Below are 144,179 nucleotides of genomic sequence, written 5' to 3' on the forward strand. Positions count from 1 at the left end.
CATCGACGACTTCACCATGGAGCAAGACTACCTGTCCGGCGTCGCCGCTATCGAGCACGTCCCTCTCAGCCGCTTGGCCGACGGCAGGATCGAGTCCGCCTCCGCAGTGCTCCTCCAGTCGCTCGTGAGTCTGGGTTTTTGTTTCTCTTAATTTCTGCTTCTGGGTCTTCACTCTTTAATCGATTTATGGCTTCCTCTTAATTTCTGCTTCTGGGTATTCAATTTTCAATCTTCAAGTTTGGGTTTGGCTCGAACTCTACTAGGTGAAGCAGCTTCAATTTCAGTTTTCGACTCGATTTCGGCAACTTCAAGCTTCGTAAGTTGCTGCCATCTTTCTTGCTTCGATTTATGGGTTCGAATTGCATCTGTTACTTTTGCTATACGCTATACATATGACTGATATGAGATGAAAATTGGATATGTGATCTGTTTTGTCCTTCTGGATTTCTGGGTTCGAATTGCATCTGTCACTTTTTGCCTTTCTGTTTTGAGTTTTGACTTGAAAATTTGAAATTGAGTTGCATTTGTAGACTTGTATCTGTTTTGGTAAAGCATCAAATTGTTTGATGAATTGTTCTGTGTATTTTTCCATTGATGTGGTTTTTTTGGTTTTGCCTGGGTTGCTGCATTTACTTACTTTTGTATTTCAAATTTACCTAGACTGAGCAAATGTATCAGGGATCGCCTGCTAGACCTGCTACCTCAGGCAAGCGAGTGAAGAGGACTGCAGGGAGGAAGTTTATAGCAAGGAAATCACCAAGGCTGGCTGCAACTTCTGCATCTGCATCTATTCAAGCTCCAAAGCCCAAACTGCAAAGGGCCTTGTGGAAACCATGAAGCAATATATTAGGCAAGAAGCATCAATGTAGTTTTGGTCATGAAAACACCACCTGTTATTATGGCATTTGTTTTCTTCAGTTATATTGCAAATGCCATGCTTTATTAGAGCTTTTGTGTAACAGGTGGTTTTTGACCCTTTTGAGTATGTAATAGGGCTATGAACAATTTGCCTACCAATTTGGTTGGGAATTTGGTTTTCTACTCGACATTAATCAAGTACTGTAATTCTGGTTTGCTGGTTTTATGCTTGGCTTTCTCTTTTCTTTTTCTTTTTAATAAAGGACTAGTTTTATGCTTGGCTTTTTTTTTTTTTTTGAATAAAGGGCTGGTTTTATGCTTGGCTTTCTGTTACTCTGTATTTTCAATTGCCAAGTACCCAACCAGCATTTTCCCTTTTTTTAAACAGACCTTGATGAACAGTTGCCAAATTTCTGCCAGGAACCATTGCTACAGCATTTTCAGACACAAAAGGTGCTAAAATGGAGGGAAAAGCCGTACAGACGGATTTACCCCTAAAAAATTGCCACGTTTCACACCACCTAACGGCGTCGTTAACGCCGTGTACAAGTCTTTGGTCGGGAACAAATGTTCGTGTACCAAAGTTCATAATTTGTGACTTCGTGTATGAAAATTAATAGTGGGCCAAACTTCGTGCACTGTTCTTAAAATTTTCCCTGAAAATATTGACATATATAGAATCTTTAAAATATTAGAGACATCAACTTGAAGAATAACAAAGGTAAGAAAGTTAAGTCATTCAATCTTCTAGCGATATACCAACCTCATTGATGTGAGAAAGAAGAAAGGTAATTAGTAATTACCTTATTGATATGTGGCCGAATTAATTAGCAATTTGTTTGGACCCAAAATAAGCATTTTGGCCTGACAAGGCGTGTCTTGGAGAAATTGAGCCAATGTCAGTGGCTCAAGCTATATATTTTCGACAAGTTCGAAATATATATTTAGAGGCTAAATAAAGCCTACTATGAAAGCATGGAAGCATGGAAACATGAAAAGTCAACTTTAGCACATTTTCCTACTTCGGCTAGGAGAAACCGAGCTAAACAATGAAGGAGGGGTGGCAGACTGACCAAATGAACTTGAAATGAGCTGAAACTCTGCAGATCCATTCTAGACAGCCCAAGGATCATTTCTTATGAAGAGTGCCAGAGCGTTTTTTGAGTGGAAGGCCTTCAAACAATCAGCCCAATTTTCTACAGAAGCAAAACTGGAAAACTGGACCTGTAAGAGGTCCAGCAGCGTTTTCGGCCCAACCACATGGAATAAAAATCTGAAAATTTGTCAGGATGATCTACACTCATAGTGGAACATTTCATATGAAGAAGTCGAAGGCATATAATGAATTCTTGTTAGAGAAATAATTGAAGGAATAAAGGGGCAGAAACTGACCTAAAACCAGCTCAATATTCACATGTTCATGTTTCCTACCCACATGAAGAAAGCTAGATGCTTTTCTCTTTTTCCTTGGATATATTTTTCTTCTACAATCTCTTTAATAGATCATCACCACTTCCATGTTGCTGCACCTTCATGCTTTGCTTTCATTTCATCTTTTCTCTATCTTTTCCATATTTTACAAGTGAACTTAGATCTACTTTCATTATTTTTCTTCCACTCATCATTTCACTCTTCTTTTTCTTCTCTATATAAACACCTTCTCCTCTCATTCTAAAACACACATTCACAACACAACATCAAAACATCTCTAAGATGATCTAAGTTCTCTCTAGAGCAAACCTCTCTAAGAGCAACTCCTCTCCTTCTCTTTCTCTTAGCGGTGATCTCACTCCTAGTCCTAGTCTTCTCAGAAGCCGACTTTCAGTGCCACCAAACCCTCTGTCAACGTGCTTCGGTCCTAGTCTCCTCGGGAGCCGACGGTAGTGCCGCGACCACAACGGTTACAGAACCAGCCAAGCAAGGGTAACGCCCTAGCAACCCAGCCAAGCTAAAGTCACGCTTTAGCAAGTTCTCCTCACTTCCCAGTGGTTCTCGCTCTGCTCGATCTACAACATCGAGTATCGATTGTGATTTTCAAGAAGCTCAGCAAAAGTCCTCGCCACGAGGCACAAAGAATCCCACGACAAGGTTGGTGCTCTCCTCGTCCACAATTGCTTGAAAGAAGTCAGGTCAAGGGACACCCCCGACGACCGCACCCGAACGGTGCTGGCACGCCCGCGCAGAAAAGAGACTGTTGACCAGCTGCAACAAAATTGGAGCCAAACATTTTGGCACGCCCAGTGGGACAACATCGGAGTCTTTTCTCTTGAAGCACATTCAACCACCGGGCTTCAAAACAAACATTTTGGCACGCCCAGTGGGACTACATCAGAAGTTTTTCTCTTGAAGCACATTCAACCACCGGGCTTCAAAACCTAACATTTTGGCACGCCCAGTGGGACCAGGTTAGAATTTTTTTTCTCTTGAAGACATTCAACCACCGGGCTTCAAAACAAACATTTTGGCACGCCCAGTGGGACAACATCAGAGTCTTTTCTCTTGAAGCACATTCAACCACCGGGCTTCAAGCCAAACATTTTGGCACACCCGGTGGGACTACATTAGAAGTTTTTCTCTTAAAGCACATTCAACCTCCGGGCTTCAAAACAAACATTTTGGCACGCCCGGTGGGACTACATCAGAAGTTTTTCTCTTGAAGCACATTCAACCACCAGGCTTCAAAACAAACATTTTGGCACGCCCAGTGGGACAAGGTTAGAATTTTTTTTTTTTCTTGAAGACATTCAACCACCGGGCTTCAAAACAAACATTTTGGCACGCCCAGTGGGACTACACCAGAGTCTTTTTATGTTCACCATCATTGGGATGCCAGAGGAAAATCTTTACCAAAAGAAATTCCTGAAGTCATGGCGACGATAGAAGGCTATGTGCCCATTCCCATTCCAGAGAATGCGAGCATAGAAGAGCGGCTTGATATCCTTCAAAAGAATTCTACCGCATACCATGAGAATCTGAGAAAAGCCCTCGCGGAGGACCGTCGACGGCTCGATGAGTTCACGATTCCGATCAAGAGGCTCGATTTGGGGGCACAACAAACACAAGGTGAATTGGAACGTCAAGAACCTGCTCGCGAAGAGGTCGTTTCTGAGACTAACTTGCCTATAGGTGGCAATCAACCTAAGGGTCTCACTGGTGAGTCACAGCCTTACACAGAGGCTGTGCATGGAAAAGGTCATCAACAAGAATGTTTTTCTGACAATGAAATTGTCTCGGAACAAATATCTGATTTCTCCACTGATCAAGCCAAATACGTGGCTACTGATCAGATGCATGGGGGGCAAGATATGGCCCATGATCATCCCTTTGATCAAAAGAAGCAAGTTCATGATCATTTTAATTGTGACTCTGCTACTGGACGTCTTGGTGAAGGTGATCAAAATCAGAGCCAACTTAATTATCAATTAAGTTGTGGTCTACAGAAGCCAATTTGTGGCTTTATTAATCAATTCAACTTGAAGTTCTTCATATATTCTTCAAGGCCAAGCGGTGGCTTTGATATATGTGGAGGGCACATCTATAACCCACGTTGCATGAATGGCCAGAACAATTATTCTAGTGGCCAAGTTGTCATTCGCAACTGTAAATTTGAGTATCATCAATACAAGTTAACTCTTGTTTACAATTATCCAGCAAGTGAAGCTCTTGATGTGGAGAATTCAGACCAGCAAGTGGTTGTCTATAATGGCCAATCTGTGGCTAATCCTGAAGACACCATGTTCTATGACATGGTAGTTGGCGACAAAGCCGATCTTGAAACATCTTCATCTCCTCAATTGCAATTGAAGATCATGCCTCGTCAACCAACAAAGATACTTGGGGGGCAAGAATATCTCTCTCACGAGCCAAATTCCTCCAAATTCTTCAACGAGAAGTATCTTTGTTCTTTTCCTACAAGCTCTCACAGGAGGAATTTTTACCCTACAAATTTTGATACACCGGAGCTTGGAGTGAAGCATAGATGGCCTCCCCCGTGGTCTTCTAGAGGTTAGCCAAACATGGTGTTGCTGGCTTCTTTCTTTCTTTGCTTTTAATTTGCTGTCAGTTTTTCGTTTCTAGTTTTCTTTTCATTAAAAAAAAAAAAAAATGGCCTAGTTTTCTAATTACCAAAAATGAATTTGGTAAGGGGTTGTGAATCATAACGGAATAGGTGAAGTCTCTTTTGTTAATATTGGCCTAAACTCCTTATTGGTGCCTAGTTCAGGTCTCTTAAGGTTAAGGGCGGTTTTTATTAACACTTGTTGAACTGTCTTCACACTTATGACATTTCTCATCTTAGTAAGTATAGCCTATGTGAAATGGTGTCTAGAAAGGGGACAACGTTCATGACAGGTTCTTGAATCCAGAAGTGCGTGCAAATGGGCCTAAACCACTATGTGGGAGTAGCTCATGCCAAAATGGATTCTGCCTCTCTTGTTCGCCCTCCCCCACCTGGCCATTTCAGTAAGGTTGCCCAAATGATTTGAAAGAAAATTTGTGTCTAGGCGACTATACTTGGGCCGCATGTCTAAACCTTGATTCACAATGTCTTATTAAAATAAAAAAAAAATACAAAAATACAAAAATACAAAAAGAGTTTCAAATTTGTGCGTCGCGGAGGATGAAAAAAATTGTGTTCTTGCCTAATAGTGGCTGGAACTTGCTAATATACTTAAGAGGCCATTGGTATTGGTCTGGGCACATATACAAGAGGCATTTAATATGCCTAGTATGGTATTAGCAGTGGAGGAGGTCAACTCAATATTTTTGCCAATAATTGTGGCGAAAGCTGGGTTGCGAATTGTTGGCAGCGAAGTGGTTTTAATTACATGGCCTCGCAAAGGATGGTTCGCGAAGGAAGACTGGCGATTAATATATGTATGCTCACTATGTATAATTAAGAGGGAGAGAGGCTACTGTTCAAGTAATTTTAGTCAAGCCAATACAAGTGGCTTTGGAGCAACGACATTATAAGAGGAGTGCTGATTCAAGACCTCTTCAGTCAAGACGAAGACCTTTGACTTCTAGGTCTGGGGGGCAATGTTTGGACCCAAAATAAGCATTTTGGCCTGACAAGGCGTGTCTTGGAGAAATTGAGCCAATGTCAGTGGCTCAAGCTATATATTTTCGACAAGTTCGAAATATATATTTAGAGGCTAAATAAAGCCTACTATGAAAGCATGGAAGCATGGAAACATGAAAAGTCAACTTTAGCACATTTTCCTACTTCGGCTAGGAGAAACCGAGCTAAACAAGGAAGGAGGGGTGGCAGACTGACCAAATGAACTTGAAATGAGCTGAAACTCTGTAGATCCATTCTAGACAGCCCAAGGATCATTTCTTATGAAGAGTGCCAGAGCGTTTTTTGAGTGGAAGGTCTTCAAACAATCAGCCCAATTTTCTACAGAAGCAAAACTGGAAAACTGGACCTGTAAGAGGTCCAGCAGCGTTTTCGGCCCAACCACATGGAATAAAAATCTGAAAATTTGTCAGGATGATCTACACTCATAGTGGAACATTTCATATGAAGAAGTCGAAGGCATATAATGAATTCTTGTTAGAGAAATAATTGAAGGAATAAAGGGGCAGAAACTGACCTAAAACCAGCTCAATATTCACATGTTCATGTTTCCTACCCACATGAAGAAAGCTAGATGCTTTTCTCTTTTTCCTTGGATATATTTTTCTTCTACAATCTCTTTAATAGATCATCACCACTTCCATGTTGCTGCACCTTCATGCTTTGCTTTCATTTCATCTTTTCTCTATCTTTTCCATATTTTACAAGTGAACTTAGATCTACTTTCATTATTTTTCTTCCACTCATCATTTCACTCTTCTTTTTCTTCCCTATATAAACACCTTCTCCTCTCATTCTAAAACACACATTCACAACACAACATCAAAACATCTCTAAGATGATCTAAGTTCTCTCTAGAGCAAACCTCTCTAAGAGCAACTCCTCTCCTTCTCTTTCTTTTAGCGGTGATCTCACTCCTAGTCCTAGTCTTCTCAGAAGCCGACTTTCAGTGCCACCAAACCCTCTGTCAACGTGCTTCGGTCCTAGTCTCCTCGGGAGCCGACGGTAGTGCCGCGACCACAACGGTTACAGAACCAGCCAAGCAAGGGTAACGCCCTAGCAACCCAGCCAAGCTAAAGTCACGCTTTAGCAAGTTCTCCTCACTTCCAAGTGGTTCTCGATCTACAACATCGAGTATCGATTGTGATTTTCAAGAAGCTCAGCAAAAGTCCTCGCCACGAGGCACAAAGAATCCCACGACGAGGTTGGTGCTCTCCTCGTCCACAATTGCTTGAAAGAAGTCAGGTCAAGTGACACCCCCGACGACCGCACCCAAACGGTGCTGGCACGCCCGCGCAGAAAAGAGACTGTTGACCAGCTGCAACAAAATTGGAGCCAAACACAATTAATTCCACAATAAATTAAAAAATTATAGTAAAAGAATGTATTAAATAAAAATTTAAGATACATAGCCGATGAAATTTTTTTTGAAGTTTTTCTCATTTATTTATTGGGTGCGGCTATTGTCACCATACTATTTTCTTTGTTCACCCTACTTACTCATTACAGCCTACATTTTAATTTCAATTATTAAAATTACTTATCTAACTCATTTCTCTTTCCAAGAGTATCCTTATATGACATATCCAATTAAAAAAAATATTTTTTTTAAGAAAAATCTCTCATTTAATTTATACCAAGAAAAACACTAAAATATATTCAAGTTTTCTAAGTAATTTTTTTGTTTTGTTTCGATGTTTCTCTATTTTAATCTATGTCAAAAGGTTAGTAAGTTAACAATTATGAGTAATGAAAAAAAAGATTAATTTTTTTTTCGTATTTTATATTTTACTTTCGCTGTTCACAAAGGGTATTGCAAAGATTTTGATGAGTTCACATTAATAGTTTTGTGAATTAAATAACGAATTAACGATGAGGATACAACAAAAAGACAAAAAAAATAGTAATAAATTCAAATTTGGGTGGAGAATATGAAGATTATTGTTATCCAATGAGGAATTAAGTAGTTTTTGTATTTAATTAATTGGTTATCTATTTATTTTTCTTACAGATTTGAATTTTAGAAAATCAGTATACTTATTAGTCATTTTGTACTTGGGTAATATAGTCATTTTGCAATTCAAATGTTTGTAGGATGAATTAAGAAAATAGTAGGGTGGCAATAGCCGCACCCTTATTTATTTCATGAGGAGGGGCATAGATGAAAGTGTGATTAAAAATTAGACAAAAAAAATATACGGGGTGTGCATTAAGTAATTGAGGGGGTGTATTTAAAACTTCTCTGAGATTTATAATAAAAAAAAGGGGTTTTGTCCATTTACACCATTTTTAGAGATTTTTTTCCCACTTACCCCATTAAGTTTTTTTAATTCTCTCTTACCCAAAACACTCTAAGAATGTATTCCCTAATACCCCATTAAGATTTTTTTTTTTGTTTTTTAATTTTTTTAATACCATTTTACCCTTACCCCTTTGTTACTTAGAGAGAGAAACCATGGGAGACTTCGCCGGAGCCCGGTCACCGACCGCCGGAGTCCGGTGACCGGCCGCCGGAACCCGGTGACCGGCCACCGGATTCCGGTCAACGGTCGCCGGATTCCGGTCAACGGTCGCCGGATTCCGGTCAACGGTCGCCGGATTCCGGTCACCGGCTATCGGCCTCCGGAATTTGCTGAAAATCTCACCGGAAAGTTTTTTTGCCCCCAATAGACGTCTATTGCCCCCCAATAGACGACTATCAACCATGTATTGCCCCCCAATAGATGACTATCAGCCATGTATTGCCCCCCAATAGACGACTATCAGCCATGTATTGCCCCCCAATAGACGACTATCAGTCATGTATTGCCCCCCAATAGACGACTATCATCCATGTATTGCCCCCTAATAGACGTCTATTGCCCCCCAATAGGACTTTCAGTTGCCAAAATGAGAACTAATCTCCCTAAATTTAGACAAATAAAACTTTGATTACAGAAAAAAAACAAAGAGATTACATAAATTCAAAACGTCTATTGCCCCCCAATAGCCGTCTATTGCCCTCCAATAGAGGGGTAATAGACGTCTATTAGAGGGCAATAGACATTCAAGGACCCTTTTTTTCTTTTCTTTCCTTCTGTCCAGTTACTTAAAAAAAAAAAACAGACAAAAGAAGAATAAATAATAGCACCCTTTATTAGAGTTTCAAGCCCATATTTTTGTTTTGCAGTTCCGCCAGACTTTCAACTTTCTTCTCTTTTTGGTTCTGCACTTCATTTGCATCATGACCACCTGGCTCGAAGAAACATACCTTGAGTCTCTTTTCATATCCTTCGAATCCAATTGCAGACACGTCGCAACACCTCATTTTCATATCACTACGACGCACTCTTCCTCCAATTCAATTCCTCCAGCGACACGAGCACGAGCAACAACAAAGGCCCAAAAAGCCCATTTGAAGATCAAAGTGATAGCAAAAGGCCAATGCTCACCGGCAGCACAAGCGACTGAATCTCCTTCAAGGCCTCCAGCGGCTTCTCGGCGTAGCCTGCGGAGCTCGTCAACCAACGGTAACATGGTTGAAACGTCGCGACGGGGACCTCGCGCCGGAGTTCCTCGAATCGTAGCCTGCGGAGCTCGTCAACCATAAAGGCCAGGCCGTCGTCTCCGTGCAATTCGGGTTCGTTTTGCTGCGAAACGACAAAGCAGCGTTTGAGGTCGTCGATTGGATCTGCACCTTCACCGATGTATCACCTCCGTCGACGTGATCGTCGGCCTCGTCTCACCGCCGGCCATCTAGACCAGAGACTGAGCTGAAGGCCGTGCGCTGGCCGCGAGAGAGAGAGAGAGAGAGGGGAGAGAGAGAGAGAGAGGAGGCAGAAGAAATCGCCGGTGAGGGAGGGAGAGAGATAGGAGAGAGGGCATTTGTAATTTATTAATTAAATCAAGGTTAAAACTGTCATTTTATCTTAAATTGTGTTAGTGGGAATAAAATTTTGTTGCTGGGGTAAATGGAATAGTTTTAGTCTATTTTTGTGCTTTGGGTCAAGAACCCTAAAAAAAAATATATTCAAATCATGTTTTGTTAACTTTCTTAATATTTTGTTAATTGTTGTAATATTATGTAAATGGATGATTTTACTCGCCTTAGGGCTAGTTTGGAATTGCTGTGATTTTTAAATAAAACTGTTGTTGCTGTGTTGTGAGAATAATCAGCTGTGAATTAAAACAGTTTCGTGTTTGGTAAATAATATTTTTTAAAAGTGTTGTCAGTACATAAAACAACTACAGAGTGTGTTTTTATCCACAGCAGCTTCTAAAAGTAACCTCTGGGCTGCTTCTAAAATCTGCTGCCAGTGACCTGTAACTTTCAATTAAAGCTGCTTTTTATTTATTTACCAAACCCATTAAAATCTAAAATTTTGAACAAAAACTTATTTTTTTTAAAACGAAGCAATCCCAAACCGGGCCTTACTAGAATCATTAGTATGTTTACATTGTCAATTGAGTGTTTCAAATACTTGAGACAATGTTTAAGAAAGAAATTGTTGGTTTAGTCACGAGGAAGCAATACGTTTAAAACAAATATTTATTTCCGTAAAACAATTTTCACAACTTGGCGATTAAATGTAAAATAATAAAATTTAGTTCGTTAATGAACCATCCTCACGGATCGCCTTTTGAATCATTTTTTCACAATTATACGATGATCCAATGGTTGGATCCTCATGAATCGCCTTTTGAATCATCTTTTCACAATTATAGGATGATCCAACGGTCGGATCCTCACGGATCACCCTTAAGATCATCCTCTCAAAATTATACGAAGATCCAATGGTCAGATCCTCACGGATCGCCTTTTGAATCGTCTTTTCACAATTATACGATGATCCAACAGTTGATCCTCACGAATCGCCTTTTGAATCGTCTTTTCACAATTATACGATGATCCAACGGTCGAATCCTCACGGATCACCCTTAAGATCATCCTCTCAAAATTATACGAAGATCCAACGGTCAGATCCTCACGGATCACCCTTAGGATCATCCTCTCAAAAATATACGAAGATCCAACGGTCGGATCCTCACGGATCGCCCGTAGGATCATCTTTTCACAATTGTACGATGATCCAACGGTCGGATCCTCATGGATCGCCTTTTGAACCATATTTTCACAATTATACTATGATCCAACGGTCAGATCCTCACAGATCGCCTTTTCAATCGTCTTTTCACAATAATATGATGATCCAACGGTCAGATACTCATGGATCACCCTTAGGATCATCCTGTCAAAATTATACGAAGATCCAACGGTCGGATCCTCATGGATCACCTTTTGAACCATCTATTCACAATTATACGATGATCCAACGGTTAGATCGTCATCCGAGACCACACAAAGTCATCGGAACACCCCGTATAGGTTTTCTGTTTTTTTTTTTTTTTTAGAATAAGAAAATTATAAAAATGCCCCATATGTTGGTTGAAAAATAATAGTTCTCAATTAAAAAAAAAAATTTGGCTGTGGTTTACAATTTTATATGGGTATTTGGGTACCCACGGGTATACCCATACCCCACCCATTTTTATATGGGTATTTTGTAATTACCCATACCCATACCCATACCCATAAACTATGGGTATTACCCGTTAACAAATACCCAAAAGGAAAAATTACCCGCGGGTACCCGTACCCATGGGTTTTAATGCCATCCTTAGTTTACAATTAGATGACTAATTTACTATATACTAATTCTCAGTTAACTGTTTATCGGCTTAGTAACAGTGCCGGTTCGAGCCGAGCCGGTACTATGAAATGACCGTTTTGCCCTTCGTTTCAGCCCTAGGTATAAAAGGCCTCTTTAGCCTGCGCCCGACCTGCTTTCGTCTCTCTCTCTCTCCCTGCCTTTTCTGCTCTCTTGAATCTCAACTCTCTCAAATATTGGTCAAATTTCTTGATCGTGATTCAGGCAGGCCTATTGCTTTCACCTACCAGTTTCGATTGAGGTGGCAACTTTTTGATTAAATCAAAGGGTTCGGTTGAGCACTCAGGTGTCTTTGAGATTTTGAGTTCAGGTAAATTTTCTATTTGGTTGATTTGTTTTGGGTTTGGGTGCATGTAATTTTCGGTCGTGCATGTGAAGGTGGGTTTGCATTTGGCCTATGTTTGAGGTGGTTTCTGTGGGAATGTTTGGCCTTCAACAGAGTGGAAGGCAGCAAATTGTTTCATGCATGTGTTTAGTATGTATCTGAGGATTTGATTATGGTTCATGTTTTTTGCTTTGTTGTTATTTCTGTGGTATCGGATATGAATTTTTTCTTTTTAAGGTTTATGTTTGTTTTCAATTTGTGACATTTTTTATCTACTGTTGGGCTGGTTTTCTGATTTGGTTTGTTGGCTATTTGGGATTTGTAGGGTTGCAATTGGTGATTGAAGCTCCGACATTTGTGCACAATTAGGAGGTCTGAGTTTTTGATTTAGTTGGATTAATTTGTGGATTCTCTCTATAATTCATATAATTGATCTTTGTAATTTTCATGTGTTGGTAAATCGTTGATTAAATTGATGAAAACTCGGATCTATGTGATTTTCAATATTACCTGCAAATTTCTGAAATAATTTGGTACAAACACACTCTAAACTGATTTTCTTGAATCGTTTTTTTTTTTTCTTTTCAGTTTTCTAGCTATTATAATCGGTGTTGTTTCTTTTTGTTTTGTATCCAGTGCTTTGCATTTTGAGTGGGTCGAGTTTATGACGAGAAGATGGGGTTTTGGTGATGCAGGGGTTTCTGGGTTGTTGGCTTAACCTTGAGGTGGAGGTGTGTTCAGAAAAGCAGGAGAGCTGCTGTTTGTGGTGTGGCTTCAAACATCCAATTCCACAGTTATTGTTCATGCTTGCAGACATAGATTGCTTTTACGTTCAAGGTTTCTTAATTCTCCTGTCTCAATTTTGTTTATTGTAAATTGTAAATTGGTTCCTATTTAATGTTAAACTGTGATTAGTTTTGTATGCAGGTTTCACATGCTACTATTGTAAGAAATTGGTCTGCAGGGTCTGAAGAGAAGGAGAAGGTTGAATATGTAAATCAAGGTAAATGGAAGGGAATTTTTTATAAGCAATTTTTGAAATCATGCTCAACTTAAATTTTTAGAATTTTTTTGGTAAGTGTTTTTTTCCGAGATTGAGGCAAGTGATTGGTGGTAAACTGTACTCGGTTTTTGTTTGTATCTGGGAGTGGTTAGTTTATGGTGTTCTTCTATTTCATTGGAGTGCAATTTGCTTAACCCTTTGAACTTAACTACAATTGATAGGTGAGAGGAGGGTTGACTCTAATTACTATTATCTAATGAAGTCAAAAGAAAAGATTGTGTTTCATTGTAATCTAATAGAATTAGAAAAACTTTACTTGCGAGCTTTGTAATACATAGGATCAAGGTTCGAAAAATCGCTAGGCGCTAGTCGGGCGGTGGGTTAGGGAGGAGCGCCTAGGCGGTTTTGTATTTTTTAATTTTAATTTTATTTTTATAGCATATATATGATATATAAAGACTTATTATATTTTACAAATAAGAATAATAAGAATATATCTCATTATATTTTATATTTTATATTATATATATAAGGAAAAATCACTATATGACCGATGGGTGCCTATTATAATATATTTTATCTCATTAGATATAATAAAATATTTTATAAAGACTATTATATCTCACCATATGACCGATGAGTCCCGATTCAACCCAAACCCAGAAGCCTACAGGACACCAGCAAACTAAAAATCGGAGAAGGGAGGCTATGAGGCTATGACCCAACTTGGAATGACCCATTCCTCCTTAAGATCTCATTCCAGTTCCTCTCCAGAGAGACTTCAGCGATCACGATCTAGATCTACGCTGTTGGTTGCATCCATTGACGAGCTTGTCGGGTTCACCGCAGCTCTAGATTCGCCGGCCATCGGAGTGGCCAAGGAGGTCACTTATGTCCGATTCTCTTGTCTTCTCGCTTCGATCGACCATCGTGCACAAACATCAAGTTTCAACCCTCTCTTTCTCTTCCCTTTTCACACTTTTGGTCAAGCTTGAAGCTATCTCCATCGCGATCTCACTTTCACGATCAAACATGGTTTGATTGGTGAATTTGGATTTCTCAGGTTTTACTATCAGCTAAATTTGTGTACTTCTTAGGTTTACGTTGGGAAATTGGATCCTTGAGTGCTTGAAATGGATCTTGAAGGTGATTTTCAGATGCTTCGCAACCCGCCTAGACAACGTTGCTCAACCGCCCAGGCGCCTCTCGCCCGCCTAGGCGCCTAGTGGCCCGCCCAGGCGGCCGCCCAAACCCAGCCCGCCTAATCCCAACGATTTGGCATTCCTTGAGTCGGAGAGCCGCCGCCCAGCGCCTAGGCGGCCGAGTTTTAGAACACTGCATAGGATTAGAAAAACTTTACTAATAATATATAGTCATTTAGCTTTCTGTTTTCATTTTATCAATTGGATTTTTTGTATGCAGATTAGGTCGCATTTGAGGTGTTGTCAATTGTGAAGCTGCTGCTGCTGACATTCCAATCATCTTTCTTAGGTTGGTTGCCTATAATTCCCATCCCTTCGTGTGTACTGTACTTTTTGTATATGAATGCATACTCATATATACATTTAGTGATATAGATATATGTGTACTATAATTTCACAGGGACCATACACATATGTGTACATATAGATGCATTAATTACATATCGTGGTATATATATATATATATATATATATATATATATATATTCTTATACTCATAAATACATATAGTGATATGTGTGTGTGTGTGTCTGTGCGCTGCACTTTTGTATATGAGTTCTTATATGTTTCTTCACCGGGATTTGGACTTTGTATGTTTATCATAGTATCAGAGAGTGCTTTGGGTTGATGAGGATACTAACGATGGCTCTTTCAACCTAACAAAAAGTTAATATGTTGCAGTATGTATGCCTGCAAATTCTGCTGGAAATTAAAGATTATATATATATATATATATATATGCCTTGACAATTTAGATGAAGTTTATATCAGGTGAGCTGAAAAAAGACCAGTAATTACTCAAAACTGAATTGGGGTGTGATCGATCAGGTGAAAACTGGTTGTAAAACTTTGGGTTTAGTTATAAGATCTGTGGTGTTGGCAATAGCAACCTTTTTAGAACAGTAATTAGCTCTACATATTTAAGCAGAATTATGGAGAAATCAGCTAGAATTTGGTGGGGCATATATGGCATTCAGATCAATCCTCTTGATCGAACATATAATTATGCAGCTGCCTGCCACAAAGCTGGAATACTGGACTGTTCAAAAGCAAAAGCATGTGAATTTGTGAATTTGATTCAGTAAATCTGTGCATGATCCAATTATATTATGGTCAATCTGTCCAATTAACCCTACAGCTATCATTATGATTGAGTCTTCCAAAAATTGCATGTGATCAGATTATTGCTATCACCATATAGTTATACACATTACTCATAACTAGCTTAACAATAATCATCGAACCAGTACTGCTTGATGCTCAAGTTCATATGTCATATGATTCCTGTGTATACATTCACTACACACACACATATATATGCTGCATCATACATATATCTCATATATAAATAATTGTAAGTACCTCTACGTGAACATTAGAATGCACTCTTCTATTAGCCATTCTTGAAAATGTCTGTTCTTGAAGTGAAATGATAAGTAAATAAATATACTATTTTGCCTGCTCTCTTTCGATTTCCTCTACTTTCTCCTGTTTTTAATTTCACCTATATATGGCAGTTTACTAACTTCCATGTTTCTGCTTCCTCTTTATTTCCTTTGCTGTTATCAACTTATTGTGTTTGTTTCCTTCCACTTTTACGAGTTTCAACATTAACACCACATTTTACAATAGATTTTATCTTCTTAAATTATTTCATGCTTCCTTAAAATATAAGACAAGGAATTAATTATAAGGGTTTCAGCTTTATAAGTTTTTTCCTCTACATGATAGTAGGATATTCTTTTTGATTGGTAGTGTTTTCTGCAAAACTTTATTTTAATATGCTCTATATTTCTGTAACTTTTTGTGATGCAAGCTCTTTGCTAAAGGTTTAGTCTTTTTCTATAGTTCTAGACTACTTTGATTGAAGTCAAAGTTTTGTTCCATTGTTTGTGTCTTGGTCATTTTCAAATGTGATAGTTGGGTCTCAAAGACATTGTGTTCTAAGTGTTTTTATTTGGGACAGAGGACTCTGTGAAAATCTTTGTTTGGGATAGAAAGCCATTGGGATGTCAAACAAGGAAAATGCTAATTTCTGTTTCTTGGTAAATCTATTAATTGGACATGAAAGTATGTTCTATACTCTGTTCGCTTGACAGTGTTTTGTGCAACACTTACCTATTGTGATTTTGTATTATGTAACTGGAGGAAGCACCATTTTGAAGAACCTTCGCTGATATGTGGCGATCAACATCAGCACCTCTTCTCAGCAGACAGATCAAATGTAGCTAGGTTAGCCTATAAGTAGAACAATATATTTTTGACAAGCTGTGTCAACAGCACTTGTATTATATTTGCACATTATCAGAACATTTATATTAATGGTAATGTTATGTTTGCAACTAAGGGGGGTGTATTGTATTTGGATTTGTGCAGACTTTTTTTAAATGACAAACTTTTTGAAAAATCCACAGACTCTTTAAAAAGTTGATAGACTGTTATGGATTTCTTAAAACCATTGATTTTAGCAACAGGCTTTTATTGATTCATGAAAATATATATACTTTATTATGAATGACTTCTACAGATTTCCTAGGATGTACAAAATATAAAAAAAAAAAAAACAAATGCAGCCCAAACACAAAACAAAATAATAACTTGTTGTCTCTTCAATGCTCCAGTGTCTTCTAATAGAAATTGACTCAAATAAATGATTGTTATGTCTATCGAGTTTGTTCTCATTCCTAATCTCCCAACAACATAAATATACAATATAGATCACTTGATGTTTATGGTTAATTATTCTCATCAATTTTGTTTTTGCCGATTAACATATATTGTAGCAATATTGGTCAATGTCTTGATCTATAATCAATTAATTGGAATTCAATTGTTCAACCTTTTTTTGAACCATAATATAAATTCAAATTAATGAGAATAATTAATTAATAAGATAAAATTTAGTATGGTTCAAGGTCTTAGGGTTAGACCACAATATTTGAGTTTTAGGGTTTTATAAATCATTTTTATTGCTATTAGGGTATAAAGTATCACAATTGAAAAAAAAAAGGGAAAAATTCATGAATAGTACCCGAAGTATGGCCCACTATTAATTTTAGTACACTAAATTTCAAAACATAAACTTTGGTACATCAAATATGAAGCCCGACCCAATATACGTACACGACGTCAATAACTCCGTCAGTCCGCATGCCATTATGCACATAATGAAGGGCAAAATTGGTTTTTTCATTTGTTAATGGGTTCTCTCTCTCTCTCTCTCTCTCTCTCTCTCTCTCTCTCTCTCTCTCTCTCTCTCTCTCTCTCTCTCTCTCTCTCTCTCTCTCTCTCTCTCTCTCTCTCTCTCTCTCTCTCTCTCTCTCTCTCTCTCTCTCTCTCTCTCAACCTTGCTCACCGACTCTGCTACCCCAAACTCTAAGTCTCTAACAATGGCCTCCGACGACTCCTCCCCCGTGTCTGCCACTGTTGACGACGAGAAGTATGGGTTCAAGAGGCCTATGTCTTTTGTCATCACTTGAAGAATCAGAAGCACTAGATTCTGGTCTAGAATCATGACCCCTTGGCCTTTTGTGACTTCGCTTCTTCCTCCTCTTATCTCCTTCATAGCCACTCTCATATCCATCACTGCCTGGATCTGTTTTCCTTATTCTTTTCGTTGTCACCGATCACCACCACTGATCACCACGCTTCTACACCGCTTTTCACCACCTCCGATTACAGCCCCTATCCTCAATCCTACCCCCCATCACAGTCGGATTTTTCACCGGAGCTGAACCTCGACAACCTCAAAGCCATCATAGTCCTCGGCAAGGGAGACATGGGGACCATCTTTCTGGTCCACGACCCGAAATCTCACCCGTCCGGCGTCTGCCCTTTCGCTCCAGTTCTTCCTCCGGACCAAGCTCAACACCGACCTGATCCGACTCTCCGGCTTCAGAGGTAGTGACAGCGGCGATCTAGGCGACGAAGTGGCAGAGGCTGCTGCAGTTGAAATGGTTCGGAAGAGAAGAGCTGGAGTGAAAGAAGCTTCTGGAGCCACAACTCCTCCTTTGTAGCAGAGTAGTGGTCCGCTGCTGATGGTAGCAGAGTAGTGGTCCGTAGCATCGAATTCCGGAAGCTGCTTCCGATTTCCAATCAAGGAACCTGAGAGCGAAATGACATGGCTTCTAGAGATGAAGGTGAGGTTGGTTCAGAATTGAGGAGAGGGAGGTCGCCATTACTGTGAGGCTAGATAGCAGTAGACTAGTCGTGTTCCAGGGCGGGTTTTTGGGGAGAGAGAGAGAGAGAGAGAGAGAGTTGGGTGCCCAGAATAAGATAAGAGAGATAGATGGGTGCTCAGAGCAAAAAAATTAAAGACACCGTTTTACCCTTTGAAATACGACAGCTGGGAAGATACTAACGGCGTCATTGACGTCGTGTATGTATAATAGGTCGATTTTGAAATCTCATGTACTAAAGTTTATGTTTTGGAACTTGGTGTACTGAAATTAATAGTGGGCCATACTTCGGGTACTATTCATGAATTTTTCCTAAAAAAAAAAAATCACATTCAAAATGAACATGTTGGGTATCAAAAAAGGTTGATATCATAAAAGATTTGTCTTTTCTCTAAAAATTAAGAAAGAGAGATGATGAAGGACAAACTTCTTCGTGCGTAGAGAGAAGAACTTTGATAGACTTTTTTTTTTTTTTTTTTTTTTTGAAGAGGAAACTTTGATAGACTTTTTGAAATCTTTGGTCTGGAGGCTAGAAAATTATTGGAGTTTGGTATGTATAGTTAACACTACAAAATCCATGATTATCCATGATTTTCTAATTCCATGAGTATGAATGATATTTTGAATACCTCTGTACTTTTATTCATTTTTAAAAGTTTTAATTGAATACCCCTAGATTTTGGTGGAATTCATGAAGTCTTTAAAAATCATAATTGAATACCTCAAGACTTTCATGGATTGTTAAAAGTCTATATTAAATACACCCAGACTTTTAAATTTTATAGATTTCTTTAAAAGTTCCACCAATTCCATATACAATACACCCCCCTAAGTCTCTAGCCGTCCAAACTTAAAGATTTTGTTTGAACACCCGCAGCAACGCGCGGGCACCTATTCTAGTAAAACCTATAGCAGAACTCTAAGGTTTTAAGCAGAGCGCGGCAGTGGATATCCCTTCCATTTTGTCGTCTATCCTTTTCGCTCCGATGAAGCTTCGGTGTGGATTGTGGAGATTGGGCATTAGGGTTTAGCACAGAGTGGTGGTGTTTGAAGGTCAAAACGTTTTCTCCGGCTTGTCTTGGTGATCGACGATTTTGCAGCGTGGGGACGCAGATCGATTGAGGTCGGATCTCGGAGGTTAGTTCGGGAGCCAGACGGGCTCCGGTGCCGGTGGAGAGAGTTGGAATCGGGCCAAGTCGACCGACCCATGTTGAGGACGAGTTTGGGTTGTCTTGGACTGTGGATTCTCGGAAAGAGGCAGAAGGCTTAGTTTTGGCCGGTGGTGTAATGGTGGTGAGGATGGGCCTGAGCTATTCCAAATGTTCAATTGAAGCGGCAACACCATCCTATTGATGCAATTTTAACCAGGAAAAGAATCCAAGTTTCTTCAGTCTGATTAGAATTGCAATTGCCTATCCTTACCGATCACATTTGCTCATACTTTATTCTTGAAACCTGACTAGAACGAATTCTCTTTGCCCATCTCCAACTTGATCAATTGATTGATCAACCCAGAAAGCGAGCTTTGCAGGTTAGGCCTCTCATTCCGCTTTTTTACTTTTTCATTAATTTCAATACAAGCAGATGCAATTTTCTAATTATTAGGGTTCTGATAATGATAAGCATGATAGAATTGTAATAACCAACTTGGTGTATCCTTGGAAGAATAATAGAGCTGTTTATCTTTGCTGGGTATAAGCTTGCCCCAGAGGCCAGAGAGATTTACAGAACAACTTATGGGATACTATAATATCTTATAGGAGATTGGATAATGCCTATTTTTTTTTTTTTTTTTTTTTCAATTGTTGGTTATACTTATACCTGCATTCAGCAGAGAAAAAGAGGAGGCACAATGAACTTCAATTCTTATATGTTAAATTTTTGACATTTTCCTTCTGTCAGTGGACGAAAAGAACCACCTTGCAAAGTGTAATCAGTTCACTTGTTCGAACAATCAACAAATAGGAAGCAGAGTCTACTAGTCTAGTGTAAACTGGATAGAACGTTTTGTAATTCCAGCTTGCCGCATATATTTTCTTTTGCATATTTACAAGTTTTGCCTATGTTCGGATTCACATCACAGTCCAATTATCTTTAATTTTTTCCGGAACAAGCTAAAGCGATATGACTAGTGACTAGTCACTCAGTTTCCCGGATTTTTGGCTGAGCAACAGGAGATTGTTAGGATCCTTATTCCTCGTTGATGAATTTCGTCACCGATTTACAGTAGTTCATACATCGATCTCCAATTAGAATGGTCTTTCTTAGATGTCTTGGAGCCTAAAATATATAATCTTTGGACTTAAAATTAGTTTTGACTTTTGACCAAGATTAGAACAAAGACACAAACTATAAGATAGGATATTGAATTTCCAACTTAAGCAAAGATATATAGTTTTGAACTTCCCAATTTTTCCCAAACTAATCCATATCCCAAGTAACCCCAAGCTAAATTCTCACTCCTGGTCCTGATCACACCAGAAAATACCCAGTTGGCCCCCCTCAACAAGCAGTGAGCAGAGAGCAGGTAGGAAGGAGATGAGTGTCTCAGATCTGCCAAAGAAGGAGGTAAATGTACTTAAAGGGCATGAGGGAGCAGTATTAGCAGCAAGGTTCAATAAAGACGGAAATTACTGCCTCAGCTGCGGGAAAGACCGAACCATCCGACTCTGGAACCCTCACCGTGGCATCCACATTAAGACATACAAGTCCCATGGCCGTGAAGTCCGAGATGTCCATGTCACCTCGTAAGTCGTACATACCTATCTCCTTTTTCCATTTTGGTATCAAATTTTCACCACCCAATTGACCCACTGAATAATGTGAGCTTCTGAATTTGTAGGGACAACTCCAAATTATGTTCAGGTGGTGGCGACAGACAAATCTTCTATTGGGATGTGGCATCCGGTCGAGTCATTCGAAAATTTCGGGGCCATGATGGAGGGGTGAATGCTGTGAAGTTCAATGAGTATGCATCTGTTGTAGTCTCAGCAGGATATGATCAGTCATTGCGTGCTTGGGACTGCAGGTCTCAGAGTACTGAGCCAATTCAGGTTAGTCTTTTTTCTTCTTCTTTTTTTCTCTCTATTTGTTTATATTGATGCTTATAATTGATTGTGTTTCATTTGTGGTTAATTTGCAGATAATTGACTCGTTTACAGATAGTGTAATGTCTGTTTGTTTAACAAAGACTGAGATAATTGGTGGAAGTGTTGATGGAACTGTTCGAACATTTGACATTCGTATGGGAAGGTATGTTGATGATACCCATTTTATAGTTAAACTATGTTACTTTATCAACAAGAATGTATGGCAATGTGTTTGTTTGCTAAACTTAGACTGTTCGAATTTTTGAGTTGATTATTTTCAAATGTTGATATTAATGATGTTTTCTAATGTTTTATTGCATAGAGAGCTATCCGATGACTTGGGACAACCTGTGAACTGTATCTCAATGTCAAATGATGGTAACTGCATATTAGCAAGCTGCTTAGATTCAACTATACGACTCCTCGACAGGTAATTATGTTTGATATCACTTATAGAAGACAGAAATTGCTTAGATTTCACGGCCCTTTCACTAACTCTTTCTTATGGTAGGTCTTCCGCTGAATTACTTCAAGAATACAAAGGCCATACTTGTAAGGTTAGTATCTTATCTGGCTTCTGCCACTCTTTCATGATTTCTTTGCCTTTATCTAACTCGGATGCTCATTCCTTTTTTGTTTCTTTTGATATGTTGATATGACTTCATGTGCATTTTTGTAGTTCTCATGGTTCTTATTAAAGCATTCCCATCCCATATGTTGTCAGTTCATCGTTCTTTTCATGCCCCGTATACACCTTGCTATAATTGACACTCACTGTTCCAGCATTCTCATCATACCTATCGGTTTTTCTTTATCAGTCTTACAAATTGGACTGCTGCCTTACCAACACTGATGCCCATGTAATCGGAGGATCTGAGGATGGTTCAATTTTCTTCTGGGATCTAGTAGATGCATCTGTTGTGTCAAGTATCCGAGCACATTCGTCAGTGGTAAATCCTATTTTTCTTTTCCATGAATTGTAGTTTTCCTTTCGAATAGTTCTGACTGCTCGTGATATCCCTGCTACTTTGTGTTCCTAAGTATCCCCAAATAAAATCTAGGAATAATGTGTAATTTTTAATTTCTTGTTTGTTTTCTATAAATGCTGGTTTTTTTCACTTATTTTTAGCCTCTTCTTTGTTCCCACTGTTGTTTTGCTCTCTATTTGTGTTAGTTTTGGGTTTTTTTTTTTTTTTTTACTTGCATTGCCAGCTTATGAATCTGTATATTTACATGTTTTTGTTTTGATGCACTGTCATGATAGACTACATGATGTTGGTTAGTCCTCCCTCTATCAAAATCCTTCCATCCCATGAATATTAACAGGACAAACCATTTTAGAACTTGGAGAGATGCCACTTGACTTCAAATGGCAGTACAAGGTTCTACATTATACAAAACACTCCATAGTCTCTATTACCACATGTCATTGTATATGTTAAATTATTAGGTTGTCACAGGCTTCCAACATGCTACTGAAATAGAAGATTCTGCTCCTGAGTTTATCTATTTTATGGCTTTCTAGAGAGTTTCCTCCCGACTACAATCTTAATCAGTTAATTGGGACTGTCGGTAGTGATAGTATGATTTTAGTCCTGAAGTATCTATGTCTAGGTAAAGAGTTGGACAGGCAGTTCAGCTTTGTTAATGAATACATTGTGAAATATAGTTGTTTACTTGTGTAAAATGATTTATATGGTTTGATCTCTTGGTGCATCCTGGATCTGAATTCGGTATTTGGCCATTTTTATCAAGGAATTATGTTACAATATCTGTTATCATTATAAGGTGTTAAAGTATTATGGTTGCTTCTCCTTATGTCATTTCTGCGCTCTGGTACAAGGTTAATCATCACAGTAGGTACTAGGTAGTTTCCATTGCCACATAAAGTGCTTTTGCACTGAGATTCCTTTCCTTTTTCAAATTTTTTTTATTCATTCTCATACATTTAGTTGTAGAGATGTTCAGGTATCCTTTTCCATTAAGGAATTGGTTTGTTAGTCATATACGAGCAGAGTTCTTTGTAAATCCTAAAGGCTTCTGGTTTTTCTCTGACAGGTTACAAGTGTCAGTTATCACCCAAAGGACAACTGCATGGTTAGTTCTTCTGTAGATGGCACTATTAAGGTGTGGAAGACTTGAGAAAGCAACGATGCAGCTTAACATGTGCTGCAATGTGGATTAACCATGCCAGACTGATTCTTGTACGATTCGAAGGAGAACTGCGCATTCCAAGCACCTTGTGCTGAAGCGGAAACTTTCAGATTATAGAGTGAATTAGTTTGGTGGTACCTGTTGCATGTTTTTGCATGGTATCTTTGAAGGAACTCGAGGACTCTAATTAGTGTATGTTAGTTATCATAAAGTTCGAGCTTATTGGGATATATGTTTCTTTTGGAACTACCCTAAGGAAATGTTGCTGCCGGAGCTATAAAAGCTTCATATTGGCTTCTATACACAACAGATTTACAAATACAGTTCGAAACAAATGTCAGAGGCATGATTACAAGATTCCTGAGCTATGGATAAATTTCAAGGGACTTTGATCCCTTTGTGTTGATCACATATACTCGGTCTATTACAATTTACAAATACATCAATGAGAATGACTTCCAAACACCCACGGAAGAATCGAGAATGACTTTCTGAGAGTGTCAACGACAATGCCATTCCTAAGACCTTATTCTAACAACACACAAAATCGAAAATGCAACGTTTTACAGCGACACATATGGATCAACTGGTAAACTGGTATGAAGCATAAGAAAGAGTACCGAGCTGCCAGCTTTCATGGATGGGCTTGGCCTTCGAATTCGCACCGGCAGCCCCCATTGCCACATGAAGAGGGTAGAAATGGTCAGGCCAGGGATGAGCCGTTTTCGCATGCGGAGCTTTCTCCTCATAATGGTTCACGTCTTCATATCTTCCTTGAGTCAACGCCTCCTTAAGCCAAGTATCAAACTCCAACGCCCACGGCGCCACCGCCCCGTCCGTGTTCCTCAGCGCCCTTAGATTATGCGTCGCGCTCCCCGACCCCACAATAAGGACACCCTCCTCCCTCAGCGGCGCCAGCGCCTTCCCCATATCGTAGTGATAGCTCCCGTCTCTGTTAGTCTGGACGGACAGCTGGCACACCGGAATATCCGCCTCAGGGTACATGAACATGAGCGGGACCCACGCGCCGTGGTCGAGGCCGCGCTTGGTGTCCACGTCGACGCGGGGGAACCCGGCGGCGGTGAGGAGGTCCTTGACGCGGGAGGCGAGCTGGGGGGACCCGGGGGCGGGGTACTTGAGCTTGTACATGGGTTTGGGGAAGCCGTAGAAGTCGTAGATGGTGTCGTGTGGGCCGGCGATGGAGTTGACGGTGGGGACGGAGGTTTCCCAGTGGCCGGAGATGATGAGGATGGAGTTGGGTTTCTGGGGGAACCCGTTTTGTTTCCAGGATCGGAGGAACTGTCCGGCGGGAATGGTCTCGTCAATACTTAAGGTTGGGGATCCATGGGAGATGTAGAACGTGTCCATTACTGCCATTGAGGGATTGGTTCTTGGAGGAATTGGGAATTTGGGGAAATTTTGGTTGGGAATTTGGTTTGGGTTTTTTTTTATGTTTTGGTATATATGGTGAAAGGTCAACCATCTGAGGTTGGTGAAACGCCAATGTTACGTATATAGTGTTACGTACTTACGTATGTGCTTCTGTCATTTCTCGCTTGCCAGAGCGAATGAGGGTTTTTCTTTCTAATTTAAGTGCAGGCTTTTCCCTATTGAGCAAGTTACCATCATGCCTTTTCATTAACGAGAAAAATAAGGCTTTGCTTACCTTTCTAGGAGCCCTTTGGAGGGTTTTTTTTTTTTTTTTTTCTTTTCTTCTTTACCATCACTCCATCAGTGGAGAAATTATATATACACAGCTCTGTCCAGAGATTTCATACCAGAGGATGATAGCAGAAGCAACATGTTAGCAGAGGCAACAATTATAATATGCTAGCAACTACTGTTGCAGAATCTCCTCTTTATTTATGCTCTGCAATGTGGTGTAACTGTGTCAATTGCTCGTGTTTTAATATATATAAGTGGTCTGACAATCATGTGTGGGGTTATTTGGTTGGGAGATTATTAAGACTTATTGTGCGATTTGTGTGCGAGTTTTGAAGGCAATTGTTTTTATTGTTAGTGCTGCACTGTCATCAGAATTTACGGAGTATATGACAAAAAGGAGAATTATGGGAGATGCGTCTGGTTTTAATTAATAATGGGTGAAGGAATCAACATGTTCCTGCAGTGGAATGGTTCATTTATACCATGTTGCTGGGTGGAAGATTTGGTACTAGAGCAGTATTGAAGGTTTTTGGCTTTTGGGGATTGTTGCTGGTCTGCATCTCTGTTTCCATGCTAGATTTCTCATTTCTCGGTGTCTAAATCGAATGTGACTCACAAGAAGATACCGTATCTTTATCAAATCATTATGACTCAGAAAGACCACACGGCACTATAAATAGCATTACATCGCCAGATATCAGATCAATGATCACTATTCAGGCAGTGATCAGTGTTTTATGTGGTGTGAATTTATTTTGTTGGTGAAGGCGCAGTGATACATGAAGTGATGAGTTGATGACCTTATTTTCGCTTAGAGTGGCTCTATATTTGCTAAATGAACCTCCATTGATTTTTGTAAAAATTTTATTACTATTATGTCCCTCTCTAAAAGTCTAAAGAACTGCAAAACAAAAAATTAAAAAGGGAGGGAAGTCCAACATAATGAATCTGACTACCCATCTTCACCATTTGCATCCCTCTTGTCCTCTTTCTTCTGTACATCTCTCTCTTCTTTCTTCTCACTCTCTTTTCAATTTTATTCTTTTGTTCTTCCATCTTCACAACAACCGTCCACCCTACATCCCGCTATTCTTTCTCCATCTCTCTCTGTTTTTTTTTTCTTTGCCCTTCACCACCCAGAACTAAAATGAATCTTACATTTCGATTGATATTCAACATCTGCAGCCCATAAAACAAGAAAGAAAATTCAACATCAATATCACATCAAGCATAGCACCGAAAATTGGGCATTACGATTTTCACAAATCCAAAATTATAGACTCTACCAGTCTTCATTAGTTCATTGGCCAAAGAAACTATGATCATAATAGATCAAAGACTGTTCTGATTTTGCGAAAATGATGGGTGGTTGTCGTGATCGTCACCGAGGCTACTATCTTCGACTTCTCTGATGGAAGATGTAGCAGCACGACGTTTGGGAGGTCTCCTTCTACGTAAACTCGTTGTCCATTAGTTTTTTAGGAGGGGGGGGGGGGGGGGGAGAGAGAGTGTGTGTGTGATATACTCAAACTCAAACTCAAACTCAATATATCAAACTCAAACTCGAACATCGGAGAGTCTTCAGTACACGGCCGTGTACATACACGGCCCATGTGCTACACACGTGATACCGAAATTGATGGACGGCGTTAGTGAATGGGGGTTAGTGAGGAAGAAAAACGCGGCAGACCAAAAACAGAGAACGCAGTGAAACAAAATTTTACCATAACCAAATGTTCATACTCCATACACTTTCGAATTCGCCTTCGACCCTCTCTCCCACTCCTGCTTCCTCCAGAATCCTCAAGCGCTCTCCGATTCGTGGCAGCTCGGTCCTCCTCTCCCTCTCTCTAACCCCGACAACGCCAATATCATAGAAAGGTTCCAAGTTCCTGGCGTTAATTTTGTATTCAATTTTACAGTTTAATTCGAAATTGGGTGTTTCAATCATTTATGTGTTTTCAAATTTGCAATTGGATCCGGACGAATACGACATTGTAGTGAAGCCGATTGAAGGGTTCGTATTGTTGGTAACGGCCAGTTCGTCGGTGAAGGTAACGATCAATGATGCAAAAGTTTTTATATATTGGTTGAATGAAAGCTTTGGTATATGTATTAATTAATCTATCTTCAAATTTTTCAAGGCTTTTGACTTCTTTTCAATTTCAATTGAACAATGAGGGAATTGATTACAGATTTACAGAACTGCTCTTCTTTACATATTAAAATAGCTCTCCTAGTTTTTTTTTTTTTTTTTGCTAGGAGAGTGTTTTGTTAGTTGTAGCTATTTGGCGATTTTCTTTATAGTCCATCTTTTCTGTGAAGTAAATTAGGAATTTTTGGCTCTTGCCATAGTTGGGTGAATTGAAATGAAAGAAATCTCAGTGAAAGCTTGTCCCTTTTATTGAAGAGTTACAGACAAATTCTGGGTTGTTTTCTCTCATTAATTTCAAAAATAAAAACATGAGTGATTTACTGCACCGATATGGTTAGAGTTGAGAGTTAAGACTGTTCACTAATGAGCAGCACATAAGGTGGTCATTTCTTGTCTAATGCCTAGTATTGCACGGAATACCTCTTCGTTTATTCAATGGATGTCTTTCTGACACATAAAATAGCATCTGTTTGCTGAAACTTACAGTGAATGCTTGGCAATTAAATGCAGATAAATTCAATGTAGGAAACAATATCATGTAAACTTGTCTTTAATTCAATGTTTGCACTGATGGCATGCAAGAAAGGTAGCTTGGCAAACTCGGGGTTTAATAATTTCCTCTGAGTTGCGATGAACCACTTCTGGTTACTTGCCTCATTCAATAGAGATTTGCACTGATAGTTTTATGTACTTCAATTGCAAGGTCTTGCATTCCCAATTCAACAATTTTGGTCATAATCATAATGCAAATAGCTGTTAGTATTGCAAATATATAAACAATGACGTGCCTATTTTTTTTAGGTGATGTGTCTGCACATTGTGAAAATCATGACGGGAATGACTTTAAAATGCAGTCAATGCACCTATTGGAGCCTATGATCAGTTTGTTCTGGTTCAATAATCACAAGAGATCCACAGATGGGGCAGTTTTTAGAAATGAGATGGGGGAATTTAATGGGTGCTTTTGCAATACCAGATATAAGGATTTTTTCTCCTTTGACAATGGAATTTGATGGCTTGGAAAGCAGGGTATTTGAAATTGGAATTCTCCGTCTTGAAGTGGAGATTGATAGTATAGAGGCTAGTAGCTTGGTAGTCTCTAACAAGATGTGTTGGCGGCAAAGAGGGGGTTAATAGTGTCGCTCTTATTTTATCAGACATCCCCAAAGGGACCTGAAAGTGCTGTTGAAGAAATCTGGTGCACCCAAGGTCTGCTTCCAACCAAGGGAATGCAACAGAGTGGTTCATGTGTTAGCTAGATTCATAGTGAAGGAACGTATTGATATATTTTGTATTGAAATTGGGCCTGAATGGCTTATGAGATTGATAAATATCAATGCTAATATTTGTAAGTTTGTAACCCTTCCAATGATTAATGAATGGTTACCTTTTTTGTTCATTTAGTGGATTTTAAGAGAACGATAGCTGTTTTTTTAACCACGGGAAAGTTGCTAAACTTTCTTTTCCCAAATGTCTAAGCATATGATTAAATTGCTAGTCATGGCCAACATGTTTTTGCAGCAAAAATGCTAAGATAATGTTGCTCTGATACTAGATTGTGCTTCTCTACATTCAGCTACCAAAAAGCAGTCGACTGTCCCATATTGAGGCCTATTGACATTGGCTTCTATTCTTCTTGTAGAAGTCAGAGAGGATAAAGCAAGTTTCAAGCATCAATTGATTCCTGCATAATATGGATTGACATGACATCAGTAGCCATCTTCTCTGCCTCTTACCCGTCTTTTACTGCAAAGAAACCATGAGGAAAAAAAAAATGAAGAAAAAGTACCTAAATGCAGCTATCACTTAAAGCAAGAAGCAAAGAAATAATTCCAAATAGAGCAACTTCTGGCTGCACAAATGAACACACAGATACACAAAGATAGCTTCCTATAAATGTTTATAAACAGAAGCTAACCATAAACAATGAAGAAAATGTACCTAAATGCAGCTATCACTTGTCAAATCAAGAAGCAAAGAAATTATTCCAAACTGAGCAAGTTTTGGACACTCAAATGAACACACAGATGCACAAAGATAGCTTCCAGTAAATGATTACTCCAAAATCCCTTGTGTTTACATTTTCACAAACAATCAAACCCACAAGAATCTACATTGAAGCTAAATTGCCATGACAAAATGATTTAGGATCGATAATGCTAGAATCAAATATACATGTTTCTAACAAAGACCAAACTTCACTAAGCTGGGAAACCAAATCTCTATACAGAGGAAACTAGTATTGATTAATTTCTGATTATGCTGAGAGATATCATACATTATTTAAAGGTCAGTTTCTGGTTAGGGAACTATCCATTTCTAGCATGTTGAGAATTTCACAGGAGCAAATTAATCAATGTACAAAATATAAACACGAGAGACAGAGATACCAAATCATATGGAAAACAAAGCTTGGGCCATTAATCATAGGCTCATTGGTATAAAATTACACCACTCCATGTCCCACTGTTACTCTGAAGAGGAAAACTGAAAACCAAAAATGAATCCTCTTTTGAGACAATTAATTCCAAATCAGAGAGAATGCAACTGCAGGTTCGTTCATTGAGCGAAGAATCGCCTTATAATCACAGAGCGAGGTTGATGAAATCGCTGGTGCTGAACGCTTGCTTTGGGGACACCAGTTCGTTAAATTTAACCCAGACCAAATTAGAATAGGGACATGGGTAATGGGTGTCGAGTAAAGGGAAGCTGCGACCAAAGAAGTGGAGGTCAGAGCTGGGAATAGAAATGAAACGAATCTGATGGTGGAAGCGCCCTTAGCTGAAAGGAATTGGGAGGGCTTAATGAGTATATCTGGCTGGGGAAACAATATGGTGGGAATCTTAAGTCTACTTCAAATTTTGGGAGGGCTTTTTCAATTTTGGCCGCCATTTTTTTGTGATTGGAGGCGGGTAAGCTTCCCCTCCCCAGGAAATTTGTAAATGAATACGTGTCAAGAAAACCCTTCTGCTTTAATAATTGCCCAATTGAATTGCAATCCCTATTTAATAATATATATATAACAATAGTTTTTTTTTTTTTTAGGAACACGACAATAGGGTTTCTTATATCAAATGTAAAAATGAAAAATAAAAAAAGTATACAGCATATATTTTAGGGTTAGCTAGGTCGTTTTCTGAGTCGGTAGGTTTTATTGGTGCATCGACCCTATACTTTTCATAATAAAATCAAAATACATATTAATATGCTGTAAATAGATGGGTAATGTCAAATTTATCGATTTTCAATTTTGATTATTTGGATCGCACAAAATCCTTATATGTCTATTAATGTGGTCTAATTTGTTTATTAGTTGTATCAAATAGTATACCTTCCATGAGGAACAATGTAGAGAAAATATACTCTATTAAAATCGACCGTTGGATGTTGTCACGATAAGAATATATGATTATGATCAAAATTTCAGCTATTTTCGAAGTTGTTTGGGTCTTGATCTAGTAGGTCAACTCTAAACCCTAAATAACACATAAAACTAATATGCTCATGACCGCTCATTCACAACTTATTTTTTCGATCTGTCAGCTCTCACACTCTCGTGGGTATGAGCTATATCAGCTAATGTAAAAATTTCGGGAAGTTGATCTCCTCGTGGTTCAACTCCCCTTAGGGAAGTAAAAGCGTATAAAGGGTTGACCGCTTTATTTAATGTCCAGATGGCGGCGAATCGGGTTAATTTTTTTACAAAATACCTAATAGTATGCTATAAATAGATGGGTAATGTCAAATTTATCGATTTCCAATTTTGATTATTTGGATCGCACAAAATCCTTATATGTCTACTAATGTGGTCTAAATTGTTTACTAGTTGTATCAAATAGTATACCTTCCATGAGGAACAGTGTAAAGGAAATATATTTTATCAAAATCGACCGTTGGATGTTGTCATGATAAGAATATATGATTATGGTCAAAATTTCAGCTTTTTTCGAAGTTGTTTGGGTCTCGATCTAGTAGGTCAACTCTAAACCCTAAATAACACATAAAACTAATATGCTCATAACTGCTCATTCGCAACTTATTTTTTCGATCTGTCAGCTCTCACACTCCCATGAGTATGAGCTATATCAACTAATGCAAAAATTTCGGGAAGTTTATCTCCTCATGGTTTAGCTCTCCTTTGTGATGACCTGGATTTCTGTTATTTAATTTTGGTAATTAATAATGGACCAGTTGTACGAATAATTGTTATTGTGCTTTATTCGTAGATTGTATGTGAAGTGGAATGGTTTTCGTCCGTATAATTATTTGAATTTTACGGTTTAGGGGGTCGTGTGAAGTTTGACTTTTTGTACGTTGGGATTCTCGGGAAACTTCCTTCACGAAAGTTGTAGAGCGCGTCGATACGAGTTCGTGGACATGCGGAACGCGGGAATCGGAGTTCGTATGATAAAGTTATGGCTAGCGGAAGAAGTTTCCGTTTTAGTATAAATAGAGGAAAATCATAAATTATTTTCATAAATTCCATTTCCTTTTCCGGAAGCCCTCTCCTCTCTCTCTCTTCTCTCTCGGTCGGCCTCTTCAGAAACGAAAATATCCTGCTGACCCGATCCGAACCCGGTGTTCCGACCCGGCCGGAACTCCGTTCTCCGGCGACCTCTACCGGCGAAACCTGCACAGAACGACTCGCCTCCTTGCTCCGGTCGTCTCTGTGGTGACCTCGAGTGACGATTTTCGGTGGAGGAAGCGCAGCAAGGAGTTGCAGTTCGTGGTTTTTCAACCCGACCGGAAAACGCAGCTCCGACGTCGGTGAGGCTTCAGGCCAATCTTGGGGAGTTCGCAGCAGCCTCCTTGTACGATCTTTGGTGGTTGTTTGGAAGGATTTACGTGAAAACTCGATCAACTCAGTTGGGATTACTGTTCACGGCTTGTGAGGTAGTTTTCGATCCCTTATGGTTGTTTTCTGACTTCGAGCTAGTTATGAGATGTCACATGCATGCTTAGATGAAGCTTTTTGATGTTGGGAGTTTTGTGATATATTGAGTTTTGGCCGGCGGCGGTGCGCCTCCGTCTGTGGTGGCGTTACGGCGGTGTTCCGGCCATGTATGAGACAGTTTCTGGTATTATATGTCTTCTACTCGTTGATATGAGCGTTTCGATATATAATATGCAAGTTTTGGAGTTCGAATGAATTTGTTATGATTTTTAACGTTTCATATCGATGAATTTATTCGATCCGTGAGGATTTGAGTATCCGATCGACTTGTGGTTTGGACACATCGATCATGGAAGTGTTCCGGTGACCTTGGGAGGTCTCGGATGTGGTTTTGCCTCGATTGGCGCCACTTTGGGGATTTTAGTCCAAAACAGGGGTTTCGGATTTAAATCAAATGTGAATCGTTACTAAGTGGATACCGTTGTGATTAGGTACTTGACGAAGTATTTGGACGGTTAATTGGCGGATTGACCGTTTTGTTCTTGGTTGAAGACGCAGCGGGAATTCAAGGTGAGTAAATCTCACAAGGATCTTTAGGAACAGAAGTACCATTATTGTTTTGGCGTTAATTATTTAACTGCAAACTATAGTTGGTATTAGTAGGCATTCCTGAGCGAATGACTACATATATATATATTTACGTGAAATATATATATTCTTGTGGATGGTATTTGATGAATAATATGCATGATGATGCTTATATTATTGTTGAATGTGACTTTTCATGGAAACAATATTGTGGAAAAAGATGTTTTCTATTGTTGAAATGTATTGATGTTTGATGTTACATTTGTGAGTCAAGCGTGACTCATTTAAATGTATTGGTCTTTGTACCAAGAGTCACAGATGGTGAGCAGGGATAAGGAAAGCCGAGATTAGATGTTAGTAACGTTTTAGGTCAGGTGTGACTTACTTAACGTTCGACTTTGAGACCGGACGGGGTCTGAAGGTCATAGGTCACAGATGGTGACAGGTTGCAGATGGCGACCTTGATGTTTGATTTCATGATCAGACGGGGTCTGAAATCATATGTCACAGATGGTAACAGGTCGCAGATGGTGACCAAGGCAGGAAATTGGTAATCACGTCCTTGGTAGGACGAGTGATTACGATTTCAATAGAGCTCTAGTCTGTCTGTCATGATAGCTTATGGGAGTGACGGTCGAGGTTGCTGGAGACTCATAGGTATGTAGTTTTAAATGAGAGTTCTGATGGTATTCTTCTTTAATTGTCTAGATGAGACTTAAATTGCTACTTGATGGTTAAGTTAGCAAATAGAACATTGTCACGGCGGTGACTCATGTTGTCCTTTCTGTGGAAAGGATATGGAATGTTAGAAGGAATCATGGTTGCATGAGTTCCTTAAGTAGATTGATGTGAGTTGTTGATTGATGTTCATGAGTTACTCATACGGGCTTGCAGAAGCTTACCGGGTTTGTTGTTTGGCAACCCCGGTGCACCATTCAAACGGTGTAGGGGTTAATCCTGCAGGTCAGGAAAATCGTGGCTGAAGCTGAGGTAGCTTGTTGGCAGCAGAACGGGTAGGAAGCAAATTTTGTTGGCTTTGCCAGTGTATGACTTCCGCTATGTAGTAAGCTCTGAGGAGCATTTACGTTTTATTTTGTGATGACAATTTAATTCGTAAACTTGTGTAATATATAACTCTGTGGGCGAGTGTATATTAATTTGGATTGTTTCAGGGCATCAGTATATACTTGTTTTAAGGGAAAGATGTTCCAGGTATTTGTATTGATGACTGAACGTTCACGCATGTATAATTATGGGATTATATATATATCGATTTTTATTTTATTAAAAATCAGGGGCGTGACATCCTTAGGGAAATATAAACACATAAAGGGTTGACCTCTTTATTTGATGTTGAAATGACAACATATCAAACTTTGTTTTTTGCACAATACATATAAATACCCTATAAATAGATGGTTAATGTCAAACTTATTGACTTTCAATTTCAAGTTATTGAATCACACAAAATCTTTACATGTCTACTAATGCCGTCTAACTTGTTTATCAGTTGTATTGAAAAGTATACCTTCTATGAGCAGTTATATGGAGGAAATAGACTTTATCAAAATCGACCGTTAGATGTTATCGTGATAAAAAGAAATGGTTATGGTCAAAATTTTAACTATTTTTGTCGTCTTTTGGGTCTCGATCTACTAGGTCAACTTTAAACCCTAAATACCATATAAAACTAAAATGCTCATAACCATTCATTCCCAGCTTCTTCTTTTTTATTTTTCAGCTCTCACACTCCTGTGAGTATGAGCTGTATCAACTAATGTAAAAATTTCAAGAAGTTTATCTCCTTATAGTTCAACTCTCCTTAGGGAAATATAAGCACATAAAGGGTTGACCTCTTTATTTGATGTCAAAATGACAGCATATCAATTTATTTTACACTATACATATGAATATCCTATAAATAGATGGTTAAGGTCAAATTTATCGATTTTCAATTTGAAATTTTTTAATCGCACAAAATTTATACATGTCTACTAATGCGGTCTAACTTGTTTATTAGTTGTATCGAAAAATATACATTCCATGAGCAACTATATATGTGGATGAAATAGACTTTATCAAAATCGACCGTTGGATGTTATCATGGTAAGAAGAAATGGTTATGGTCAAAATTTCTTCATCATTTGGATCTCGATTTACTAGGTCAACCCTAAACCCTAAATACCACATAAAACTAATATGTTCATAACCGCTCATTCACAACTTCTTTTTTTCAATCTGTTAGCTGTCACACTCTCATGGTTATGAGCTAAACCAACCAATGATAAAAATTTTGGGAAGTTTATATTCTCATGGTTTAGCTCCCTTTAGGGAAGTATACACATATAAAGAATTGACCGCTTTATTTAATGTTGAAATGATGACATATTAGATTAATTTTTTTACACAGTACCTCTGAATATGCTATAAAAAGATGGATAATGTTAAATTTATTGATTTCCAATTTCAATTTTTTGGATCATACAACTTCTCATATGTTTACTAATGCGGTCTAATTTGTTTATTAGTTGTATCGAAAAGTATATCTTCCATGAACAACAATGGCAACCCTAAGTCAAACACATTTATTAAATACTAAGAGCAACTCCAACAGCTTCCCCATATTTTGATTTTTCTCCAATTTAGGGAAAAAAAAAGCCTCTTTTGCTCCAACAGATTCCCTAATACGTTTAACCGCTTCATCACCTTTCAACTTTTTTTATTTTTATTTAAAAAAATTATTTTAATTTTTTGTCTATCAATGTACTTTAAAGTTATAGAAAATGCAAAAATGAAATAATTAAAAAAAAACAACCAACAATCAGGCATGGCTCGAGATTGGACTCAAAGGACCTTTAATACAGCTAGAAGCTTACACAAAAAAATGATTCTAGTCGAGAAAATGACTTTAATTATTAAACATTGAATTAAATCTCATCTAAATGGACTTGTAAATATTTTCAATTGTCAATTGTCCTTACTTATTTATTCTGATAATTTAATTAAGTAAAAATTAATACAATTTAACCTTAATCCTTATTTAATCAATTAATACTGAATTAGTGATATTCAATCCTCCATAAACTTAATAAAAATATTTTCAGTTCTTATATTCCGTTTTTCATAATTCAGCTCTACACCTAAGTTGGGCCCATGTCCAAGCCGATCAATGGTCAGCTCCAGACCCGGCCCAAAACCGCTCCAGCCAATTTCGGTCCCGACACGCCGTCCGCGCCGCCCAAATCTGCAGCTACACGGCAGTGGGATTCACAGCTTCTGCCCGAGCTGGATCTGATTACGTGACGAGGCGCGAGAACAGGCTGGTGGCGATGTAGTCGAGGTCATCGCCGACCTTGAAGGTGTACTGGCGATGTAGTTAAGCTGTGGACATCAACACCTTCCTTTCTACACAACTTCTACCCAGACCCAAAACTAAAATCGATAAATTGACTGAGCTATGTAAGAGTTAATGGGTAGTTAGGATTAGGAGTTTGAAGTTTGAACGCAGCTGACCTACTCATTCAATTAGAAAAGGGCTGACTCGATCGGGTAGTGATCTCCATCTTCTTCTTCCTCTCCGATAGCAACCCAGGCAATTGAAAGGTTTACACCCAAGAGCTCAAATTGGTAGAAAATATGGACTCACAGATAGTTGCTCTCAATCTCTCAAAATTAAATTTCCAAAACCATGCACAGAAACCAGAATCGATGAGCACAAGAGAGTGAAGAAATAGCTAAAGGTCCTATTTGCTTTTTACCGTCGAACTTTTTTACACCGATAGTACAGAAATTTGTTTTTGACGTTGACTGTTAAAAGAAAGTTAGTATCAATTGATGGCCCAGATGACTTGATTACTGACCCCACGTATTGGACGGTTCAGATTGTACCACGTGTCTCTCAGACTTGTATGTGTACTTCCACCGCCGTGTACTGAAGAATTTTCGCTCAAACATGTATAGACAAAAAAGAAAAGAAAGAAAATAACAACATTAAAAATAAAGGGGCAAAATTGACTGTTCAACGAAAAAATAATGATGTTGAGGGCAAAATTGACTGTTCAAGGAAAAAATAATGATGTTGAGGTCTATATAGCAAAAGTGGAGGTCCAACTAGAATAATTCTTTCGCTTATTTTCCACTGTTATATGTACATAGTACGCTTTAGAAAATGTGTTCAGGCAACGCATTTTTAGTTAGCATCGCGCTTTTGTTTCCTGCATTTCAGTTTTGGGTAGATGATTAACCATAATGGTTAATCTAATTTTTTTTTTTTTTTTTTTTTAACTAATAGTTGATTGCATTAGATCAAAAACCATGAAAAGGCTAGAGACTATAAACACTTAAAAATAGAGAAATTGGCAGGGAAACAGCCAACTCCCTATCCAAGTACCACTGTACCACAGCTCATTACAGTCCATAAATCTCGCTTAAAAACAAGCCTAGTACATACCAAAATAGCCTCGCCTCCTAAAGAAAAATCATTCATCTATGCCTCACCTGCCTACACGAAATTGTGGTACAACTGAAACGTGAAAACATCTCAGAAAGCTCCTAGAATCTACCTCCGGACACACTAGACTTATATATATATATATATATATATATATATATATATATATATATATAGGTACAAGCCCGTTCCAAAGTGGACGTCCGCACTATCGCTAAAGTGCGGACGTCGATCTTTTGCAGCGTTTCAAGCCGCGACGGCTGCGCGAATAGGGTCGGACGGAGGCCGGAGGCATCCCAGACCTCTTCTGGGCAATGATCGAGGTTGGAGGAGATCGAGGTTGCAGGTTTCTGGGCAGCGCTGCAACCACGTCGCCGGCGACTCCACCCGACTGCAAACCTGTCCGTCCGACCCCTGGCCTCCGTCCTGCAAGCGGCGCCGCGCCATCGCGACCTGAGCGGGGCTGCAGCATCGTCGTCCGCACTTTAGCGAAAGTGCGGACGTCCTCTTTGGAACGGCTCCGTATATATATATATATATATATATATATATATATATATAGAGAGAGAGAGAGAGAGAGAGAGAGAGAGAGAGAGAGAGAGAGAGAGAGAGAGAGAGAGAGAGAGAGAGAGAGGAAAATTTAAAAAGAGCCAACTCCTTCCCTTTAGGGTTAGAGTTAGCACTACCAACCGAGGCCTTGATCATTTGAGGTAACAAGTTCTTCTTTGCCTTCGATTTCTTCTTCTTCTCACTACTTGTCTCCTTGTCTTTCTTCCCCTTCCCCAGCAGTGCCATAGGGCATTTTATTTTGGCTTCCAGCTAGTCTACCCCGTTTCTTCTTGTTTGGCATAGGCTTGGGTGGTTCCAGGGTAATCAGTCTTATAGTTGTAGCGTCAATGTTTCGCTTTCCGATTGCCGGGATGAATCTTGGCTTTCATGGAGACACAGAATCGTCTCTTGACCTCTTTTTTCTTTTCCTAGTAATGGGTGACGTAGCCAAAGTCTGTTCTTCATTCTCACGTATAGTAACCAGGCGCAGGGCTTTTGAGGAAGAAAATATCATGCAGGCACAGATGTCAGCGTTGAAGCCACTCCCTTTGGCATCTGTGCCTTGAAGACTAATGTTGGACCATCGCTGCTAACCCTAATCCCCGACGAACTTTGTCACCAAAGCTGCAACCCAAGAATTAGTAGCCTGGCCCCCAGACGTGCTCCTCCGCTATCAGCTATCTCTTCCAATGGCAGCCCCACATGGGTTACAAAGCCACACCTACTGTGCCGACCGAAAAGCTTATCGTACTTAAAATGCACCAGCACTTCCACCTTGTCCTCCAAGCAATTTAAACGCTGCAGAAGTTTAGGCTGCGTGAACTCGATGTCAACTCAAACTTGCATCACCCCTCGCCGGAAAGCCGGCCTATCCCATTCCTTAAGATCTTCAATTGTATTGCCAATCATGCGCATCACCCTTTCTGACCAGAAAGCTGGCGGCACGATAAACAGGGTGATCCAATAGATGAGCGCTACAGCGGCACTTGATTAATCTGCTCGATGTCATCACACTCAGTCAGCACTACAGGGGCCCCGTTAAAACCCCACGGACCGCGACGCCAGGGGGTTCTGTCCACCGGATCTGAAAAGGTGGAAAGGACTCGATCCCCTTCTGCAGGTTTCACCATGAATTTTCCATTGATATGCCAAGCGGATCGAAACATCCCTATAAAGGATCACTTCTTGTATTCCCTAGCGGTGAGTAGTTTGCTGATCATGTTCACCTTCGGTTGTCAAAGGTCCTTCCTTTGACAGCTGCAAATCCACGGCCTTCTTTCCCTCCGCCAGAGCTAGAGAGGACGCTAACTTGGCTGCCATTGCATCGATATCCCCTATAGTGTTGGAACCCGTGAAAAATTCTCACTGAACTCTCACTCCCAGTAAACCCTAACCCTATAACGCAAACTCTAGTAATGGTTAATCCTATGTACTTCTATTTGTTGTAACTATCTAAATTTCTTAATATTATGCAATTTCTATTCTTAAAAAAAAAAATCTTTTAGGGTGATTCTAGTTGGATCTCCAAATTTGATATTTGGACCTCCATCTTTTTTCAATTGTTAATAGACTTTGTTAGCTCAGATGACAAGACAAATAAGAACAAAGAGAGAAAAAGATTAAAAAAAATATATACTCTTTTTACCTCCACGATAAACATCAGCCAATCTTTTTACTTTCGAAGTATTTTCTACCTTCAATCTCTTTTATACCCTCTTCATTTTATTAAAAAAAAAAATTGATAATAACTGTACATACTAGGGAAGTCTCAACTAAGTTTGGTACTATCGGCTGGGCCCCATCGGTACTCCCATGTACTATACCATGGGCCGGGTTCACGACCCACCATGGCGAGGCCCATTTGGGATGCCACCCCGGGCACCCAGGGCCCTGGGCAAGGCCAACACAGCCCAACTATTTACACAACAGGAGGACTGATATGGCATCAGAAGAACAACTGGTGTCCCACATCGAAGATGGGGGAGACTTCCTTCACATGCTCGAGTATATAGGCATTAGCACAACCACCTTTTACGGGTAATAACTCCTTTGTCTACTATTTACTTACTATACATCAATATTAGCTTCTCACTCAAGCATCGGAGAGGTGTAAACCGTCCGGCACGGTTTACTCCTCTAAGCGTGTGTTCTTGGTACAGGATTTAGGAGGCGCATCGGTACCCCAGACGGTATAGCATTCTGTGTGAGGTACCCGGAGAAAGCCACCAGAAACATTGGCGCGCCAGATAGGGGTTAGGATCATGACTGAGCCGGGAGGAACGGCAGGAGAGGGTAGAAGTGTCGCCTGGGCACTGATATTCTCTCCGGGTACTTCATCAGCAGAAGCGCCAGGTGTTGAAGAGATTCATGGCCCCGGTTCCTTGGACCCGCATGTCCCGGACCAAGTGTCTCTGGTATCGGAATTGGAATCCATGCGGGCGGAGATAGCAGCTTTCAGGGAACAGTCCAGGATCGATCGGGAACAACAGAGTACCGATAGGGAAACAAACCGCCTTACGCAACAAAAGATGCAGGATCTGGAAGATGAAAACACAGCGCTGGCTCGAGCACTGGACCGGAGGCACCAGCACAACGAGGCGCTCACCCAGGCCCTGGCTAGGGCATCCCAACCAGCGGCGGGCGTGAACGCCGCCCAGCGGGTAATCCAAGTACCGGTAGAATTATTCCCGGAAAGCTTGAGACATCTACCACCACCACCGTTACCACAGCCAGCACCGAATATCCCCCCGGTAACCGACGCAAACACGGCATTACTTGTGCAAATGAGCAACTCTTTGCATGCTCTGCAGGCAAGGGTGCAGGCCACAGAAAACAGGGACACCTGGAGGGCCCTGGCCACCTACGAGGATCGCCCGGGTCCTTTCACCCAACAGGTTAGAGGAGCCATTCGAGCAGATATGTCGAAGCCACTGAAGATTGACTACACGGGGGTTGGAGATCCCTACCAGCATCTACAGGCCTTCCGCTCGCAAACAAGTGCCAAGGGATATACGGATGAGGTGTGTTGTAATATGTTCCAGGAAACCTTGTCAGGGGAAGCTTTGAGTTGGTTCTACGAACTGCCGGTCGGTTCTGTAGGGAACTTCAAGGAGTTGGCTGACAAGTTTGTAGCTCGATTCATCTTACGCACCGATGGGATACACACACCAAAGGGCCTGTTAAAGGTCCAGCAGGGAGAGAATGAAACCTTGAAGTCTTTTGTAAATCGGTGGCAGGCGGCTACCGCCAAGTGCCGGGACCTTAATAAGGAACTGGCCGAGCTGGCTTTCAGGAGAGGCTTAAGGCGCGGAGAATTTCTCTATGGGATTAACCATAATCCTCCAGCCAACTACGACGAGCTGATGGCCACTGCCATCAGACACGCCCAGGCCGAATTCGAAACCTATGGGGACACACCCAGACCAGAGCTAAGGGTGCCAACCTCAGCCTCAACTGTCAGGGATGAGCCACGAAAGAGGGAGTGGGCCCATAGTCATGACAGGTCACCCCATACCTCGAGCAAAAGAGGCAAAGAGTCCTCATCCAGGGCTAACAGTTATGGGACCACTCACCACCAGCGGGAGCCAGGGGTACAACAGGCCCCGCGAACACCACCACCCCCCCGGTATGAGGTGTTCACAATCCTTAACGCTTCATACGAGACTATTTGGAACGAAAGTAAGGATGAGATACCGGGCCCACCTCCAAGGAAGTTCCCGAAGAGTAAACTTACCCAGCACGATACCGGAAAGTTCTGCACTTATCATGAGGATGCCGGACACAATACCAATCTATGTGTTGCTTTAAAAAATACTATCGAGTCCCTTATCCATAGGGGCAAGCTCCAACGGTACCTGCCTGCTAAGGAGATAGGGGCGGTGGACGTGTACGGCCAAATCTTCACGATCCACGGTGGGGGCCCGAAGGAATTACATCCTCAGAGGAAGAGGCGAAATTCTAGTTTCGATCATCCGGAAGTTTTCAACTTCCACAAGGCCCCGCGGCAAGACGATGGTACCGGATGGACATCGGTGACATTCCTGCAGGAGGAGGAAGCCGATCTGAAAATGCCCCATGATGATCCCTTCTTAATCACACTCCAAATGGACCATTATATAATGTCCCGGGTGCTGGTGGACACCGGGGCCTCAGTTAGCGTATTATTTCGCGATGCGTACAAGGCTTTGAACAGAGGCAGAGCCAAGCTATCGCAGGATAATGAGCCGCTCATTAGCTTTTCAGGGGATATCGTCCAACCACTCGGATCAGATTACCTATCGATCACTTTAGGCGAAAGCCCAAATTGTTCAACCATCAAAACAGAGTTCATCGTGGTGGACTGCGTCTCATCCTATAATGCTATCCTAGGCCGGCCGGCACTTTGGCGCCTGAAAACCTTCATGGCAGGTCACATGCTGATGATGAAAGTGCCAACCCCGGTCGGCATCGCTACGATCCGAGGTGACCAGGCCGCAGCAAGGAAATGCTATTCATTGACCGTATCTCGCGGTAAGGGAAAGTCTGAGATGTTGCCCGTGGCTACTAACCCTCTGACGGACAGGTACGAGGATCCCAGGGATGATACCGATTCAGACGAAGAACGGCCCGGTGCCGTAGAGGACATTGAGGAGGTGGTGCTATCAGAGCAGTTCCCGGACAGGACTGTTAAGATAGGTACTAAACTGTCTCCGGTTATCAGGGAAAATTTAATCTCGTTCCTCCGCTCAAACTCATCTGCATTCGCCTGGTCATATGAGGACATGCCCGGTATACCAATGGAGATAGCCACGCACAATCTTAGTATTATCCCTTATTCAGCACCGGTAAGACAAAAGAGGAGGGCTTTCACACACGATAAGTACCGGGCTATCCAGGACGAAGTAAAGAAGTTGATGGCCATCAACTTTGTCAGGGAAGTCACTTATCCCCGGTGGTTAGCCAACGTGGTCATGGTGCCAAAGAAATCTCAGGGATCATGGCGCATGTGTGTGGACTACACAAACCTCAACAGGGCATGCCCCAAGGATAGCTTCCCGCTCCTGCGAATTGACCAACTAATCGACTCCACTGCTGGGTACCGGTTACTCAGTTTCATGGATGCGTTCAGTGGGTACAACCAAATTCGAATGAACCCGGCAGACGAGGAGCACACTGCCTTTACCACAGACAAGGGTCTCTATTGTTACCAGGTCATGCCTTTCGGATTAAAGAATGCAGGTGCCACTTATCAGCGACTCGTCAACTCTATGTTTGAGGATGTTCTCGGTACTATCATGGAAGTTTACGTGGACGATATGCTGGTAAAAAGTTTAACTCCGGAGGACCACGTTACTAACTTGTCAATCGTCTTTACCATCATTTTACGCAATGGTATGCGGCTTAACCCGCAGAAGTGCATCTTCGGGGTCGAGGTAGGAAAGTTTCTCGGGTACATCATTAGCCACAGGGGGATCAAGGCCAACCCGGAGAAAGTGCAGGCTATATTAGACATGGTATCCCCAACCTACCGGAACGAAGTCCAATCTCTTACAGGCAAGGTGGCCGCCCTGTCAAGGTTCATCTCCAGGCTGACGGATAAGTGTACTCCTTTCTTCAAACTGCTAAAAACCCAGCACATCGAGGTAATAACCTGGACAGCTGAGCACGAGAGTGCTTTTATTGGCTTGAAGGCGTACTTATCAGCGGTACCTCTACTTTACAAACCTGTTCCGGGAGAAATGCTCTACATATATCTGGCGGCATCTTCAACGGCTGTAAGCTCAGCTCTGATTAGGAAGGACTCCGATTGCGAGTACCCGGTGTACTATGCTGGAAAGGGGTACACTGGTGCAGAATCCAGGTACCCGGACATTGAAAAAATAGCACTGGCCCTCTTGGTATCGGCTCGGAAGCTTAGGCATTACTTCCAAGCACATTCAATCACCGTTTTCACTAATCACCCGCTGAGGCAAGTTTTGCAGAAACCGGAGACATCGGGCAGGTTAATTAAATGGGCCATCGAGCTGGGAGAGTTCGATATCAAGTACCAACCCCGGACAGCTATCAAGGGCCAGGCAGCGGCAGATTTTATTTCTGAGGCGATTCCCTCCCATAACCCTTCCCTGGCACCACATAAACCGCTAGCCCCGGATCCGCCTCCACCAAGCACTTGGCGATTATATGTTGATGGCGCATCCAACAAGAAAACAAGTGGGGCCGGTATCCTGCTAATTAGCCCGGACGATCAAGTCTACGAGTACGCCCTCAAGTTTGCCTTCAAGGCATCCAACAACACCGCAGAGTACGAGGCACTCATAGCAGGCCTGCAGATCGCCCGGGAACTAGGGGTGCAGCACCTTAGTATTTTCAGTGATTCCCAGTTAGTAGTAAACCAGGTCAGCGGTAACTTCGAGGCAAAGGAACCCCACATGTCCTTGATACGCTCAAAGCAAGCGCATAATTTAACCCTATAAATATCATTAGTAGTATAAGCAAGTAGGGATCGTTCTATTCCGGGGATTGAGGGTACACCTGTCATTGTCAAACAATTAAACAATTAAAATTAAAACAAAGTAATATAAACACAAAGATATTCACAAGTATAAACATATTTACGAAAAAGGGGGAATTTTGGATTTTGGATTCGAAAATAAACTAAGTTAAGAAAACAAATAAAAATGCAAAAACATAAAAATACGAATGGAATGAAGGAACAAAGATCAAAACCGAAACTTATGATTAAAATTGATTCAAACATATATGTCAACTAAGGCAAAACCAACGAAATACAAAGCAAAGGTTACAAAGTAGAGGTCGAATTACACCGTGGATGGAAGATGAAGATGGGTGAATAACGTTGAATCCTTTGAGACTCGAAAGCAAGCTTCAAAGGTGGAGGATGGATGATGATGCTCACGGCTTGGTTCTTCTCTTCCTTGGCCTTGCTTGAACTTCGTGGCTTGCCCTAGAGGATGTTGGAAAGGAAAATGGAAAGGAAATGGAGAGACAAAGAAGATGGAATGGATGAAGGAATGTGCTTTCTTCTTTGTTGTAGCCTCTATTTATAGGCTACCAAGCAAAACTATTTGGATTTAAACAAATGATGATATGTTAGGTTTGAGCATTTAAACATTAATGGAATTTATTAGGTTTGAATATTTAAACACTAATGGAATTTGTTAGGTTTGAATATTTAAACACTAATGGAATTTGTTAGGTTTGAGTCACTTTCTACTCATTTTTCCTTCAATTAATTCTCCACCAAGACTTCAGATTTTGCCCGTGACTTCTTCATATGAAATGATCCATCATGAGTGTAGATCATTCTGTAAAATTTTCAGAATTTATCTCCATGTGTTTGGGCCGGAATTTCTGCTGGACTCCTTAAAGGTCCAGTTTTCCAGTTTTGCTTCTGCAGAAAATTGGGCTGACTGTTTGAAGGCCTTCCACTTCTTTTTGGCTCTTGCACTCTTCATAAGAAATGTTTCTTAGGATGTCTAGAATGGATCTGGAAGGTTTCAGCTCATTTGAAGTTCATTTGGTCAGGTGGTCGCTCCTTCTTCCTTGCTTGGCTTGGTTTCTCCTAGCCGGAGTAGGAAAATGTGTAAAGTTGACATTTTTAGTGCATTTCCATTTTTCTCCATCATTTTATGGACCTAACACTTATTTCATCATCATCTACTCCAATGTACCTAAAAATAAAAATTGAATTAAAAATCGATTCGTTAAGGAATTAACTAAGCAAAATGTGAGGAATTAACTATTAAAATACCACATTAAAATGCTCCTATCAAATTCCCCCACACTTAGCTTTTGCTAGTCCCTTAGCAAAATCAAAAACTAACAAACCAAAAAGACTATGACACAAAACAAAGAAACCAACGAAAAAATTGACTAAGTATGGAAACAAAAACACAAAGACTCAAAGAAACCAAAAACGTAAAACACAAAGAAAAAAAAAAAAACGTCACACATAAAAGAGTAAATTCAAAGACAAAGACCATGATGTTGACATCACAAAGACCTCTATTGCCCTTTAACATATTGTCTCAGAAATCTCATACTTTCAAGACACCAAGATTAGCACTTAACCAAGAATCACATCATCAAGATATTCAAGAGGTAATTACAAAATATAATCCACATATAAGCATGTAAGACTTGGGAGTAAACAATGGTGGTGAGTGGAGCTCAACATATTTCAAACAAGTCATGATTCAAACCTCACATGGATATATCACTCTTTCTTCTCTAAGATTCAAGGCTCATGCTTAAAAGCTTATAATCACTCAATTATATGTGAGAGAAAATATTTTGAGGCAATCAAATAGCTCACATATATAAGAAATAAAAAGCACTTTGTGAATATAATTTTTTTTTTTTTTTTTTAAAAAATCTCATGAAAGATATCAACTACTTGCACGAATGGACCCAAGCCATATGTTCAACTCTTGTAACTCATCTCCACATCAAAGGCTGTCCCATCTTAAGGATCAAGAAGGTCTTCTCAAAGGTTGTAATGGGGCTAAGGCTCAAGGTTTTAAGAAATGAAAGGGTAAGGAATTTTAACAAAGTATCCTAAAAACCTAGCAGAGCTCATGTTGATGTAGAGAGACTTCTAGAAATCCACCAAGGCATAACGTCATACTCATGAGGCTTTATAAAAGGGCTTAATGTCTTCATCTTCATTCTAAACTCCCTTTGATTCTAGTGAATTGGACAAAGACCAAATTTTTCGATAGTGGGCCTTCAATTCAAAACAATCTCCAAACTCACCAAGTATGGGGGACTAAAATCCATAAACATTCTTTTTTTTTTTATATTTTTTTATTTTTATTTTTTTTTATTTTTTTATGGACAAGTCTACCCCCACACTTGAATTTTCACCTCTTCTTAATCCTTGTCACCATCATGTAGTAAGTCTCAAAAGATAGCTCCACTAAGTTTTTAGAACAAAGGGTAGGATTATAACTATACTAAGGTTCAGGGGTTAAGGATTTTTAGGGTGATGAAAGAAAAGGCTTAATGTAGGCTCAAAGGGGTTTATCTAAGGGGGTCCCACGACGGGCACAAATAGGGACACAGGCTTATTTGGCAATGGTGGTAGTTCCTAGGTGCCTCTATCCTTTCCAGAATCAGGGCCATGTATTGACAAAACGTCTTAACAAGCACAAGAGCGAATTCTAGCATTCTCTAGTCCATTAAACTTAATCTATGGCATGTAATCAATCAAGATGAAAGAATAATGAGATCAACAGAATCATCGCCAAGAAAATAAGAGTATAATTCATTTTTTTTTCCATTAATCACTCAACAAAGAAAGGGCACATGGCTCAAATTCTCACAAGGGTTATTATGAATCATAACTTATCATCCACATGTTCATATTCTGTACCAAAGTTACGCATGCACCATATCTACTACACATTCATATGCTTTTCATAAATCATAATTAACCAAAGAATATCATCAAATATTATCCCAATCTTGTGATCCTCTTTTAGCCTTAATTTCAGAGATATAAGCTCATCCTAGACAGTTAAAAGGGCATCCTATGACTCAAAAATAAAAACAAAGGACTAAGACTCAATAAATAAAATCAACGAAATTTTTTTAATTTTTGACATTTTTCGATTTTTTTGTATTTTCCAATATATCTGACTCAAAATAAAAGACTCAAATATAAATCCCTTCCCCCACACTTAAATATTGCATTGTCCTCAATGTAATCAATCATAAGCATGCAATGAAACAAATAAGCATAGATAGAAGACATTTATGAAAATAAATCCTAAAATAAAAACAAAAGAGAAAAAATTAAAAAAATAAAAAGAGATAGGGAAAGAGAAAGCAAATCTGTGTAGGTAGACTCCTTCACAGCTACTTCTGAATTGGGTTGCCTCCCAAGCAGCGCTTGAGTTTAACGTCTTTCAGCCAGACAGAATAGAAATTAGAAAGTTAGTAACTATAATTAACTAAGAAATACAAAATATACAATTTGGGAGATATTTTTTTATTTATTTATTTTATTATTATTTTTTTATTTATTTATTTTTGTTTTTTTTTTTTGTAAAAAGCTGAATTTAATAAGACTGAATGAATGCATTTTATTTTATTATTTTTTTATTTTTTATTTTTTATTTTTTTTATTTTTTATTTTTTATTATTATTATTATTATTTTTTAAAATATAGGACTCAAAATGAAAGACAAAAATATTTATAGGATTCAAAATGAAAGACAAAAATATAAATCCCTTCCCCCACACTTAAATATTGCATTATCCTCAATGTAATCAATTAAAAGCATGCAATGAAATAAGTAAGCATATAGGGATGAAATTTACGAAAATAACTACTAAAACAAAAAGAAAATGGAGGAGTAAAAGGGGAAGAGAAAGCAAATCTGATTATATTCTGAATTGGGTTGCCTCCCAAGCAGCGCTTGTATTTTACGTCTTGCAGCCAGACGGTACCTACATTAAATAAAGTTAGTAACTTAATATTAACAAAGAAATACAAAAAAAAAAAATAATAATAAACAAGTAACTATGAATTACAAACTACAAGTATAATTAACAAGTATTTTGTACATAAGACACAAGTTAAGTACACAAGTGAGTATAAAACGTAAAAAGTATTTTTACAAGTATAAAGTGTGAAACAACAAAATAATTTACACGTAAAGAGTATGCACAAGTATTTCTTTTGTTATAAACATTATTGATATCAAATCTAATTCCAAGCGGTAAATCAAGTGGACGTGCGGCCCAAGTATAGTCGTCTAGACACAAAGTCCCTCCTACATCCGTTGGGCAACCTTACTGAAATGGCCAGGTAGGGGAGGGTGAACACGAGAGGAAAAATCCATTTTGGCATGAGCTAAGCCCATTTATAAGCACTTCTGGATTCAAAAACCCGTCATGAACGTTGTCCCCTTCCTAGACACCATCTCACATAGGATATTCTTACTAGGATGTAAAAGGTCCTAAGTGTGTTAGACAGTTCAATGAATGTTAATAAAGGCCGCCCTCAACCTTAAGGGACCTGAACTAGGTACCAATAAGGGGTTTAGGCCAATATTAATAAACACGACTTCACCTATTCCTTCTTTAATTTACAACCTACAATTAAATTCGTATTCAACAATAAAAAAAAACAACCTAGTTAATTTAAACTAAGTATCAAACAGTTTATATACAACAATTATAAACAAAAACAAGTGATTTTTCAATCCCCGGCAACGGCGCCAAAAAATTGATACGCTCAAAGCAAGCGCATAATTTAACCCTATAAATATCATTAGTAGTATAAGCAAGTAGGGATCGTTCTATTCCGGGGATTGAGGGTACACCTGTCATTGTCAAACAATTAAACAATTAAAATTAAAACAAAGTAATATAAACACAAAGATATTCACAAGTATAAACATATTTACGAAAAAGGGGGAATTTTGGATTTTGGATTCGAAAATAAACTAAGTTAAGAAAACAAATAAAAATGCAAAAACATAAAAATACGAATGGAATGAAGGAACAAAGATCAAAACCGAAACTTATGATTAAAATTGATTCAAACATATATGTCAACTAAGGCAAAACCAACGAAATACAAAGCAAAGGTTACAAAGTAGAGGTCGAATTACACCGTGGATGGAAGATGAAGATGGGTGAATAACGTTGAATCCTTTGAGACTCGAAAGCAAGCTTCAAAGGTGGAGGATGGATGATGATGCTCACGGCTTGGTTCTTCTCTTCCTTGGCCTTGCTTGAACTTCGTGGCTTGCCCTAGAGGATGTTGGAAAGGAAAATGGAAAGGAAATGGAGAGACAAAGAAGATGGAATGGATGAAGGAATGTGCTTTCTTCTTTGTTGTAGCCTCTATTTATAGGCTACCAAGCAAAACTATTTGGATTTAAACAAATGATGATATGTTAGGTTTGAGCATTTAAACATTAATGGAATTTATTAGGTTTGAATATTTAAACACTAATGGAATTTGTTAGGTTTGAATATTTAAACACTAATGGAATTTGTTAGGTTTGAGTCACTTTCTACTCATTTTTCCTTCAATTAATTCTCCACCAAGACTTCAGATTTTGCCCGTGACTTCTTCATATGAAATGATCCATCATGAGTGTAGATCATTCTGTAAAATTTTCAGAATTTATCTCCATGTGTTTGGGCCGGAATTTCTGCTGGACTCCTTAAAGGTCCAGTTTTCCAGTTTTGCTTCTGCAGAAAATTGGGCTGACTGTTTGAAGGCCTTCCACTTCTTTTTGGCTCTTGCACTCTTCATAAGAAATGTTTCTTAGGATGTCTAGAATGGATCTGGAAGGTTTCAGCTCATTTGAAGTTCATTTGGTCAGGTGGTCGCTCCTTCTTCCTTGCTTGGCTTGGTTTCTCCTAGCCGGAGTAGGAAAATGTGTAAAGTTGACATTTTTAGTGCATTTCCATTTTTCTCCATCATTTTATGGACCTAACACTTATTTCATCATCATCTACTCCAATGTACCTAAAAATAAAAATTGAATTAAAAATCGATTCGTTAAGGAATTAACTAAGCAAAATGTGAGGAATTAACTATTAAAATACCACATTAAAATGCTCCTATCAGACCTCTTACCAGGCTCTGGCTCGGGCATTAGCGCAGAGATTTACTTCCTACATTTTTACTCAAATACCGAGGGCAGAAAACGACAAGGCAGACGCCCTTGCTAAGCTTGCATCAACTTCCCCAAGCCCTACCTATGGGGCCACTAAAGTCGAAATACTCGAGCGACCTAGCACTTCTAAAACTGTGTCAGAAATTTTCGCTGTGGATAACACAGCTTCGTGGATGGACCCAATTTTGAAATACATGGTCGACGGCTTAGCACCGGATGATAAGGTCGAGGCCAGAAGACTGCAATTGAGGTCAGCTCGGTACACGATCATGAATGGCAAGTTATATCGGAGAGGCCACTGCTTCCCCAGTCTGAGGTGTGTAACGCCGGAGGAGGGTCACAAAATAATGAAGGACATACATGCTGGTGTATGCGGTAACCATGCCGGAGCCCGGTCTCTTGCACATAAGACCCTAAGGGCAGGATATTTCTGGCCAACCATGTCGGCCCTAGCCCAAACAATATCCAGTTCTTGCCACAAGTGCCAAATGTATGCAAATATCCCAAGGGCACCGCCCATTGCCCTCTCCATCCTCCTTGCACCATGGCCGTTCTGTCAGTGGGGTTTGGACTTGATTGGTAAACTTCCCACAGCAGTTGGACAATTCAAATACGCCATCGTCGCTGTGGACTATCAAACAAAGTGGGTTGAAGCAGAACCTCTTGTCGCCATAACCACGGAAAAGGTAAAAAATTTCCTGTGGAAGAACATCTACTGCAGGTTTGGAGTCCCGGACACCATAATCACGGACAACGGAACCCAGTTTGACAATGATGAGTTGAGGGCTTACACAGAGAACCTGGGTACCAGAATTTTATATGCATCCCCGGCCCACCCCCAGACCAACGGTCAGGTCGAGGCTGTCAACAAGATCATCAAGAAGATACTGAAAAAGAAGCTCGACGATGCCAAGGGACTTTGGGCTGCTAAACTCCCGGAGGTGTTGTGGGCTATCAGGACCACGGCAACAGAGGCCACCGGAGAGACCCCATTCTGCATGGCTTTCGGGACAGAAGCGGTACTCCCTATTGAAACACAGGTCCAGAGTCCCCGGATCGAGTATTTCGATGCGGGTACCAACTCGGAAGGCCTACAACTCGATGCCGATTTGCTAGAGGAACGAAGGGATGTGGCGCACATGCATAACTTGGCTAACAAGCGGAGGATAGCTCGCTATTACGATGCCAAGGTACAATCCCGGACACTGAAATTGGGGGACTGGGTCATGAAGCAGGTCTACCCAGAGCCCCGGGGACTGGATCCATCCTGGACAGGCCCTTATGAGATTATTGAAGAGGTAGGCCCTGCAACCTTTTTCATCCGGGACATGGACGGAGTCGTATCCCGGCATCCATGGAATACCCAGCGCCTGCGGTACTATTACAAGTAGCTCCCGGAGCATCTTGTCCTAGCTTTTGCTTTTTGGCCATACAGCTATGGCAAGCTACCCATCGGGTACTCATTCTGTATTAACCACCATGTGGTACTTGAATGGAAAAATGAATTATTCAGACCATTTCTAGCATTTTTTTACCTACACCGGGCATTCCCGGACATAGCTGTTGTCAATTACTCTATTCCGGTAATAAGTGATGCAAGTAAACGCTTAAAGCAAGGTATAAAATCCTCGAAATTTTAATCCCTTTCCAATTCCCATTCAAGTTCAAAAAATTACATTCACAAAAGCCTGGACTACCAAGCACAGGAATCACGCCATTGTTCAAGAAAGGGATAATTTCAAAAAAAAAATATAGTTAATAGTAATTTCCACTACTGCTTGCCACCGGTACTTTGGGATCCACTAGCACCGGACTTGGTTGCCACCATCTCTTTCTTCTTCTCGAGAAGGCCCCGCCTGAATTTGGCTTCATCCAAGTACCCGGCCGCCACCCACTCCTTGAACTTCATGATAACAGCCTTGTCTTGGGCAGCAGCAAGCATCGCAATAAGCTCCTCGGAAGCCTTGTACTCCTCCACGGCCTCGCGCTTCTCCACGGGAAGACGCTCCTCCAAGTAGTCTGCCTTCTCCTTCCATGATGTGGCAGACTCTGCAGCATCCTTCTCCGAGTCCCGAGCATTCTTTACCTCATCCCGCGCCTCGGTGAGTTCACCCTCAAGCTCCGCGATCCGCTGCTTTGCCGCGTCCATCTCGGCAACCAGTGGAGTCAAGGACTCGATCTTTTGCCTCAAGGAGTCCCGCTCCTTCTCCAGCTTGGCCTTCTCACCATGCAGATACTTCACCTGCCCGGAGAGATTGCTAACCTCCTCCTTCAGTTGAGTATCTTCCTCGCTGGCATCAACCGCGTACACATTGAACAGGGCCTGCAAACACACCGGTTACAATATATATACAAAAGGTACCGGTCGCAAGAATGAAGCAAACCCATACCCGCATCATAGATTCCCGGGCGAGACGGCGATTCTCCTTGGGGGTATTGTCCTTGGCCCGCACCCGGTCGAGGTCAATATCCTTCAGATCGCTAAGCATGGACCGCACAAATTTTTCATCAGCAACCCCGTACTCACTCAGCAGCTGCTTGATGGGCTTCTTAGGGATTACCGGAATGGCAGGGGCCAGTAGGCCAAGTGACGGCGACGCGTCGGGTACCGGAAGTTCTCTCTTCTGCCTCTTCGCACCGGATCCTTTAACATCCCGGCCGGTATAGGTAACCTCCTGTTTATCACTTCGGTGCCGGTGCCTGTGTGACCTCTTCTTCTCCCCCTGGAAGCAGGGCCTCGTCGCTCCCAGTGGACCGAGAAGAAATGGACACGGCGGGCAGTACCTTCTCCCTTCCGGGATCAGCTATGGTGATGATGTCAGCGGCAGAAGGCTGCTCGACTTGAGTCGCGGGAGCATTGGGATCAGGTTCCCCATACCCCGCGTCAGTGATCTCCAGCAGGGTCTCTTCAATGGACCGACCCGTAGCCTTCGACCCAAGGTCGACCTCAATGTGCAGGGCGTCTTCTCCCTGGTTCATCAGCATATCCATCAACTGGTTATCGTCCATTCTGTCCTCCTCTTTGCCTTTCCGGGGTTTCCTCTTCGGTGCTTTCACTGCAATCAGTTCCATAGTTAGTAAAAAAAAAAAAAAAAGAAAGAAAAGAAGCCAAAAGTTTTTTTAAAAAAAAAAGCCTCACCAGGGAGCCATCCTAACCCTAGCCTATAAAGTATAGAGTGCCGGATAAATCTATAAGAGCTCCTCTCTTTCTCATTCCAAACAGCGTATACCCGGGCTATCCTCTTCCTTTCCACCTCTGATAAAGTGTAGGCCTGGTCCCCGATTGCTTGGAAAGTGCCTGTCAGATGCCACTTCTTATTTTTAATCTGCCATCGCCCACCAGCTAGAAACACTTTATTCCTCCACCTTTTGCTCATCGACGTGGGCATGTCGGTAACTAATGGTTCGTAATCCCTAGCGGCAAAGGTCACCGTACCCGCACAGGATAGCTTCCTTGAGTACAGGATCCTGTGTACCGCGCGGAATTCATTTACGGAAGGCCACCCTTGTTAGCACAAGTCCCACATGGCCATCATACTATATATTTGGCGAATAGCATTCGGGGTCAACTGCCCCGGTGACAGGTTCAGCATCCGCAATAGATACTGTAGGCACCGGGGCAGCGGTAGCGATAACCCTTGGTGGAACTGGTTCTCGTGCAGCGCCACCCACCCCGGGGCAGGATTCGCGGCCATCTCTCCTTCCTTAAGGGGCCTAAGCTCTACTGCGTCCGGTATCCCCCACTTCAGTCGCATGGCGATGATCTCCTTCATCGTCATACTTCTCCCGGGTTCGTCGCATACGGTCCCGTCCGTAAGTGTATACCTAGGCTTCGGTATGCCCTCCGGGATTGCCACCGTGACTACGGGGGCCTCCACAGATCCATCCTCGCTCTCACCCTCGTCGGACTCCTCACTGCTCTCCGAGAACACCCCCGTCGAAGAGCCGGTATTCTCTGCTAATTGACCTACTGAAGCTAGGTACCGATCGATATCCACTTCAGCTTGCCTGGCAAACGACTGGTATGACGATCCCGTATCCCCACCCTTGGTTTCTGATTCCATCCTAATCACGATACCGGAAACCTCAAAACTCGCTATATCTGGAATCAGAAGCACAAGGGTTAGCCTAACCAGATCTAAGACCACGTTGAAGCGCGGATCACTCCCCACTTCAAAGCAAAACCCAGAAATTCAAAGCAAAACCCAGAAACTCAAGAAAACCCAGAAATTCAAAGCAAGCCCAGAAATTCAACGCACAACCCAGAAACACAGGCAAAATCGAAGCAGCCCAAACCCACGTCAAACAGAAACACAAAACAAAACAAAAAACCAAACCACATTCTCTTACCTCTTTCCGGCAGTCGCTAATCTGGCTAAAGCTTTCGTCTTCACTCCTCACAGCCACAGCAACAGAAGCGCAAGAGGTGAGAGGGCGAAACGCGATTTCTCAGATTCTCAGAATTTCGAAGAAAGTGAGAAGGGAAACAGTCTGTTTCCCTCTTAAATTCAATCTCCAAAGCATCAGGGCCGTTGAAGCCGAAAAGCCCACAACCACAGGATCACTACACGTGTCCCACGTCTCGAAAACCGTCAGTTGAGGGGACGGGCATTTATTGCACAACTCAGTATGCCCCACGTGGCTGACATGCACCGCCTACCCCATCGGGTACCAGGAGGCTCCAACTCTCTCTACCCCATCGGGTATCAGAGCCAAGTCCTCTCTCTACCCCATTGGGTACCGGAGAGTCAATTCCTCCACCCCATCGGGTATCAGAGCCAAGTTCTCTCTCTACCCCATCGGGTATCAGAGCCAAGTTCTCTCTCTACCCCATCGGGTATCAGAGCCAAGTCCTCTCTCTACCCCATTGGGTACCGGAGACTCACATCCTCTACCCCATTGGGTACCGGAGAGTCAATTCCTCCACCCCATCGGGTATCAGAGCCAAGTTCTCTCTCTACCCCATCGGGTATCAGAGCCAAGTCCTCTCTCTACCCCATTGGGTACCGGAGACTCACATCCTCTACCCCATTGGGTACCGGAGAGTCAATTCCTCCACCCCATCGGGTATCAGAGCCAAGTTCTCTCTCTACCCCATCGGGTATCAGAGCCAAGTCCTCTCTCTACCCCATTGGGTACCGGAGACTCACATCCTCTACCCCATTGGGTACCGGAGAGTCAATTCCTCCACCCCATCGGGTATCAGAGCCAAGTTCTCTCTCTACCCCATCGGGTATCAGAGCCAAGTTCTCTCTCTACCCCATCGGGTATCAGAGCCAAGTCCTCTCTCTACCCCATTGGGTACCGGAGACTCACATCCTCTACCCCATTGGGTACCGGAGAGTCAATTCCTCCACCCCATCGGGTATCAGAGCCAAGTTCTCTCTCTACCCCATCGGGTATCAGAGCCAATTCCTCTACCCCATTGGGTACCGGAGGCTCAACCCTCACCCTATCGCAGTGTAGATTAGCTACCTACAGCGTAACCCGCTCAAGATATCCCTTGAACGGGAACTTGGGGGACTCCCTATAGGCTAACTAGTGCCAAACTTCCGAGACAATAATAAGTCCCCACCCAAGAAACATCTTGAACGGGAACTTGGGGGACTTGTACATACTAGGGAAGTCTCAACTAAGTTTGGCACTATCGGCTGGGCCCTATCGGTACTCCCATGTACTATACCATGGGCCGGGTTCACGACCCACCATGGCGAGGCCCATTTGGGATGCCACCCCGGGCACCCAGGGCCCTGGGCAAGGCCAACACAGCCCAACTATTTACACAACAGGAGGACTGATATGGCATCAGAAGAACAACTGGTGTCCCACATCGAAGATGGGGGAGACTTCCTTCACATGCTCGAGTATATAGGCATTAGCACAACCACCTTTTACGGGTAATAACTCCTTTGTCTACTATTTACTTACTATACATCAATATTAGCTTCTCACTCAAGCATCGGAGAGGTGTAAACCGTCCGGCACGGTTTACTCCTCTAAGCGTGTGTTCTTGGTACAGGATTTAGGAGGCGCATCGGTACCCCAGACGGTATAGCATTCTGTGTGAGGTACCCGGAGAAAGCCACCAGAAACAATAACAATTACGTCAAATCTATTACCAGTTCTGTAGTTCACCACCTACATCCCTTCTATAAAGATGGAAATCCCTATAAATTAATATTGCTCGGACTACGAATTTTTTTTTTTACTTTAGCGGGGTTATTATTTTTAAAAAATAAACAATTTATTTATTTATGGATAAATGAATATTTATTAATAAATAAATTTTATTTTACCTTCCAGACCTTTATACTCTAAATCACATGTGCCCCTATACTTCTAATGGCATCATGGGTACCCTATACTTTCAATTTCGATCAATTTTGTCCAATCCTAATCCATTTTGCCAATTATTGTGTAATATATATTTCCAAATTCAATTTACTTATATACTTTTGCATGATTGCATCTCACATTAGTTAATCATTATCCTATAAGGGAGCCCATTAGAGCCACGTCTTCGATCTACAAAATAATTGATGGAAAAACTAATGATTGGACAATATTGATTATATTGGAGAGTACAGAGGTATATATGATGAAACTAGAAGTACATGGGCACAACTGATTTATACCCTCTTCATTTCTTAAACAAATTGATGATAACAATTACTTTAAATCTATTATCCAATTATGTAGTTCACCACCTAACTCCCTTCTCCAAAGATGGAACCTACAGTAAAATCCCTATAAATTAATATTATTTAGTTGGGATTATGAAAACAAAACATTTTTTTAGCAGGGTTATTATTATATCGATCAAAGGTGTAAGGATCAAAGGTGTAGAATGAAATTAGGCCTTTATAAATTTAGAAAGAGTTCTATGTTTTTTCTAGTTAAACTAACATGACTTAGTCTAGTGTGATTAGGTTTTTCATTTTTATTTGGATTATGTTTCTAATTCTAGTAGACTTATATTTATTTTCCTGAATAGACTATGTTCTTGATAACACTGAAGGGTGTTGAACATTTACCGAAGATGATCAAGATACAGATGACAGCTATGCTCAACCAACTGTTTCGCTACAATAGACCTTCCAAGCAATAGTAACTAGGGGTGGGCACGGTTCGGTACAATAGACAATAAACTTTGTGAACTTCTAGCTTTACAATGAGCTTCATTTCTTTATTTTCATTTAGTAATAGTTGGTAAAACTTAATGTTAATTGATAAAATGTGTATCACTTATCCATTAAAAAATAACTTAATAATTTTAAAATTTTGTGCTTTTAGCAAGAGAAGAAATTTACTTACAGATTAAGCTTTTAGCTCACCCGAATTCGACTTATTGGATTCGCCCCTGCATATGGATCAATTGGTATTAGCTCTACTAATTGGTATGAAGCATAAGAAAGAGTACCAAGATGCCAGCTCTCGTGGATGAGCTTCGCCTTCGAATTCGTACCCGCAGCCCCCATTGCCACATTCAGAGGGTAGAAATGATCAGGTGAAGGATGAGCCATTTTTGCATGCGGGAGCCTTCTTCTCATAATATGGTTCACATCTTTATATCTTCCTTGAGTCAAAGCCTCCTTAAGCCCATCCACCGTGTTCCACCTCAGCTCCTTCAAGTTGTGAACTACACTCCCCGACTCCACCATAAGAACACCCACCTCCTTTAATGTGCCAATGCCTTCCCCAAATTGAAGTGATAGCTCCTGTCACTATCGGTCAGGACGGATAGCTGCCACACCAGGATGTCTGCCTCCGGATACATGAACATGAGTGGTACCCAGGAACCGTGGTTGAGGTCGCGCTTGTTGTCCACGTCAACGCTAGGGAATCCAGCAGCAGTGAGAAGATCCTTGACTCGGGTGGCTAGTTGGGGTGACCTTAGGGCAGGGTACTTGAGCTTGTACATGGAGTTGGGAAAGCAATAGAAGTAGTAGATGGTGTCGTTTAGGCCGACAATAGAGTTAAATATGGGGACGGAGGTTTCCCAGTGGGTAGAGATGGTGAGGATAGAGTTGGGTTTCTGGGGGAACCCGTTTTGCTTCCAGGATTGGAGGAACTTTCTGGCGGGTATGGTCTCATCGATGCTTATAGTTGGGGATCTGTGCGAGATGTAGAATGTGTCTATTATCAGCATTGTTGATTAGCTCGAGGGATTAGTTCTTCGAGGAATTGAAAATCTAGGGAAATTTTGGTTGGGAATTTGGTTTGGATTTTTTGTTTTGGTATATATGGTGAAAGGTCAAAATTTGAGGTGGGTGAAACGCCAGTTTTACATATATGCTTCTCTCATTTCTCGTTTGCCAAAGCGAGTGAGAGTTTCTCTTTGTAATTTAAGTCTAGGCTTTTCCAGACTGAGCAAATTATTATCAGCCCATCCATTAAAGAGAAAAATAAGGTTTGCTTACCTTTTTTGGTGCCCTTTCGAAAATTTTCCTTCTTTTTTTCTTTACCATCACTCTATTAGTGGAGAAATTATATATACACAATCCTGCAATTTATATGTCCAACTTTTTTCTTAAACTTCCTTTTATACTTCCTTTTATATTCTCTTCACTCTATTAGTGGGACTGAGCCTCCCAGCTAGGCTATGTTCCAGACCTCTTTAAAAAAAAAATTAAATTAAATTTTAAAAAAATTAATAATAACTATTACAATCTACTACCACTTCACCACCTACCTCCCATCTCCAATGATGGAACCTACTTCCATTGTCGGCTCGCATCCTTCAGCCTGCAGCTGCCATACTCAAAACTTGAGAGTGACCAAGTTTTTTGACCCAACAATAAGAGCATTTTCAAATTCATTTATAATAATAAAGTCAATAGTAGTACCATTGTTAGAGCTTCGGACCAAACCATCAAAATTAAATTTCATAAACTACACATAGTAGTACCATTTATAGGATGATTTATCAGAACTACGAAGAAGGACTAGCATGCTAGAAATCTGCCATAGTAAAAGCTGCAGTTGCAGGGATCGCTAAGGAAACAAATAAATGATCCAAGGTGTCCGTCTCATAAAATTGGTGAATAGAGGAGCACATGTTTAAAAGATAACTACTTTTTTTTTTTGGCGATTAAACATCAGGAGTATTATTGAATCAAAACAATTACATCGAGGCAATAGCCTCCCAAAGGAAGCAACAACCAACAACAAGGCTAAAAAAATCCCAAACTAAGAACAAAATAAACAAACAAAAGCCACCGACAAGCTACAACCGCTGACAAGAAGGACGAAGCAACTGAGCCACGGTGTCACGGGCCGACTTTGTACGCAGTGGAATTAGCCCATGAGGCGCCAAGTTTCCTCTGAACCGAGGCCAGCCTATCTTCCTTACTTCCTTGATACTCCATTTTTCTTTTTCTTTCTGTGTGCTTCTCTTGTCAACTCTGACCCCTTTCGACTTCGTCCCCCATACTTATTGGGGTTTACCAACGAAAGCCACTCTCACATGAGTCTCACATCTTGTGACTAACCGATCGCTTCCTTGTGTCATGGTTGTCTTCCAAGACACTCGCCCAACCGATAGGCTTTCGAGTCATCCCGGCTTGCGCCAGCCCATTACCGACCCGCGTGCATCCCACACGTCGATAGCAAGTAGCATGACCGTGTACCGAGACTAAGTTGGCATTCCTATTCCTTCCTTGGGTCTTTCCTTAATAGCATGCACACTTCAGTCACTTGCACACCTCAGTCGCTTCATGGGCATCCCTTGCACCACCCACTCAGCTCAAGGGCAACACATGCCCGCATACTTCCCCTCGTGGGCATCCCTTATACAACCCACTAGGCTCATGGGCAACAGATGCCCGCATACTTTGCCTCGTGAACATCACTTGCACAACCCACTCGGCTCAAGGGCAACACATGCCCGCATACTTCGCCTCGTGGGCATCACTTGCACAACCCACTCGGCTCATGGGCAACACATGCCCGCATACTTAAACCTTGAGTGCCATTCTAACAAGCCATCTAGGCCTTGTGGCCTTTCCCCTCTAACGAGGCTACCATGTTCTCTTCTTGATGATTGTCATGGGTCCAAGGCATATTCTAGCCCGTAGGCCAATCCTCAAGTGGGCATGCCGTCTTTCTTGTTGGCACGCCGCTCAAGTGAGCAACTCATCCTCGATGTCCCTCTTAAGCTTCCTTCAGTCTAACACGAGGTCGCCCCTTCCGTGCTTGCTGGCATCACTTTGCTTTGGGCAAGGTCGAACCCTAACACATGCCACGTCACTTGCTCCATGGCCAATGAGCACCACGAGGTCCCGCCATATCTTCCAAAAGTCCACATGTTTGTCTAACACCGATGGCATAAGGATCGCCCTCATACGAACCTCGTCCCCGACGCCGACCCGCAATATTGGCCTTTTGGCCAATACCGTCTACGAGACATCCTGACTCATGGAAACATATGCCGCCCCTCGCTGACGACACATGCCCGACCCCCTAGGCCCCCACGGGTGCCACGGAGAAGCTCACTTAGTGCCCCATGAAGGCCAGCACCGGGGGTGGTGGAGAGCTTGACACCATGTCTCCCCCTATAGAGCATATTTTGCTTACATGACCAAGGTGGGAGGAAACATCAAAATAGCCGAGGAGACTAATTGTCCATAACTAATTCACAGAAACTCCAAATGACATGCCGTCAAGTGTGTTGAACTCTTTTCGATTTCCCAGACATTTCTCGTGTTTTGAGTTTTCCCAAATTCCAAGCCGAAGTACCTCGAACCAGAACTTCCAATTAATTATGACAATGCCACTCGTCCTCACTTTAGCTTCAAGCTCGCCCTTGGGCTTCCAAGGCTCGCCCCTCTCGGCTTCTCCTTGTCCCAAGGCTCGCCCCTCTTGGCATCTCCTTGCCTCAAGGCTCGCCCCTCTCGGCATCTCCTTCCCTCAAGGTTCGCCCCTCTCGGCATCTCCTTTACAAAGTGTCACGATAGCACTACTCCTAAGTGCGGCTCGTGACACACGGCAAAGAAGCCAACAACCAAATCCAACCATATCGAAGGCGCAGGAGAGAGACCCATGCGGAATTCAATGCCCCCAGCCATCAAATTTCCAGATATCAAAGTCAACACCATCTCTACCACATCAAACCAAATTTGCCAAGAACAAAGTAACCAGATAAACCGGATGGAAGGATCGGGTGAGATCCGGTAAGGGACCAAAGAAATAGGCACCACCAGATACACAGGATCTTGTAGCGTCACCCAGTGCGATAGTAGGTAACCCCACTTTGAAAGCTCCGAAGAACGAAAGAACCGATCATGGCAGAAGAAAGACTAATGAGGGGAAGAGGATGAAGACAAAGGAAACTAGAAAAGGGAAGATTGAGAACAAGAACCAAATAGGGCCAAAACAGAGACAAACTCCGAGTAAAATCGCCCAGGACAACAAATCAAAACAAAACAGAAATTAAAAAACTGAGCATAGATACTTAAAGCCTCACGAAAAGGGAAAATTGATGATCAGTATCTCCCCCGACTTTCAAGCCAAAGATCCAGATCGGAATGATCTAGATCTGACAAGAAAAGGGGGGGAGGAAAGCTTAAGCGGCTGGGTTTGTTAGAGAGAAGTGATTAGAGAGAAGTGAGTTTCTCTCACTAGAAAAGGATAAGGGGAACTTCAGCTCAAAAGGGATTTCAAAAAAGATAACTACTTGAGAACGATAAGATGAAAAGATCTTACCAGATCATGATATAGATTTCATGTTTGTACTTAGTAGTTTAGATTTCGTCATTTCGTCCAGATATAGATTTCGTCATTTCGGGAACCAAAATTCCTCACCAGATCATGTTTGTACTTAGTAGTGAGCAAAGGTTGTCAAATTTGAGTTCATTTATAGCAAACCTGATGGAACTAGGATTGTAAGCCTTCACAACAGACCATTGCAATGGATCATAATCACTTCCCCATATGAGGAATGACGATAATCAATATGAAAACACCAAAAATCTCCACAATTGACGGATGATGATTAAGGAAGGGAGACACTTGAACATGATAAGAGTAACTCTAACAGTTTCTCTATAATTTTTGTATTATAGGGAATCAAAAGTCAAAGTTTTAAGCAATTTTTCGTCTTCAAATTAGAGATTATTGTAAATTTAAGAAATTTTGTTTTCTCTTCCCTCACTATCCCTAAAATTGGGATAGATATAAGGAATCTGTTGGAGCAAAAGAGACTCATTTTGCCCTAAAATAGAGAAAAATCAATTATGGAAAAATTGTGGGAGTTGCTCTAATATTGCTACTGTGTTACATGTAACTTTGTGGGATTCGGTCACTAGACTTGTTAATGGACCATATTTGGAGCAGACCAATTTAGATCTTGATTTATTTAATAATAATAAAATTCAATCCGATCTAATTCAACAATCTAAAGGATATTGGTAGTTAATCCAAATTCGTATTCGACGGGTTAACGGGTACTGTTCTACTAGTCTAATCTAATACAATATAAGAAAAAAGAACATAAATTTGAGACAATAGGCCTATAAACCAGCTAGATACAGCTATGCAAATTTTCTCCTTTTATCTCCCTAAATTAACAAAGTTTTAGAAAAACTATTATCAAAAATAATATTTAATGGCAACATTTATCAATAACCGACCTTAGCTCAGTTGGTAGAGCGGAGGACTGTAGTTGGCTCGACCATCAGATATCCTTAGGTCGCTGGTTCGAATCCGGCAGGTCGGATTGCCTTTTTCCTTCTAATTTTTTTGAATATATATACAGCTCTCGGGCTTTGGTTATAGAAGGACAAAAATGTAATTCTGTGTTAACAATACTGGGTTCGAAATTTGGTTTCAAAGCTCATATATAATTACCATATGAAGTGATTTGAGTTATTGTTCAGGAAATAAAATGGCCTTATAAAGTCCACAAGGCTTAAAAAGAAAAAGAAAAAGAAAATCAAAAAATCCCAGTTACATAAAGGCCCAACAAAGCAAACGGAGGCCTCATAAAAAACAAAAGAATCTGGCCCTCCCCCACAAACCCAGTTCTGCGCCAAGCTATTACGGCTATTGCATCTGAAATCGAACTTTTTTTTTTTTTTTTGAAAGGGAAATCGAACTTAAAAGAGCTAAAATTGCAGTTTGTAAAACTGGGGGTGTTAATTAATTAAAAAACAAAAACAAAAAAGAACTACAAAAATGGTCACTATATATGCTATAATTCTTTTGTTTTTAGCCCATTGAAATGGGCGGACTTGAGGCAACGACCTCATATGCCTCCTCGGCCATGATCCCAACATTTAATTAGAAATTTGTCATCTTCCCTACTATTGGAAAGCAACAGAAGAATATCTCCAAGAATAAATGTGGTTAAAACTTAAAACAAAGTCATTCATCCATTATCCATAACAAAAACCAAGAATTTGGTTCATGTATTTTTCCAAAAAAAAAAAAAAGGTGGTGCATGCAACTGAGACAAATTGCAGCAAGGACCACACCATATATGATGCCTAATTGGGTTAGGACTTGGAAGTTCTGGTGGAAAATGTTGTGGGTAAGCCAAGGTAATATATAAAGGAGTAAAGGACGGAGGATTGATTTTTCAGTTAGGGTTTATTGAAAAGAAAAATTGAGGATAAATGGAAGAAAAAATGAAGGAGAAAGAAAAAGAAAAAGTAAATAGGCATTTACTCCATATTCGAGACAGGGCTCAAGGAGGAGGCGTCTATTCCGAGTGGCGAGAACTAACTCTCGATCGAGGTTGACAGGGGGATGACCACGGGATAATGACCTCTTTTTTTTCTCGAAACGAAGAACTTAAAGAGAAAGGGGGAAACTTCTTTATAAGTATGTAATATCATAACTTTGCAAAATGGAGGCCGAGTGAGCTATCACTTCGGAGATGTAATATCATAACTTAATAATACTACATGTAGTTTTTCTATTTATTAACAGAATTTCTCTCATTGTATTCAAATTGAAAAAGACTCTAACCTCATCATCAACTGAGTGAACAACGGATGTGAAGTTCATTGGCACCTAAAGTCTATCATTACTTCATTATAGATATAAAGTAGCTTTCTAATCAGTTTGATGTGATCTCCTTTTCCTATATTCTTGGTAAGCTAACTTCATAAAGCGGATGTCATTGCTGATGTAAGATTTTCTTCAGAGATTGCCTGTTTAGCTTATCTACCATTCAATTTTGATCGTTATAACCTAAGTTTTTCTCATGATTTTCATTTATAATTTATAATTTATCCTCTATAAAAAATAATAAGAAGTTCTCTGGTACCATCAAGACTTAAGAATAAATGAGTGGTTTATTTTTTTTTCTTGGGTCTGTAGAGATTTTTTTTTTTTTTAGAGGAATAGTCAACTTCACGACCCGCTCGTAAGAGCTGCCAAATAGAGTCATTACTTAAGCAATATAACCTTTTTGGTCTAACATACCGAAGCACATCCAGCAATACACCTTACTATCTAAAAAGGAATAAAATAGCAGAGATAGTGTAGAGGATCCTTGTGGCATTTCTCAACCCTAGGTTGAATTAGGTGCCATCTCTAGACTGAGATTATCACTGCCATCAACTTCCTTCATCCCAGAAATTCCAAAAAAATAAAAATAAAGTATTAAGCTTGAAGACCAAGCCCCAAAATTGGCGCCCAAGCTCAAAAACCAACCTAGGATCTTAGGCAAAACCCTAGCCCAACAAAGCATTTGTTCCAGCTCATAGCCTCCTCCACCTCTTGCACCATTGGACCTCACAAGCGAACAGCCACCAACCCTTAGGGTTGGCAAATTCGCCCAAATTAAACCGTACCAACCACATCCGAGCTGAGCCAAGTGAATTGGTAGCCGACTTTGTCGGAAACCTAAAACTCGGTACGGTTGTACCGAACCGACAATATGAAGACTGTACGATAATGGTATGTGATTTCATACATTTACATTATACCATATCGTACCATATAATTTATAAATATTATTTATTTTAGTTTTTATTATTTGTATCAATCACAACCATCTGATTATTTAAGTTTTTATTGTTGATGAAATTATGATTGTCTGAAATCCTAAAGGGGTTGGATCAATTCATTCCCGTCTCTCATCATCTTTTTTCAGTCTCTCTCAACCTCTCCGCCAAAACGATATGAAACCAGACAACCTGCCATTCCATCTTTAATCGGCAAATCCCATCGAAAGTTCGAAACTAAACCATCACCCTCTCAGTCTCTCACCCTCTCTACAATCTCCAGACTCTCTCACTCTCTCCATCGAAACCCAGAAACCAATTTTGCAGCTCTCATTTGACACCCAGAAATCTTCAAAACCCCTCTTTGAAACCCAGAAATAATAAACCCAAATCACTACTATGCTTCGTCTATGGTAAAGATACCTTTTAAAATCTGATGGATTTGGAGAATAGTTTACAAAGTATATGATATTCTGAGTTGGCATAGATTCACCACTGAAGGTATTAGTTCTAGTTAATTCTTAAACTTTTGTCTCTCATGGTCTGCAAAATTGATCACCCCATAGACCGCAGCCTCTTTTTGTTCATTGCTCTTCTATCTATTTTTTTCTCAGGTCATAAACTATGAGTAAATTGGTCTGGGAATAAATTAGGTCATTGGAGAACTGAGGCGCAATAACAAACTCGGTTGGAGGCTCAACTGTACTGATCCTACCAATTAAATCGGTCTACCGACTTCTTGGTATACCAACTTCTGTGGGCGGTAGTGGTAAGGATTTTGGCTAACCAACTTAGAGTGGTACGGTATATGGTATGGACCTGGAGGGGTCGGTATCGAACCGAGCCCAATCCTACATTGCAACTTGAACCACCAGCAGAACCAACGTCGCCAGCCTCAACCCACGTTCCTAACCAAACTTGCTAAACCTCACACCACCATCAGCCACCACCAAAACTCAATTCGGCGAAACGCTATCCAATCATCAGCGATGCCCGCCTCATTACTAAAACAGTCCCAGCCACCAATCGCAAAATTGGTCGCCACCGACTCATCAGCAACCTTCGGCGAGATGTCAGCTGTCGACGCACCGCCATCAGCATCACGCCACCCCGACGGAAAATCAAGAGAGGCCTCCTCGCTAGGATATGCGGTCTTCACCAGACCCACGCCATCAAACTATATATCCAATAGCTCATCCACCGACCCCGATCCCTGCCAGAACTAGATCACTCGACCCACGCACATCACGAACGCAAGCAGGCAGAGAAGCACTGCTTCTGTCTAGGGCCAAACCATAACCACCATCAGAATTACCCCCACCACCAACAAGGGTAGCAGAACAGAGGAAGAAGATGAGACTTAGGCCTACAGAGATCTCTATCAGCAATAATAAAGGAGAAGAAAGTGAGACTCCAACCTGACGGCGACGTTCCCCAACCCTAGCAGAGCTAGGTAAATATATTGTTGTAACAGTTTACTCCTCTTTTTTTTTTTGGACTAATGAGAATTTCATTAAGGGACTAACCTGAAGAGCCTAGCAAAGAACTGAGGCCAAGAAAAAACAACCCAGAAAACGGAGAGGGTCTCTTTCTTCTAAATCACAACCTGAGATAGAAACAGAAAGAGAAACTACAGCAACTAACATTACAAATTCCCAGCCAACGGTGGGCACGGAAGACCATCATTTCTCAGGACAAGGGACAAAGAAGGTGGTGGCATGTCAGCCCATCTGTTAAGACCCACCCTCGACATGGCAAGAGAGGATGCATTGTGCGCACAACCATATTCACTTCACGGGGAATCCATCCCCAAGTAACAGCTTCAAAGTACTTACTTCTATTGCGAATTTCATCAATGATGGGGAAGATTTTCCAACTCTTGTGAGAAGTTGATGTCATGAGCTCCGATATCACCAACTGGGAGTCTGACTGAACTCTTATCCTTTTCAGATTACAATCTGAAGCCAAGACTACGCCGAGGCAGATCGCTTGGGCTTCAGCAATCTCCACGGATCCACAATTCGTTCTCTCGGTGGATCTTCCAATCAATATGCCATTCTTATCTCTGATAATCACTCCCAGACCACCGATATTTGGTTGTGCCCATGCCGCATCACAATTGACTGCCACATAGCCCAGAAGGGGAGGATTCCAGAATCGACGATCATTGTAAGACCTCGGAAATTTGTTATTAATTCCTAAATGTTTTCTGGGATTAATAAAGTGTTCGTTTGTACGATTTCGTGGTTCGAGGGTGGAGCGGAAAGTATTTCGAACAATTATTCGTTGGAATGCTTTGATTGAAGGGTTGACTTTTTATACGTTTAGGTTCTATGAGAACTTCCTTCACGAACGTTGTAGAGCGCGTCGATACGAGTTCGTAGACATGCGGAACGCTGAAATCGGAGTTCGTATGAAGAAGTTATGGCCTTCGGAAAAAGTTTCCATTTTGGTTAAATAGCAAAAATTTTCAGAAACCCGAAAATTTCCAAAAAGGGAAACTTTCTCCCCCGACCCCAGTTTCGCCTTCTCACCTTCGCCGGCCGATTTCTTCCTCCTCCGGCCACCTTTTGCTTCGATTCCAAAGGGAATCCTGCTCTACATGTCTGTGGTGGTGATTCGTCGTGGGAAGCACCGTAGACGACGGTCCAAGGCCGAGAAGTTGCACGGTGGAGCTGCAAATTGCCGACCTTGGTTCTCCCAGCTCCGGCCACTATAGCACGAGTTCTTTGAGGGATTTTCTAGCCCAGAGGAAGTAGAAGCTACACCCAAGAAGGCTTGCAACGATTTGATCTGTGGTGATCGAATTTTGGAGTTTTTGAATCTAGGGTTTTTCGAATCCTTCGGCTTGCGAGGTAAAATTATACTTTTTGGCTCATAATCTGATTTTGGTGTAGTTATGAAAGTTTCAATTGGAGTTGAGATGAAGAACTTTGATGTTGGAAGTTTTGTCAAATTTTGACTTTGGTTTGGTGGCGGTGCCGCCACTGTGGTGGTGGTTTCCGGTGGCTTCCGGCCACCTCTGGGGCAGTTTCTGCTCCTCAGTGCGATCTACTCGTCGATACGAGCATTTCGATATATAGTTTGTAATTTTTGGAAATCGTATGAGCATGTTATGAATTTTCAAAGTTTTAGGGTTTTCGGTTTGATCGGTTTATGATCCGTAGGGATTCGGTCGTCCGATTGACTTATAATTTTGATGGATTGATCGTACAAGTATTTTGGAGACCCCGGGTGGTCTCGGAAGAAGTTTCGCCTTGATTGGCGTCACTTTCAGATTTTTAGTGTGTTTCGGGAGTTTCGAAATTAAATGGTTTTTGTTAATTCGTGTGCTGAATCGAGGTTGTACTTGCTTTAGGTGATTGACGGAATTGTGTGAGCAGAGTATGGATGATTTTGTGCTTGTCTTGGTTTGTGTGAAGATTCAGCTGGATTTAGAGGTGAGTAAATCTCACGTGGTTCATTTACGAACAGATTTATTTATTACTCGGAATTACTTGTTTAATTGTTAAATCATTTTCGAAACAAATTATTTGTTTTAAAATATATGAACTTGATCGACAACGGTTCATGGGTAAGTTAAAACATGGTTTTGATATAAAATGATTTTTGAGTAGTTAATTTATAAAACTATAGTTGGTATTAGTGGTCATTCCTGCGTGAATGACTACGTATATATATATTTACGTGGAATATATATATATGGATGGAGTGGCGTTGTGATATGTATATGTTTGATGGTTATATTGTTGAAAGAGTGAATTGAAAATGTGAATTATTCAGAATGTGGATTTGTGCGTTTACTCTTTGTGGAAAATTCGTTATATCAGGGGCTTGTTGATTTGTCGTGTTGAAAGAGTAATTGTGTTGGGGTAACATTTTGAGTCATGTGGGATTCTTTGTAAATGTTTTCTGATCTTCGGATCTGGAGTCACAGTGGTGACCGTTTTCTGATCTTCGGATCTAGTGTTTATTAGGAGTTGATGGGTGATCATCTACTTTAGTCAAAGTCGATGGGTGAACATCGACTATCGACTTTAGTTTGGAGTTGATGGGTGATCATTGACTTTAGTGTGAGATGTTGGACTTCTTCATTGATTTTCCTTTTCCTTCTAATTGTTGTTTTTTTAAGTAATCTCCTGAACTAAGTTATATGCAGGGATTACTGTCTTTTGAATTGTTTGTTTTAATGTGATCTCCTGAACTAAATTATATGCAGGGATTACCGCTTTTTGAATTGTTTGTTTGATGTAAATTCCTGAACTAAACTCCCTGCAGGGATTTATATGATTTCTATTGTTTGTTTTCAATGTGATCTCCTGAACTAAGTTTCCATGCAGGGATTACTGATTTTACTTAATTCAATTGTAAGTGCGGTTGTGGTTTGAGACTTGTAGTGAGTTGTGAATGAGTTGTGAGGTCATCGTTTTGACAAATGCTTTATGTTGAGGGGAAGTGAGTGTGATTTGTCGTTGAGATGATATGATATGATATGAACTTGATGTTTGGTTGTGTTTTGTGAAATTAAATATTGTTGCTTTAATTCATCTCACGAATTGAGAAATTATAAGCATGCATGACGTGAGTCACTTTAATTGAGTTTACTCGTACGGGCTGAAAAGCTTACCGAGTTTGTTTTATTCAACCCGGTGCACTATTCTATGGTGTAGGGTTTATTGTGCAGGTCAGTGTAATCATCATCGAAGCTGAGGTTTTGTTGCTGTCGTAGCTTGGACGTAGTATGGTATCTTGGTTCTAGTCTTCCGCTGTGTTGTGAGTGTAGAGAGTGTGTTTACTTATTGAATTATTTTTCGGTTTAATTTGTAAACACTTGGTGATGTGATATTTGACTCTAGAGAACGAGTCGGTATTGACATTGTGAGCTCAGTTTGTTTGTTGCTTAGTTTAAATGAAAATTTTTCTATGTGTGTTTTCTTGTGTTTGTTCTCGCGTTTCGGATTTGAATTTTCTTTATTCAAAATTCGGGGCGTGACAATCATGGGGATCTACATATTGGGTTATGGGCAGCTTTGGTGTTTTCCCAGTACTCGAAGGCCAGCTTGTTGTCGAACCTGATCACTTGAAGAGGGCATGGCTTTTTTTGTTGGTACGTTAGATCACACTGAGCTCTCCAGATTGCCTAGCACATACAGCTGATCAAAGTAAGTAGCCACTTCTTCTCTGATTGTGTAGTGATAGTTTCCAGTATTGTCAGAAGCCAGGAATCAAAATTTGTGATCCTTTGTTTATCAATTTTGATGCCTACGGGTGAACCAAACCACACTTCCTTCACCCATGTACAGAGCAGAAGAGTATGCTTTATAGATTCCTCAAAGGCTCCGCAAATGGGACATAGCAGGGATGACATTAGTCTCCTTCTAATAAAGAGATTTAGGAATGTAGGAAATGCACCACTAAGAACTTTCCAAAAGAAAGACTTAATTTTAGGCAGAGTAGTCATATTCCAAACAATCTTCCATACCTTAGTAGAGACTAAATGAGATGATCCCGACTTGGTGGCCATTGGGGCAGTAGTGAGCTGGGAGTGAACCCAATGGTATCCGGTTTTTACCGAGTAAGTCCCATTCTGATTCCATGGCCAAATAAGATTATCCTCCCCTCCTCTGTCACCAATTGGGATGTTTAGTATTTTTTTCAGCTTCTAGTGGTTGGAGTAGATGTATGATGCACCCTAAGTTCCAAGAGTGGGAGTCCCAATCAATAAGGTCATGAACCATTGTTGGAGTATTATCCTATGGGGAGCCGATCGTATGGAGTGGTCGGATGTCGGGAGGGTGTAACTAGCTATCCTTCCATATGTTTACCTTATAGCCATTGATGACTTGCCAGCTTGAACCTTTGAAGAGATGGTCTCTTGCTTGGAGAAGACTAGACCATCCTCATGAGGCTCTATAGACTTTCTCGGCTTGAAGAAAGTCACAATTTGGAAAATATCTGGCCTTTAGGACACGGACCCATAGGGTTTCAGGTTGCTCTATGATACTCAAGCACTGTTTCGCTAGAAGGGCTAGGTTGAAATGATATATGTCCCTGAAACCAATACCTCCAGCTTCCTTCGGTTTACAAAGATAATTCCAGCTGCTCCAGTGAAGTTTACTACCATACTCTGATTCTCCCCACCAAAAGTTACTAATAGTGGAGTTGATTTTTTCACATATACTCATTTGGGAACTTGAAGCAAGACATCGGGTAGGCAGGGATAGACAAGGCACAGATTTAGGACCTTCTTTCCAGCCGCAGATAAGGTTTTCTCCTTCCAACCCTCTAGCTTTCTACTAATGCGCTCTTTGATGTACAAAAGTGCTTCTTTTTTGGATCTCCCCCAGATAGTAGGCATCCCCAAATAGGTTCCCGGATTATCGACTTCTATGAAAGACAATAGAGTACACATGAGTCTCCTTATTTGATCCGTAGTGTTTGGGGAGTAGAAAATGCTTGACTTTTCTTTGTTGATCATTTGGCCTGACACCTTGCAGTACTCATCTAGGATCCTCACTAATTTCCAACAGTTCAAAAGAGTAGCTATTAGGAAGAAGAGTGAGTCATCGACAAAGAAAATGTGAGATATGGTAGGGCAAGATCGTGTCAGCTTGACTCCCAGTAAGGAACTGTCTTGGATAGCATATGGCAAGCGTAATGATAAGACCTCACTGACTATTAGAAAGAGGTAGGATGAGAGTGGATCACCCTGCCTCAAACCACAACTAGGCCTAAAGAAAAGCCCTGGGTTACCATTTAAGACCACAGAGAGTGACCATTGAAACACACTTCATAATCAAACCCACTGTGGTGAGAAATCGAATCTTAGGGGGGCCGTCTCTAGAAAATCCCAATCCACCCTATCATAGGCCTTGTTCATATCCAGCTTTAAACCAAACTCATGACAATCCCCCCCCCCCCCCTCTTTAGTCAGAGATAATGATAAGTCTCATGGGCTAGTATGATTTTGTCATGTATTAGCCTTTCCGAGACGAAAGCATTTTGGTTGGGGGAAATCAAGAGAGGGAGTAATGCTTTTAAACGGTTCGCCAATACCTTAGCGAGAATCTTGTAGGAATTGTTGCATAGGCTAATCGGACGAAACTATGAGGTTGTCTCAGGGTTGGGGACACTACAAGAGAAAATCTTTGCAAACAAGGCATACCCCTGGAGCCTAGCATCTCCCCAAGCTTTCTCCCATTGTTCTTTGTCATTTGGTCCAGGGGTATGCCATGGGCCTGTATCCAGTACAAGGTTTGAAAAATCGCTAGGCGTTAGTCGAGCGGAGGTCAGGCGACTAGCGCCCAGACGACTAGACGGGTGCCTAGGCGCCTCCTAAGCGGTTTTATACTTTTTAATTTATATTTTATTTTTATGGTATATAATTAATTAATTATATAATTAAGAATACATAATAGCTATAGCAATCATTTTATATAATTATAATTATAGCAATAAATAAGAATATGTACCCATGAATCTATAATTATGTATGCCATGATACAAGTACTGTAATTATCCAAACAAATATGCTACGCATCACCTCTCTTCGACATTTCATCATACACCTGGCGTGCAACTTCAAGTCTCTGATTCTTCACAAGCATATTAATGAACAATATAGAATCCAAAAGGCTGCAAAACCCCCATTTCTTCTATGTCTCTCTATCCATGAGCATTAAATCCCCACAAACTCACAAGTGACTCTCTCTCTCTCTCTCTGGGCTTCAGCTTTGAAAAGCCGAAATCCACAGTTTGCTCAAAATCAAAACTAGGTGCCAAGTTTCAGTCAGTCTCCAACTCCAAATCAAAATCATTTGCAATCGTCTCTCGTTGCTTTTCCTCTCACGAAACTAAAAACTCAGAAAAATCCCCAAATCCTATTTAACCCTAAACAAGGCTTCGATTGTTTTTTGGGTTTTCATTCAATTCCAGATTTTGATTTCTCTTCGTAAATTATCTAATCACTCAAGATTGTGCTTAATCAGTAAGGTTCATTTCAATTCCAGATCCGCCTAGCCCGGCTGCCCAACTGCCCAGAAGCCTCGTCGCTCTCCTAGGCCGCCTAGGCGGCCGCCCAAGCCCAGCCCGCCTACCCCCACCGATATGGCATTACTCAGGGCGGAGACCTGCCGCCCAGCGCTTAGACGCCGCCTAGGCGGCCTGGGCGACCGAGTTTTAGAACACTGATCCAGTAAGTTGCATGATTAGTGTCAATGTCATCAATGGAATGGAAGTGAGGCCAATGTCTAACTGAAAGGCAATAACCCTTAACGTTCCATGGACTCTCATTGATCAGTTTACTAGCCAGCTTCTCTAAACCGACCGTTAACACTTCTTCACCCGTATGATTCGGATCTGGCCTAGAGATTTCCACATCCCCATCAGTATTTCCTTGACTCCACCCAGACCAGGTTCCTCATCCGCAATAAGAATTCCCAGGAGACTAATACCAGCCTCTAGGTCCAGGAAATCAGCAGTATCTTCGAAGCATACTGACATAGCTTCAATGATACCCTCATCCTCATAAGGTATGTCATGAGGTGGGTTAGATGATGAAGCCATAATGACTCGTATAATGGAAGAGACAAGCTCTACAGAAACCACAAGTGGGTAAAATAGAAAGACCACAAGGTAGGTGGAAAAGTAATGACAACTAACCAGAAAAGTACTGTATTAAGATTTCGACCTGGCCATCAAATCACAACAGCAACATCAGGTATAGTTGAGGTCTTCTCCGTTATGTTCGTTTTGCCCGGGGTCAAGGGACTGTCTCTTTTGTAGGCTATGCACCCCAGACGGAGGAAACAACCGAAGCGCAGAGACAGTATGCTCCTTACATGATGCTGTAAGGCTCGACCCCACGAAACAAACAGAAAGAGAGGAGTATCTCGGCGGGGTGGACCTGGAATTAGCTAGATGCGGTGAGTTAGGCAAAAGATCTCAGGTATAAAGAGTCGAGTAAGTTGCCGGAGCAAGGGCATGGTGAGACACACAATTACAGTCATGCTTAGACAGGGACCATTTGAACCTAATCTTTTGCTAACTCTACCCACCCCATGAAATTTGGTACTGTATTTAAGCCCATTAATAGGGCTGCACACGGATTGAGTTGGATCAGTTTTGACTCTAAACCGTCTATATACTAAAGTGAGCGGTTGAAGCATTTTGGACAACCGGTTATTAAAAAAATAAGCTTAACCTGATCCAATCCAATCCAATTAAATATGGTTTTGTTCAGTCGGTTAGGCGGTTTTAACCTATATTATATTAAGGATTAAATTCAGTTTACCCCCCTGAGGTTTGGGGGTAATTTCATGTTAGTCTCTGTTCTTTCAATTTAATCAGTTTACCCCCCAAGCTTGTCAATTCTCCTCAACCGTGTCTATTCCATCCAATTTGGACGTTAAGTCTGACTTTTGAAGGCTAAAATGGTCATTTCAAGACAAAAAAAACTATTAAAAAAAAAAGGAATTTTTTTATTTTTTCTTCTGTTTTTTATTTTTTATTTTTTATTTTTTTATTTTTTCTGTTTTTTCGTTTTTTAATTTTTTTCTTCTGTTTTTTCATTTTTTGTATTTTTTATTTTTTTTATTATGTCTTCAACCTATACACCACAAGTTATAATAGGTTTATAAGAACAAAAAGATACTCTAGGTGGTTGAAAGTCGCTCGCTCATCTACGATATTTGTGATATATCTCCGATAAAGTGAAGAATTTTAGGAGATATCCCCAATAAAGTGAAGAAATAAATATCTGTAAAAAAAATGATTTTACACTTTATCTATAAATATCTGTAAAAAATAATTTTACACAGATATTTCTTCACGATTTTACACTTTATCTGTAAATATCTGTAAAAAATAATTTTACACAGACATTTCTTCACTTTATTGGGGATATATCCTAAAATTCTTCTCTTTATCGGAGATATATCATAAATATCGTAGATCAACGAGAGACTTTCAACCACCTAGAGTATCTTTTTATTTTTATAAACGAATAAACCTATTATAACTTGTGGTGTATAGGTTGAAGACAAAATTTATATATAAAAAAAAACAGAAAAAAAAAATTTAAAAAAAATAAAACGAAAAAAAGAAAAAAAAATTCCTTTTTTTTTTTAGTTTTTTTTTTGTCTTGAAATGACCATTTTAGCCCTCAAAAGTCAGACTTAACGGTCCAAATTGGACGGAATATTAGAAATTGGATACAGCTGATTGAAATTGGAAAGCTTGGAGGGTAAACTGATTAAATTGAAAGGACATGGACTAACATGAAATTACCCCCAAACCTTAGGGGGGTAAACTGAATTTAAACCTAATATTAACATACTTTTTATAAAAAAAAAAATTGAGTGTTTCTATTGGGACCTCCAAATCTGCTCAGTTGACCTCACTCTATTATGAATTATTAAATGACATATATAACCTCTTATAAAATGACTATTAAGGACAATAATTATACCCAAAAAAATATTATATTTAATTTCTCTAGACTTTCCAATTCAATAATATTATATTGCATTCTTTATTATTTTCCTTATCTATTTTCATTTTTCAATTTCACTACATACTCATTAAAGCATTTATTTATATTTAATAAGAATGAAAACTATAATCAAGATCATGTGACATAAAAATTCCTATCATCATATAGGTTGAACGCATATTGGTGAGGGATAACAAAAGAAATCATTTTATGACCTAAATCCCAGTGTATTCATTATAGAAAAGAGCTAGCAGTAAAAAAAATCTAAAAAACTATTAAATAATTAATCATGAGGTATAGAAAATAGAGAAAATAATTAAACATTAAGAAAAATTACTCTTCATTTTTTTTTGCACATCTACAAGAGAAAAAAAAAGTAAAAAAAAAAACAATTCTTTTTTATTAGAAATTAATTTTTAAAGCCCAATACCTTTTTTTTTTTAGAGGAATGGTGTCAAACTTTATTGAAAGAAAACAAACTAGTGATTACAAAGTTCAGCATCTATCACATTACAAAGAAAGGAAGGTACAGAAGAGTAAAAGAGAGGCTGGCCAACAGCAACAGCTTCTGCAGCCATCAGGTGAGCTGCTATGTTGGCATCCCTTCTTGTGTGCATAATTCGAACATTGGGCAGAGCATCAAGAAGCACTCCTAGATCATCATAAATCCGACCCAATCTGGAAAGGTTAACTCCAGCCTTACACAACTGTTGTTGGATGATTAAAGAATCAGTTTCCACAATTGCAGGTTGCAAAGACTGGTCAACAATGAGTTCGAGGGCTTCCCTACACGCTAGAAGCTCAGAATGTTCAGCAGACAACAATCCCAAGACCGGTCTGCCCTTCCCCACCACAAATTGTCCTGAATGATCTCTTACCACCAAACCAATCCCACCAGTTCCAGAAGCTATATCAAAAGCCCCATCAATGTTCAACTTAACACAACCAAAAGGAGGACATTTCCAACGAACTACCCCAATATTCCTGTATCCTCGACTAATACTACAAGAATTATGGAAGATGTAATCTTGAAGCCTAGAAGTGGAGAGCAGCACTACATCACCTACAGTCTTAGTCTTCCCCTCCCATACTCTACTATTTCTTTCCTTCCACACCCCCCATAGTAGAAAGATCAACATATCAAAGTGCTGAGTAGTTAACTTACCTGAACAAAACTTAATCCAGTCCAGCACACTCAAAGAATCTGTCTCAGTCGTGAAACATACATGATCCAGTGTCTGACTTGAGTTCAAAACTGCCCTAGTGAAAGGACAATCTCGACATAAATGTAATGTAGTTTCCTGCCTCCCAATACAAAGCACACACAGCTGGGACTCAAGATTAACATGTTTGGTTAACAAACGATCCAATGATGGAAGAATATCATTACAAATCTTCCACATGTTCACCTTAGCAGTACAAGGGATCTGAGCCTTCCAGATTTGCTTCCAAAAAGTAGTAGAAGTTTGATTCAAAATCGCAGGTCGTTCCACTACTGATGAGAAAGCATGCCTATAAGCTATTTTCACTGAAAACTCGCCTTTTTGTCCCACTTCCATGCAAGTCTATCCTGTACCAGATGTCGAGACAAAGGTATAGCCAAAATAGCTTCTGCCTCCACCACATTAAATATTGAACGTACCTTTAGCTCATCCCAGAATCCTGGTACACTGATCAGATCCATGACCCTCATGCTTTCATTCTGCAATGATAGACCCAAAGTAGGAGCAAAGTTTGGTAAATCTGGCACCCAAGCATCATGCCAAATACGAACAGAACTCCCATTACCAATTTGCCAGTACGACCCCAATCTTAGTAAGTCTCGTGTCCCAAAAATACTTCTCCAAGAATAAGATGGGGCGCTATGGCTCGGAGCATCCCAAAAAGAACCCTCTGGAAAATATTTTGCCTTGTAAAGTCTAGCAATAAGTGAATCCGGATTACATACTATCCTCCAAGCTTGTTTTGCAAGCATAGCTCGGTTGAATTCACTAAGGTTCCTAAAGCCCAAACCTCCTTCCTCCTTAGGGTGACAAAGAAAATTCCAAGCTTTCCAGTGTATCTTCCTCTGATCATCCGTACTCCCCCACCAAAACCTAGCACACATTTGTTCCAAGTCCTCGCAAAAATTATGCGTTAACTGAAAGACGCTGATAGTATAAGTCGGAAGAGCTTGAGCCACAACCCGGATTAGAATATCTTTTCCAGCACTACTAAGCATTTTCCCTTGCCATGTTTGTAACTTTTTGGCAAGTCTTTCTTTGATGTATTGAAAAGTAGCAGTTTTTTTGCGGCCTACATATGTTGGAAGACCCAAATATCTTGCATGAGATTCCACAATTTCCACCCCCATCACTGAGGCAACATCATCTTGTAAGTCCGTATCGACATTTTTGCTGAACACCACTGAGCTCTTATTAAAATTCACCAACTGTCCAGATGCTCTTCCATACGTCTCAATAACTTCCTGAATTTCATAACAAGCCTCACGGGAAGCTTGAGCATATAACATACTATCATCTGCAAAAAGCAAATGATTAATAGGTGGAGCATCAACACAGACCTCAACCCCTGGGAGACGACCGAGACGCTGTTTTTGTTGTAGGAGTGCAGAGAAACCTTCTGCCCCAATCAAGAAAAGATAAGGTGATAAGGGATCCCCCTGTCGCAGACCTCTGCTAGGTGTGACAATTCCCCTAGGCTTTCCCCGAATTAAGAAAGAGAATTTAACTGTACAAACACATTGCATGACCAACTCAATCCAACTCCTTGTAAATCCAAATCTCTCCAACACCTTCCTGAGAAAGAACCATTCCATCCTGTCATATGCTTTACTCAAGTCTAATTTTAGAGCCATATATCCAACCTGCCCCTTCCCTTTTATTATGAATAAAATGAGCAACCTCATTGGCAACAAGAATGTTGTCATCAATTAACCTCCCAGGTGTAAATGCACTTTGAAAGGGCGAGATAATATCTGGCAGAAGGGTTTTGAGTCTGTTTGCAATAGCTTTCGAGCAGATCTTGTAAAGAACGTTACAAAGTGCTATAGGTCTCAAATCCGACATATGCATAGGGTTATCAACCTTTGGAATTAAACAAATATGTGTAAAGTTCACCTCCTTAAGCAGCTTTCCATTATGTAGAAAGTCCTGAACTGCGGCTGTTACATCATCACCCACAATCTTCCAATAATGTTGAAAGAATAACGGGGGCATACCATCTGGTCCGGGGGATTTTGTAGGGTACATCTGGAACAAAGCACTTTTTACTTCATCTTCAGAATATGGAGCACAAAGATAGGCATTCATTGCCGGTGTCACACACGGCATAATTGCATTAAGAGTCTGATTCATTGCAGCCATGTCAACTGGAGTTGCAGTAAACAAAGAAGTGAAATACTCTGTGACCACTTGTTCCACGCCAACATCATCCTCCCGCCAAACATTCTGATTATCAAATAACCCATGGATAACATTCTTACGCTTTTTGTTTGCAGCCTTTCGATGGAAGAAGCCAGTATTTCTATCGCCTTCTTTCAACCACAGCACCTTTGCTCTTTGTCTCCAAAATGACTCTTCTTGGGACAAAAGTAATTGAAGTTTATCCATCAGCATTTTCTTTTCCTCCTGAATAGCCATCGTAGAAGTGGAATCCATTAATTCCTCCAGTCTTGTTCGAACTCCAAGCATCTGCTGTTGCCGATATCTAAAAGCTTCTCTTTGCCATTTGTCTAAGACAATTCGAGTATGAGCTAGCTTCTTGACCACTTGAAACATAGGAATCCCAGTATATTCAGTTTGCCAAGCACCCTTTACCAATTGATCACACTCTGGATGTTGTAACCAAAACGATTCAAATTTGAACCTATGATGTTTTGGTCTCTTAGGTATAGGAGTTGCACTTGCTTGGAGCAATATAGGAACATGGTCAGAGTCACTAGGTGGCAGATGAGTAACCCTAGTAAATCCAAACACATCACACCAAGATGGAGTACATACAGCTCGATCTAACCTTAGATGAGTTTCAGAGTTCCACCATGTAGCCCTAGAGCCCTGAAAACCCAAATCTAATAGATCACAGTAGCCTAATGCCTCCCTGAAACCCCTCATTTGCCGTTCTGCCCTAGGTAGCCCACCTATCTTCTCATCGCTATTGAGAATCTCGTTAAAGTCCCCAATGACGACCCATGGTAACGAATCCATATCCCCCAACTCCTTCAACAGATGCCATGACAAATCACGATCTACAGTCCGGGCATAACCATAAAATCCCGTTAAACGCCAGCGAGCTGCTCCAGGTCCCCCATGGATCTCTGCATCAATATGATGCGCAGATCGCGTTCGAACCCTCAGATCCACTTCCGCACTCCAGAAAAGTCCCAAACCCCCAGCCTGTCCATCACTGAGAACCTCTTTAGAATTCGAAAACCCTAGAGCCAGATGCAAAGAGCGAAAGTCTTCCATTCTGCTTATCTTGGTTTCACATAAGAAAACAATTTGAGGCTTATTCTGGATGATTAGATCCTTCAAAGCTCTCTTGGTAGTGTCGTTGCAGATACCTCTGCAATTCCAGCTAATAATTTCCATCAAAATGGTATTGTGAACTCTCCTTCTAGAACCCTAGAAAGCAAACCCTAGCAAGCGGTTTCCCAACTCGTTAGGTCAGACACCCCTGGGGATAACGATATACAAACGACATAAAGATGTATGATTTAAAGCCCAATACCTTGTGTTTGAGTTTCTTTTTTATTAGATAAGAGATTTATGTAATCTGGTTAATGAATGAATATGTAATTAATAGTTTGTTTGCAAATTATATGAGTGAGGTTATTTCAGGAATTTGAGTGAGGTTTAGTGAGTAAATTTAGTATTTGAAAATTTGATAGGAGGTGTAAAAAGAAAGGAGGTCAAGTGAGTAAATTTGGAGGTTCCAATAGAAAAACTCAAAAAAATTATAGTAAAATTCAATCTAAATAATAAAAATTATACTAAATAATAAGCATAATCTAAATTTAAAATACAATAATCAAATCCAAAACCAATATTCAAAAACCAAAATCCAAATAGATTGAAGGTGATTGACTTATTTGATGGCTTAGCTATATAAATACTAGCTTAATATGGTAGTATTTTGAAAGGGGGTTAAGAGCCCCATCAGATGTTATTATTGATGGAATTATTATACCGCGAGGGGGACGTGGTGCCTAAACCTCGAGTATGATTACATGCATCTGCAAAGAGAACGTCCTCAATAATAGAGGGAGTCTCTTCAATCCAAACATCATCAAAATAAGATAAACTAGCAAGGTGTGCTAAACGGTGAGCAACACTATTTGCTTCACGTAAAATATGTCGAACCTGTATAAAGTTAAAGGCACTCATGTACTCTTTGCAGTCATTCACAATTTGACCTATCTCTGAGTAGTCCTCAGCTTAATATGGTAGTATTAAAGGTTAAAGAATGAGAGATTGAGATATGTGATATGAGAGGATCAAATTAATCATAGCGATTATATATTAGACTTCTAGGACTTTGGGCATTGGATTCGATATGGTAGTATATTATTTGAGAATAAAGTTATAATTGGATATGTAGAACTTAGAACAATTGGACAAATGAATATATATATATATATATATATATATATATATATATATTTATAAATTTAAAACTAGTCTTATTATATTTCAAACATACCGGTCAGTTCGGGTTCTACGGTTTAAGCAAAAAAGAAACCAAACCAACCCAATTCAGAAATGGTTTAGTTTGGTATTGAACCAGCTTTCAATTTTTAAAGTTAAAAAACCTTAACCAAACCCTATTTACCGGTCGGTTTTGACCGGTTTGTACCATGTTTTGCACACCCCTACCCATTAATCCTATTAGATTTGGTGGAACAGGGAAGCTGATTGTGATTAAAATCAGTGAGATATCATGAAATTACTTTAGGGATTCTTAGGTAGAGACCAAAGATAGAAGAAGATGAAGATGGATTATTCTGTGGGTAGAGCAGAGCCAAAACAGAGGGAGCTGATGAACATTTTGAAATGTGAATACGGTTTACTCCTTGTTAACAAGAGAACATGTAATTTTGGGAGACTAAGACATTCTCTACTGGAAGGCTGTGGAGAAATAAAACTAGGGATGACATTTGTACCCATTGGGTATTACTCACCCAATAATAATTCGCGGGTAATACCCATCAAATAATTCATGGGTATGGGTATTTACCCACCCATTTCTAAATGGATAAAACTCATACCCACCCATTTACCCATTTTCAGTTTTTTATTTTTATTTTATTTTTAAGGATTTTAGCCTATTAAAAGCTGGGATTTTTTTTTTTGACAAATACTTATTACTTAATATTTCTAGTTTTCTACCACTACAAACATTCACCCGTTTTCAATATGGGCAATTTTTTTTTATTTATTTATAATTTTTTTTCGTTATACTTACTTCAAACATCTACCACTACATTATTGTTTTTTTTTTATCTGAATATTTCTACTTTAGTGTTAAGTTAGTAAATAACTTCAATGATTAGAAGAAAAAAATTACAAAATGAGAATTCTAATATCTAAATCCTATATACTAAAATAAAATGAGAATTCTAACTTCAATGGTTTTTTATTATAAAACCACTTTAACCCAGGCAAAGCACATAAAAACTTGTGCCTCCGTACAAGGCCAAGAGCAGACGTGGACAGCCCGTGGCTGTATTAATTAACTGGCGCTAGGTTGTCCACACCAGATTATCCCTTCTTTCCCTGTCACGCATTTTCTCACTTGACTAAGATTTTGTTTCGGAAGAGAGAGATTCTCTGCTTCACACTTCACTCACTTTCAACTAAAGCAGACGAATCTGATACCGCCAGCTGTACCCCACCAACCTGACGACCTCATGACCAAGATACGGGATACGATCGGATCCAGTCCAGCTAGCTTACAACACAATAGTGTTTACTTACGTACGTACTCTACATACCAACACAAATTATGCTTCTGCGTGGGACCCGCACCCAAAAACCTAGAACTGTCTCGGGGCCCCACGATTCACATGGATCACGTGGCGTGTTTCTATTTGACAAGCCATTCCAACTAAACAATTTGGCTCCTACCGTTGGTTCAATCATCAAACTCTTTTTATTATTCCTAAGAAGTGTTAAAACTTTGGGAATCTTGGTCTTTTTATTGGATGGTTATGCATTTGAATAAATTAAAAATATTAGGAGAATAGACCGGAAATGGAATCTGGGCCAGGAGTGTCCACATCATCTTTGGTGATCAATTATATATTCAAAAGTTTTATGATTGAGTGTAAAAGCTTCAAAATTACGCATAAATTGTAAAACTTTATGAACGTTTTTTTTGTTTTTGGTAAATAAAACTTTATGAACGTTAGCTGTTAGAAATGATTACAAAAATTTTACAAAAGAAGAAAACAAGCTATCAAAATTTTTATAAAATGTAGTAATATGGATATATACTATCGTCCCAAATTTTTTTTTTTTTTAATTAAATTAACAACTCACGTACAGCAATTAGCATATTGTGAGTTGAACTCACAACCTCGCACTTATAAAGGAAAACTTATGCCACTAGATCAAATTATACTTAATTGGTAAAGGGTAATTTATTTTGAAAAGAATTTTTTTTTATTTTTATTAATATCTACCTTGAATAGAATCTAACATGTACTAATAATGTATGATTAATTTCAAAATTTTACACTAGATTAGTATATTTAAAATGTATTTTATTTTTACTCTAGCCAGGTGAATTAGGGAAAGAAAACTCTAACTAACTTAAGTATCGAAGCAAACCTCAAATAAAAAAACTAATCAGTATCAAACCAAACCTCAACATAACAAATCTCTAATAAGTATCAAACCTCAAATTATGACTTTGATAAGTCACACACTCACACCAAGAACGTGGCATCTTAATTATGTTTGGTTAGAACCCTCTTTTTGCCGCCCTAGCTTTGTGTTGAAGACTTGGTTTCAGTTCTCAATTCTCATCACATGCATTGTGGGTTTCTTATTCCTTCGAACGCACGTTGTGTAAGGAAGCAAGTAACTCGAGGGTTTCGATAAAAACAAGTAAAAAGTAAAAGTTACGAGGGTCAGACTGGTCAACATGTGTGGGATTCACAATCATATTTTTGCCAAGTGTGATTAACAATCATTTAAACGATTGAACTTTTCATAATGTAATGGCCACCCAATCACTACTCCACAGGTTAAAAGTCTTTAACTCTATGATCAAAAGCAGTAATCATACTGGTAATCAAAACGTACAAAAGTAATGTTTAAATAGTTGTTCCAAATTCCAATCAATTGAAATATACCCCTTTCTTTGCATTATATATTCATAGTTTCCTATTTTTTTAATGAACGGTTAAATTTTTAGTGAAGCGATTTTATTAGATATACTCTTTATTAATTAGAAGACAAGTAACAAAACTAAATTTCATCGCTAAATGTTGGTTTGTAAAAAAAACCCAAATTCTCTCTCTCTCTCTCTCTCGAGAACACTAAGCTTGCGGCGGCAAAGGCAGTTCCAGCCCTCGTCCGGTGGCTCTTCGGCATCGCCTTGATGTCGTGGTGATGTTGCCGGACGGGCAACACATGGTGTAGCCCTCTGGGATCTTTGCTTATGGTTTTAACAGGTAGCTGGCCTATTCGGATTGAGACAGCTTGGGGATGGATGTTCGTGCGTATCGGTTTCAGATCGACGAAGGCGACTGGGTTTTGTTCGTTCCTGACGGCGGCGGCTGGGTTTCGATCCGGACGAATGCAGCTGAGTTTCGCTCCAGACGGTAGTGCGTGTGCGACCCATACCGAGTTGGGGTTGAGTTTTCATATGTGGTGTGGTTCGTCCCTCTCTTCTGGGTTGGGCGCGAGCTCAGAGACGGGTGGCGGCAAGGCAAGGTCCCGGCGGCAATCTGCAGGCGTGCGTGGAGCTTGCAGGCTTGGGTTGTGGAGAGCAGATGGGCTAGGCTTCGTTTGTTGGGCCTTGGCAGGATGTCCTTTAGGGCTGCTGTTTTATTGGACTGGGCTTTCACTTTGTCATTTGGGCCAAGTGTTTGTACCTAGGGCTTTAGATTGTTAGTAGTGTTGCTTTCAAATAACCCTTTTCTAGGGACTATGCTTGTTAGGTTTTCTTTCGAGCACTAATGAGTATAGTTTTACTCGGTCTATTACTGCGTCCTAGATTATTGTAGTAATAGGCTTGCTTTCATAAGTGAGCACTGGATGTCTAATGAGTGGTCTAGTACTATGTACCGTGTGTTACCTCCACAACCTCTTGTCTATCTTCGAATGGTAGCGGAGGGGTATGTAATGACCATTCTGGCTTGAGTACTTCAATCATTGATGGATTGATTCAAAAAAAAAAAAAAAAATTAGAAGACAAGTAACAATTACAAAATTCTATACCTAATTAACATACTCATTGTTGTACGTTAGGTTTATTTGAAAACTTACGTACATAGTAACCAATAATTAGAAAGTCAGACAATTCTAATGATCTAACTGCCCTGTCACATACTCATTTTTGATCAACCGACTCTAAGAGCAAGTCCACCGGTTTGTTTTTGACCGGTCACCAGCTAGGAAAAGCTGAGGTGGTGACCAAAGAGGGAAAAATTCAGTTTCCACCGGTTGCTTCTTAACCAGCCAAAGGATGACCTTTCTTGACCGAAGCCAAGAAAAAAGCCAACTCCATGACATTTTCCTTAACCAGCCAAGCCCTCTGCCAACTCGGCCCAGCCCCAAACGTGGGTGACGTCGTCTACACAACTGGAGAAGGCGACGCGCTGAAGGAAGAAAGTGGAGGACGAGACGCTGGAAGCCAAGCCCAGAGGTGCCGGAAAGCTGCCGGCGTCAAAGACAGCGACGAAACCAAGATTAACCCAGAAACCAAATTGTCAAAACTCGATCAAATCGAAAATCTAATTATACTAGAGTGTAGAGCACGATGAGAAGAGTGAGTTCCATACCACATGCGGCCCAATCGGTGGTCAGAGTCGCCAGAAATTGCAGAGCTTGCTGGTGAAGGTTCGGGCTTCTCTCTGTTGTTTCTCCCTCCTAGTCGGGTGCATGAGCGATCTGAGACCCCAGGCGTGATGGCGACGAGGAGACGAAGACATCGGTGGTCGTGCGCCGTCGTAGGGTGGCCGGACGTGGAAGTTCCAGTTGGTCGCGGGTCAGGGGTGCATCTCGGGTCAGAGGGAGCTCTCTCTCGAGCTTTCTGGATCGTCCATCTGATCCCATGCCTATTGATAGGCTTTTTTTAATATTGAAAAAGTAAAATAAAATTATAAAAAAGTTCAATGAATAGTAAAAAAATAAAAATAATGAACAGTCTTGACCGGTCAAGAAAAAAACGAGTGTAAACCCATGTCCAGTGGCAGTGAACAGTATCTTGACTGGTCAGATTCTTGACTTCTCGACTTTGCCTTTTCTTGACTACGGGTGCACTTGCTCTAATAGGAAAGAGTAAAACCTACATAAAAATAAAAAACAAAGCAACTTGTGATGTGGCAGCTAAAAATGGTATATATTATTATCTATTTCTCTCTATTTTTTTTTTTCTCTCTCTCTCTTATCTGATAAGAAAACAGAGAAAATAAATGACATTGTATCAGTATTCATAACAAAGGGTCCCCCACCAAACGAGGTGACGTCAACAAGAAGTATTGATTACTCGAGGTCATGGCTATCATGCATGTTCTTTTATGTAAATGGTCATCCCAGCTTTCATGTATTGTAACTCCACTTATTGTTTTGCTTTTAAATTATATATACTTTCATGGTCATTCCCAGCTTTCATGTCTTGCAAATTCCTGTATTGTTATTGGGACTCATTGTTCATTTGCTTCGCAACTTCTTGAGTTTGAACCATTTGCTGCTTCTACTCTTTTTTGTTACCATGTGTCAATTTTACTTTCGACAACGGATCTTCTCTCCGGACGATACTAAGAATAGAAGTTTGACGGATGCTCATATTTGGATTAGGGTCCTATGCTAACGCACTTGCTAATCAAGGTGGCATTGGTGACGTTGTCTTAGTCGGGAGCGTTCCAATATGATCAACATTTTGGGGAATTAGTTAATTAGTTTTTCGTCCTCGACAAGTATGTGGCTCTAGCCTTCTAGAGAAGAGATCGATTCATTATGATTCACCATGTCATAACCTTTGTTGCTTGGCGTGTGGATACTATTTATGTTAAATAAAACAAGGGAGATACTCGAATTATGGAGAGACAAAAATACACAAAATTACGAGCTAGTTAAGTAGATTTGATGATAATTTTTTTTTTAAAAGGTCAAATTGATGATGTTAACTTTTTAATAGTTGATCTTATAAATAAGAAATAATGGTCTACAGACTACAGTGGAATTCACCTGGTCAGCAACTGACCAAATAATTTTCTTAGTCAATTACTGAACAGGTGAACTAATTGTAATGGTCTAATAACACGCTAGTAGAAGAAATCAAAAGTTTTGTGACACAAAGTGACAAAACTGACAATAATGCACAAAATTCTTCGATGCAATTAGTAATTTGTATAACGACTTTGTGATAACTCAATGTGAGATGTGACATACCTAACAAGTTTTTTCTTTATTAAGCAATTAGCTTCATTTTGCTCAATACATGCTAAAGTTATGCTTATCTTTACTCTTTTTATACAGCGTAGGTCAGTGACCATGTGAGGAGGAGATCATACACAACTTTTATTCAAGTAGAAGGAGACTTGAAAATATTTGTTGATAGCATTACAAATAAAATCAGTCATCCTTAGCGGATCAAAAGGCTCCTTCAAGATATTGATCAGCTGACTTCTCAATTTCATCTTATTCCCTTCTAACACGTTTGGAGAAAAGCATTTTTCCGGCTGATGAGTGGCTGATTTTGGACACTATGACAATTTCTACTTGAAATCATTGACTACCCATTTCTGCTATGAATGCCTTGTATCATAATTTTTTAGGTTATGGTTGTGTTTAGGGTTATGGTTGTGTTAGAGGAGACTGTTTATAGCATTTGTGTTTATCTTTGTTCTATCAAAAAAGAAAAAAAAAATTCCCACCAAATAGTATTTAAAAAAATCTAACAAAAATTTCATGTATTCAAACTATGCCCAATTTCATAGGTGGTATTCAAAGTGTAGGAAATACATATGTGTATAAGAACTGAAAGTAATAGGGTTAAAGAATACCTATTATTGGAAATCTTTTGTATAAAAAATAGATGCATTCCATTTCACTACAATCATTACTTGACTTCTTCTTTTTGAGATGCCATGAACTTTTTTTGCCAAACCCAACTTCAAGAGAAGAGAAATCCTAGTGAATCACATTTTATGTTCACATCATATAAGACATTTCTAAATAATATCCGAAAAGGTAGTTTCCTAATGTTTGAGGGGTAAGTAGGAAAATAACTAAATTCTAGTGATAGTGACTTAAAAAATTTAACAATAAATTTCAAATAAAAGTAATTCCAAGATACGGGCCGTTTCTAGTTTTAGGGGGGTGTATTCATTTAGGAGTCTATAATATTTTTTTTGTATTTTGAAAGTCTATAGTATTCAATTGAGATTTTAAACAATTTTTTTTTTTTTTTTTTTTTTAACAATTCTTTAAAATCTTGATGTATTCAATTAAGATTTAAAATTATCTATTCAAATCTGCAGATATTCAAAAGTATATGGATTTTTAAGGATTTCATTAAATGCTGGATTTTGGAGGATTTTATAGTGCTTTTTATACATATCAAAACTCAAAAAGCAATCCAACCACTTCCCAAGAGATTTTGATGGATTATTTCTCACTCAAAAAATGAAGCTCTTCACCAAAAAAAAAAAAAAGAAGCAGCTCTCAATAGGTGACACTCATCCATTTTGTCTTAGACCAATCTTCCCACTATCCTCCTCTGCCTCTGCTCTCATCTAATAATTTTTTTATTATTTTTATCATTATAGGTCTGGAAGCCTTAATCCTTCTAGCTAATTAAGCTCAATTTCAATGGTATTGTTAAGATGATACATACACACATGTTTCTTTTTTTTGAATTAAACCCAAAGCCAGGTGCCGATATATATACATATATTCATCTAAAGCCAGAATAGGCCGTTACATACACACATGTTTCTTTTGTAGATTAGATATGAAATAAATTATGTCATTAGTTTACTACTTTATTTTTTGTGTAACATTTTGGTTGATTAGTTTTCTCTTGCCTTATTTGGGCTGGCGGGCTTGTCTCTGGATTCGGGAAGGATTTGGGTCCGAATTTGGGACCCAGGTCGTACCCAAATTCGGATTGTAGATCCGAGACAGATGCTCCTGTTGTGTTGGTATTGGTTCTGGTTCTTGGGAGTTCGTCTGCTGACATTCGAGTTTTTGACACCCTTGGTCACTTTCGAACTCTTGGTGATCGAATCACCTCTCCTAGGTGATTCTCTCATCGGTTACGGTTACGGCTATGGTTACTACTACATTGACACTGCTCTCGTGACATATGTAGTGCAGCGATACCAAATTCTTTGGTATCAAGTCACGTCCTGGTTACCCTTTACTCTAGATGCGTTTGTGCATCTTGCTATGTTTTATTGTTTTTTCTTCATTATAGATGCGATTGTGTATCTTGTTATGTTTTATTATTTTTCTTTCGATGCGTTTGCATCGCTCCATGTACTCCTTAGTTTCAATTAATATAGTTTGTCGTCTTTCCCTTCAAAAAAAAAAATATAATACACAACATAAAGAATGGTAGATTGCGTTTTTGTCACTGATATAGCATTATAGTTGGATCCATACATCCATTGCTTTTAAAGAAGAAGAAAGAAAGAAAAAATTAACCTACCAAAAACATCATAAAGACTTGTAAAATCTAAACAAATACTAGTAAATCAATCCATTATAATCAATCAGAGTCCATATAGAATTTAAACAATCCGTGGATTAAGTAAATCCATGGATTATAAAAACTCAAACAAATATCATTTAATTTCCTCCCAAAATTTTTTACAAATTCCTTAGGTTTTCTCTCTAGGGCCGCTGCTTTAGGGGTTTTGAAGACTGTCATAGCCTCCGTCCGATGGCGCGTCCATGGATGCTGTCGTCAGACGAGATTTGGTGTTGAGTGAGCACGGTTCTCTTGATCGGAGTGGTTTCGTTCTGGATCGATCGGGTCGGTGGCTCGTGGTTGGTGAGATCGGAGTTGCTGGGAGGTTGTGGCTTGATTTTTGCAGGATTCAGTCGCGGGTCGGAGGGCCGTCGGTGAACCCGGTTGGCTTTGCTGGTTTAGGAGGGGAGAGGGCGATGAGATTCACAGTGGTCGTTCGACACTTGCTTGGACGGGGCTGGTTTTTGCACATTAGGCTATCCTTGATTGGTGTTGTGGATTTTATTCCCGGATCCGGTCTAGATAGAGTAGCCGGAAAAGCTTGTCTTTGGGACAATCAGGTGGGAGGAGCGGTGACAGTGGTGACCATTGGCATGTGGGAGTTCGATGCAGGCTGGGGTGATCTGAGGTAGATTGTGGAGTTTCGATGCAGGCGGCGATCTATTGCAGACGGTGGTCTGTGACAGACGGCGGCTCGATGCAGGCGAGGCTCCGATGCAGGCAGTGGTGTCTGCAGGTGGTGGTGACCCAAGGCAGGTGATGGAAAAATTGGGTTGTGCTTGACTAGTTGGCTGCGGTCTCATTGCTATTTGGGCTTGGGCTTGAGCTTTTTGGGCCCTACCTAAGTTAAGTTTTTAGTTCATGTTTTTATTTTTTCATGTTGGTTAGTTATGTTACGCTTTATGCGACCAATAAATTCTTACGTCAGTGATGTAAGGCAAGTCGGGCTTTTAGCCTGTGTATGCACTCGATGTGCCTTGTCTGCTCTGGGTAGGCGGCGAGTTCTTTGTTTCGTCAAATGGTCGCTACCTCCTAGTGGCAGGGTGAGACTAAGTGTCGTCAGATTTATTTTTCGGCGGCAACATAGGAGGAAAGCTGTGCTAAAGCTAGTAATTATGCTATGTTGTATTCGGGTTACATATCGAGTTATCTTTCCGCTATGTCACTGCTATGTTAAAGCAAATGGAGTAGCTAATTATGCACTATTTGCTAGTTGGTGCTTGTTAGAATACAGGTCTCTTGTAGAGATTTCTGATATTATTTCGGAAAATACTCTAAATGCTTATTGTAATCAGGGGTTTAGACTCAATGTCCCCTCCTTGTATTCGACAGTTTCATTAATCAAGGTTTGAGGGCAGCCGCACCAGCCATTTATTAAAAAAAAAAAACTGAAACAAAATCTTTTAAAATCTGAATTGAATACACCCCCCTTAGTTTTGGAATTCGGGCTGCTCCTAGAGCGGATTCAACTATGATTTGCAGTCCACTTCCAATTCTAGGTCTCGTTTGGTTTTGCAACTATATATAGGCTTAGGATCATTGTTGGTTATGGCTTGGATTTAGAACTTGTAGTTTTCGTTGGTATGAGACTGTTTTACATCGGGCATTAAGCATCCCCAGCCACTGAAAAACACACCGCCAGTCACCAAAGAACTTCCAGGAAGCTCACTAATAGCCCCACCAGAGATAGCAGCCACCAACCATGCCCACTGGAGCCACCTGCGGTGGCCATGCAGCAGGGCATGTCAGAACGGTCACTTATGGCCTGGGCAAGTTTGCAAACTATCCCACATCTAGTTCAAGAGAAGGTAAACTCCCGGACCGTGCTACAAAAGGTTCCAAATCAAGTAAGTCCAAAACTCTACCCTTTGCGTACCGTTACTCTGTCAAATTGTATTACCACTATTGACTTAGGCATAAGAGGATTTGAGACGGGCTCCTCCCGGTCTCTCTCTTAACCTATTCCTCTCGTGTGCAGGTTGACAGAGCGGGGTATCGGTGAATCAGTCAGTCCAACTATCGCCGAGACTACATTGAAACGGAGACCGTCTGCCTATATAGACACGCTCCCACACACATAGTCGACCTCACTCTTTTGACTATTCAGTCTTATTCTCATGTGGAGTCATTTCACTTATTCAATGAATTATTTCAAATTTTGTTTACATCACTCATTTGTATCCTCATTATTATTTATCACTCATCCTTTAAAAAAAAAATCACATAATTTTACGTCTGAAACTTTTTTTTCAAAAAAACAGAAAAGAATTCCTTTAAAAAACAGAAAAGAATTAATTTCTGCCAGCAACCCCCGGCCTACCGTATTTACTCCCCCAGTCAATACGGTGGTCCGTACATGGAAATCCCAAAACGCGTAGTACAAAAATGGCGAAATGCAAAGCCCCTGTGAAAGTACCAAACTGGGTTAAATTTTTCTTGTAATTTACCATTCTTACACTCGAAGCCACACACTACACAGCTAAGAAAGCAAACAGTAAAGACATGATCTTCGCCGCGTGAGCAGATCCTACTTCCTTCCTTCTTCCTGTCCTTACTTTCTCTCTCTACCTTTTCTCTCTCTCTCTCTCTTCTTTTATGTCTCCATCATCTCCATTTCTTCACTCTCACTCTCTCTCTCTCTCTCTCTCTCTCTCTTCTTTGTTAGCTCTGACCTGTCCTCCATTTATTTTTCACCCAAAAATCCAAGCGTTAAAAGAGGTAACTGGGAAACTCGTACACTCCCACAACAAAAACAAAACCAAACACAAAAATTTATACAAGGAAGATAAAAAAAAGTTTCGATCTTTCTTTTGTTTTTTGTTGTTGGGTTGTTTTATTTCTTCTTCTTCTTCTTCTTCTGGGTAATCTCTGGTAATTGAATATCTTACCAACTCCGGTGGGGGCACGACCCAGCGCCACCACCACCATCTGGGCCCCACTATCCTTTTTCTCTCTCTCGATCACAGCATCATAATAATCACACATTACGATTTCTGATTTGCATTTCTTTCCATTTTCTTCTTCGTCTTCTTCTTTGTTAGTTGTTGTTGTTTCTCTCTACGCGTCTCCATTTACAGTGTCGTCTCATTTTCTATCTGTCTCTCCAAGATTGGTATTAAGCTCGGTACAGGTTGAGACCAGCCAGGTTACAGCGGGGGAGAGGGAAATTACTGTAACGCCCCCGGGGAGAGTGTCTTTTTCTTATATAGGTTTGGCCTGTATGCGGGTTTTGAGTGTGGAGAGCAGAAGTGGTGTCTTTTTGGCGAGTCGGGGGGGCCACCGGACTCGGTGAAAGATCTGTTTTGGATTGAGTTTTTTTTGTTTTTGTGTTTGGGTTTTGGATTGTGTTTTTTTTTTTTTTGATGGACACAAGAGGGAGACTTGTTGCTGGTTCTCACAACAGGAATGAGTTTATTCTCATCAATGCAGATGAGGCTTCAAGGGTAAGAGGCAACCCAACCCAACTCATTGTTCTTTGTGTTTTTGTTGGTTTTGTGCTATACCCATTTTCTGATTTTGTTGTTTGCAATCTGGGTCTAATGAAATGCCATAGATTTTGGGGTTGAGGCTGGTAGTTTGATCAGATTTGTGAGATATTTTTTTTTGGTGATTTTTAAGTGATGCTAATAGTTTGGGGATTGCTTTGTTTTTGCTGCTTTTGTTTTTGATCGAAGGAAGATTTTAATTTTACCATACCTGTTTATGCATATATCTGTGTTTTAGTTTCCCTTATGATTTTTATACTCTTTAACTTGATTGGTACCAGCTTTTTCTGTGTTAGGCTTGTTCTCTGTCTTCACAAAACTGATTTGAGAAGGAGTTAGATTTGGATTTTGATGTGAAGTCTGACCTCACTACTTCTAAAGTGTCAGCTCTTTAGAGTCTAGAATCTCCTTTTTTTTTTTTTTTCCTTTCTTTTTGTGTTGGTACATTACTGAGAAATAGTTGGTTCATCGCTATTGCAATTGCTGAATCTATCGTAGTTAAGCATTTATTTCTTGAACTTACTACAGCAATTCCAATAAATTATTCTATTGGAGATTTACAGTCTTCATTCTTCTCAAAAAAAGAAAAAAGAAAAAAAAGATTTACATTCTTTACCGACAAGTTTTGTATGAAATTGTGTTGTCAGTTATCTCTTTTTTTCTTACATATTACCCCACAATGAAAGGATGGAGAAAGTGGGTAGTAGTCTAGTAATGTACTAAGAGTGAATGTGTGAGCTAGACAGATGAAATGATTTTTTCTTTATTTGGAGAAGTTTGCTAGATGCGGTTGTAAATGTAAGCGATAGAATAGGTTTCTCTATTGGATGAACTGTTAAAAAGTTGTATAAAAATGTAGATAAGTTGATCATTTTGGGTTACGTTCTAATTGAACGTAATTAATCATCCTGGAAACATTTTACTTTACTTGTTTGGGCGAGTAGCCAGTTGAAGTTCATCACTAAAATATTGTTTCTGCTGAACTATGCTGGATAGGGGGTTGGGAAGGTCTGGAAAACCCTCAGTAAATATATAATGAACACAGTAAGATATTTGAGCTGCATTTTTGTCTTATCATTTATAAAAGTAATTGACTTTCTCTATGAAATTTCAAGAAGATGTAAAGACAGAAACTTTTACATTGCATAGTAAGTTGCCACCGTTGTTAATGTCTTTCGGGGTTTTACAGATAAAGTCTGTGGAAGAACTGAGTGGACAAATATGTCAGATTTGTGGTGATGGGATTGAGATTACAGATGATGGAGAGATCTTTGTAGCCTGCAATGAATGTGCCTTCCCTGTATGTAGAGCTTGTTATCAGTATGAAAGAAAAGAGGGAAATCAGGCTTGTCCCCAGTGTAAAACCAGATACAAGCGCATCAAAGGTAAGTCGCTTTGTACATTATATCAGATGCATTTACTTCGATTTCCCACTTAAATTCGTAACCATCTCTAACTAGTGATACAAATTGCAGGTACTCCTAGGGTTGAAGGTGATGAAGAGGAAGATGATATCGATGATTTGTACAATGAGTTTTGTTATGGGAATCTTGATGCTTTGGGCTCACATCAAGTTGCTGAGGCTGTGCTGTCTTCACACCTTAATGTTGGTCGCGGTTCCCACTATAATGCCAGAATTCCCACACACACAGAACATGATTCCTCAACTCTGGGTTCTGAAATCCCACTCTTGACCTATGGCGAGGAGGTAAATCAGTTGGAAATTTAGTGGCGTCCTGTGTATAAGTGCATGCATGTGAACCTATGACTGTATGTTTTGTATGCCACAGCATGCAGACATTCATATAATAAGTGGCCTCTACTGATGTTTATCTTATGCCATTTGTTTTAGGATTCTGAGATATCTTCTGATCGACATGCGCTTATTGTACCTCCATATATGGGTCATGGGAACAGAGTCCATCCTGTGCCTTTTCCTGATTCATCTCCTTGTAAGTCATTTATTTATTTTATTTTGTTTTGGGTCAAAGTACATTACATGTCTTGTGCATACTTGTAAATTTTGTTATCTTGCACCCCCTTTGCCAACACAACATTAGGGCTGGTCCCCTTCATTCTATGCATGTACTAATCATTGTAATTTGAATGTATCAGTGCAACCTAGACCAATGGTTCCTAAGAAAGACATTTCAGTATATGGGTATGGGAGCGTGGCTTGGAAAGATCGAATGGAAGAGTGGAAGAAAAAGCAAAATGACAAACTTCAGGTGGTAAAGCATGAAGGAGATAATGGTGGTGGAAACTTTGGTGGAAAGGAAGATGATGTTGATTTGCCCATGTAAGTGACTATTCAAAACTTAACGGAAGTAAAAAGAAAAAAAAAACTACACATTTGATGTGAGAATTAATCGGTTTCTCCATTCATTCACTATTTGGTACATTTACAAGCTTTATCTGTATACATTATCAGGATGGATGAAGGCAGGCAGCCACTTTCAAGAAAGATACCCATCCCTTCAAGCAAGATAAACCCATACAGAATGATAATAATACTCCGACTTGTAATCCTTGGCTTCTTTTTCCATTATAGAATTCTCAATCCAGTGAAAGATGCATATGGCTTGTGGTTGACGTCAGTCATATGCGAGATATGGTTTGCTGTTTCATGGATTCTGGATCAGTTCCCCAAATGGTATCCAATAGAACGAGAAACGTACCTAGATCGCCTATCGCTGAGGTAGAAGCAATTACTTACATAGTTCTTTGTTTACATGTCATTATTTTTCTTCTGCTTCCTCGGGGAAGGAAATTTATCATTCTCCAGAAGCTTTGGGGATTTTCCTCAATACATTGCTTTATAGTTTTCTCTGATCGTTCCAGGTATGAAAAGGAAGGGAAACCATCTGAACTAGCGAGTATAGACATCTTTGTTAGTACAGTCGACCCTACGAAAGAACCTCCACTAATCACTGCGAACACGGTCCTTTCCATCCTTGCTGTCGATTATCCAGTTGATAAAGTTGCATGTTATGTCTCGGATGATGGTGCTGCCATGCTTACTTTTGAAGCCCTTTCTGAGACAGCTGAGTTTTCCAGGAGATGGGTCCCTTTTTGTAAGAAATATAGCATTGAGCCTCGAGCCCCAGAATGGTACTTCTGTCAGAAGATTGACTATTTGAAAAATAAGGTTCATCCTGAATTTGTTAGGGAAAGGCGTGCAATGAAGGTATGCGACTTGTTTCCCATAATTTCTTGTACAGAATTCATTGCTACTTCTAAAGGTTATTTAGGTTCTGGTTTTGGATGTAATGTTCGTCCTATAAAATTATATAGAGTTTACATTAATGATTTTTATCTAATTTTTATTGTGCAGAGAGACTATGAAGAATTTAAAGTTAGGATTAATAGTTTGGTTGCCATGGCACAAAAGGTTCCGGAGGATGGTTGGACAATGCAGGATGGTACTCCCTGGCCTGGGAACAATGTACGAGACCATCCTGGCATGATTCAGGTGGGATTATATTCTTTCATTTAGTTATTCTCTGCTATCTTTGTATAATGAAATTACAAAGTAAGTTACCTAGACGGGGCTTTTTCTTTTCCCATATTTCTCTTGTGATGTTGTCATTCCACTATATATTGTGTGCAACTGTGCATCTATGCTGCAGTCCAATTGGTTATGTTTGTATAAATTCCTCTAGGTTATGTTAAAGATTATTTGTATGACATATACACACACACACACACACACACATGTATGTTATGCATGTTACCAGGCATGATTTGTGTACAACACAGCACCGATGAAGTGTATAAACAAATTTGGGCTTATTGCAACATTTTTACTGTTATTATCTTACTATTTTTTCTTTTGGTAATTGCCTTTGGGAAACAATAAGATAATGACACTAAAAATGCAGCAATAAGGCATGTATATTGGGTGGGATTAGGGATGTATCATGTTACGATGATGATTGTGTAAAATGCACAAAATAATGAAACTTCATTTTGCAGGTCTTTCTGGGTAACAATGGTTTTCGTGATGATGAAGGAAATGAGTTACCTCGTCTGATTTATGTTTCTCGTGAAAAGAGACCAGGATTTGATCACCATAAAAAGGCGGGTGCCATGAATGCTCTGGTAAGCGTTAATTTTCCTCGTTTTATATTTTTATTGCTCATAGACGTTTTTTTATTTTTAGTTTTCATTTGGTTTTGCAGTCTTTTTTTTTTTTTTTTTTTTTTTTTTTTTTTTTTTGTGAAACGGAGTTTGGAACCCAGTCATGCTGGGAGGCTCAGCCCCATGCCCATATTTATACAAGTTAGTTTGCTGCAACGGGGGGATGTAATACCTGAACCCCGAGCAAGCATAGTTGCATTACAAATATCCACATATAGAACATCCTGCAAGAAAGCAGGAGCCTCCCAGCATGGTCGCATTACAAGCATAGTTGCTCAGAGTTGATAACTTATGTTTCTTTATTATGTATCTACAGATGCGGGTCTCTGCCGTCATCTCTAATGCTCCTTATCTTCTGAATGTTGACTGTGATCACTACATCAACAATAGCAAGGCCCTCAGAGAAGCCATGTGCTTCATGATGGACCCTACATCAGGGAAGAAAGTTTGCTATGTGCAGTTTCCCCAAAGATTTGATGGGATTGATCGTCACGATAGATACTCAAATCGGAATGTTGTATTCTTTGATATCAATATGAAAGGATTAGATGGTATACAAGGGCCAATATATGTTGGAACTGGGTGTGTTTTCAGAAGGCAAGCTCTTTATGGGTTTGATGCACCTGCCTCAAAGAAACCCCCTAGCAGAACCTGCAATTGCTGGCCAAAATGGTGCTGCCTGTGTTGTGGGTCAAGAAAAAACAAGAACGCAAAGTCAAAGAAAGAGAAAAAGAAGAAATCGAAACAGAGAGAAGCATCAAAGCAGATACATGCTGTTGAAAATATTGAAGAGGGAATTGAAGGTAATGGTGGAAAATGAGTCATGATTTCATTGTTTCTTTCAATCATTTTTTTTTTTTTTTTTTTTTTTTTTTTTTTTTTACCCCTAATGGAAAAAAATGAAATATACCATTGCCATGAGACTAAGTTGTGTTCGTGTTGCAGAACCAATCTCTGATAAATCTTCCCATATGTCCCAACTGAAATTGGAGAAGAAATTTGGGCAATCTCCTGTCTTCGTAGCCTCTGCAGTACTGGAGGATGGTGGAATTCCTCAGGACGTTAGTCCTGCATCTCTCTTGAGAGAAGCCATCCAAGTCATAAGCTGTGGTTATGAAGATAAAACAGAATGGGGAAAGGAAGTAAGTAAATGAAAGTTTTTTTGAAGTGTTGGAATAATTTCCAAAATATATTCTTATCACTTAATTGCTATTATTTGAATCTCTAACAGGTTGGCTGGATATATGGTAGTGTTACTGAGGATATTCTGACAGGATTTAAGATGCATTGCCATGGCTGGAGATCTGTTTACTGCATACCCAAGTTACCTGCTTTCAAAGGGTCAGCTCCTATTAATCTGTCAGATCGTCTCCACCAAGTTCTGCGGTGGGCACTTGGATCGGTTGAGATTTTCTTGAGTAGACATTGCCCAATCTGGTATGGATATGGGAGTGGGTTGAAATCTTTGGAGCGGTTTTCGTATATCAACTCAGTTGTATATCCTTGGACCTCCATTCCTTTGATCGTTTACTGTAGTCTGCCTGCCATCTGTCTTCTGACTGGGAAATTCATTGTCCCCGAGGTAAAGTCAACTCTCTTTTTCCTGTTTTCATGACGAATTATTTCTAAATTTGATATGTATGATGGACCAAATTGCATGTGTTACAAAATCCCTTGTGAGTTTGAGGTCTATCATTTTCTTTTACACTTGTAAAAAGTAAACATGTAAATGAGATCCAAAGTTGTTACTCTACCCAATGGAAATCACTTTGGGTTTTTATACTAGGGGCAAATCCGCAAATCCCGCCATTGAAACATTGTCATCACCCTTTAGTTTATATCTTAGTTGAAAACTTTCCATGACACAACTGATATAACTTGTATCAATTATTCATGCTCTTGTCTAACTCATGGCTTTATAACTTGAATCTACAGATAAGCAACTATGCAAGTCTTGTTTTCATGGCTCTCTTCTTATCCATAGCTGCCACCAGCATCCTCGAGATGCAATGGGGCGGTGTTGGGATAGATGACTGGTGGAGAAATGAGCAGTTTTGGGTAATTGGAGGTGCTTCATCGCATCTATTTGCTCTCTTTCAGGGTCTACTCAAGGTTTTGGCTGGTGTTAACACAAACTTCACAGTTACATCTAAGGCAGCAGATGATGGAGCATTTTCCGAACTTTACATCTTCAAGTGGACATCATTGTTGATCCCTCCTATGACTTTATTAATAATAAACATAGTGGGGGTCATCGTTGGTATTTCAGATGCCATCAATAACGGGTATGATTCATGGGGTCCATTGTTCGGCAGACTATTTTTCGCCTTCTGGGTCATTATGCACCTCTACCCCTTCCTCAAGGGATTACTGGGTAAACAAGATCGTATGCCCACCATTATTTTGGTTTGGTCCATCCTGCTATCATCAATATTAACTCTTATGTGGGTTCGAATAAATCCATTTGTCTCAAGGGATGGCCCTGTTTTGGAGGTTTGCGGGCTAAATTGTGATTAGATACAAGAATAAAGTTTTAGGTTGTTTCCAGTTCCGGCTTATGATGGTCGTGGAGTTGCAGAAGTATTTGTTCATCCGAGTTCAAACACTTCATACAGATTTCCACATTAGCAAGAGGAATTTTTGTGGAATGGAATCCATAGTTTAGGGGTGTGTAGATAAAGAGGACTGGGGGTGATACATTGTTATTTTTGTTCTATTAATTCTTTTATTACATTCATGTGGGTTTAGATTTTATTTCTGTTGATTTTTTTCTTCTATTTTTTAGCCTCCCTAGGTCATGTATTCTAAACAGCATTGCATTATTATATATTATTCCCTCTACTTGAGGGTTTCAAACAGGTCTCATAAAACTGAGTACTCACTCACCCTTCTGTTATTTCATTGCTTATCAATATATCTGTACATGCCTATTTCTGGTGCAAGTTGGTTACACTTTACTGCTCAATTCTGTTGGTTAAATCTGTCATGTTATTTTCTCCATGGGTGGATGTTTTAATACCTGACTACTTTTTTTTCTTTGTACTTTTTCCTTTTTCTTTATTCCTATCCAAGTGGGATATAGTTATTGGTGGCTAACTATTCCTCTTCACAATCTGTAAACTGCACCCATAAACTGTCATCTGTTTTACTGTAATCCAGTTCGGGTGAACATCAAACATTGATGGTTTCAGTAAGAAAATGGCTCTGAGGTCTGCGACTATGTTCTCTCTCTCTCACCACCTGATTCGAGTAAGGGTCATTTTCCATAGACTCAGCACAGTTCACAAAGCTACATGTCAACTTAATCAGGATTGCTTTCTACATAAACATCGTTGAATTCCACTGTACTACAAGTTGAGAATAACGTGTAGCTGTTCCTAGTCAAATTTTGAATGGAAAACTCAAAACTCGGGTTTTAAGTCCATGCAGAACAAACAAACTTAGAACAGACAGACTATGGAGATCATTTTCAGTGAAGGAATGTCGTGGGCCAGTGCTTTTCCTGAAACTGACCCTCCAATTATAGAATTTGGTTGAATGAAATGGAGGATTCTTAGTCTAACACATGAATTTATTCGGAAAATCAGTGCTAGCATTAGCCGTGAAGCTACGACTTTTCCTTTTTGTCTCAATTTCTTGTACGTTAACTCGAGTTTATTAACTAAAGATGATGTTTACAGAAAAGACTAGTTTATTTAGCAAATAGTTCATGTACACAAGAAAGAAAAGTGTAGCTTCCCGTGACCAACTAAACAAAGCCTTTTCTGAGAATAAAAATCCATTTCAATAAACTTAGAAAACATACATTGGGGAGATAAGATGTGTTTTGGTCAGTTCCAAAGTAACTTTTCTTTATGAAAGAATGCTTTTCTCTAACCTTCAAATGTTCATCAACTGTTCAAACAATTAGATCATAAATGTTGAAATAGGGAAATGTATTTAAATTTCCGCTCCATTATTAAAATAGTTCATATTCATGTAGCTCATAATTATGAATAAATTTGATATTGTTTTTCTCTATGTTGGAAACTCTTCGCTCTAGTTTTTTTTTATAGAGTTGAGAGTTGCTGGCGATTTCCACCACTTTTTATGGGCGATTTCGCCTGCATTTCGGCCTCAGGGGCGGAATTACATGAAGGCCCGGACCCCCCAAGTTTCCTAAAATTTTTAATTAACTTCAATAATTTTCCTTAATCAGAACCTATTCCCCCAAAAAAAAACAACAACTTGTAAACGATTTCATGCATAATTAATACATTTTGATCTTTAATTCTCTCTTTTTGTGTAATCTGATCATAATATCAAAATTGTTTCCTTCTTTTTCCGTTACTCCGTTAGTATTCCCTAATAAGGTTCATAGTATTTATCTTCTCTTTTATGGTGGTCAATTTCATATGCAATAAATTAATTTAATCAAATCAACTAATTGCATTAGACAACTATCAATGACATAAATGGTACAATTATTAGTTTCTTTCTTTTAAGGAAAAAAAAATTTTATTTTGTTGAACAAAATGTTTTAATTTGGACCCCCAACCTTAAAATCCTGGTTCCGCCCATGGTCTGTTTATTTGTGGTTCTCTTGACTCCCGTTTTTTCCAAATCTATCATCCTCTTCTCTATCAGGTTCCTCTGTTTCCTTGTTTCCTTGTACGTGGTTGTTTCCGGTGGCCTTTATCCTTTCTTGGAGCTTCGTTTTAAGTAGGGTTTGCCTGTTTGTGTGCATGGGTTTGGACTTGGTAATGCAATGGGGAATTGTTCATCCTTTGTGGATCTTGCTACTTTTCGTTTTCTTCTACTTTTTCTGGTTCCTTTTGTGGTGGAAGTGGAACAAGGGTTTGCCTGCATGTGAAATGCTCCAATTGTGGGCACATAACCAGGTCACTTTGACAATTTCGTGAATCGAATGCGGGTACGGAAATTTTCAACCAGGACGCTCAACCACTAGGTCACTTGTAGTGGTTACAATAAATTTACTATTTTGGTCAAGTACTTATTTAGATTTGGTCGACTTAAATCTTGAGAGTTTGAATTCACTCAAGTTCGGTTTAGGGCCCACACAGATTAGGTTTGGGCCTATATCACCCGACCCAAGGAGCCACAAAAATTTTATGTACAAGAAGAAACTCAATCTACTTGACAATAACTTCCTCAAGTGCCCTTCAAAAAAACAAAACTTCCTCAAGTGCATCTTTGAATGTTTTTTAGCCATAAGGCCACCCACTAATTTTTTTTCCCTCATAAGACCACTAGATTAAAAATGGTGTTATATTTTGGATATAAAAACTAATATATTTACATAAATGCCACTAGAGTAAAAAGTCAACACCATTCTCTCTCTCCTCTCCGGCGAGGTCTCTGGTCAACTCCGGCCGACCTCCGGCTGACTTCAGGCAAACTCCGCGCGACCACAAAAGCTACTGTGGCTAGCAACAAAAGCTACTCTGATGAGATTTCCGGCGACCTCCGGCGAGGTCACAAAAGCTACTATCACTAGCAATTAAAGTTACTGTCACTAGCAACAGAAGCTACGCTGGTGAGATTTCCGGTGAGGTCACAAAAGTTACTATCACCAGCAACAAAAGCTATTGTCACAAACAAAAACTACGCTGGTGAGATTTTCAACGAGGTCAGAAAAGCTACTGTCACTAGCAACAAAAACTACTGTTACCACAAAAAAAACTACTGTCACTGGCAACAAAAGCTACTGCTACCAACAAAAACTAGTGTCACTAGCAACAAAAGCTACTCTTGTGAGATTTCCGGCAACCTCCGGCGAGGTGACAAAAAGCTACTGTTGCGGATGACAACTTGTTAGAAAAGCTCCCATGAAAAAATAAAATAAATGTCGTCACTAAAAGCCTTTGATAAAATAAAAATAAAAATCAGATTTCACAACCACATTCCCTATGGTATTTCTACCTATAGAAGTCTCTTATTAAAAAAGAAAAAGAAAAAAAAAAGGGTTGCATCTTAGCCAAATTCGTAGGAAAAAAAATCCCACATAAAAATAAAATAAAATAAATACATGTTCAGACTTCAGACACAATGACATATTCGTCTAAAAGCCTCCGATTAAAATATAATAATAATAAATTGAGATGTATGTTGAAGTGTTGCACCTGTGGCATATCACAATTATGCCGACAAAATTTCGTTAGCAAAAGTTGCTAATGAAATAGAAGTGACGAAAGTTCCTCAACACTTTTATGTATAAAAATGACATACATTTCATGACGGTACATTCGTCAGGCAAAATATCCTGTAAAAAATAAAAAGGGATGCATGTTTGCGGACAAATTTCTGTCAAAAAATCTCCAATAATTAAATAAAAATCGACACGTTTTGGCGACGAAACTTTTTTGGCTAAAGCCTCCCCTGAAAAATTAAGAGAAATTTTAAATACACACCCTTATATTTTTTTGTTTCATTTTTCATCAAACTTCCATGCATGCCCGCGTTTTCGCGGGTGGCATTGTGTTAAGGGAAAATAGTCGACTAAAAGGAATAGTTTTTTTTTTTTTGAACATACAATAGTGGTGGTTTGGCTATTTTTAGTTTCAATTTACATTTTAATCTATTTATATTTTATTGACTTAATTTAATAATTATGTTATGAAAGGGTATTATAGACACTTCAAAATTTGGTGAAGCCCTTTAACACCAAAAGAGGGCCTCCATAACCTCCATTTATAGTAGTAGAGATAAATGAGAAAAACTTAAGGAAAAAAATAAGTCCGCTATGTATCATAAATTTTTATTTAATACAATATTTTTTGTTTTATTGTGTAATTCATTGATCAATATGGTAATTACTAATTACCTTTCTTCTTTCTCACATCAATGAGGTTGGTATATCGCTAGAAGATTAAATAACTTAACTTTCTTACCTTTGTTGTTTTTCAAGTTGAAAAACTTATGCCTCTAATATTTTAAAATATTCAATATATGTCAATATCTTCATGATCCACATAGTCATGGTCAATATTAAAATCTGTAAAGAATAAGCCATTTGTGGTTGTTTTTCGAACAAAGTGATTGATCATGATGTATTCATGCATCCAAAATTTATTTGATGATTTTATAACTTCTTTCAATATGTTTCAACCAATTTGGTTGCTTGCTCATTCTTAATGTTGACTACAATTATTTTATCTATCATTGACGTTCATGTATGATCTTAAAGAGACGTCGATTGTATTACGAGAACGAAAAGAAGATTTAACCTATAAGAAAATATTCAATTAATATTTTGATATATAAAGTAGGCCTGGGATCGGTCCTCATATTTGTTTTTTTGGCCGGAACTGGAATTGGAACCGTTTTGTTTTTTCGGTTCGGTTACATGACTTTTCATTGCCGGAACCGGAACCGTTTTGCTCGGTTCGGTTATGCAGTTTTTCCGGTTCCTGCACGCAGCATGTCAAAGCCCCAGTTTTGCCATTTTTTCATGCCTAATTCCACACTCCAGCACATATACAAAAGCAATAGGCCTAGTACATATACAAAACCAGTAATACTAATACATAATGTCATTCAAGTGATCAAGCAATAGGGAATGCACTGCCAAAATCAATGCAGTACATTGAAAACCAATGAATGAAGTCTTCAACTCAAATACTCAAGAAAGAAGAGTTCAACAGTACACTGATTACAGTTCATGAACTTCTTGAACTATGTGGTAGACGCTACACAATCACAATGAATCGAAGAACAATGTCTATATGTCACAAATTGAACAAAAGAGAACAATGAAAACATAAAAGCAATCAAGCAATGCATTGTGCAGTACATTACACATAACTTGCAGAGCTGCAGTCTTGCACAAATGCCACAAATAGAAGAAAATAATAACACAGAAATGTGAGACAAACAATGCTAGATTGCTGGAATGCTGGTCCAACTCTGCCTGGCAGATCTAAGCCTTCCAAGTTCCTGCAAAATGCAAATCAACATGATCTTGAGTTTGCATTCCATGAATCCATAACAAAACAACAACAGAAAAATTGATTTCTTATCAGCAAACCAAAGCAAAGCCATCACAATCAAACTAATCAGCAAACCAGCAAAGCCATAACAATGCTACCAACCAAACCAAACAGCAAAGCCATCAAGCATTGACCAAGTCTTTCAACCAAAGCAAACATCAAACAACAAACAGAATGCCACCAACATAGTTTCACAGCAGCAGTTCACAGTAAACCGGAAAAGCAGTATCAGTAAATCTCACCTTAGGGCCTAGGCATACACTTCAACGGCTTTTGCTACTGACTTGGCTGCATCTGTGCTTGTGGATGCCCTGCTGACTTTACTTGCCTTGGTAGATGCAGATGCTTGCTTCTCCTTCTCCTTTGCCTTCCTTTCTCTTTCTTCTCGATCTTGTTCTGCAACATATAAGTGAAACCATTTAAAACAGAATGTGATACAAAACATTGTTAAATTTTAAGAACTAATGTAAGCAGTATTAGTGCTAATAAGTGAAATAATTATAGAAGATTAGAAGCAGACCTCTTTCGACTTCTTCAAACCATTCCATTTCCTCTGGAGTAGGAACATAAGCCAAGCCACTTATTGCATCTGATTTCAGCCAGTTTTGAAGGCATATCAAAGCCTCAACATATCTTGGAGTTAAAGAACTCCTGTGAGGATCTATTACCCTCTTTCCGGTGCTAAAAGTGGATTCACTTGCCACGGTTGACACTTGGATGGCAAGAACATGTTTGGCGAGAGATTGCAGATTCGGATACTTAGAGCCATTTAGCTTCCACCATGTCAACATGTTGAATTCAGTGCCTTTGGGGGGCTTTTCTATAGGGTCTAGAAGGTACCTTTCAACCTCGTTGTTCACAACAACAACATCACCATCTTCAAGCTCTTTCTCCCAATCCCGAAGCATATCTGCCATCTTTCCACTCACATGGCTACTGCCACCAACTTGGGTGACATCAGATGATGACATTGATTTGGTCTTTTGTGAACCTGAAGGACTATTAGCAGCAGCATACAAATCAGTCAGAGTCACCACCAAGTCTTTCAACTCACTACTTTTTTGCTTCACTACCGAATCTTCCATGTTCAACATCCACTTGCACGTCCTTTCAACATTCCTAAGCTTATACCTAGGATCCAAAACCAAGGCAACCAACAAAAGTTGGTTAATGTCCTCAAGCTTTCCGAAGTATTTTTTATACTTAGCCCTCATCTTGTGTGCCATCTGAAAAAGAATTTTTTGTGTCTCACTTGCATTACTGTCCGTAGGCTGCGTAAACAAGTCTTCAATTTCAGCATGTATTGCAACAATATCATGGAAAGCATTAGGTGAGGTAGGGTGTTTTGTGGCACTAACTCTCAAAGTAACTTCGTAAAATACCTTTAAAAATTTGGTGAACACCACTGCCTTGGCCCAATCTGCCTCATTAGGTGGTCCAACTCTCTTCCTAGAAGACTGGCTCCTGATTTGAGACAAATTAACACTGAAATCATCCGGTTCATCACCATCCTCCTCAACTAACTCTTCATCTTCATCAAAGTAACTCATGTACTTGACATCCTTATCATCTTGCAGCCTATCAAATGCTTTTGTAAGCCCTAGAGCTGTCTCCAACATAATGTAGGTGGAATTCCACCTTGTTGGAACATCCAACACACAAATCTTCTTCGACTCACAATCCTCCTTTTCACAAAAAGCCTTGAATGCATCCAACCTTGATGAGCTACTTCTAACATATCTAACTGCATTTCTTATACTACCAACAACTTTGTCCAATAAATGCAAAGCAGACCTCACAATAAGGTTGAGAATGTGCGCTAGGCACCTAACATGTAGAAATTTACCTCCCAAAACAGTTCCCTTTTCCCAAGTGTTCATTTTTTTCCTGATGTAGTCTATTGCATGCTTATTTGCGGAAGCATTATCCACAGAAATAGTTAACACCCTCTCAATAGACCAAGCCCTCAAACACGACTCCAAAATCTTTCCTATTGTAATTCCCTGATGATTTGGGATCACACAGAAATTGATAACTCTTTTGTGCAATTTCCACCCATTATCTATGAAATGGGCAGTTAAGACCATATAGTTAATGTTCTAAAGCGATGTCCAAGTATCGGTCGTCAAACACACACAATGAGAACTTAATTCCCTTTTCAGCTCTTCCTTCTTCAACTCATACATCTTCAAAAAATTCTTAACAATAACCTTCCTACAAGGAACGTTAAATTTTGGAACAGCCACCTTACAAAAATACCTAAACCCGAGTCTTTCTATGGCACTAAAGGGCATTTCATCCATGACTATCATAACCGTAGCAGCTTGAATGCAAGCTTCTTGAGTCCAATGCCTAGCTACCATACTATCATCCAAACCATCAGCAACAAGCTGAGTTTGACCCCCTGCTAATTGATTTCTACCCAGATATTCCTTGCATATAACTTCTATGTGCTTTATCAGAGAACTAGTTCCATTACTAGTCGAATTGCATGCTAGGTGAGTAGGACAATACTTACATTGTGCTCTTGTGGTGTGCCCAACCTGCTGCTCCTTTCCATCAACAATCCCCATAAGCGGGTGCTCCTCCTTGGTGAAATGCTCCCAAACCCAGCTTCGAGGAGGTTTCTTTAGTCCTTTCTGTGCCGGTTCCCTCTCTCTTTGCAGCAACTTTCTTGAGTTCCTTCGATGTGGCAGGATTATGAGACTGAACCCTCTTCTTCTCCTTGTACTGCAGGTACAATCTCATTCCCAAGAGAACCAGTACTCGAATTTGATGGAATAGAAGGAATCGAAGCCATGTGGGTTTCGGAAAATCGAAGTAGTTGTGAACTTGTGATCGAACTTGCAAAGAATTAAATCAATTAATGATGTTGTAGCAACGAAGAGTGAGCCGGGAAGAGATGAAGACTAATGAAGATGATGAACTGCAGTTCGGAATTGGGATTGCAATGACCGAATGGGGATGAAAATCATGAAAGTAGTGAAGAACTGAAGAAGTGAAGAAATTTCGGGGGCTAGGTCAAGCTCAGTTTGATCGAAACTGAGTAGTGAGTACTGAGTAGGCAGGTTTTTGGGTTAAGTGATATGGGTAGTGGGCTGGATAATATGGGCTTCAAACATCTTTGGTCCATATATATGGTTATATACTTATATACCTAGGCTGCTAAGCAGGCAAAGCTTATGGACTCCGGTTCTCCCGGTTCCTGCCACTGACGGACACTACGAACTGGAACCGAACCGGTGGAGGGAAAACGGTTCGGTTCTCCCAAAAATGCACTCTTTCAATACAAGAAACCGAACCGAACCGCCGGTTCTGGTTCGGTCAGGGTCGGTTCCACCGGTTTCCGGTTTATAAATCCCAGGCCTAATATAAAACATTTAGTTCTTATTTTATTTTTGTGGACTCTTCTTTGTTTTTGTTTTTATTTATTTATTAATGAGGAGGGGTATAGATGGAAGTTTGATGACAAAAAAATCTAGGGGGTGTGCATTAAGTAATTGAGGATGTGTATATAAAAATTCTCAAAAATTAAATGAAAAGAGACATACATTTTTCTGACGACAACATAGCTATGCCAACGAGATCTCAAGTGATGTGCGTGTACTTAAGTTGAGTATTCAAGAAACAGTTGAGAATTCATTCCTTGACCAACAATTATTTGAGAAGTCAGAAATATAGACATGTACAATATATTTATAATGTACACTTGGCCGATTCACAGTATGTTGGCACGCCCCATAACTTATATGTGAGATCCCACATCATCCGGGGAAGAGGAGGTGATGTGCCTTATACGCGCAAACTCACCTCCGCATAGTAAGACGTGTTTTAGGTGGGAGCCCAAGAACAAAATTGTGCGTACGGGGCCCAAAGCAGGACAAGATCTTGCTATGCGGACTCAATGGTAACAGAGCTACTCCTTGGCCAGAAGTGTGCCGACGAGGGCGTCAGTTTCCTAAGGAAGGTGGATTGTGAGATCCCACATCAGGGATAGAAGGTGATGTGCTTTATATGTGCAGACTCACCTCCCTATAGTTAGACGCGTTTTGGGTGGGAGCCCAAGAACAAAATCGTGAGGACGGGGCTCAAAGAAGACAATATCTTGCTATGCGGACTGAGCTTTGATAGAATGATATCAGAGCCACTCCCTGGCCGAAAGTGTGCCGACAAGGGCTTCAGGCCCCTAAGAGGCGTGAATTTTGAGATCCCACCTCGCCCAGGGGAAAGGAGGTGATGTATTTTATATGTGCAGACTCATCTCCCCATAGCTAGACGCAGTTTGGGTGGGAGGCCAAGAACAAAACCGTGAGGGTGAGACCCAAAGCGGGCAATATCTTACTATGTGGACTAGCCTGTGACACTATCAAAAAATAAAAAAGTTTAATCTTAAATTTCTGAATTGTTTTGGCTAAAACAGTTTCGTAGGCAATAAATATAAACTCGCAGCTTATTACTTTAGCCATAAAATGTTACCTTTTATACTTTGGTAATGAAATAGAGACTTTCTCCGCACATAGTATAATGTGAAACACAAGTTAAACCAGTACCTTAGTTGGAACCTTTTTATGTAAGTTTCGAGGTTTCTAGGTTTTTATTAGAATAAAAATGCGTGAATTTACCAAAAGGTAGGTGTACTTGGGATTTTTTGGGATTTTATTCTTCTAGAATAGGGTTTCATGAGGTTCTAAGGAACGATTCTTTCTGTCGACCCCGTAGGGGTGTTTCGTTTTTGTACTGCTTGCTGAATTATAATGAAAGGGCTGACTTATTTCCATAAAAAAAAAATTGCAAAAATCTTGCAAATTGCTAATTATAAATAACCCCTTCAAAACAACTTCATATTGGTCAAACTTACTAATAGAAAATCGGCCATAACAAACATGCCATTCTTGAGGAGTTTGATGAAAATAACTAACCATAAAGAAAAGAAATCAACACCATTTTCCCAAATTTCAACTAATCTTAATGCATAAGCAAAGTCAACAGATCGTTTTTGGTGCTGTCCCTTCTTCTTCTCCACCAAGGCACCTTGCTGGGTCATGTTCCATTTTCTTAAGCAAAGAATACATGTGAAGCACCTCAAAAAGAGTCTTCCAGGTTTGCCATTTTCAATCAAAACCGTCTAGTTATCAATATAAAATATCTTAGGACTATCATCAAACGAAAGAGGAAAGTACCAAAAAAGAAAACAGGAGGAAATAATAAAAAAAATTTAGCAATGAAGAATTGAAGAAAAAAAAAAAGAGGAAATGAATTTTTTTTTTTTTCATTGAGAGGAAATCCCCCCTTTTTTTGTTTTTTTTTCATTTAGAGTTAATAAATATGCAACCGGCTTCTACCCAGCTCGTGGCCTAAAAAGTGATGATCCAAACCTAATAAATAGAAATTGCATCCGTCCGAAATACAAAGGCAATTTCTTACGTACTATCCGACTAGAAAGACACGGACTAACCACGACCTCGAGTCAAGATTAGTCAAAGTGCCAAGCGGCCACGACATCATACATTTCGGTTGTAGCTGCAACAATTGGCAGAAATCGTCCACTTAGGAGTACATTAGTCATAAATATCCAATTAATAAATATGCCACTTCAATTCGTTTCAACTTAATCCCAGCCATAGCACCTTTATGACTAAGGTGTCGGAGAGTTTGTAGGAACCCTCCGTCATTATTTAGGAGTACTCATCATTAAAATTCAATCGAAAATTAGATATACTTCAACCCAAATCCATATATTAGGTGGGGAATACTTCCCTCGAGATTATTCATGACCAACTGTCATTCAATTAATATTCAATTCAAGAATATAATTCAGGCCTATATGATATTTGTAAGGGTGATCGTGAAAGTAAATATTTCGATCATTGAGTTACATTTCCGACTCTATTGCAATGGAGAAAATTACTAGCATTATTCCAACATTCCAACTTGAATCGTATAAAAACCTAATTAGCACAAGCTTACCTGAACTTCCTAAGTTTATACCATATAACGACACATGGTCATTGTTAGATCTAATAGTCCACAATTCCTCCTTTTATCTCCCTTCTCTTTTCTCTCTCTCTCTCTCTCTCTCTCTCTCTCTCTCTCTCTCTCTCTCTTATGTTCTTCTATTCCTTCTGTTCTTCACTCTCACGACCCAAAATCCACTCGGACGATCTTCGGCTGCAATAAGTTCTTTTATTTGATTAATTTGATAGTCTACATTAGCTATGATTTTCATTTGCTTTCCAGCAAGCATAGTTTTTGTTATCTTTGCTGGCCCCTTCCTTTCTCCATCAGTGACGCCGAAGAAGACACAAGCAGAGGTCGAGGATTTCGGTGATTAGGGCAATGGAGAATCAGAGATGGTGAGACTGATAGTGGTGGTAAAGGGATAAATTGGGGCGGTGAGTGGGCTTCTTGAGATTAGAAATCAAAGAACATGCTAACAAAAAAAAAAAAAAAACCCAAAAATCAAAGTTCGTGATGGGATACAACAAACACATCATTTGAATGGAATTGCATGTCATCAGATGCAAAATTTTCTTGTCATCATTTAGACTTTGAAGAATTTTTGGGATAGACCCAGATGCAAGAGTTTCTTCTCATCACTTGAACTTTGAAGAATTTTGGGCTAGACTCAGATGAAAGAATTTTCTCTTCATCATTGAATTAAAGTAGAGATGAACAATGATTTCCTCTTCCATTGAAGTTTCAGCCGAATGGGTTGATGGGGATTAACCCTTAATGTTTAATTTTGCCTTTTGGTGCTCCTCACAAAGACAAAAACAGAGGGGGGGAGAGAGAATCAGAGAGGAAAATGATAAGAAAGAGTAGCGAAGAGAGAGCCAAAAGTTTGAATGGATATTATTGTAAAATCATAACTCAAAAGAGATGTAGATCTTAATCTAAGTGAAAACTTAGCTAGCTCAGGAGAGAGCATCCTCTCCCAATTTTAGTCACCTAAGCGTAACATATACACACACACATACATAGCTTTAAAAAGTGATTGAAGGACATTGGTCCATATGGTGGGGTTCCTCTAGAAAACGGCCTATAATGGCTCCTTTTGACCATAATTCGTATAGTAGGGCCACCAGCCTACAACTGAGAGAGATTATAAGCCGTCCGATTTCCTGATCCAAATTAGTCATGATCAAGACAGTCAACGTCAATGGGTTGCAGAAAATGAACGAAAGAAGTTTTCATCCTCCCAGCCACGTCATCCACGAACGCGTTAAATTAGCAGTGGAAGTATGAGAGATTGATGACATGTATAAATTAAAAGAAAAGCATATATTATTTGCATCGATGATCTTCCACGCTTCTTCATAAGACCAACGCTGCAGTTTCTTCCTTTCTTAGAACTCATACAACACGTACCCGCAAAACACGCTCTTACGCCAGACCAAAACCAAAGGGAGGAGAAACCATTCATAGATAAGACCTGGGAGAAGAAGCTCGAGGAAGCAAAAGGAAAACCAACGAGGATAAATATTGATCATTCGGAGTTCTGAGTGCTCGATCATCCGAATCTTATTTTCAATGGCGGCAGAAGCACCATCTTCTTCTTCATCACGTAGCAATGTTTATCATCAAGGCTCCGACGACAAGGCCTTGACAGAGTCGGACTTGGCCGCCGCACAGCAGCTGATGCAACTCAGCGACGAGGATAACAACAACAGCAGCAGCAGTTGCGGCAGCAAGAAGAGAAGAAGTTACAAAGGGGAAGAGTACGAGACAGATGAAGAAGGGGTCGAATATCAGAGCCCCCTGAGTGTGATCACCTGCGCAAAGATTGAAGAGATTTTTGGGAAGGAAGACGAACAAGATTACCAGCCAAAGAAGAAGACAAGGTACCGGTCGCTTGCTGATATTTATCTGACGACCAAACCAATCAGAACATGAATGCAGCATCATCATCATCCTATGGGAATTGAAAGAGGAGAGAACTACTTAAGAAACCCTAGTGATGGAGATTTTAGATTAGCTAGGCCTTAGGACATGGGCTTGATTGTCTTAGTGATTAAGTCTATTAATTGTTCAAAGAGCTTCATTATTATAATTTGCTTTGTTAATTTGGTAGAAGTATTAGTATTAGCTGGAGAGTGCTTGCTAGCTTAACTTGTGATTTATTTGTTAATAAGTTTATCTACGACATACATTGATAGTGCTTCTCTTCCATCAGTATTGATCAATCTTAGTACTTCTTTAGCCGTGGATCGTTCATGGGATACCGCATTTTGTTCTGCTCATCTTTACAATTAGCTGGGTGCATGCTGCTATTTAATCGGTTGCAAATATCAGTAAGAACTCCTATAATCCCAATTCATAATCATCACGATGGTATACATGCATCTGGTCATCTGTCGATATACATAGTACATAGTTACATACTCCTATGTACTCCTATGTACTATGTAAGAACTCCTATGTACTATGTATATCGACATACTCCTATGTACTCTCTGGTTTCAAATTAGTTATTTTTTGATGAATTTGATTACAAGAAGTGGGCTTTGAAACAGAAGCTTCATTTTTTTCTTTCAGAACCCGTTGGAGGCTCCCTCCTGCCGCAATGGTGTGGGGCGTCAGAGGCTGCTTCTCCGTGGCCAACTCGAAGGGGCTGAAGTTCAAAGAATAGATCTACGACCAACGTACCTTCAAGTAAGAACATAAATTCCAATCACCGCAGTTATTTAGGTGGTATCCCGAGATTGAAGAGATCGAATTCCTCCCTCATTGAGGTCTCTCGAGCCTCATCATGCTGCAAAATTCTCCAACCCGCAGCCCCGCCCCGATTAGTAGCAGCCGCTTCACCTATCTCTTTTTTTATCCCAAGTGGGTTGAAAGTTGCAGCATGCCCCCTTCGGGCAATACGGCTTTCGTATAGGGCTGTCACTCGGTCGGTCGAATCGGTTATAGGTATTACCAACTTCAACCAAAGTTTTCGGTTTCAAAATTGAGCTACCAATTACCAACCAAAATTTTCGGTTTTTAATCATATCTACAAAATTCGGTTTTTCGGTTTTCAGTATTACCAACTTTAGGACCACTAATTCTTTGTAATATAAATTAGAATGAATAAAACTAGGTTTTTCAATTTTATAATCATAAACTTTATATTCATATACTAATTATAGCTTTCTTTTGTATATATGACATCAAGTTTTAGTCATTTTCAATAAAACTAGGTTATTTAACCATCTTTGACTAGGTTAGTTAAAATACATGTACTATTAATGTAGTATATGTAGTAATGTTCATACTATTATAAAAAGTTTTATGTTTATTTCTTAATATATATGTATGTGTATTGAAAACCATAGTATATAAAGCTAATATTTAGCTAATCGGTAGATTCAGTATTTATCAAAACTAAACCAACTTTTTATGTAATTTTTTATTTCGGTTTTATCGGTCTCGGTTACCAAAAAGTCGGTTTACCAAACCTAAAACATCGGTTGGTATTCGGTAAGCCCTACTTTCGTAAGTAATATGTGAAGCGGCTGAACGATCCTAGAAAGGCATATTTCGAATATAGAGGAGTTCCTGATAGAAAATGACGACTCCTTCAGAAAAACAAAGTTAGTAGAGTTCTTTTTGCCAAAGAAATCCGGCCAGACGAGTCATCTACTTTCTGACACCTACATTGGGCCATTCCATTGCGTTGCGAGCTCGGTTAGGGAGTTCCTCACTCCGAATTAAAACCGGGGTCAAGGGAGAACTAGGAGGAACCTCGATCCCATTTGTCATAGCTGGCATTGATATGGTTCTTACCTCACAAAAATACCATGCAATCATGAACAGGCAGTAGTGCTGGTACTAGACAGATCGTTGAAACAGAGCTTGATAGACCTTTTAAGCTTGGATCGATGGATGTTGTATCAACACATGTGTAGTGTAGAAGTACAAGATTAGGCTTTTATTCTGATGTCATCGATTATTCTTAGATGAAACAGATTCTTTTTGGTGATGAAACATTGCTCATTATAGCTCTCAGGAGTTTGCTCGAGCAGTATTACACTTGGTACAGTGTTCGATCAGTCTCTACAGTGTAACATACAAAGAAAGCAAAATTGCGATTGATTGAAACTTGTTAGGTTTGAGTATCAATGGATAGGGATCGAGGCTTAAGGTCGAATATTCTTATGTGTTATACACGACACTTGACATTCAAGAAGTGAAAATCTATTCTCTCTAACATGTATATGCCCCCTCACATGCAGTCAAACTCATGTGGATGAATTATATTGACTGAGACGTTGCAAAATTAACTTTTTAAACTTGACTGAAACATGATGAATCGTCTGCTCTGATATGGATCACATGCAATAGAGTAAGATCATCCGACCTCAAAATAAATCGGAATCGGGGTTGTGTATCCTTGAGCACATAAGTAAGGAGGCAGCGCATGCAAAAACGTGAAAACTGGGGTGGCAATTTTATGATTTGTGCTGATTAATGGTTATATACTCTAGATTATGGAAATGCGCTTTGAAGAGTGATCGATTAGAAGAATTCAAAATCAACTCCAGAGAGTATTTAGGAGACCAAGTCATTGAAGAACGAAGACCTTAATTGGGGTTTTTATATAAGAGTTAAATCTGACTGTAATTAAGCAATTAGCAGATCAACACCGGTGTTGGGAACATGTTGACTCGGCTGGTCGATGGGACTGGCACCCAGTCAATCCATCACAAGTCCGTGCAAGGAATTTTGAAACTTTTTCAATGAGTTAGTTGTTGACTTGCTATTTCCAACATGATCTTAAGTTCTTAACGACCACTAGATGGTTTTCGTTTTTGAGTTTGATTCTCAAGTAAATTTAACTCGAGCACTACGATTGATTTCTAGACTTTTGGCGCGTACACTAAATCGGTAGCATCCAGTACATTTTGATGCAACTTACGAGACACGGCCTTGTTTTCAAGGATGGGGATGGATGTAGTGTTAATTTTTTGAAATATAACTGGAATTGGCAGTACAAATCCGAAACAATGTAGCTGGCGGTTGATGAAAAGTGGGATGATCTACTAAATTGGGGACGATTCTGACCTAATGATTCATCCTCTTGCTTCAAAACATGCTTAGGTTATACTTCAGGCCGCTACTGATGTGTAACGTTAAAATATCATTTGGATAACACTGACACTGAAATACTAGCCTCATGTGAAGGCCCTTCAATTGTAATTACCTTCAGTGTTTTTATTTTATTTTATTATTATTTTTTTTTCATATACATCTTTTTCTAATTTCTAATAACTATTTTCATTGATTTCATTATAAGCTTGTAGTACGTACAAAACGCCATTATTTAAAAAGAAAATGCTATTGCTCTCACTATGAGAGCTCCACTTTGAAATACTAGCCTCATGTGAAGGCCCTTCAATTGTTACCCACTTCTTTACTGTTTTTTTTTTTTAATTTTTTTTCATATACTGTTTTAGAGAATCGATATTTGGGAGAGAATTTTGTTGTTTTTTCATTGATAATAGGGGTCTCTTTATATAGAGGATTACAAGCATAAAGATAGAGTTGTACATGAAAACATATGTAATACCCCGAAAATTCGTTATTATTTTCCGAGGATTTTCCGGAATTTAATTAGTGGTTATTGGACGATTTCGTGGTTCATGGATGGAGCAGAAGAGTTTCAGATGAATTTTTATTCCAAAAATATGGTTTTAGGGAGGGCGCAAATGTTGACTATTTATACGTTGGGTTTATCCAAAAAACTTCCTTCATGAAAGCCGTAGAGCGCGTCGATACGAGTTCGTGGACATGCGGCACGCGGAAATCGGAGTTCGTATGAGAAAGTTATGGTCAGCAGAAGTTTCTGACATTTTTGGAAATCACTATAAATAGGAATTTCCGTTTTGGGAAATTCATTAATTTCATTTTTGGAAAGTTTCTCTCTCCTGATTTTTTACTAACCCGACCCTTACCCTGCCGATTCGACCCGGCTTTTCCGGCGAGCTCCGGAGACCTCTAGCGGCGAGACCTGGACATACCTCTTCGCCTCCTTGTTCCGATCCTCCTGGTGGTGGCCTCTAGCGCTGATTCTCGGTCATGGTGGTGCAGCAAAGCGGCGAACCCGAGTGCAATCGGACCCGGTCTGAAATCTCAGTTCCGGCGACGATAGCGGCTCAAACTTGGCTTCTTGAGTTCGTAGGAGCCTTCCCTGTCGATCCTTGGAGGTTGTTTGAAGCGATTTACGTGGGAATTGGTTCAACACGAGGTGAATAGTGATCCTCGCCTTGTGAACTTGATTTTGGCCAATCTAGGCTGAGTTGGTTCAAACCCCCAGGTATTAAAGTTGTTCTATTCGGTGTTTTAGACATTTTGGACGGTTGGATTAAGATGGTTTTAAGTTTTGACTGGTGGTGGTTGTGCCACCGCCTGTGGCTGCGCTTTGGTGGCATTCCGACCATGTAAGGAGCAGTTTCTTGTGTTATTTATCATCTACTCGTTGATACGAGCTTTTTGATATATAATACTTAATTTTTGGAGATTGTATGAATATGTTATGGTTTTTACCGTTTTCGATAGTTTCGGTTATCGATCCGTGAGGATCTGATTATCCGATAGACTTGTGGTTTTGTCACATCGATCGTAAAAGCATTCCGAAAACTTTGGGTGGTCTCAGATGAAGTTTCGCCTCGATTGGCGTTACTTTCAGGGTGGTTGTTCGATTTGGGGATTCGAACTTTAATCACTTGGTGATTCGTATACTGATTTGAGATCATTGGTGATTAGGTACTTCTGAAGGTTATTTGGACGAGTTGTTGGTGAGAGTGTTAGTTCGGTTCTGAGGTGAGTAATCTCACAATGTTCATTTACGAACGAAGTTACCTTTATCGTTTTGAGAGTTATTTAGTTAACTGCAAACTATAGTCGGTATTAGTAGCATTTCTGAGTGAATGATTACGTATATATATATATTTACGTGAAATATGTATATTCTTATGGGTTGATGGGTGATTTAAACAATATGGATTGATGAGTTTCATTCTATTGTTTTGAGGCTTGACTTTTCGGGAAACATTGTTTTAAGAATTGGGAATTTCTATTGTTTGAAAAGTGTCAAGATTTGGTGTGAGTTGCTTTAATGAGATTTGAATGTTTTGATCTAACGACTGGGGGTCTGAAGATCTGAGAGTGTTGAAACCAAAAAACAAAAAAAAAATTCATATATCTCTGCTGATAAGCTTAAGGTTTGTTGGCTTTGAATGAGGATAATTGCCATTCAAAGTTTGGTTGGCTTTGACCAAATTCAAACAACAAGCAGATGAGATATCTTGCTATTCAAAGCTTTGACCAGTTTCAAACGGCAAGCAAATAGATGTCAGCTTTTGACAAATTCAAGTGAGAAGTTCACTGCTATTCAAACTATTCAAAGTGTAGTTACAGATAAGCATGTCATTTAAAATTCAAATTACAAGTTTGGGAGGCTAGCTAGAGCTATCTGGGGAGTAACCATATTGCTATAAAATGATAACGACGTGAAGAGAAAGAGGCAGCAGAGGAGAAAAAGCTACAGAGCATAAATACAGAGAGGAGAGAAATAGAGAAGAAAGGTCCAAGTTTCGCTACCAGAGAAGGAAAAGAAAAGCTGCAGGTATACGGCTGCATCCATGGTTATTTTTTTTATATGAAATTTCCTAGACGATGCTCATGATAGGAAAAGAGGTCTGCCTCCCTGCGACGCAAGCATCTTCAATTGATCTGGAAGAGAGTGACCGTCTCGTATGGAGTTGACAAACTCTAATAGGCCGTTCATGAACGACCATAACCATTAGAGTTTTTCCAGCCTCTCCAAGATGATATTTAACGCATCAAAACAATACGGTTGTTCATGAACAGCCTCGTTTCAATGCTCGAAGCTCCCCCGAAATGGTGTTGTTTGCAGCTCTTAGGTGCTCTCCACTTCTTAATGGCATCGAAACAATACGGTTGTTCACGAACATCCTCATTTCAATGCTCAAATATCCCTTGAGATGGTGTTGCTTATGCATGACTCAAGCTTCTCCTAAAATGAAATTGCCGTGGTCCTCCTACCAAAATTTTAGGAGAATGAAGCAAGTAGAGGAATGGAAGTTCTTGCAACTCTTTCATTTGTGAATGAGAGAAAATAATGAAGTGCTATAGCACTCTTTTCTCTATTAAAAGTAAAAGAAACGGTGTACTTGACATTGGTTCAAATTTCTCCTACAAGTATTGAACAGAGCCATCACACCTCCTACAGGGTAAAAATTCAAGCTCTCTAATTCTTGTTGGCATGTGGCACTAACTTGAAAAGTCAAACGGTGGAGAAGTAACCAAGGCCTGCATACAAAAGACAAATGCTTTGAAATCAATATAAAAGCAAGGATTAAATATTTGTTACTCCCTATACTTTGCTCCGAAAAACAGTTCAGTCCCTCATCTTTTAAATTAAACAATTTAGTCATTATTCTCTCTAATTCTCACACAACAGGTCCCAGAGTGACCATTATACCCCTCACTTCCTTTTTTTATTTATTTTTCTCTCTTTTTTTATTTCAATTTTTCCTGCTTCTCTATCTATCTCTCTCTCTCTCCCTAAAAACAAAACCCCTAATTCATATTTTGGGTAGTCAATTCATCATCTCAATTCAATTAGTACAATTCAAAGAAAAAAAAAACAAATCTATGGGCTGGACCGTGGAAGAAGACGAAGGTGTGGCATTCGACATGCCGGAGGAGGTAGCTCTCACCTATGACGGCGCCACCAGGTCTCTCCGCAGCAACAAGGCCAAGACCAACTTCCTGACACCGTTGACCAGAGGATATCTCTCCCTCGACCTTAACATCTCCTCAGCCCAGTCGGCCTCCCACTCCAGCTATCTAGTTGAGTTTCTTCACACCGGCGTCCTAAACGACGTCATGAAGAGAAAGGAGGCGGCGGGGACGTCGTTTGTTGTGTCCGGTGTTGTCTGAACCCACTTGGATCTTGAATTGTTCAAATCTAACACTCTGTGGTGGTTAAATGGGTCGACGACGACGGAGCGGCGATCAAAGTGGAGGTCAGAGAGGTTGATGGTAGGGATTGGTTGGGCGTCGGGTCAGGTTGTGGGCTGGAATTGGTGTGATGTTACGGGCGGGTGGATAAAGATTCGGGGGATGGAGGAGAGACCTGAGTCGACGAGGCCCTTGACTCCAAGCTTGGAGTCATCGAATTGCTTTTATGACACTATATTTGAGCTCTGCTATTAGAGATTTCAGGTCAGAGAGGTGGGGGTCCGATCAACCCTAAACCCTTACCAGAAAATGGGTTGCCATTAATGTGGATGAACTCGAGGTCAGAGACGAATTTGGGGAGAGAGAGAGAGAGAGAGAAGCAGGAAAAATTGAAATAAAAAAGAGCGAAAAATAAAAAAAAGATAAAAAAAAGGAAGTGAGGGGTATAATGGTCACTCTAGGACCTGTTGTGTGAGAATTAGAGAGAATAAGGACTAAATTGTTTAATTTAAAAGGTGAGGGACTGAACTATTTTTCGGAGCAAAGTACAGGGAGTAACAAGTATTTAATCCTAAAAGCAATTAAAAAAATGTATGGCTGCAAGTTAATTAGCAAAGACAATGTCCAGATGCTTGCAAGTCTTCATAATTAAGCTTTTTCTTTGTTTCTGGAAGCGGTGGCTTAATAATGGAAGAAGACAAAATAGAGGCCGATTTAATTGGTGGAAGAGAACCCCAAAATGAAGGGAGGTTCTCACCGAATGCTTTAAGAACTCGCCAAAAGATGAATGAGTATGTGGTTTTCGACACAGAGCACTGACAAGTGAAAATAAGAAAGGTCAATTGTCAAATACGTGCAAGACAGGAAAACCGATCTCTTAATCAAATATGCTCAGAAGCAAATGTCTTTACCCAGGATGCAAGAGGTGAAGACTCAAGGGAGTATTCACTCCCATCTGCAGAGTGGAGATGTCGTTCACCAGATAAGGCTGAATCAATGCATACAGAGGAAATTTAGTTGGGCTGATTCGAAGCCCAAGATGAGTGTCCAGATCATTTTATTTAGGCCTGATGCGAAATGAAGCTGAAAGGCCTGGAAAGAAAATATGGGTGTCCAGATCATTCTACTCGGGCTTGACACAACATGAGGCTAAAAGTCTAGAAACACAGGAGAAATACAAACCACCTTTTAAGCCCGTTCATCTTAAAGTTCGGGTTTGGCCAAATCTGTTCGTCGACAAGTAAGAGAGACAACACAAGAGCCCGTTCACATGGTGCAGTACGAGATTCGACACATTGGGTGCCCAAAGTAGATCAACAGGCACTCTACGACTTGGATTTCTATAAAAGAAATACATTCGACGGATTCAAAAAACACATACATCCGTCGAACACAAAGTTGGCACAAAACCGAGAAATACCAATTCTGCTGAACTACAATGGTTTGATCCCTTTACAGGGTATGTAGGCAATCTAGCAACCCACTAGATGCAACCAGAAATCCAAACATAATCCCTGACTCCACTAGTTAAATTTAGCCAGTCCTAAATTGAATCACTGACTCCAGTCAAATTCTCCCAACACCAGAAATACAAATTCCTCTGAACTACAATGGTTTGATCCCTTTACAGGGTATTTAGGCAATCTAGTGACCCACTAGATGCAACCACAAGTTCAAACAGGATCCCTGACTCCCTGGTTCATCCAATCCCAATCCTTGATCTGTCCAGTCAAATTCATCCAAACACCAGAAAAGTCAAATCATTCCCAAAACGACTTCAGACACAAATCCAAAGTAAATCGAATCCCTGGTTCATTCACACCAAATTCGTCCAAACACTATTCCTATTCCAAAAAACAATACCCTCCAATGGGTCATACACCCATTGGAACTCTTGAACTACGAGTGGCTTGATCCCTCTCTAAGGGTACGTAGGCAACCTATTCAAGTATCCGGGTGCTGCCGCAAAAACAAACAAACAAACACACATCCACAATTGGTTTCTTCATAAATGGAATCAAATGGTGTTTCCCTGTAATAAGAGAATATAATTAAGAGACACATTCTGTCTTGAATGGGTCGAACCCGAAATAATTAAAACTCTATTTACTAAATGAATATGAGTGAAATTATGTTGGGTGACATTTACGCTCACTGTGTGCAATATTTTTCCTCAACAGAGAGTCACGGGTGGTGATTTTTCCTTTTGATTTGATTTAACATTTTGGGTCCAGTGTGATTTGCTTAATGTTTTGAATCTGATGACCGGGGGTCTGGAGATTCGGAGGTCACGGTGTGACTTTGGTTTAACATTTTGGGTCCAGAATGACTTGCTTAATGTTTTGAATCTGATGACCGGGGGTCTGGAGATTCGGAGGTCACGGGGTGACATATATTTTGGATTTGGTTTAACATTTTGGGTCCAGAGCGACTTGCTTAATGTTTTGATGTGGCGACCAGGGAGGTCTGATGATCGGAGGTCACGGGGTGACATCTCCTTTTGAGAGTTGAGTAACATTTGGTCCTGAGTGACCGCTTTTAAATGTTTTAATCTGGCGACCGGGGAGGTCTGATGATCGGAGGTCACGGGGTGACATCTCCTTTTGAGAGTTGAGTAACATTTGGTCCTGAGTGACCGCTTTTAAATATTTTGATCTGACGACCGGGGAGGTCTGAGGATTTGGGGTTGCTGGGAGTGACCTCAAGCATATATATCGGGACTTCACGCCTTTGGCCAGGTGAGTGGATACGATCAGTTAGAGCTCTAGTCTGTTGCCATTGTACATCATGGGGAGTAGCGGGGAGCTACTTGATGCTCATGAGTACATGTTTTAAAAGGGAGTTTCGGGGATTCTTTCTTTTAAACGTCCAGGGTGGACTTGTGTATCATATTTAATTGTCAGAGTTTCAATTATTATGATTTTTTCACGGGGTGACTTTTGTTTTTTTCTTTTGGGAAGCATGGTATGTATTCCTTTTTCTCGAGTTGAAAGGTTTTCCTCGTTTTGGTGTGAGTTGTGTAGAGGTTGTTTTGAGTTACTCATATTAGCTTTCATAAGCTTACCGGGTTTGTTGTGTGACAACCCGGTGCACTCTTACATGGTGTAGGGGTTTATCCTGCAGGTCAGGGTAATCGTGGCTGAAACTGAGGTAGCGTGCTAGCAGCTTTACGGTAGGAAGCCAATTTTGTGCTTTTACCGTGATTAAGACTTCCGCTTGTAGTAAACTCTGAGGAGCATTGTGGCAATTTAATTCGTAACTTGTGTAATATTTGACTCTACGGAGCGAGTCTATATTGACATAGTGGGTTCAGGGCATCAGTATGTACTTGGTTTAAAAGGAAAAAGTTTTCCAGGTATTTTTTATTGATGGCTGAATCATCATGCATATATAATTATGAGATTATATATATTGATTTTTAAGTGTGTTTAAAAATCGGGGCGTGACAACATAATCGTACAATTATTGGATATCTACGAATATCTCTAATATAAACCCTATTACAACTAGAGCAAGTAATCTAGAGTTTGGGCCAGACACATATTCTGGATTTACTTGAACACTCCCCCTTGTGTCGCCCAAACACGGTGCTCCTCTCGTTGCCTCATTAAAAAAACATTGCCGAGTAACAAAAACCCTGTGGGACAAAAATAACCTCGGTCGAAGGGGAAAGAGAGCACAACACACCCTTCACGTTTTGAGATCAACATGTAGACATCCCCCCTAATGTCTGCATCTCCCCTTGATGACTACGATCATGGGAGTTCAGATAACTTCCACAAGCCAATCTTGCTACATGTTTCTCAAACGTGGATTTGGGCAATGACTTAGTAAACAAGTCTGCCACATTTTCCTCAGATTGAATCTGGTTCACTCTGATCTTGAGGAGCTTCTGTTATTGCTGATTGTAGAAGAATTTGGGTGACATATATATGCTTGGTATTGTCGCCTTTGATGTAGCCTTACTTCATTTGTTCAATGCAACATTATCCTCATAAATGCTGGTAGGCTCATCTGTGGTAAACTTCAAACCACAATTGCTTCGAACATGCGCAACTATGGATCTAAGCCATATACATTCACGAACCGCTTCGTGAAGAGCAATAATCTCTGCATGGTTCGAAGAAGTAGCGATAAGGGTCTGTTTTGTAGACCTCCAAGATATCACGGTCTTACGCATGGTGAACACATAACCATTTTGGGAACAACCTTTGTGTGGGTTAGAGAGGTACCCAACATCAGCAAAACCTTCCAAAACACTAATGTCGTGTTGGGATGGGGAGAGGGAACGCAGACCACTGTTGGTGGCGTTCTTGACATATGATGGGTCCGAATCCATCGTCTCTCTATAGGGATAGAACAAGCCCATATCAATAGTACCACTTAGGTATCGAAAGATATCTTGAACACCAGTCCAATAGCGTCGTGTTGGCGCAGATGTATATCTAGCTAACAAGTTCACGGCAAATGAGATGTCTGGTCTTGTGCAATGAGCTCAGTACAATAATACGCCTATTGCACTTAGGTAGGGCACTTCTGCCTCTAGCACATCTTCGTCGTCATCTTTTGGACGGAATGGATCATTCTTTGGATGAAGACTACGAACGACCATTAGGATGCTCGAAGGCTTAACTTTGTCAGTATTAAAACGCCTAAGCATCTTTTTGGTAAAAGATAATTGATGAATCAGGATACTATCTTCACGGTGCTCAAGTTCCAAACCGAGGTAAAACCGTGTTCTTCCAAGGTCCTTTATCTCAAACTCGGATTTCAAGTGTTTAGCAGTTTCCCTTAACTCTTTAAGGGTGCCAATTATGTTCATGTCATCAACATAAACCGCTACTATTACAAATCCGGAACTTGTTTTCTTTATGAAAACACATGGGCATAGTTCATTGTTCAAATATCCCTTCCCAGTCAAGTATTCACTTAGGTGGTATACCACATCCGTCCGGATTGTTTCAATCCATATGGTGAGCATTTCAACCTTATTGCAAATGCGCTCCGTGGTTTAGAGCTACTTGACTTGGGTAACTGAAGTCCATCCGGGACCTTCATGTAAATCTCTATACAGATATCCCCATATAGATACGAAGTAACCACATCCATAAGCTGCATGTTCAGTTTTTCAGAAACTACCAAACTGACAAGGTAGCAGAAAGTAATGACGTACGTCCATTACGGGAGAATATGTCTGCTCGTAATCAATTCCAGGACTTTGTGAGAAGCCTTGCGCCACAAGGCGAGCTTTGTATCTTACAATCTCGTTTCTCTCATTACGCTTTCTAATGAATACCCATTTATGACCAATCAGTTTGGTGTTGGGCGGTATTGGCACAACTAGCCCGAATACCTTTCTTTTCGCTAGAGAATCTAGTTCTTCCTGGATCGCATCTTTCCATTTTGGCTAATCAGCTCTACGTTGGCATTCATCAACAGAGCATGGTTCGATGTCAACGGTCTCAATAATCTCACGCGCTACAGAATACGCGAATACATCATCAACGATGATGTAGTTTCTTTCCCACGTCTCATGCACACTAGTGTAATTTACAGAGATCTCTACATTCTCAGGAATAGGTTCTGACATTGAGGCGTCCACCAAAGATGTCTCTTGGACATAACTATAATCCGAAACATTCTCATGGGACGGATTTTGAGTATCGATGATCAAAGAATTTATTTGTGCCTCATTAGCTCTCTTTCTAGGGCGAGTATCCTTCGAACCAATCTGTCTACCGCGCTTCCTCACGGGACCTGCGGCCATAGACGCCACATCACTGCCAATATGGGCAGTGGCGCCATATCCTGGTACCTCAGGAGCGGCGTTACGTCCTGTATTTGGGACGTCAATCTTTGTAAGCACATTTGCAGTAGGTATATGTGATCTCGTCACTTTGCCAACATAAGAAAATGCATCAGGCAGAGTATTTGCTATGTTCTGGAGCTCGTTAACTCGTCGCACTTCAAGTTCGGATTGTGCAGTACGGGGATCGAGATGAGACATAGTGGGGATAGACCCCGAAAATTCCTGTCGTTCTTGTTGAACATCTGTGTTCTTATCTCCCCCTAACGATGGGAAGACTGTCTCATCAAAGTGAAAATCCACAAATCTAGCGGTAAAGAGATCGCCTGTCAAGGGTTCAAGATAGCGGACGATAATTGGAGATTCATATCCAACATAGATGCCCATTCGTCTCTGTGGACCCATCTTAGTACGTTGTGGCGGTGTATTAGGCACATAAATGGCACACACAAAAATGCGTAAGTGCGAGATATCAGGCTCGTACCCAGTCACTAGCTGTAATGAAAAATAAGGTTGGGTGGCAGTGGGTCGTAGACGAATTAGCGTGGCTGCATGCAGTATTGCATATCCCTAAGCGGAAACAAGGAGATTGGTGCGCATAACCAATGTCTGTGCTATCATTTGTAGACGCTTAATAGTGGCTTCCGCGAGACCATTTTGGATATGAACATAGGGAACTAGAAGCTCTACATCAATCCCCAGTGACATGCAATAGTCATCGAACATTTTTGATGTAAACTCCCCAGCATCATCAAGTCGAATAGAATTAATAGGATGGTCCGGGTAGTGAGCTCGTAGACGGATAATCTGGGCTAGGAGTTTAGCATAAGTAGCATTTTGAGTGGACAACAGCGTGACATGTGACCTGTCACGCCCCGAATTTTGAATAACCAATTCAAATCCGAAACATGAATAAACAATTAATACAAATAACGTTCTGAATTTTTTTCTCACAAACAAACACACCACTCGCCACTCAACACAAAAACTCGAAACCCTCGAGTTAATTATTACAATTCACTCTTACAAAGTAAAATTGCAAAGCTCTAAATGAGCATAACAAACCTCACAATATAATGCTGTAATTCACATAACACTACTCTAAGCAGCCCGATCACCGTCCTGGTTCTCCTGACCTGTAGGATTTCCCGCTACACAATTTGAATAGTGTACCGGAAGTTGCAACAACACAAAACCCGGTAAGCTTTTTACAGCCAGTATGAGTAAACAAGAAAGAACTGTTGATTTTAAATTACAATTCTTATAACTCAACAATACAACCAACAATCTCAACATCCACGACGCAAACGTCAAACCCATTCAATATCACCACTTTGGTCTTATCACACAACACTATCACCATTTTTGGTCCTATCTCACAACACTATCACCACTTTGGTCCCATCCCATAACACGTTAGAGCTCTAACTGCCTCGTTACCTCTGACACCTTGGCCTAGGGTCAAGCAACGGCAAAAATACTTCGGTTAACACTATAACCGTCGCGCTTTGGACATCCCCGTCCTCAGCACCATATACTTCGGTTAATAATAAACCGTCGCGCTTTGGACATCCCCGTCCTCAGCACACAACTTCGGTTAATAATAAACCGTCGCACCTTGGACATCCCCGTCCTCAGTACACAAACACTCCGGTTATCCTTAACCGTCGAACTTCGGACACCTCATCCTCAGAACCCTACATTCTCTAACTCTATACATCCTCCAATGTAAATCATGAATATTAACAAGAACTCATCAATCATGTTCATCACATATAAATATGGTAAGTCACATGTCAATTCATAATAATTTAATCATCCCAATTTCACACTCTTCAATGTCACACCATTCACATATAATCAAGTAAATATATATACGTAATTATCCGCTCAGGGATAATCACTAATACCAACTATAGTTCACATGCAATAAAACCGAGAAATTCATTTGTATAGTAAAAATCATTTTACTTACCCATGGACCGTAGTTGATCAAGTCCATATGATTTTAAAACAAATATTTATTTCATAAATATTTTCACGCAATTACGACAAAATAAGGTAATTAAATTTATTCGGTTCGTAATATGAACCACGTGAGGTTTACTCACCTCTAAATTCCCGCTGCGTCTTCTTAACAGCTCAAAATACACTTTCACGAATCGTCCGCCAAATCAAACCGTCGATCACCTAATCAGACATGACCTTAACTTAGCCAATAACTCAAAAACATAATCAAACGACAATCCAACGGTCGGATCGAAATTAAATGATGATCCAACGGTCGGATCCTCACAGATCGCCTTTAGGATCATCCTCCAAAAATCATCACGAAGATCCAACGGTCAGATCTTCCTGAATCGTCCTTACTAACATCTCCGCTAATTTATACGAAAATTCAACGGACGGATTCTCACGAATCGCCTCCTAGTCACTGTTTAGCAATTATACGAAGATCCAACGGTCGGATCTTCGCCCATGACCACACAAAGCCACTGGGACAGTCATAAGATCAACATATCAAAACTACAAGTCCATCGGACGGTCCGATCTTCACATATCACAAATCGAACGATCGAAATCGATCGAAATCGTAAAATTCATAACTTAATCATATGATATCCAAAAATTGTGTATAATATATCAAAATGATCGTATTGAAATATAGAATCTGAAAATGTACAGAAACCATATTTTTGATCCCCGGAGGTGGCCGGAAAGGGCCGCCGGAGATAGTGGCAGAGCCGCCGCCGACCACCACCAATGGTGTCGGGGCCGGGCTGCTCTTCTTCCTCTCATCATGCTTGACAACTTTCATAACTAGCACGAAGTCTGAAAATGACCGGAAGGAATAGAAATTACCTCAAACCAGTCGGTTGGCCGGAAAAACCCAGAAACCGGCGAGCTCCTAGTTCGACGTAAAAACTGCAACTTCAGACCTCGATACCTTCTGGAAAGTTGTTCAGATCCTCACTCTGAGTTCACCAGTTCAAGAAACACTCAAAACAACGTCCTGTAGCGCGAGATATATTGCTCGAAGCTTCGGTTTTCGATTTGATCGGGTCTGGCTTCCAGCCGCCACCACGAGTAGCGCCGCCGTGCAAGGCCACTTCTGGGAGCTTCAGGACGTTGAGGCGAGCTTGTGGATGGAGTTTGGTGAGGAGTGGTGACTGGTAGCTTGAGATATCAAGCTTGAAATCAAAACGGGGGTAAACCGGCCTTGTGCTCCACCGCCGTGTACGGCCCACGAGACGGCGAAAGGCTGTTACCGGCAGCTGCGAAAGGAGGAGGCGAAGGCGTGGGACGTGGTCTGGGGTCGATCGATGGCCTGTGGAGCGAGAAAAATCTTGGAGAAATTTGCTCTGTTCTTTGGGTTGTTTTCGGACGTGAGAACGGGAGAGAGTGGAATTTCTTTTCCTCTTTTTTTTTTCTCTTCTGTGCTTGCTTACCACCTTCCAACAATCGCATACAATACTACAAAAGAACTAAAGCAGAAGCACTGTGCTGCCTACCGCCTTCCACCAATTCTCATTCAATACACAAAAGAAATAAAGCAGAAGCACTGCTTCACTGTTGCTCAACACGCCTCACAGATTTCTTTTCTTTTTTTTTTAAAAAAAGAAATCATCACTACTCTAGTGCCAAAACCAGAAAATTCAATAATTAAGGTAATGGAAAATGAGGTTATTACAATCTACCCCCCTTAAACGAATTTCGTCCCGAAATTCAAGCACCCAATTCCACAAAGAGCTGTGGATACTTCACTCTCATGTCAGACTCTAACTATAGAATCTCCATCTTTTCCAAATCTGTAGTAATCTACAAAGCCTCAGCCCTTTGTATAAAAATACATTCCTATGGCCACTAAATCCTTTCATCACAAACGTAAACTCACAACACAACTGCTCAACATCACTCCACATCAATTACACAAAATCATCCCATGGATCATCACATAGATCATCACTTAGATCTTCACAGAGATTATCTCATAGATCCTCACATAGATCTTCACCCTGTACTGGCATACAAGCACAGTAAAAACTCCCACAAAGCGTTTCGCTACTCAATTAGCATCACTCAAAACAAATCATCCCCAAAAGCACGCCAATAAAATATGTCACCCAGTGACGATGACTTGGGCTTGCTCAATCCTTGGCTAAGCATTAGGGCTGGCCAATTGGGCCGAAGAACCGAACCATCTACATTTCGAACCGGCCCAAACCAATTTGGGTTTAACATTTGGGCCTACTATTCGGGCCGAACAATTGGGCTCACTATTTAGGCCTACAAATCGGGCCTAACATTTGGGCTTACTATTTGGCCCACAACTTTTTAGCTCGGCTACGGTATGAAATTGTACATACCGTAGGTATACCGTATATACGTATGCATACCATACAGAATGTATATACGTATGCATACTGTACAACCGTATATACGTATGCATACCGTACAGACCGTATATACGTATGTATATCAAGCATATACGAGATCCAAAAATATTTGTAAGAGGTAAGGTTCGAACTCCCGACCTCGAACACGAAGGTTTTGCTCCCAACCACTGAAGCAAGAGCTGCCTTCATTAATATATGCTCACGTGTTATATTTATTATGTCATAAGCGACATAAATAAAATAACAGGGAAGGCAAGGTTCGAAACCTCAACCTGCCGCACGAAACCTTTTTCCCCCAACCACTGGAGCACAAGCTGTGCTTAATATAATGTGTACAAATGTTATACTTATTATGTCATAAGCGAACATAATAAAAATAAACGAGAGGCAAGGTTCGAACCTCTGACCTCTTGTACAAGAGCCTTGCTCTTCAACCACTAGAGCACCAGCTGCTCTCGTTACTATCCATGCAACTTCTTTTATTTATTCTATCATAAGCGATAGAATAACAACAAACTGTCGGTACACTCCACGTGCCACGACACGTCTCTTCCGTGATTTACGGAAAGCAAATCACTTTCGGCTAAAGCTGTCTGCCACAGCGTCTCGAGGTTCGGCCTGTCCCCTTACACGCTCTCCACGCGCCAACAACTTTTCCGGGTTTTCGGATGACTTTAATTCAACGCGTAGATTGAATCTCAGAGATCGTCCATCCAACGGTGGAGATCTGCTCACCTCGTTCTATAAATAGGTGCATCCTGGAGAAAAACTGTTCACACCAAAGAAAAGAATTTTTCCCCAGCCATTCTCTCTCAAACTCTGCAGTCTTCCTCTCGAAACTCAAATCCTTTCTTCATCAATTTCAATCCTTCTCTTCTGATCTTCTCTCCCATTTGAAGATTCGATTTCATCTTTCCTCTGAGAATCTCAGATCTCCAATCACCAGTTCAACAACTCCAATCCTTCTAACAAAATCTCCCTCAAACACTAAACCATGTATTCCTCGATATTCACATCCTCTCACCTCATGACCCAAGAGCCACGAACTCTGCAACTAATGGAGCTCCAAACCCCGCAACAAATGGAACCACAACAACAGCAACCAACAGAGGAGGGAGGAAACACCCAAGCAGCCGGAAGTAGTGCCAACATGGATTTCTGGCGAAGCCGTACCAGATGGATTCCTACTCCAGAACAAATAAGAATCCTCAAGGATCTTTACTACGTCAAGGGATTTAAGTGCCCATCTACAGAGCACATTCACGAGATCTGCCTCCAGCTGAACCAGTATGGACATGTTGAGGGTAAGAACATTTACTTTTGGTTCCAGAACGTCAGGGCTCGAGAGAAGCAGATGAATAGGTGTAATCAGGCTGCTCCAGTGCCCATGGGAACTAGTTCTCTTGGTACTGGTGGATCCATCGATCTCAATTTTGGGTCCACTGGTTCTACTGGTGCTGGTGGATCTATCGACATCAATTTTGGGCCAGCTGGTGGATCCATCGACATCAATTTTGGGTCCACTAGTTCTACTGATGATGGTAGATCCATTGATCTCAACTTTGGTTCCACCTATTCTACTGGTAATGAAGGATTTCTTGATTTAAATTTTGTTTCAAATTCTTCCTCACACTTCAACACTAATACCAGTACAACTCTTTTGGCACAACAGGAGGACAAACATCCCTGCAACAACGAGGAGGAGATCACCAGGAGGTTGAAACTCTTCCTCTGTTCCCCGTGCACGGCGAGGACGTCTTTGGTAACCCGAAGACTACTTCCGAGGAAGGTAGCGCATTTGGTTACTATTCTGGTGGCTCAGGCGGTTACCACAGTGGCTCTAACGTTTCTCTTGAGCTCAGCCTCAATCCATCCGGAGCTGCTGACTAGGCTTAGCATAGCATAGTGCTCGTTTTCCCTTTTGTAATATAAAATCAATAAGATTGCATGCATGTCGTTTCTTCTTTTTGTTAAACCATCAACAACACCAAGGATCAACCTTGGTCACCCAATACTATTTTCAAAACCATTGACAACTCTGCTGCACACATCAATCATAATGATTTATCACAAACAATCAATTAAGTTGCACAGAGGTCTAGCTAGCATCCTCTGAGTCAAACCAAACACAAACAATTTCGTCGCTAGAATTCAGGGATTAATAAAGCTAAACACTTCCCATTCAGAAACACCTATAGAGCACCAAACTTAACACCTCTTATGCTCGTGATCCTTAGAACTAGAACACTAACATATCCTTCACTGGGCAGGAAAGTACATGTCTCAAAAGAATGCTACAAATTCGCTCCAAGTCATTATCGATAATTCATATCCTTAGTACCAAATCTAATCATGGTCATGTTTCACCTTAAAGAAGGAACATAGCCACATTCTTCTTCTTTCTCAATACAGTACCATCATGGAAAAATACTAGCTCTAATGAATCTCTACTCAAGTAAACTCTCACCTTGAACCTTCAACTCCTTAAGTTCAGTTTCATCCAATAAAGCGACATTAATATAGGTATCTAACCTGGTATCACCTCGATAACAAACTCCACCACCCTCCTTATAGATAACCTAAGTATCTCCAAATTACCTCACTACACTCAAAAATTTATATCAATCTCTTCCCAAACCACAGAGTCAAGAATCCTGTTCAATGGCTAACACCCTAACCAAGGTGAGTTCTATCAAATGGTTACATCACACAACTACCACTAAAGCACTACAAGCACTGCCATAAAAACTGTTATAAAATAAACACTACTGGCACCACCACAAGGCTGCCATATGCACAAGTCTGCTATAGACATCAGGGAAAAACCCATACTTTTACTCATAACTTTTCCTTCTAAAAGTTCATCACGTAGTGTATATAAAATCACCACACAACCTTCTTAGTCTACACTAAGAATTCAATCTCACACAAGGTCAGCATAATTGCCTCAGAGTCACTTTAATCACGTATCACATGTCAATTACCAAAACTCCACTAAGACGTCTCTTTATAAAACAAGATATCTAATCCTTGATACGTACACCCCATCTAAACATCTGTACGTCCAACTTAAGAAGACAAAATTTATAACAATTCATACTCGTATCCACACTAGGTACGTGCATAGGTCAACATCATGCCTTCAACCAAACACTTCAACATCCAAAAGGACCTCACTTCCATAAAACAAATCTCACCGACTCATCAGAGTTAAATCTAGAGGTCTCTATTCCTCGAAGATTACAACCTGCGGAAACTAAACTTATTCTAATACGAACTTAGAAGACAACTCTACCGTCCTACAGACATACACGCTGTCTAGACCCCATACTAAGACATACCCAATGATTATACCAGTACCGAAGAGTATATGATGGGGATCCGCTGCAGACGGGCCATCACTCGGGGAGTACTGATTATTACCAAATATGTACCTTACGCTCTGATACCAAACTGTCACGCCCCGAATTTTGAATAACCAATTCAAATCCGAAACATGAATAAACAATTAATACAAATAACGTTCTGAATTTTTTTCTCACAAACAAACACACCACTCGCCACTCAACACAAAAACTCGAAACCCTCGAGTTAATTATTACAATTCACTCTTACAAAGTAAAATTGCAAAGCTCTAAATGAGCATAACAAACCTCACAATATAATGCTGTAATTCACATAACACTACTCTAAGCAGCCCGATCACCGTCCTGGTTCTCCTGACCTGTAGGATTTCCCGCTACACAATTTGAATAGTGTACCGGAAGTTGCAACAACACAAAACCCGGTAAGCTTTTTACAGCCAGTATGAGTAAACAAGAAAGAACTGTTGATTTTAAATTACAATTCTTATAACTCAACAATACAACCAACAATCTCAACATCCACGACGCAAACGTCAAACCCATTCAATATCACCACTTTGGTCTTATCACACAACACTATCACCATTTTTGGTCCTATCTCACAACACTATCACCACTTTGGTCCCATCCCATAACACGTTAGAGCTCTAACTGCCTCGTTACCTCTGACACCTTGGCCTAGGGTCAAGCAACGGCAAAAATACTTCGGTTAACACTATAACCGTCGCGCTTTGGACATCCCCGTCCTCAGCACCATATACTTCGGTTAATAATAAACCGTCGCGCTTTGGACATCCCCGTCCTCAGCACACAACTTCGGTTAATAATAAACCGTCGCACCTTGGACATCCCCGTCCTCAGTACACAAACACTCCGGTTATCCTTAACCGTCGAACTTCGGACACCTCATCCTCAGAACCCTACATTCTCTAACTCTATACATCCTCCAATGTAAATCATGAATATTAACAAGAACTCATCAATCATGTTCATCACATATAAATATGGTAAGTCACATGTCAATTCATAATAATTTAATCATCCCAATTTCACACTCTTCAATGTCACACCATTCACATATAATCACGTAAATATATATACGTAATTATCCGCTCAGGGATAATCACTAATACCAACTATAGTTCACATGCAATAAAACCGAGAAATTCATTTGTATAGTAAAAATCATTTTACTTACCCATGGACCGTAGTTGATCAAGTCCATATGATTTTAAAACAAATATTTATTTCATAAATATTTTCACGCAATTACGACAAAATAAGGTAATTAAATTTATTCGGTTCGTAATATGAACCACGTGAGGTTTACTCACCTCTAAATTCCCGCTGCGTCTTCTTAACAGCTCAAAATACACTTTCACGAATCGTCCGCCAAATCAAACCGTCGATCACCTAATCAGACATGACCTTAACTTAGCCAATAACTCAAAAACATAATCAAACGACAATCCAACGGTCGGATCGAAATTAAATGATGATCCAACGGTCGGATCCTCACAGATCGCCTTTAGGATCATCCTCCAAAAATCATCACGAAGATCCAACGGTCAGATCTTCCTGAATCGTCCTTACTAACATCTCCGCTAATTTATACGAAAATTCAACGGACGGATTCTCACGAATCGCCTCCTAGTCACTGTTTAGCAATTATACGAAGATCCAACGGTCGGATCTTCGCCCATGACCACACAAAGCCACTGGGACAGTCATAAGATCAACATATCAAAACTACAAGTCCATCGGACGGTCCGATCTTCACATATCACAAATCGAACGATCGAAATCGATCGAAATCGTAAAATTCATAACTTAATCATATGATATCCAAAAATTGTGTATAATATATCAAAATGATCGTATTGAAATATAGAATCTGAAAATGTACAGAAACCATATTTTTGATCCCCGGAGGTGGCCGGAAAGGGCCGCCGGAGATAGTGGCAGAGCCGCCGCCGACCACCACCAATGGTGTCGGGGCCGGGCTGCTCTTCTTCCTCTCATCATGCTTGACAACTTTCATAACTAGCACGAAGTCTGAAAATGACCGGAAGGAATAGAAATTACCTCAAACCAGTCGGTTGGCCGGAAAAACCCAGAAACCGGCGAGCTCCTAGTTCGACGTAAAAACTGCAACTTCAGACCTCGATACCTTCTGGAAAGTTGTTCAGATCCTCACTCTGAGTTCACCAGTTCAAGAAACACTCAAAACAACGTCCTGTAGCGCGAGATATATTGCTCGAAGCTTCGGTTTTCGATTTGATCGGGTCTGGCTTCCAGCCGCCACCACGAGTAGCGCCGCCGTGCAAGGCCACTTCTGGGAGCTTCAGGACGTTGAGGCGAGCTTGTGGATGGAGTTTGGTGAGGAGTGGTGACTGGTAGCTTGAGATATCAAGCTTGAAATCAAAACGGGGGTAAACCGGCCTTGTGCTCCACCGCCGTGTACGGCCCACGAGACGGCGAAAGGCTGTTACCGGCAGCTGCGAAAGGAGGAGGCGAAGGCGTGGGACGTGGTCTGGGGTCGATCGATGGCCTGTGGAGCGAGAAAAATCTTGGAGAAATTTGCTCTGTTCTTTGGGTTGTTTTCGGACGTGAGAACGGGAGAGAGTAGAATTTCTTTTCCTCTTTTTTTTTTCTCTTCTGTGCTTGCTTACCACCTTCCAACAATCGCATACAATACTACAAAAGAACTAAAGCAGAAGCACTGTGCTGCCTACCGCCTTCCACCAATTCTCATTCAATATACAAAAGAAGTAAAGCAGAAGCACTGCTTCACTGTTGCTCAACACGCCTCACAGATTTCTTTTCTTTTTTTTTTTAAAAAAGAAATCATCACTACTCTAGTGCCAAAACCAGAAAATTCAATAATTAAGGTAATGGAAAATGAGGTTATTACATGACCAGTGTGTCGACGCATGAACCAATACCATAAAGTATTTAAATGGTCCTTAAGATGGTTGAATTGGTCAACAGATATCCCCTTGGATTCTCTATAAGAACGGAATGAGTATTTTTGGATCCTTTGTGTAGGACGGTCTCGGTCCTAATTTCCCTAAGGAACAGGCTTTGCAAAAATGAGCTAGGGGCCTTAGAAGCAACCAATGAGGATTTTGGTTGGGTCTGAGCGTCTGAGACGCTATTCGAAGCAAAATTGGTGACTACATCACCTATCATGGCGTAGAACGGTGGGAAGTGGCATCTATGGTGCCATGGCCATGGGAATTGACATCCATGGCGTCATGGCCATGTGTGACGCCATATATGGCATTGTCAAGGGGGATAGTGGTGGCGGTGGACAGCGGCGGCGCTAGAGGCTGCTGCAGTGGCGGTCACACTTAGTCCGGGAATCAATCTTTGATTCTTGCTTCGTTTCGCTCGAAATAATAGATGTCCGTGTGAAGTCTTTAATATATGGATCATCATATCACGACCAAGATGTTCTAGTCGGTCATGCGAAAGCCAATATGTGTCAGAATCCAAGAGATCTTCTCTTATTACCTTATTGGATTCAATAGGTCGAATTGTAGTGACATAAAGTCCACTAGATTAACACATAAGCTTCTTTAAGATGCGCTTTCTTCTGCAATCATTAGAGGTAATGCAAAGGAATTCTTTTCCATTCTCAGTATGCATTTCTGCATGGAATCCGTTGGCTCTGATATCTTTAAGGCTCAATAAGGTTCGATGTGTCTTAAGAGCGTAGAGAGCTTCTGTGACGTTAATCAAGGTGCCATTTGGCAAGAGGAATTGGGTCATTCCATGTCCTTGAACTAAACCTGATTGCCCAGCCATCGCAGTCACAGAGGAATATGTAGGCAACATCTCCAAGAATAATTGCCTATAGCAGAGAATGGTGTGCGTAGTCGCACTATCCGCAAGACATTGCAGTTCTCTAGAATCCATTCCTAAAAGAAAAAGCTCGTAATTAAAAAAGGAGTCATAACGAAAAAAACTCAACTTTTATAAATAAGCCAAACGGAATTACATCATTGTTTCTTTAACCAAAGAAAATCTAATCCAATGAACTAGCTAATGCAAAATAATGGCAGTCGTCTAACTTCTTTCGGTAACTCCAAAGCAAATGTGACCAGGTGAGTAGAGAAATGTCGGTGGAGCAAGACTCGCTTAAGTACCACTAATCTCAAAACCTTCCTAGACATCACACTTACTTTGGATGAGCCTAGTTTGAAGAAAGAATAAACCATTGGCATTTACTACAAAAATAATATGGCAATTGCCTATATCTCTTGGAAAATAAAAAGACTTAATCAAAATCACCAGTCTCTTGGCCTTTGAAGTCTTCCATCCTTAGAGCGAGATCGTCCTCTTGCTCTATGTAATTTGCTTCCCTTGCTTCACGATACATCTTGTACGCGTTTGTAACATTCTGGGATTCTTTGCATGCTTTGGCCCAATGTCTGGACGCTCCACACTGAAGACAAGCATCATTATGATCAGGCTCCCTTGATCGAGGGGCTTTAGGGGCGCGTTGGGGACGTCTATTCTCCTTGGTGGCACCACCACCATAGCCGGAGGCTCTGCCTCTCTCTCTCTTCACACGTTGACCTCCACGGTTCCTTGCACGCCTATCTTGGCGGTTACCTTCCTCTTTGGGGCGAGAATATGGACCAGAACGTCTAGAATCATCCCTAGCTTTAGGGTTTCGCTTCTTGCATCCTCCCTTAGGGGCGCGACTATAGTTAGACTCCGAGATAGACTTGGTTTCCACGGGTCTAGAGTTACAGTTCTTCACAAGGATATTGTCGTGCTTTTCAGCTACGTTCATGGCACCAATAAGCTCATGAAACCTTGTGATGCGTCCTGCATTTACATTAATTCGATAATTCTTGGAAATCATCAGTGCAGAGACGGGGAAGGTAGATAGAGTCTTCTCGATCAACATCGTATCAGTGATGTTCTTGCCACAAAACTCCATCAAAGACTTGATACAAAGGGCTTCTGAATCGTAGTCAAGTATAGACTTGAAATCACAGAAGCGGAGGCTATGCCATCTCACTTCTAAATCAGGAAGCAGGGAGTCACGAACGTTGCCAAATGGCTACTCGAGTTCTACCCATAGCTTTCTAGGGTCCTCTTCATTGAGGTACTCATTCTAGAGCGCGTCATTCATGTGCCTTGTCCTGAGAATGATGGCTTTAGCTTGGTTTGCCTCAAAAGTATCTCTATTCGCTTCCAAAGCGGCAGCTTGTTGAGGAGTAAGCACGATCTGACTTGGCTCTTGGACCGTATTCAGGATCCCTTCAGCCTTAAGATGCTGGCGCACATTACGGACCCATTTGTGGTATCCTGCTTCTGTTGCCTCCAGTGGAGCAAAGTTCAACTTGTTCAGGTTACTCATCCTGAAAAACAACAAGAAATTAGGGTTAGTTTTGGAGCGAAAAGGCTACCACGAAAACAATAAAATTTCTGAGCATAATCGCTCCCAAGAAATTAGGGATTTCTGAGCATAATCGCTTCCAAGAAATCTGATTCCAAGAGGTATTGGATTAGATCGAAATAATAATGTGTTTTTGGTCGATCATAACTTCTCAACATACTCTAAGTTTGGAGGAACAAGCTCAAAGCTTGGAGTGAGCACGAACCCCCACAGTTCAGCTTTTGGTCTCTCCTATGATGAAGAAAGGGGGGTAGAAGAAGGGAGGTTGCAAGTCCCCGAGAAAAAGAAAAGAATTTGAAAGTATAGAAAGCAGAAACGTTTAATCCAAAATTACCTTTTTTTTCTTTGACTTTGACTTTTTCTTTGATTTTTTTTTCTTCTCCTCTTCTACTGGCACTTGGGTCGGAGCCTCCTCTTTTCGTTTTCTTCTTTTTCTGCTGGCACGTGGGCTGGGGCCTCTTTTTTTCTCTTCCTTTTCTTCTTCTGGGCTCGCTCCCCTTTTTTCTTTTTCTTCTTCTAGGCATGTTCCCTCTCTTTTCTTTTTCTGGGCTGCTAGCCTTTTTTTCTTTTTCTGGGCCCACTCCCTCTCTTTTCTTTTTCTGGACCGCTCACTTTTTTTTTTTTTTTTTTGCTGGGCTAGGCTGGCCGGAATTGAGGGCTGGTGTAGGGCAATGTGCAGGTGCAGCTCTGGAAGTCTGACCGGTTCAAGGATGTGCAGCGCTTCTGCAGGCCGGTCCGGCAACTTTACAGTCGGTTCTGGGAATTATTTTTCCGGTTTCCGAATTCTGAAGTTAAAGCTCCGATGCTGACCAAATTTGACTGTAGAAGGGGGTCAGGAAGGTTGTGAACCGGGCAAGAATCATTTTTCTCTTCTGGGGGCCGGTTTAGTACTTTTTCAGCCAGTTCCGAAGACTCCGCCGCCGGTTCTGGGCTCCTGGGATTGGGGGCTTCAAGGTGTGCGGCGGTGGTTGCTGGGATTTGAAGGCTACGAAATTAGGGTTTAAGGGTTAGGGCTTCGTGCTGATAACGTGTTTTAGGAAATCGATGTTTGGGAGAGAATTTTGCTGTGCTTTCATTGATAATAGGGGTCTCTTTATGTAGAGGATTACAAGCATAGAGACAGTTGTACATGGAAACGTAATCGTACAATTATTGGATATCTATGAATATCTCTGAGAATATCTCTAACATAAACCCTATTACAACAAGAGCAAGTAACCTAGAGTTTGGGCCAGACACATATTCTGGATTTATTTGAAAATATACATCTTTTTCTAATTTCTAGTAACTAATTTCAATGATTTCATTTTAAGTTTGTAGTACAAAATGCCATTATTTAAAAACAAAATGCTCTTGCTCTCACTATGAAGGCTCCGACCCCTAGCAAACCCTAGCCGCCTTGGCTTGGGGATCCATCAATGGCATGGCCGAGCAGATCAATGGCGTGCAGCGCCAATGCCAAGCAGATCGTCCCTCTTTGTCTCTCCTTGTCTTCTCAAAGCAAGCCAACGTTGATTTTTTTTTTTTTGACAAGTTCTCAACCAGACCCCCCTCGCAAAGGAGATATACTCGGGTTTCCCCTAAACCGTCTCGCATCGGAATTATTTCGAAGCAGAGGGCAATTTTTTGTTGCCGGTCTCTTAAGCTGGTTATTAGAAGAGGATTCAAATTGGGTTCGACTACGCAAAGGTCACCGTATGCTTTCTGGTGTGCTTCGGGATCTTTGGGATCTGGGTCGATGTGAGCTAGAGGGGTTATTAGGCGATTGGTTCTGGAATTCAGTTATGGTTGATCTGCTAGGGCGGTGGATGAAGGCGGCGATCAAAGAAGATGTCAGGGCTGTTGTGGGGGCTATGATTTCTGATCCTGCTCGGCCTTAGAGGTTGGCAGAGGGAAGCCAGGTGCGGCAGCGTGCGGTGTTTGTCGCTCGATTTTGGCTAAGGAGGAAGGCGGTGATGTGGAGTGGCAGTAAAACATTGGTGGTTTTTGAACTTGGCCGGAGATCACCATGTTTATGCCGAAGGTCCAAAAACGAGGTGCAGTGGTGTAGGAGGGGGGTACCCAACTTTGGTTGGGTGCCCAGATCATTTTGGAGGCCCAATTTAGTCTCGGTGACGAAGTCAAATGGGGTTAGGGTGTCCAAAACAGATAGGAGTGCCTTTTGGACTTAGGCTCGTTCGTGGACCAAACTGATGGGCTCAAGTTTTTATATTTGGGATCTAGGAGGTTTGACCCAGTTAATCACACTTACATTCTTTATGTTTGTAGTGAATCAATGTACTATGTTTATATTTCATAGTTTTATAAGCTTGCTTGAAATAAGTAAGCGTCGAATGTTCAATAAGTGGACTTATTTATGTGTTTCACATCTTCTTGTCTGTCTATAGATGACAGCATGTAATAACCACTTTGGTTTGAAATAAATGACAAATCAAGATAATTTATTCCAAAGAAAAAAAAAGGTTTGTAGTACAAAACTAAACGGTATAATCTGATGAAGCTAGACACCTGCTTTATAGAAGGGTTTTTTTTTTTTGTTTTTTTTTTTTTGATGACATTATAGAAGGATTTAGGGTTTAGACGCATAATGAATCATTTTCCTTTCAACTTAAAGATCTTCTTTAAAAAAAAAAAAATCAAATTTGTGTGCCAATCCATTAAAAGTAGTGAGAGGCAAACATTACAAATAACCCACCCTTTGAAGGACCCGTCAGAAATGAGCTATTGCTAAGAGCCCTAGAAGCTAGAACCCTACTTAAAGATGCATTTGATAGCAACCGAATATGAAGTAACCAAGAACACATGACACTATCAGGAAGGGAACAATACAAGGTCAAGTTCCCGACCCAATTTATTCTTAACGCTTTTGATACCTCCCAACTCAAAGGTGACTTCCCTAGAAGCAACTTCCAACTGCCCTGAAGCCTAAGGCTGAAACTTCAGCTTTCTCTTCGTAGTCTTCTTAGGAAGCTTACCATCTTTCACCATAGCAACTATCCCCACCACTTTAGGCTTGTTCTTGCTACCCCAGCTAGCGCTTCTTAGCTGGTGAAAAGGCAATGCCTCCAACCTGTGAATCAAGAGCGAAAGAGGGTTCAAAGTCCAACTAAACATATTGAAAAGGCACTACCTGGTTGGACCGCTTTGAACATGTCAACAGTTCATAGCATTCTCATTCGCCTTAGCATGGCGGCGGGTAGGGTTAGCTGCTCCAAACTGCGCTGCAGCTTGATGGGCCAAAAGTTGGGTAGTTGAGTAGTTGAGCCCGGACAACACTGACGTTTTATATGGGTTCACCCTCGGGGATGGGAAGATCAACCTCACCGACATCGCCGGAGAGCCACCACCTGCACCTTCAGACAACAATAATGTTCCACCGCACCCACTAATAGCAATTGGCCCAATATTACCCAAAACCTTAGTAGATCACTAGATATGGGGTTAGGGTTTGTCGCCTGCCGCCACAGCTCCAGCCTCTGTCACTTCTAGAGGTCCTCCGCAATCACCAACAAAGTGCTCAACAAATCACAGACCCGGCAATATCACATGAAGCGTTCATACTTGAACTGAAGGTTAGCAGAGATCCCCGGAGCAAACTCGAATTCCATTGCCGGGAAAGGCCGTCTCACCGACGCATCGATGTCATGCCGAATACGAACTCTAGCCTGAACTTCAGATCTCGGTCTTGTCAACAGAACCTCCCCCACCATTTAGCCAACCATATACACAGCCTCCTCCGTCATCAATTTTGGTAAAAGCCCCAAACCTCAACCCAGACTGGGAGAGATCAGAACCCTTGCTGGCTCCTCCAGCCCATCGAAGGAGGTTAGGACAAGCAGAGAGCGATCGTAAAACCAAGGGCATCCATTCACAATCTGATCGCGCTACTTCTCCACCGTAAACTTCAGCACAAATCTCTCTCCCTGCTCACGCACCGATAATTTGTTCTTCACATTCCAGACGAGATGGTGCCCATGAAAGCTCGAACATCGAGCTCGCATTTGGCAGAGAGTAATCTCCCCACTGCAGAGTGATTTTGCAAGAATGTTGCTCCACCACCAGCAAACGTCAATTTCCGCTTCTTGACCATCTTTCAGCAAAGGAGAAAGATGTAATTTAACTTGGAGGAAACCCTAGCAGCGCTTTCTTCTCACTTTTTTCTCTAAAATGTAATTTACCTTGGAGTTCTTTAAGACTATCAATGTTTTAAAAAGCGCGCGTCAGGCGCGCCTTAATGCTTAAAAGGCGTGAGGCGTTAGAGAAATTCCCTCTGTTTTGCAGATGAGGCGCAGAGGGGCTGAAGGCGAAGATGAAGGCGCAGAAGGCGGAGGAAGCGCGCGTCAAGGCGTTCTGCGCGCACGCCTGGGACTTTTTTTTTTTTTTTTTTTTTTTTACAGACACCAAAACGACGTCATTTTGGTGTTTTGTGAGTTTAGATTCATTTAGGTCGCGTTTTGAACACGAGCCAAGCCCCAAATCACTCTCAGTAGCCTCCTCCCCGACTCTTCACTCTCAAGAGCAGCCAATCCCAATCTCATACTCGAAAAATTGATAAAATCATGAAGAGCCCATAAGTTTTTTCAAGAATTTGGTTCTAGAGGAGGCTATTTGCAGAATTGGAGCAAGAAATAAGTTCGATTTGAAGAGAGTTGGAGAGTTGTAGTTCGATTTGAGGAAAAGGAGTTTAAATTATGATCATGCTTTTCTCTC

General features: G+C 40.3%; 6 protein-coding genes, 4 long non-coding RNA genes, 1 other non-coding gene and 1 pseudogene across 11 annotated transcripts; 6 read left to right on the forward strand and 6 right to left on the reverse strand.

The window, feature by feature from the left end:
• The first annotated feature begins 12,559 nt into the window (after positions 1 to 12,559).
• LOC133737950 (uncharacterized) lies at positions 12,560 to 14,913 on the forward strand. The gene is made up of 4 exons (XR_009859907.1): positions 12,560 to 12,805; positions 12,896 to 12,971; positions 14,394 to 14,462; positions 14,855 to 14,913. It is a non-coding gene; the product is annotated as an uncharacterized LOC133737950 (long non-coding RNA).
• Positions 14,914 to 19,214: 4,301 nt separating this feature from the next.
• Positions 19,215 to 24,005, forward strand: LOC133724511 (uncharacterized). The gene is made up of 8 exons (XM_062151265.1): positions 19,215 to 19,882; positions 20,833 to 21,098; positions 21,194 to 21,404; positions 21,494 to 21,603; positions 21,763 to 21,870; positions 21,952 to 21,997; positions 22,259 to 22,390; positions 23,499 to 24,005. The coding sequence occupies exons 2-8, from the start codon at positions 20,890 to 20,892 to the stop codon at positions 23,580 to 23,582; spliced, it is 900 nt and encodes a 299-aa protein (XP_062007249.1). The 5' UTR covers positions 19,215 to 19,882; positions 20,833 to 20,889; the 3' UTR covers positions 23,583 to 24,005.
• LOC133724512 (extradiol ring-cleavage dioxygenase) lies at positions 23,963 to 25,078 on the reverse strand. The gene has a single exon (XM_062151266.1). It carries the CDS (start codon positions 24,969 to 24,971, stop codon positions 24,177 to 24,179), a length of 795 nt encoding a protein of 264 aa, XP_062007250.1. The 5' UTR covers positions 24,972 to 25,078; the 3' UTR covers positions 23,963 to 24,176.
• Positions 25,079 to 26,955: 1,877 nt separating this feature from the next.
• Positions 26,956 to 28,813, forward strand: LOC133724513 (uncharacterized). Its single transcript, XR_009853746.1, has 2 exons — positions 26,956 to 27,313; positions 28,216 to 28,813. It is a non-coding gene; the product is annotated as an uncharacterized LOC133724513 (long non-coding RNA).
• A 23,258-nt stretch (positions 28,814 to 52,071) lies between these two features.
• On the reverse strand, positions 52,072 to 53,545 carry LOC133725525 (uncharacterized). Its single transcript, XM_062152813.1, has 4 exons — positions 53,321 to 53,545; positions 52,927 to 53,211; positions 52,393 to 52,859; positions 52,072 to 52,111 (listed from the first exon to the last, which is right to left on the reverse strand). The coding sequence occupies exons 1-4, from the start codon at positions 53,543 to 53,545 to the stop codon at positions 52,072 to 52,074; spliced, it is 1,017 nt and encodes a 338-aa protein (XP_062008797.1).
• Positions 53,546 to 57,861: 4,316 nt separating this feature from the next.
• LOC133725534 (extradiol ring-cleavage dioxygenase-like) lies at positions 57,862 to 58,685 on the reverse strand (annotated as a pseudogene).
• A 4,475-nt stretch (positions 58,686 to 63,160) lies between these two features.
• Positions 63,161 to 63,251, forward strand: TRNAY-GUA (transfer RNA tyrosine (anticodon GUA)). The gene is given in 2 exon segments: positions 63,161 to 63,197; positions 63,216 to 63,251. It is a non-coding gene; the product is annotated as a tRNA-Tyr (tRNA).
• A 13,207-nt stretch (positions 63,252 to 76,458) lies between these two features.
• LOC133725545 (uncharacterized) lies at positions 76,459 to 77,382 on the reverse strand. Its single transcript, XM_062152834.1, has one exon. The coding sequence runs from the start codon at positions 77,380 to 77,382 to the stop codon at positions 76,459 to 76,461; it is 924 nt and encodes a 307-aa protein (XP_062008818.1).
• Positions 77,383 to 92,539: 15,157 nt separating this feature from the next.
• Positions 92,540 to 100,388, forward strand: LOC133724514 (cellulose synthase A catalytic subunit 2 [UDP-forming]-like). Its single transcript, XM_062151267.1, has 13 exons — positions 92,540 to 93,348; positions 94,580 to 94,775; positions 94,866 to 95,098; positions 95,243 to 95,342; positions 95,506 to 95,689; positions 95,822 to 96,088; positions 96,232 to 96,577; positions 96,725 to 96,862; positions 97,366 to 97,491; positions 97,847 to 98,333; positions 98,476 to 98,672; positions 98,762 to 99,112; positions 99,466 to 100,388. The coding sequence occupies exons 1-13, from the start codon at positions 93,268 to 93,270 to the stop codon at positions 100,045 to 100,047; spliced, it is 3,288 nt and encodes a 1,095-aa protein (XP_062007251.1). The 5' UTR covers positions 92,540 to 93,267; the 3' UTR covers positions 100,048 to 100,388.
• Positions 100,389 to 112,855: 12,467 nt separating this feature from the next.
• LOC133732062 (uncharacterized) lies at positions 112,856 to 113,693 on the forward strand. The gene has a single exon (XM_062159520.1). It carries the CDS (start codon positions 113,049 to 113,051, stop codon positions 113,409 to 113,411), a length of 363 nt encoding a protein of 120 aa, XP_062015504.1. The 5' UTR covers positions 112,856 to 113,048; the 3' UTR covers positions 113,412 to 113,693.
• A 13,574-nt stretch (positions 113,694 to 127,267) lies between these two features.
• LOC133732098 (uncharacterized) lies at positions 127,268 to 129,713 on the reverse strand. The gene is made up of 3 exons (XR_009856939.1): positions 129,154 to 129,713; positions 128,403 to 128,481; positions 127,268 to 127,442 (listed from the first exon to the last, which is right to left on the reverse strand). It is a non-coding gene; the product is annotated as an uncharacterized LOC133732098 (long non-coding RNA).
• Positions 129,714 to 134,252: 4,539 nt separating this feature from the next.
• Positions 134,253 to 136,654, reverse strand: LOC133732193 (uncharacterized). Its single transcript, XR_009856975.1, has 3 exons — positions 136,139 to 136,654; positions 135,388 to 135,466; positions 134,253 to 134,427 (listed from the first exon to the last, which is right to left on the reverse strand). It is a non-coding gene; the product is annotated as an uncharacterized LOC133732193 (long non-coding RNA).
• Positions 136,655 to 144,179: the final 7,525 nt, after the last annotated feature.

Source organism: Rosa rugosa, chromosome 1 (assembly GCF_958449725.1).
Source record: "Rosa rugosa chromosome 1, drRosRugo1.1, whole genome shotgun sequence".
In the NCBI taxonomy this organism is placed as follows: Eukaryota; Viridiplantae; Streptophyta; class Magnoliopsida; order Rosales; family Rosaceae; genus Rosa; species Rosa rugosa.

Coding starts and splice junctions, on each gene's coding strand:
- LOC133724511 (XM_062151265.1), top strand. CDS start 20,890: ATGAGTGTCTCAGATCTGCCAAAGAAGGAGGTAAATGTACTTAAAGGG. Junction 21,099..21,193: donor CGAGATGTCCATGTCACCTC/GTAAGTCGTACA, acceptor CTGAATTTGTAG/GGACAACTCCAAATTATGTT. Junction 22,391..23,498: donor TCCGAGCACATTCGTCAGTG/GTAAATCCTATT, acceptor TTTCTCTGACAG/GTTACAAGTGTCAGTTATCA.
- LOC133724512 (XM_062151266.1), bottom strand. CDS start 24,971: ATGGCAGTAATGGACACGTTCTACATCTCCCATGGATCCCCAACCTTA.
- LOC133725525 (XM_062152813.1), bottom strand. CDS start 53,545: ATGGACGATAACCAGTTGATGGATATGCTGATGAACCAGGGAGAAGAC. Junction 52,860..52,926: donor CCCGGGAATCTATGATGCGG/GTATGGGTTTGC, acceptor GTGTGTTTGCAG/GCCCTGTTCAATGTGTACGC. Junction 52,112..52,392: donor TTGGATGAAGCCAAATTCAG/GCGGGGCCTTCT, acceptor TTACCGGAATAG/AGTAATTGACAACAGCTATG.
- LOC133725545 (XM_062152834.1), bottom strand. CDS start 77,382: ATGTGGAAGATTTGTAATGATATTCTTCCATCATTGGATCGTTTGTTA.
- LOC133724514 (XM_062151267.1), top strand. CDS start 93,268: ATGGACACAAGAGGGAGACTTGTTGCTGGTTCTCACAACAGGAATGAG. Junction 95,343..95,505: donor TTTTCCTGATTCATCTCCTT/GTAAGTCATTTA, acceptor TGAATGTATCAG/TGCAACCTAGACCAATGGTT. Junction 99,113..99,465: donor GGAAATTCATTGTCCCCGAG/GTAAAGTCAACT, acceptor TTGAATCTACAG/ATAAGCAACTATGCAAGTCT.
- LOC133732062 (XM_062159520.1), top strand. CDS start 113,049: ATGGCGGCAGAAGCACCATCTTCTTCTTCATCACGTAGCAATGTTTAT.